Below are 144,179 nucleotides of genomic sequence, written 5' to 3'. Positions count from 1 at the left end.
TCAGTAAAAAATATATGGTGTAAAAATTCTGGAATTTTCTAAAAAAAGTAGCATTAGACTTTGGCAGTAGTCTGTGTATGAGTAGTTGTAAGTCACTTCCATGCTGTGAAATAGAAGCAGCTTTAAAGAACTAGAGAAATACAAGTCATTGACCAAGCCTGGTCTAGGTAAGACTTGGTCACTTCCAAATGATCATGACCAGAAACATGCTAAAAAACAAGACGTTTTTGGCAAAATGTTAGGACTGACTGTATCCAGGAAAATGTGACCCTAATTCATCTGGACACACACAGTCACTTAGAAGCAAACTCTGAGTTAGAGATATTCTTAGAAAAAATACATAGAGAAATATTTTGTCTGAACAAACACTGGCTTAAGGAAGAGGAATGTAACTTTTACATTCCCCACTCCAGCTAGCTGTACAAGCCCAACTGGTTACTATAGACCACAGAAGATGAAGGGTGGTGGTGTAGCAGTATTAGTTAAAGAACAGTCATCACTGAAAGCCAGAGTAATAAATTACAAACATTTTAATGCAGAAAGAAAATTTGAAGCTGCTGCTTCTCAAGTATTTTCCATCATTGGTCACTACTTTCTCCCATCTTTTGGACAGTGTACGAATCCTGCATCGAAAAATTGTTCATCTTTTGAAGCGATCGATGGATCGATCCCATCTGTGACTTCTTCACGAGATTGGAAGTGTTGGTCAGCCAGACCATGTGCAGTTGATCTGAACAGATGATAGTCAGAGGGAGCGATGTCTCAAGAATACGGCAGGTGGCGTAGGACTTCCCATTTTAATGTTTCCAAGTACGTCTTGACCTCTATTGCAACGTGGGGTCGAGCATTGTCATGCTGTAAAATCACTTTATTGTGCTGCTTCTCGCTGTATTGCGGCCGCTTGTCTTTTAATGCTCTGCTCGAATGCATTAATTGCATTTGACAATGAGCACCTGTGACTGTTTCACTTGATTTCAACACCTCATAGTACATGACGCCGAGCTGGTCCCACCAAATGCAGAGCATGATCTTGGAGCCATGAATATTTGGTTTGCCTGTCGATGTGGAAACATGATCAGGATATCCCCATGATTTTTTGCATTTAAGGTTATCATAACGAACCCATTTTTTGTCCCCGGTTACAATGCGATGCAGGAATCCCTTCCGTTTTTTGCCTCTGAAGCAACTGTTCACAAACACACAAATGCCGTTCAACATCTCTTGGATTCAGCTCACACAGGACCCAAGTTTCTGATTGCAAAATGATTATAATGTCTGTATGCTGCCCACCCACATCAGACTTTAAAAACTTTATGGAGTGCAGAGAAAATTTATTAGTATCATTGTTTAAAGACATGTAAGACATATAGAATATCAATCATTGATAATATTAATATAGATGTAAACTCTTTCTAGATACTCTAAGGTCACACAACTTTAACTACCTCAATGGTAAACTTACCAGACAAAATACTTGCCTAGATAATGTCACTTCAAAGGTAAACATGAGACTCACCTGCACGTCATTAAGCCCTTGCTCACCATTATGGCCTACTGCTAAAACCATCTAGAATTGGAAATATTCACAAACATGAGGCTGAATCCAGGACAGAGAGACTACTGCATGATATGCGCATAACAAATCTCAGATATGATACGCAGGGTACTGACTGGCTCTCCATTGTCATGTGTATCAGTCCTCTTGTGAAGCATATGAAAATTTCTTACACATTACAGTAGATTTCTTTATGCATGCTGTCCTACTTCAAATACCTGAGGAATTGTTGAAATAAAAATAGAAGGAACACATAACTTACTGATACACTTCTTATCTACATAAACTAAAAATACTGCTAAAGTCATACTATGAAATGTTACGAGGCAATAGTTGACAATGGAAAATCCAGGATGGAATATAACAATATTATGAAAAGGATAGTAGCTACTCACCATATAGCGGAGATGCTGAGTCGCAATGTGGCCTCACCAGCAACTGCAGTTGTGTGTGTGTTCTATCTCCAACAAAGGCCTTATTGGCTGAAAGCTCATTTTCTGACAGTCTTTCTGTTGTGCGTATCTGCGACTCAGCATCTCCGCCATGTGGCAATAGTATATACAAGACTACAAGATATTATATGTAAACCTGAAGCAATATTACAGAAAGGAAATAAATAAAAGTAAAAATGTATACAGTTCAGTCAACTAACAAATGTAAGGCGCATGGAAGATAATAAAAAAAAAAACCTACCTACCTATTCCTATTAGCCCAGATCAGCTTAAGCTCAGCTTTGTCAGTTCATGGAAATACACTGATAATGGTGAGACAGTAACCAATAATGACACTAAGCCAGCATTATTTGCCTTACTGCATGCATACCTTGAAACCAACCACCACAGTAATGTTGAGTTTGAATGGAACTTTGTGTTCCTAAGGATACAGTTGATTTAGAAGCAATACTCAATGATTCAAAATCTGAAGACTATTATGGCCTCTACAACTTTAATGTACAAGGTATATAACTTTGCTTCCGCCATTTTTTCCCCAACATTTGAGGCTTTACTGAAACAAATTGGTTACACATGTATCATTTTCAAAGTATTTTCCATCACTGGCCACTACTTTCTCAGTGTACGAATCCCGCGTCGAAAAAATTGTTCATCTTTTGAAGTGATCCACGAATCGATCCAATATGTGACTTTTTCATGATATCGGAAGTGTTGGTCAGCCAGACCATGTGCCATTGATCTAAAAATGTGATAGTCAGAGGGACCAATGTCTCAAGATATGGCGGGTGGGGTAGGACTTCCTATTTTAACATTTCCAAGTATGTTTTGAGCTCTTTTGCAACATGGGGTCGAGTGTTGTCATGCTGCAAAATCACTTTATCGTGCCTCTCACTGTATTATGGCCATTTGTCTTTTAATGTTCTGCTCAGATGCATTAATTGCGTTCGATAACGAGCACCTGTGATTGTTTGAGCTGTTCCCACCATATGTAGAGCATGATCTTGGAGCCGTGAATATTCAGTTTGCCTGTCAACGTGGAAGCAAGGCCAGGGTTATCTCCATGATTTTTTGCATTTAGGGTTATCATGATGAACCCATTTTTCATCTCCGATCACAATGCAATGCAGAAATCCCTTCCGTTTTTGCCTCTGAAGCAACTGTTCACAAACAGACAAACGCTGTTCAACATTCTTGGTTTCAGCTCACATGGGACCCAAGTTCTTTCTTTCTGAATCATGCCCATAGCCTTGAGACATTTTGAAATGGCTTGCTGTGTCACTCCCACTAATCATGCCAATTATTCTTGAGTCTGATGTGAGTCTTCACTCAGCAATGTCTCCAATTCTGCATCTTCAAAGACAGTCTCTCTTCCACCACTATGCCAGTCTATGATGTTAAAATCACCGTTCTTGAAGCGTTGAAACCACTCACCACACATTCTTTCACTAATAGCGTCCTTACCATATGTACTTCAGAGCATTTAATGAGACACAGCAGCTGTTTTCTTCATATTGAAACAAAACAGTAACACCTCCAACAAATGATGAGAATTAGGCTCGTAAACTGACATTTTCAATTGAGAACAACTTTATGATGCAGACAAAAATCGACTAATGTTTGAATGAGGTTATGTTGACCGAACTCCCAGCTAACTATCTGACATCTGAAATCTGTTTCTTTCAACCGGTACTTACCGTTGTCGCCGCCTATCGGCAAACGGTAGAAGCAAAGTTGCACAATTTGTAAAACAAATAATAAGCCATCCTCTGTGCTACCTTAAAAACTGGATGTTTGAAGAAACTGCATTTCCTCACTGTTTTAAGTTAATTATAATTTTACTTATGCATAAAAAGTGAGACAGGGAGTCACCAGACAATTATAGACCCATTGCCATTGTTCCAATATTATTTAAAATCATTGAGATAATAGTAAAAAAAAAAAGTAAATGAATATTTTGAGAACAATCATCTCTTAAATCAGGTCCAATATGGACTTTGTGAAGGTCTGTCCATGGTTAAAGCACTGCAGCATATTGTTCTACCTGTCTTAAAGCAATTTTAACAGGAGCAAAATATATGTGCCACATTGGTTGATCTAACAAACGTCTCTGACACAATATCATATAATATTCTTGCAAATAAACTTAAAAAGCATGGGACAAGTGAATAGAGGTTGGCATTACTACAACTACACTTGTCCATTAGGAAGCAAATGGTCCTAACCGATTTAAATAAAGAGTCAGACTTTCTGAACTTCATAAGAGAAGTGCCTCAGAGACTGGTGCTCAGACCACTTTTGTTCATTGTTTATGCTGATGATCTGCCTAGCTTGCTACCTTTCAAAGCAGTAATGTATGCAGATGATATCACATTCATTACTTCTGATAGACAAGGCATCACGCTGGTTTAAAGCAAATGAATTAAAATTAAACACATACACACACACACACACACACACTCACAGAGAGAGAGAGAGAGAGAGAATTTATGCAGCAAATTTTCTTGTTTGATGTCCTAATCAGGAAATTGAAAACCTGTGTTAGTGCAAAACCGCTACTCCTTGCCTACTATGCCTTTTACCACACACACATAAACTATGAAATAATGATGCAGGGTAACTCTGCCGGAGCCAGAAGAGTCTATATTTCACAAAAAAAGCTATTAGATGCATGTATGGTGTAGGAACCAACATTCCATACAAAATGTATTTCATTGACAACAAAATAATCAGTGTCCCAAGTTTATACATATTTCACACCTTTATGCACACCAAAACCAACTGGGATAAATATGCCATATGGTCATTCACTCTTACAGAACTAGGAACAGAAATTCTCTGAATATTCCCTGGACTCAACTTACAAAAATTTAAAAAAGTTCTCTCAGCATACGGAGGTCTCTTTTTAACAAATTACCAGGTGGGATGAGGAAGTTAAATACTAATAAGTTCAGAAAGAGTACAGAATCTTGGCTGAAAGAAAAAGCTTTCCATTCTGTTGATGACTTTGTAAATAACAATGTAAGTGATTTAGCAATTTAATTACAAACAAATTTCTGCTATCTTTATTACCCATTAATTTAATTATAAGCAACCAGCTTCCATCCTTATTATTCTTAATAGTGTAAACAGAACAACTTTGTATAAATAGTGTAATTACAACATTGTCCAATTGCATACTGTGCAATACAACCTGTGTTTCAAAAACACATAATATATATGTATGTAATTATATGGTGCCTTATGCAGCTTTGAGGCTGTCTTATGGACTAATGAATAAATGACTAAATAAATGAACCAAAAGGTGATATTGGAACTGGTCTCCTTGTCTGACCTCTATAACTGTTTCACATGGTTTGTTGAAGCCCAGTATTTTACCATTCTTGAACTTAATCTAGACTGTCATTTGCTATTGCAGACAGAAAAGTCTAAACTTCTGACTGCATTTTGTGCTGACTGGAATTTGTTTGAATATAACTGCATCCCCTCAGTTTGTCCATTGGGACAACTTTGTTGTCACATTTACTGGATTCTATTTTAGGCAAATTTAAGTTTAGATGTGTTTAAAATTATTTAGACAACATTATGGTATACAGTGAAGCCTTTGTTAAGCACCTTGTACAGATTTTACACCATTTACAGGTAAATGAATCAAATTTTAATCTGCTAAGGTTAATTTAGCCCAGTGGGAAATCTCCTTTCTGGGACATATTGTCTCAGCTGACGGCATCAGGACTGATGAGGATCACACTAAGGTTATTTATCAATTTCCTCCACCTAAGGATAAGAGTGGTGTGGCTAGATAGCAAATTTTTTTTAGAAAATTTATTTCTAATTTTGCTCAGTTGGCTGTGTATTAAAGTCAATTACATCAGAAGGGAAAAGAATTACAGTGAACAGACACCAAGCATTCTGGGTTTGATACCTTGAAAATGTCTTTAAGTAAAGCTATGGTTTTGGCTGTTCTGATTATGAGCATAAGTTTGTCCTTCTGACTTATATATCAAATTCCAGTATAGCCACAGTGTTACGTTGCTTCAGGAGTATAATGGTGAGTGGAAGTCAGAAGCCTATGCTTCAAGGGCCTTATCATTTGCTGAAATTAAATATACAGTGTATGAGTTAGAAGCCTTTGCTGACCAGCTCACTCTTGGGAAATTTAAATTCTATCTCAATCATAAGTAAGTCCAGCTAGAAGCAGATAATGAGGCTTTGAAATGGGTGTTAGTCCTGCCCCATAAAATGGGTAGGATTGTTTGCTGGGCTGTAAGGATTTCTGTTTTCCATTTCCATGCTCACATATCAGAAGCATTGAAAACCAAATCACTGTTGCCCTTAGTCATATGTTTCAGTGTGAGCTGGAAATAACTGAAAAACCCCAAGTCAACCAGGAACCCATGTGTGTTTCTACAGTCCTGAGTGAAATAATGTCATTGTTTGGTAACCCAAGGTAATAACAGAATCAAAATGCTTGGTTATGTAACATCAAGCAGCAACTTAAACTGTCTAAGAATTTTCAACCATCCTTACGTACAAAACTACCATGGAATTTAATGAGCATTTAACTTAGGAGAATTTGAACTCCTACATAAGGAAATTGGTCAGTCAACATCAGGACTGCAAGATTGCTAAGGCTAATTCAAACACCCATTCAGATTTTTTACATTCCAGACAGGGGCAGAGGTGCATCGCTAAACATTTCATTAATATCTGGAGTCTCTTCCCCACACAAAAAACAGTTGTAGGTATATGTTTGCTGTGGGTGACTCATTTAATCATTTTGTTTGGCTAATTCTGAGTAGAACAAAGACAACCAGAGTTACTGTCCAGTATCTGACAAAAATATTTTCTGATTTTGGGGTGTCAAAGTTTCTGGTAAGTGTCAATGCACACACCTTTTTCTTATGAGAGTTTAAGAAATTTTGCTTTACTAATACAGTTCCTCGTATTATGACTACACCTTATTATACACAGCCATCTTCTACAGAATGAGTCAACCATAATTTGAAATTGTCCCTTGTGATATTTAATGCTCAATCTCAGGTAAAATGAGACCATTCTATGAACTGGCTTAATTTTGCTCTTAATGTTACAGTTCATGAAAGCCATAGAACAACGTCCTCTAAGTTGATGTTTGCATATTCTATTAAGTTGCCTATATGTAATCTAGTATCAGTAAATTACCTTCTTCATGAAGATATTCATCCTAACCTCATTTAAGAAAACTGGCAAGCTGCAAAGCACCATATTCACCTCATGGACCAGAGGAAATCTGCAAGGTATCACAGGTGTTGGGCCTTCCTATCTCTCTAACAGTCAGTGATGTAATCTTTTTAAAAAGCTTTTGGGCACATAGTCAGAGGAATATTTCACACAAGATGCTCCCATACTTTGTTGATACATATAATGTCACCGAGGTTATACCCCAGTTAACTTTCTTGACTAGAATAGAGAAGAGAGCCACCAAGCAAAAGTTTTGGACACATATAAGACAGCTTAAGATTGGGCCTGAAAACCAGGATGCTAAACTAACCTTAAGAAAATCTCCCTCACCCCCAACTCCCTTTCCAAAGGAGAATTGAGCTGTGCATACATTAGTATGGGTATCTGTTGCTTATTAAACCTCTTTGTATTTTGAATCATAGCAACAGGTTTACTGACATCCCACTAGAGGCACTGAAGTCACTTTCTGAGCAGATTTGACCCTTGAGCATTTTCATAACATGAGCAGGCATGCAGTGTACTTTGTACACACATAAAGAATAGCTGTCTCTATGTTACTAAGGTAAATGTGTATGAGAAAATAACAGTTTAATCTTAATTGAATTAAACAACAATAAAATAAACCTATATTATATGAGCTAAATCACTTTTAACTAAACAATAACAAAATAAACTTTCATTGTATCATACTGTTGCCGCATACAAGTGTTACACCACAGTAATAACCCATGCAGAGCATTAAACAACACAGTTGCATCATATCCCATCCAAATGCTTAATCAATTACTAATTATCTGATAGACAACTGCCTCACTGCAGGATTATGCTGCTAGCTCAGAACCTGTGTCATTTTCTTTTTGAATCATAAATTTTGTCTCACATAGCTCATTGTTTATTTCATATTACTTCTGTTCATTTGGACATAAGGCAACACAACTTATCACTGTGTTAGTTGGATCAAAAATGAAGGTATAGTTTTGGGATCACAATTTTAAATCAAACAATGGAATGGTGCAAGACAATGTTATTTGTGGTTGGCTCACTTTGTACACAAGTGTGCCCACTCGAGATTAATTGCACAGTCACACTCTACTGGTAGAGTTTTGCTTGTTGTTCCCCATGATAACTAGGGTTGTAGGACAGAGATTTGATTTGTCCCGCTATGGATGGTGATCCATAACTGAACAGTGCGCTTACAACTTTCAAACAATTACTGCTTCCCACTGCCTTCATAGTCATGAGTTCATGTCTTCAGAGTGGGCACATTTCCCATTTTCTAATGCTTCAGTTTGTGGATGCCTAGCTGCTGGTATCTGCTATATAGTCAAGAACTGGTGTAGAAATACTGGTGGGCACCGTATATGTGACTAAAGGACTGGCTGTGATTCACAGAAACCATTGTTCTTTGTGCAAGGCCTTGTTATAGAAATTTAATTTGGGTTCTAAGTATAATGCTGTTTAGCTTTGATTAGTGGCTATACTTTTTTCTTTGTCCTCAATGTGGATCAGCATTCTGAGCTATCAGGACATGCCAAAATTCTTCCTAAGCCCACCTGTAAAAAGCAATACCTTGCCAAACTGAAAGTATTGTACTATTTGGACCAGTAATGGCTAGGTATAAAAAGAATTAATCATTATAATTTGTTTGTTTCCTTTTTAAAGGCCCCAGCATTAAAACTTTTAAGGATCATTATTCTTTGAATTGTTTGTTCCTTTTCAGTCATCTAACCATTAAATTGCCACAGTTTTTTGCTTAAAGATAATTCCTTAATACCTCAGGACGTGTAGTTGTGCCAAATTTCTTTTTTCTCCATTTTGAGTTAATTGTTATGCCATGTACCCATCTAATGTTTAGCATTATTCTACAGCACAACATTTCAGAAGCTTCTATCTTCTTCTTGTCTAAATTGCCTTTGTCCTTGTTTCACTTCTATACAAGGCTACACTCCAGACAGATACCTTCAGAAAAGTCTTTGTAACACTTAAATTTATATCAGATGTTCACAAATTTCACTCAGCATCACCTGACCTACTTTGACTACATCCCATTAGCCTTGTTTCACTTTTATTGATGTTCATTTCCTAATCTGTTTTCAAGACATTATCCAATCCATTCAACTGCTCTTGCAAGTCCTTAGCTCATCAGCAAACTGCAAAGTTCTTACATCTTCTTTCAAAATTGTCTTTTGTTTCCTTAACAGCTTCCTCACTGTGCAGATTGAATAACATTGAGGCCAGGCTGCACTCCTGTCTCAGACCCTTCTTAACTACCGCTTCATTTCCACTCCCTTCAAGACTTATAATTGCAGTCTGGTTCCTGTATAAGTTTTAAACAACCTTTCAGGCCCTCTGTTTTATTCCTGCTACCTTTAAAATTTCAAAGAGTGTAGTCCAGATCATATTGTCCAAAACTTTCTCTAAATCTACTAATGCTATAAACATAGTTTGCCTTTCTTCGACCTATCTTCTAGAAAATGTTGTAGGGTCAGTATTGTCTTGTGCATTTCTACATTTCTCTGGAACTCAGACTGTTCCTTCCCAAGGTGAGCCTGTACCAGTTTCTCCACTCTTCTGTAAATAATTCATGTCAATAATTTGCAATCATAATTTATGGTTTGGCAGCATTAACACCTGGTCAACATGTACATTCTTTGGACCTGGAATTATTATAGTTTTCCCAAAGTCTGAGTGTATTTTGCCTGTCTCACATATCATGCACTCCAGGTAGAACAATTTAGTCATGGCTTTCTCTCCTAGGAATCTCAATAATTCTGACGGAATTTTGTCTACTACAAGGCCCTTGTTTCCATTTTGCTCTGTCAGTGCTCTGTTAAATTTTTCTCACATTTTCATACCTCCCATCTGCTTCCTTTTTGCTTTCTACAATATTGTCTTCAAGTTCATTTCCCTTGTACAGGCACTATATATATTCCTTCCACCTTTCAGCTTTCCCTTCTTTGCCTAGTACTAGCTTCATATCTGAGCTTAGGATGATTCATATTGTTGCTTCTCTTCTCTCCAAAGGTGTCTTTAATTTTCTTATAGGCAGCATCTATATTTTCTCTAGTTCATAGGCATCTATAGCCTTATATGTGTCCTCTATCCCTTCCTGCTTAATATTTTTGCACTTTCCATCCATCTCATTTTCTAGACATATGTGTTCCCTTTCGCCTGATCCATTTTTATTTTTTCTCCTTTCCCAAATAAATTTAGTATGTCCTTAGCTATCCAAGGATATCTACCAGGTCTTGTCATTTTACTTGTGTGATCCTTTGTTGCCTTCACTATTTCAGCTCTCAAAGATACCCATCCATTTTCTGTTGTATTTCTTTCCCTTGTTTCAGTTGAATGTTGCCTACTGCTTCCACGGAAATTCTCAACAATCTCTGGTTCTACAATTATTCAGATCCCATCTCCTTAATTTCCTACCTTTTTGCAGTATCATCATTTTTGGTCCATAGTTCAAAATTATGGTCACAGTCCAAATCTTCCCATGAACATAACTTACAGTTTAAAATCTGGTTTCAAAATCTCTGTCTTAGCATGACATAATCAATTTGAAACCTTCCAGAGTCGCTAGTTCTCTTTCAGTATACATCTGAGGAGGAAGTTCGGGTTGGTTACACCAAACAACACTCCCATTTTGCAGTAGTTCATTTATTCACCTGAACACATCAAAGGCTTACAAAGAACTGACATGGTGGAACTGCACAAAGATAATGTTTAGCTTAGTTCAAAGACGATACTCAGATTGATGCTGGTGTCGACCTCATCAGCGCCACATAGCCCCCGCCCCCTCCCCCCACAGTACGAAGTACTCTTGAGAGGCCGGGGGTGGGGGGGGCGGGTGACTACGGCGTTGGCAGGGGTGGTTTGCGGGAGCCGGACCACGGTCAGCTCGACAGCGTCGTCGGGGAGCTGTATGGGAAGATGTCGTGAAGGAAAGTTCGGGTTGATTACACCAAACAACACTCTCTTTTTGCAGTAGTTCGTTTATTCACCTGAACACATCAAAGGCTTACAAAGAACTGACATGGCGGAACTGCACAAAGATAATGTTTAGCTTAGTTCAAAGACGATACTCAGATTGATGCTGGTGTCGACCTCATCAGCGCCACATATCTTTCTTAAATTATTCTTAAACCAAGTATTGTCTATGATTCAGTTATACTCGGCACAAAATTCTACCGAGCAGCTCCCTCTCCATTTCCTTCCCCTGGATCATGTTCACTTACTATTTTCCTTCTCATCCTTTTCCTACAACCAAATTCCTGTCACCCATCACAGTTAAATTTCCATCTCTAACTACCTGAATAATTTCATCTCATACATACTGTTACACCTCCTCATCATCTGTGAAAGTAGTAGGCATATGAGCTTGTATTTCAGTGGTGGATGTTGGCTTTGAATCTGTCTTGACTGTAGTAATGCATTCATTACGCTGTTCACAGTAGCTTACTTGCATTTCTAATTTGTTATTCATTGCCTCCTGAATACCCCTCTCTGATTTCGTGTTGATAGCCTTTTAGTGACATGACCAAATTCATGCTCTTCCTGCTGCTGCACTTCACTAATTCCCACTTCAATCTATCCATCTCCCTTTTTAAATTTTCTAACATACCTAATCGATTCAGAGATCTAACATTCCACTATCTGACCAGTAGAATGCCAGTCTTTTTTTTTCCCCCTGATGATGACATGCTCTTGAGTAGTCCAGCCAAGAGGATGCCATCATAATTTAATTGTACAGTGCAGCAGCATGCCCTTGGGAGGAGGAGGTCACAGCTGTAGTGTCCCCTTGCTTTCAACCTTTCACAGTAGCAGCACTGGCTAATGCACAAGGCCAGATTACTCAACCATGCATATCATTATCCCTGCAGCTACTGCAAAGGCTGCTGCTCTTCTTCAGGAGCCATGTGTTGGTATGGCCTCTTTACAGATATTCCTTTGTTATGGTTGCACATTAGGTATATCTACCTGTATAGTTCCATCTATATAGCTCATTTAAGTAATAGTTTTCCACAATGCTTCATTTTTATTAAGCCAACCTTGCAAATAACATAATTTCCTAAATCTATCTAGAAAAAATTGCAGAAAGATAGTTTTTCTGGAAAAGGGGGGAGGGGGGGACAGCCATGGCTGTTAGCCATGATAATGCCTGTATCACTAGCAATGGTAGTCTATCTCACATTTCTCTGTGTGTTGCTATACTCACATGTTTGGTTTTGTTATTAATGAAAATAATCATTTTATAGAAATATAATGCAAGTGGATAGGCAAAAAAATCTCCTCCCAAAGTGGCAACAGCAGAGCACACATGAAAAAGTTATTAAAGTTTGCGAGCTTTCAGAGCCAGTGGCTCCTTCTTCTGGCAGAAGCATTGAAGAGGAAGGAAGAGGAGTGAAGCGAAAGGATTGGTGAGATTTAGGAAAAGGGGTAGAGTTTGGAAAAGTTGCCCAGAAAACTTACCAACAGTCAGTCTTTCCTTCTCATCACATCCAGAACCCCAAGATGGGAGGCTTACCAACAATCAGTCTTTTCTTCTCATCCTGTACAGTAAGTCTCCCTAACCTGGGCTTCTGGAAGACTTTTCCGAACTGTATCCCTTTTCCTAAACCTCACCAGTCCTTTTCCTTCACCCTCTTCCTTCCTTTTGCCAGAAGAAGTAGCCGCTGGCTCCAAAAGCTTGCAAACTTTAATACCTTTTGTATGTGTGTTCTCTTGCCACCATTGGTGAGCACGGTTCTTATCTAAACTTGTACATTATGGTTTAGTTGTCAGGTATTTAGAGACGACAATTAGATGTGAAATCTTTTTGACTGCACTGAGAGGTGATGGTAACTACCCTTCGTTCTCTGTGATACAGAGAAAGAGTAATTGTGCTCTTATTATGCCTGTAGATGATGTTAATGTTTGTATATTTGCACAGCACCTGTTTCGTTCTTGCAATAAGGGTGGTGAATATGTGTGTTCGCAGAACACTGATGATTCCGTGGTAAATGACGTTTTGTGTATGTGCATGAACAAGCCATAAACAAGCCTTTATTTCTTAACATGAGTGCCCACATGGAAGACTAATTGCCACTGGACAATCATTTGGTGTTACTTTTAAAAGCCAATGCCCAACCTAGAATCTGTGATAGCCCATGCAGTAAGAATGACTTTGCCCACAGAAACAATGTTAGATATAAATACCTATAATTAGATATAAATCTGTGTCTGTAACACAGATTTGTGATAACCTACATTATTTAATAAATTTGTGAAGTGAAATAAAAAAAAAATATGTACTGGAGTATTACGTTATAAATAAAATGATTTTACTTATTTGATACATTTGTGAAGTGAAATAAAAAATTTGTGTACTGGAGTATTAAGTTATTAGTAAAATGATCATTTAAGTATGCTTCCCATTGTTGAAATTACTTTTACAGACATCATAATTGAATGCATGTGCACTAGTGAGTGGAATGGTTACTTAAAATCAGGAGAGAGGTATGTCAATGGAATATGCAAAATTGAAAACCAAATAGTTAAGCAGTATTTACAATTATGTAAACTTTCCTGAAAGAGAAAAACAATTTTGTGGGAGAGAAAGAAAGGGTTTACCTAAAATGAAGTGTATTATTTTAGTGGGAACGGTTAAATGCACCAAGCTCAAACAAAAATATTCATACGAGGTTGTTGTGCTTCTGACTAAAAAGTCCGGTTTCTGTCCTTAAATTCTGAAAACCATTCGTTTCAGTAAGGAAATGATGGGAAGAATCTTTCACTGTGGATGACTATGAGTATTTCTCTGCGAACGTTTGTCCTGTCGACAACGTACGGTACTCAGATGTGACTGTCAATTCATTGGCTATTCAGTTGAGATGCAAGTTTCCGAGAACAATGAGGAGCCGCCGACAATTGACTGTAACATGTACCGAGCAGTAGTGCTCAGGCAAGCCAGATCTGCAGCATGTTTCACTGCACACGGCTGTGTCGCAAACATATGTCGATATAATAGTTCACCGACTTACGTAAGTTTGTATCATTTATATTCGTTAAGCATTTTTGGCTCATCGTGGTTTTATTTGTATCGGGTTCCGTAACTTATTGTCTACTGGCTGTATGTGTCGGAAAATAATCCGACTCAACACAAATGTCCTGTGTTTTCGAAGTTCTGTGCGGAGTTGGCAATTTACAGTAAGTGATGGTAGGCCTACTGTACATGTCATGCTCGTGACTCGGCACCAACAGACGTGGGAATAGGTCGTAACGTGGCACCACGTCCTCTTCGGACGATGTAGTTGTTCTGGCGTTAGTCAATTTATTCAACATTAATCAACAAATGTCTAAAATACGGAGTTGAGTACATCTTTACTAATGTGAACGAACGTGGTACTTTGACGATGCTTAAAAAGTTGAATACCGTATGTGCCTCGCTTTACTGTTAGTTTTTTCCAAGGGCACACTACAATCCTAAGAATTCTTGCCGAAAAATCAAAGACAACATGGAACATCTGCAGCCTGAATATTTACCAACATCAACTGCAGTAATCTGGGAAAAAGATTGCTGATCGCTACCGAGAACCATGGAATCTATTAAACTGTGTAGATTAACCAGAAAACATACCAGACTTACAGACCCTGCTAAATCTGGATTATCATTTTATAATTACAAAGGTTTTTCTTTGATGGTTTTTTTGCATATTTTTATCAACAGACGGGCAGTATGGCTGAAACAGTATTCGGACGGTATTAAAAGAAATCTGTTGTGAAACCTTGGTACAACTGCACCACAGCATCAGTACCGACAATATAAAGCTCCAGTTGTCGGAATGTGTCCTTTACTTAATTTAAAAACCCAGTATGTTTCGAGAAGAAATTATCCCTTTATCCAAGTACCAGTACTTAAAAGTATTACGCCGTGCTATAACGGTTCATGTCTTTCCGAAACATGTTCTGTTTCTAAATTAAAGAAAACACACTTATAGAGAACTGCTTCACATTCTCCGCATTAAAATTAAAAGAAAGTTCTTTCGGTAAGGCAGTTTGGAAGTGAGCTCCCGCTTCCGCATCCTCCGTCTTTGCCGCAAGCGGACTACAAATTTCTTATTATTTTGATGCGGTTGAAGCTTTTCCTCTCACAATATACATTATATCACATCCTCGTAGACAATTAACTGGTAAAAGGTGCATATTTAATCAAAGCTTATCTAGGGTAAAGAGGTCTTTACAGTGTCCATTTAGTAACGCATGTTGCTGTCGAAGTTCCAGGTGTTGGTTCATAGGAAGCCACTTGAAAACATTTATACTTAGTTCTATATCTTCTTTCTTTCCCACGAGTTCATTAAATTAACTTCAATTACTACCCCATTCTCTGATATTTCACTGGCAATCGTTTCTCGCCCTGTGTTGGGCTTCCCGTTGCTCTGTTCAACACTGCTGTGATCGTAAATACAAGGATATTCCTCCCTCCACAGGACCAATGCAATGAATATTCTTATTTCTTATTCTCCTGGGTAAAGAGACGATCGCACGCATAATGGGAAAGAATCGTAAACTATCACTAGATAGCACAGGCGTGACACGTGGCAGAAGTAAAGCACGCCATAGCGATGTGACTTGCAATAAGAATAGGTTAACGTGGCATCATTACTTTAGACGCTGTCCCATTAGACTGTTTGTTCCAAGTTGGATGCAACCCTTGTGTCACGCCACAAGTCACGACACGGCATGCCGCCGCGGTGGCTTCACATTAATTATCCGGCTGCTGTTGTGTACAGCACGATAATTCCCGTCATTTCATGTCTTCCCAGTCTCTCAATACAATGAGACGTGAACAAATGCATCCATGTGTTTTAGTTTACCCCCTAACTGATAGACACGAAAATTGTAGCGCATAAGGCCCACTTGGGTCCTCTGGACCAACGTAACTTTTGAGTATATTTTGTTAAAAAAAGAAAACAGTTGGGTAGAATTTAAATATTTAACATTTAATAAGAATTAATTAGTACCATTTTAAAATAACATTCATCATTTTTGGTCATGTCTTATAGACGCTATAAAAAAAGAGAGTGAAAATGTATGAACTGTTGTATGTGAAAAATATACTCTTCCAAAGTCCTGTATCAGTTGCAGATACTGAACTACACAATTGAAACTTCACATTTAAACACATAGTAGACTATGCTTGAAAGCTGTAGGCCAAAAGAAAAGGTCAAATTCAGTATCAAAATTTCTGCCAACATAACTTATGGGGGAGGATTTTAATGTAACATTTTGAACTGAACGACTGCCTCATTTATGAAAATAGTAGACAATAGCAGAAATTGCTATAAAATCTTATTTTTTGATCATTCAGTGTCGTTACCAGACAATTTCAGTATTTTTGTTCATCAAAACTACCGAAATAGTTTGGACAGAATCGCTGTCACTCCCGCTTATGTCATCGATATCACTGGGACGCGTGCAAAGATGTTGTGGGTGGTACCCAACTGTGTTTGGGAAGTACAGGTCTGTGCTACCACATATATTGCGGCGTTCGAAATTTCCGTCGGCTCCCTAGGACCCAGGTGTACCAGTTGCAAGTTAACGTCGCTGAAAGGAAGGAATAACAGAATACAGTGGATTCCGCCATTTCTGCAGATCGATAACTGGACTTGAACAAGTGCAGGCAGCTAGATAAGTATGTGGAGGAATTTCAATAAATTATGCGAGTGACACAATGACGGTTTACCTTTTGATTTTATCTGGGTCTGTAACCTGGAAGTTTTTCTAAAATGTAGTTTTTCAAAAGACTGTTATTACTCTATTCAATGCAAACACATTTTTCAATGTGGATGGGCCTTAAGCTTTGTCACAAGGCAGCACTATTATAGGAGGCCCGGAGCGCGCTGTGACGCATTGCAATTAGAATAACGTTTTAGCAGTGGAGAAAGCCGGTTTTACGGCCCAAGCGATCGCTTGAAGCGCCGAAACGCAAGATTTGTCTACAATACGCATCTCAGTAAGATGCGAAAATTGTCACGGGTGAAAGGATGTTAGATTCCAGAATGAGATTTTCACTCTGTAGCGGAGTGTGCGCTGATATGAAACTTCCTGGCAGATTAAAACTGTGTGCCCGACCGAGACTCGAACTCGGGACCTTTGCCTTTCGCGGGCAAGTGCTCTACCATCGGAGCTACCGAAGCACGACTCACGCCCGGTACTCACAGCTTTTACTTCTGCCAGTACCTCGTCTCCTACCTCCCAAACTTTACAGAAGCTCTCCTGCGAACCTGGAGAGCTTCTGTAAAGTTTGGAAGGTAGGAGACGAGGTACTGGCAGAAGTAAAGCTGTGAGTACCGGGCGTGAATCGTGCTTCGGTAGCTCAGATGGTAGAGCACTTGCCCGCGAAAGGCAAAGGTCCCGAGTTCGAGTCTCGGTCGGGCACACAGTTTTAATCTGCCAGGAAGTTTCAGGATGTTAGATTGGTTGGTTGTTTTGGGGAAGGAGGCCAGACAGAGAGGTCATCGGTCTCATCGGATTAGGGAAGGACGGGGAAGGAAGTCGGGCGTGCCCTTTGAAAGGAACCATCCCGGCATTTGCCTGGAGCGATTTAGGGAAATCACGGAAAACCTAAATCAGGATGGTCGGACGCGGGATTGAACCGTCGTCCTCCCGAATGAAGGGTGTTAGAGAAAAGGGGACAGGAGGGGAGCTAAATGGTAACTCGTTTATGAGGAAAAATGTTCTCGAGATTTCCATATTTTATAGTCAGACAGTGTATGCTTTATCCCCGAGCACTCACTCCGACTTCAGGCCACAAGTGGCCCATCGGGACCATCCGACCGCCGTGTCATCCTCAGATAAGGATGCGTATAGTAGGGGCATGTGGTCAGCACACCGCTCTCCCAGTCGTTATGATGGTTGTCTGTGACCGGAGCCGCTACTATTCGGTCGAGTAGCTCCTCAGTTGGCATCACGAGGCTGAGTACACCCCGAAAAATGGCAATATCAAAGTGCTGGTCACGCCCGACAGCGCTTAACTTCGGTGATCTGACGGGAACCGGTGTATCCACTGTGGCAAGGCCGTTGCCTTATCCCCGAGATTCGCCAAGTATTATTACAACGACTGAGTATGATTACGTATATATATGTAAAAGGAAAATTAAAGTGATATTCAAATACTGAAGGTCATCAATTTAGCTGTGGAACTGTAACATTGCATGAATGCCTAGGTGCTGAAACAATGCTTACGTTCAGTCTGGAGCTAAAATCGCACTAACAATAAGACACATTTTGGACAGAACAAATGAAACAGATTGACGCTGGGGAAAGTGACAGCTGATTATAATCATCAAATTCGTTTATAACGAACAAAAAAGTCTTATCTCCAGCTATGTGGAAGCCTCCAGCTGTTAGGACCTAGATAGTTTCATGTCTGGTTTCTCCTCTGTTGGAGATTTTGCAGGTAACTGTTCAGAAACAGGATGTTGTCGACATTTGTAGGGGAAATACTTGACCTCCCTGTCAGAAGTGACTGTCCACTTGCGCTGAACACACTTTCAGATGAAGCAACGGTAGTTGGTATTCCCAAGATTCTTCTGGCCACGTTCGCCAGTTTAGGGTAGCGATGTTCCTATAAAAACAAACCATTGCCGAAAGAAGATCATACTTCTAAAAATAAAATTTTTAGGTCCTATCAGAAGGAGAACAATTTACCTTAGACTGCCACCATTTAAGCAAATCTTGGTCGTCTCCTGGACTGTCCCTGAGGTAGGCTTCAATTTCATCCTCCTCTTCGTCGTCACTGTCACGCCATTCGTCGTACTTGTCATCGCGTGACCGCTTCGGGGATGAGCGGACAGCGGGCTCGGCTTCTTTATCCTCGGACGGAATCGTGGCCCAAAGTTTTCTAATCTCAGCGTGGACCTGAGGCAGAATTAAATCACCGTTTACTTTGTTGTTGTTTGGTTCATACAAAACGTGAGCTAAAAAATCTTGTGAACGGTACCTCGCTCCTTTCCTCTTGTGTCAGCATTTTCAGACGTCGGAATTGAGGCCATAAAAACACCGCTACCTTTTGCAAGATATGTGGCACAAACTTTTCACGCAACAGAGAGCGGGATTTACATTTCAGATTGCTCATTGCCGCACTTTCGCTACCCGTGGGCGTGCAATGTTTCATAAGCCTAGCAAACGACAACAAAACGTACTGAGCTGTCGGTTTTCTTTCAGCTTCCATTTTGTCTGTTTCTTCCTTGAAAACTGTCAAAAAACTGACTAACTCAAGAACAGTTTGTTGTTCCGACGACAAAAGTATTAATTGATGTTCACCGTGAGCTTCCAAAAGACGATTTATCTGAGAAAAAAGAAAAAAATATACAAGTTAAAAATATTAATTAATAGTTCTGAGTCTATTGTGTGAGATAATAAATATACCTGTACGAAGTTGCGCGGAAACTGAAGCAACATAAGCAACTTTGAATTCCATCGTGTTTCCATGTATTTTATCATCGTAATGCCAAGATCGTCCTCCACTCCAAGGCGTTTGAACAGAGTAACGATCCGTTCACACTTATTCATAAGTTGTAAACAATCTAAAACCGCCAGTTCATTCCTGACGTGCGCCTTTACTATTTTCAAAAATGACGATTCTTGAATTTTTTCTTCAATGTGCCCAGACAGCCAGTTCAAATCAATGCACTCCAGAGCGTTTCCATATGCTCTAGCTGCACTCTCAATTGGTTCCATGAAATTTACTAATTCCTTTACGTCATTCATGTGATCCTGCAGATCGTTCGCAAGCTTCATTTGATCAGCCTGCCTTAATACTTGACATACCTGCAAAATATACCTTACACTTATCATAAATCCATCAGAAAAAAACAGATGGAGAATGAATGCTTTTTCCAAATCATTTCATCCACAAGGAAGCTGACTCGATTGTGCATATTACAGAAGAATTAGTGTTATTTGCATAACAGCCAGATTCTAAGATAAGATATTAAAACTTAAAATAGAAATATATGGAGGAGCAAAATGAGTTTCGAGCAGTACGCACGAGTACAGATGGCATATTCAGTCTTAAACAACTCATTGAAAAGAGGCTAAAACGGAAGTGACAGGTTACTTAATGTTTTTTTGATCTACAGAAGGTATATGATACAGTTGCACTACGTAAGTTATGGGTAGCAATGCAAAATTTTGTACCGCTAATAAGTATATAGAAGCAATAAGACTCTCATGTGTGGGTTGCAACAGTATGGTTGAAGCAGGTAACAAAATTTTCCAAGAATTCTCCATAAATAAGGGTCTAAGGCAGGGGTGTTCATTATCACTGACTTTATATAAAATATACTTAGTAGAAATTCTGCAAAACTGGAAGAGCATTGTGGAATAAAAATCCCTCTTCCCCGATGACCAGGTCCTGATAGTGGAAGACAAAGATGACTCCTGTTAGTACTCGTTCAGGAAACTGCACGAACAATATTCAAAATGGGGCCTGACAATAAACACAGAATACAAAAGCAGTGGGTGAATATCACAGGGGTTTTATTGCAGGATTCTGCAAAATTAAAAATATCTGTACATTTAAATATTTGGGCATCACTTATACAACAAATGAAAAAAGTGCACAAGACATCACAAACAAAATTGGACAGGGAAAAAGAGGAATTAACCAACTTAACTCCTTGCTATTGCGTGACAAAATTACAAGGAGGACAAACGTTGTACAAGTCAATCGTTAGAGTATTACCACACATGGCGCGGAAATATGGGAGCTAATCAAAACGGAGAAAATTGAGTTGATGCCGTTGAAATGGATTTTTGAAGAAGTTGTCGCATCTCCAGACTAAAACATCTCAGAAACGACAGAAACGGGAAACTATAGGAGAAAAAGACGCTACTTTCGATGTCATAGACAGAAAAATACTAACTTGGTTTGGCCACATCCAAAGAACTAATGAATGAAAAGCGACGACCAGAAAGAATCTATGAATGAAGACAAACTGAGCGAAGAAAATGCAGAAGACCACCTAGAAGAGGGATGCATGATGTTAAATATGCGATGAATTCAAGAGGCCTTCTGGAAGAAGTTTGGACAAGAGAAAACTACGGAAGCTCATTGGCCGCATTATAAAACATGGAGATAGTTTACTACCTAACTGTGACTTACTTGTTCAAAGTTATGATTCAGGCTCTCCAGTGCAGGCAGTAAAGACGTGAATACTCTTGACATTTGCGGTGGAGCAATTGGGACTTCTGTTAGTGAGTCTTTCAAGCACTTGTCGGAATATCTAGCAAAAGCGACTACAAGGCGAGCTAATTCTAGAATCTTCTGCCCCGTATCGCCATAAAGATTTAGATCTGTCAGTCTCAGAGTAAACGTGGTCTTCAGAACATCCTTAAGGCAATGAGCAGTGCAATATAGTCGTACTTTCGCGAAGGACAATGCTTTTACGACGTTGGCACCACCACCTGTCACAAATGTTACATTTCTCAACATTTCAGGTGTTACTCCTATTTTTTCACTTCCATGCAGCATTTCCTTATTAATGTTTTCTGCCGTCTCATATCCATCGGAGAATTTTCCAGTAAATAGAACCCTATTGACAAGATTCCAATCCTGATCTATATAATGGGCAGTTAGAGTCAAATAATGATTTATGGTGAAATTATCAGTCCAAAAATCGGTTGTAGCTGCAAGTCGTTCATTCTGCGCAGCGTTCATAACCTCCGGCAGTACCTCGTCTTTAGCAGCATTTACACGTGATGCAACTGCGCGCGAAATTGTTGTCGGATCGCTCAGCAGCTCGCATGCATTAATACAGCCGTACGTTGCTCCCAACTCAATGCATACTTGCACCAGATCCGTAAAATAGGAACCTGAGAATGTAGTGAACGGCCGAATGTCTCCCGCACTCATATTCACACAAGCATCCCTAAATCTGATTTTCATTTCGGAAGTAATTTTCGTTGCACGTGTGTCCACATGCGTGTTTGAACTGATACACTGGTGTTTTGACAGCCAGGAGGGGCTCATGCCTTTTTTGAAAATTTTTATGTTGGAACATGAAAAACATTGTACAAAACCAGTGTACCTGTTAGTGTTCCTTTCGAGTATCTCTCCAAACTTTTCCCAGCCTGGACTCGTTACGCGCCTACCTGTTTTGGTCCGCACCACCCAGTCACCCGTTAAAATTTTTTCCCGGGCATATTGTTTCTCTAATTCTTCGATCGCCCTCTTTTCAGAGCCTACCCCAGAGAACGATGGTCCTGCTACAATGTTCTGCTGTTCTTCGCTCATCTCGTAACAACATTGAGCAACTATATAGTAGGATTCGTATAACAGTTGACGATAATCACTACACTTACTAGAAAGATGATGGAACCACAAGGTGTACTGGAAAGGGTATCGCATCGCGCATGCGCACGCTACAAATGCGCAGCCAGTGTGCAAGCGAGTGGCATCCGCGTGCACATGGTCGAACACGTGACATCCGCGTGGCCATGAATAGGCGCTCACTCAATAGTGTTACACAGTTACGCACGCCGAACGGCTTACGCCATATTGATTTTGAGGTCTTTGAGTTTTGTTTTTTTTTTTAACTTGCTCTATGCCATCTCAAGGGACCGGCGCATTTTAGATACGTCACCCTTCGTACTGTTTCATATAATTAAATGTCAATTGATAGCGCATCGATTATCAAAGCCTTCTAAATATGCAACACACAAAGCCCATGTTGCTGCAATAACGTTGTGGAGCAGATGATGGTATGCTGCGATGAAGGCCGCAGGTTCTAGTTTTGATGCGGGAGTTATATTTTTTCTTTCCATCTAAGCATTTTTGACGCATTCTGCGACATTGTTATGAATGTAAAACAAGTATGTTCCGCAATATTTGACCTTTACAAATAAGTGCATCCTCTCTCGAGAATGAGTTTCTGTCTGCCTGATTAGAAAACGAAGCATTAAACTGCTGCGAAGGAAACGACCAGCAACAACATATTTTGTATTGTCACAGATATTTGATCGTTTTTCGAGATATATCGCATTTTCCGGCGGTGAGTTTCAACAGGAATTGAAGACAGCTTAAATAACAAAATTCATATTCTTCTTGTCACAAATATTTGGCTCTTTATTTCCTAATATCCTGCGATTTCCGAGTGCATGGTTAGATTGGAACCTAAGAGGACAGCTTGAATTGTGAAATACTTGGCTTTTGTTTCTACATCAACAAAACAAATGTGCCCTCCGTAATCATTTAAAGTTGGATGGTGAAGGTCCAAAACAAAATTTATCACAGTACTGACAATTTTTTAAACATCTGCACCCATTAATTTTCTGTGCGTCAACACCTGTTTTAAAGACATAGTCTTACTACCAAGTTTCCTGAGGTATAAAAACCCAAATTTGCCTTTTTAAATCTATGAACGATTTTCTCTTAGTGTGGTGCAAAATGTCACACTGCAATCTCTCTTATATTGCTCACATCCTTTTTTGTTCAAATTTTAACGGAATAAGTTACTGCACTTGACTGCCACAATAAGTTTTATTTAAGGCAAGCTGCTTAGATAAACTGTGGCTCTGGTCTGTGACGGCACTAGGCCATGGTGTGGGTGTACATTGGATTTCTAATGAGATAATTTGCATCTAAGTCATTTTAACGCTGGACATTTCATTTTATTTCATATTTACTTACTTATCTATTTAACATGATCTGGTTAGTGCTATCAGGCGTTCTCTTACGTTGGACCCGGGTGTCACACACACTAAAACTTTTTAACACCATAGTTTCCTAAGAAATAACAATTTTAATACGACAAGTAGTGTTAAAATGATATGATTGCCTGAAGTGGCAATGTGAGTAAATAATACTGACTTTGAACTACTAACGTTAATACTGGCAGTTATTGTGCTAATGCAGTTGCTGATAATTATGATAATGACAGTGGCAGATATAAAAAGAATTTTTAGGTGTACAGAATAGTCGTTTTCTGATAAGGAAACTGCATCAGCTAAGCATACTGGAAAATGAAGAAGACGTGGCTAGAAAGAAGTGTGTACAAGGGTAACAAGTGCTTACAGGAAAAATGGTAATCTGTATTGTTGCTTTACTAAATGTGTCATTAACTGTCTTCTGAAGCTGATGTTATTTAGTTCTCTAATAGAATATGGGGGTTATTCTAGAGTCGAGCTCCTGCAACTGAGGACGACTCCGAGAAATGTGGCTAGACAACATTATGGGACAAAAAGGATTTTGCTCTGATGGGAATGGGTGTTTATTTTGCGTTCGATATGCCAGATGCCTTACAGCACTATACACATTCTGCATGGGAAACTTAACTAACATGCAAATGTAACAAAACATTATTAATTAAAAATTTATTTATACATGTTACAGTACTTATAAACCTATAGTGCATACAAGTTGTAATCTGTCAAAAAATTAGCAATCAAACAGAAACAAATTACAAAGCCAAGAAATGGCACAGTCTATGTAGATCCTCTAGTGAACCGTCCTGAAAACTATGAATTTCACACTTGATTATGTGCTGCATCATCTGTATTTCGCCGCCGTCACACTGAGGATCTTCCATGTAGCCACACTTGGCCATCAGCTCATTGCACAGTCCAACACCAGTTCTGAATCTGTTTATTGCCACCCAGGTTCTTCAAGGGATGTTGAGGCCAGGAACACAATCAGCTGGGTTCCTAATAAGGTGTCCCTTATTACTTCCTCAGGTAGAGCCCTCAAGTTTCTGGATGATATTGACTCCGTCTCTGAGTTTTTGGCTGACATCCTGCAGGTGTTCTTTGAATGTTAGGCTGCAGTCCAGTTTAACACCCAGGTATTTTGGTGCTCTTTCGTGTGTCATTTTCTGGCCTGCTATATTCAAGCGCAGCTTCCTGTCTGCTTGTTTGTTACTCAGTTGCATCACTGTACTTACTGTTTTTGATGCATTAAGGTTCAGATGCCAGGTCCTGTAGTAGACAATGTTAATTGAAAAGACATTAGAGAAGACAGAGGGTATGGAAATCTCTATGCTTATCTACACATAGCCAGGGTAGCTAGTTGTGCATATGATGATGAAATATGATCAAAGAGTCGAACATCGCAGATGTAATGAACGCAAGCATTCGTTATCAGTTCCAGGCACTGTGAACTTTCCTGAGAAAGGGCTTGCAGGATAACATCACTGTAATCAATAATTGGAAGTATAAGGGTTTGTACAAGCTCCTTTTTCTGGTCGAAAGGGAAAAGCTTTTCATACTTTTGTAAGGCAGGGAGATAAGCTGATTCCTTCTTGCACATTGAAGTTATGTGTTCAGTACAATTTAAATTTTTGTCTATTATTACTCCTAGACTTGTCTCTGAAGGAGAAAAGTTGACATTTGTCCCGTTGAGTGTTAAAGATGGTAGGTATTCACCACTTGGGTTTTGGATGGGTTGAGCTCTTTAACCGTACATCCTGCATCCATTTTGATAGTGCAGGTGAAGATTCTCGATAGCTGTCTTCAGGGTTATTGGTTTTTCACATAGACACAAGTGGAGGCAATCAATATACATGTGGTATTTGCAGTAGGACAGAACTGATGACACATCATTGATAGGCAATGAAATGAGTATAGGACCTAATTCCAAACCCTGGGGGATGCCTGATACTACTTATCTTTATTAAAGCAGATGATGTGTCATGATGTTTAAGTATCTAAAATTGTATGCTCTTCATAAAACTAATACTCATTTATGGGCAAGAACACAGCTGGAGCCTTGCCGACTATGCTGCTAACATGTAAGAAACTGCTTTTCCACTCACATCCCATACAAATCATGCTTTTCGTAACTGATAGCCTAATGGCCTTTAATTGTGTGTGAGTGCATTCTGATCGAATCTAATTAATAATTTCCCCTATTTACCATTTTCAAGAGTCTGGCTACCAAACTGATAAGCTCATCTTGAAGCAATGTTCTCAATGTTGTGTGTTTACCATTCATTTTGCTGGAATCTCATTTTGTCCATCAAATTACAAGTTTTTTGAAACATGTCTATTTCAGTTTACAGTTTCATGAAATGTTTACAGTTTAACATGGTGAATGATCCAACTATACTGAAACTGACATTATCGATCTTTACCATGATGTAGGTCATACTCAACCTTAATGAACTTGTAAACAATGTGCACAGTGATACAACTCTGTACAATCTACACTACAAATAAAAAAATGACTGATACTACTACATTCATTTTTATGTGAAATGGTTCTTGCACAAACGCTCTAGATTTAAACTTTCAAAAACACAGGTCATCCAGCTTTTTACAGTCAAAAGTAATGACCTCATTAAGATAGTGCACCAACAAAGAATAATAACAGAGAGAGGAAAATTCTAAATTACAGGATGAGCATATTAATGAAAATTAGGAACACCACTTAGTAGTCTGGTGGATGAAAGTCACTGAGCACACTAAGAATAAGGTTGGAAACTCTAATAAGCACTTGCTGCTTGCTAGAACACATGTTAATGGCCAGTTGTATATTCTCCAGTTAGCAGTTGGTTAAGCTCTATTCTCGGAATAGCACGAGAAATGCATTGTATGAACCCAGAATAATGCCTAACCTGAGAATAAACTCGAGATAACTTAACCAGCTATTTCTGGCTGGTTAGCAAGCTTAACCAGGGAACAAATTTTCAAGGTGGGAGAAATAGTGATAAGAGTAAGACAGTGATGATGAGATTTTGGCTCAGCTGTTCTTGAGAATGATGAAGTGAGTGTCACCCAATTATTTCAAAGAATTCGTAGATTCCAAATTGATAGCCTTATTTTGCTTATCAAAGGAAGCCGTACTTCGTCTTTTCAGTCTTCTATGTGAGAAACTGGAGCACATGACAGACAGGTGAGACTTTTTCTGTTTTCTAAACTAATACTGTTAGTTTATATTAATATGCATTTGATTTCAGTACTTCGTGAATTCTGTCATGTTATTTATGTAGATTAGGCACATGAAAATGATGATTCAAGTCAAAATAATTTTGTTTATCTGGCGTCTGTTACAGCTGCTGACATAAATAGCAGAGAATATTGTTCCAATCTGATTTCAATTGGGAACGACCCTTTATGGAAACACTACAGCAGTGTCAGAAAAACTTTCCATCTGTTCATAAAAATATTAATACCACAGCCCCATTAATGCTTCAGAGAACAACATTGTCTCCCATCTACCATTATTCACTCATGCCTGTGAACTATTTGTGCTTTCTCAAGCTAAGTTTAACACACTAAGATTAACAGGAAAGTTAGTATTTTTTAACGCCCTTCTAGCAATTGTTTCAATATACACATCTTCAAAGTGCTCAGCACTGTTTTTTGCCATTACAGTATTTCTTCATACTAGGTTCGTCAACTTTAGTAGGCCGAGTACGATCACATCATTGTTTTGAACAGATTTTTTTCTGGCTGTGCAAGAATTATTATTATTTTAAATGGTGATGCTTCCTCAGCTATATAACTTAATTGTCGTGTTTCTCAGTTAACCACATAAGCCGTTCCATATTAATCATAAAATAATATGTGAATGCACACGGAATCTGCAGCAGTGATACATTTTATGTAATTGAATTAAGACACAAAGGTATTACAGATATTGGCTGCAAGTGGACATTCATTGGAATCAGTGGAGAAAATAAAAAAATTTACCGGGATGGGATTCAAACCCAGGGATCCTGTTTAATAGGCAGATGCTCTGACCACTAAGCCTCCAGACACATTGGCCATTGCAATTGCACGGACTACTTGAGCACACTTCCCACCATAGCCAAATTCCGAACTTACCCATACACTACTAACATTTGTGCCCCTTGCTCATTATCCTCATTACTTGCGGCATTTTGTCGATTCCCACAAGAGTTTGAGCCTGTTGTACAACTGCACTGAAGAGATCAATGGCTGTTGGATCAAAATGGCGCGCGCGCACACACACACACACACACACACACACACACACACACACACACTGCGAGAGGAGGGAGGGAGACACACACAGCGATGAAGGTGGAGGGGGCGGGAAGGGAAGGAACTGATGAAGTCTGCTGCATCGAGACTTCGAAATCAGCAGCGAAGGGAACTCTTGCTTACTACGCACTTGCTTTAACTACTGCGCCATCCAGATACCGTGTTTATTGCAAACACATGGGCTATACATACTATTCTGTGTGATGTCTGTTCTTTGAGACATGTCTGAAAGAACAGATACCTCACATTCATATAACTGATTCATCTCAATGGGCAACGAATCCAGTGGGAATCTAAAATTAGCAAGCAGGGAGGAAATGTACGGGGACAGCAGACAGGTGGAGCTAGGTGGGAATGTGAGTCGGCCGGGGACCATGCCAAGATAATCTGCACATTTGCTGTAAACTCTGTGACCAGATGGCACAGTGGTTAAAGTAAATGCGTAGTAAGGAGACCCCAGGTTCAAATCCTGGTCCAGCTCACGTTTTCATTCACTGCACACAAAGTCCCAATGCTGCTGATATTGTCAGTTCCTTCCCTTTTCCCTTCTCCCTCCTCCACCTTCAATTACATAATATAAAATAATAGAATACATGCACATTAGGAAGATAGGCATTGAATCTACATAGTTGTATGTGGAAGCAGTGCCTAGAATGCTATATTTTTTACCTTTCCTTGAATATAGAGTTATTTTCAGCATCCTCCTTTATGTCAATTTGTGGCTAGTCAAAGGTAACTTAAACTGAAATATATTATATTTTACTCGACTGAAGCATCATTTTTCTGTAACTGGTGGATTATCATGATGTTTAATTTAACAAAAAGTTTGATAATACACTAATGTCCTGAGTAAGTAACACAGTAAAATTAATGGGAAAGTCAGTTATATCCCGTAGCTGTTGGGTTTCTGAGTTGTTAGTATTATCCACACAACTACACCTATATTTATTGTAAAGTAATAGTCATCTGTGTGTTGTAAGAACACAGGTACTTGTAATTCTGCTAACAGGAGTATTTAGTTATTGAATCAGAACAGTGGACAGTGTGGCTGGCAAGTTATGTTTCTAATTTCACTTGATTTGCCACACAAATTCTCTCATGCCATTCTTTTATTCCTTTCAGAAATGAGTCTGTTCCACCAATGAAGCAGACAGTCTAATATTTTGCCTCTGGTGATTTCCTTCCATCCACTGGAGACTTCTTTGGTATTGCCGAAGTGTCAGCTAGCAGGATTGCTAAAAGGATGTGTATGGCACTTGACAACAAGCACAAAAGACAGTTTTGTCAGTTATTTCACTTCTCAGGTGTAGTTAAATGAAAATACAACAAACCATGTGTATGTATTACTATATTTCTATTCTGACATCATTTGTATTAATTTTTATATCCTGGTCTTAATTTTGAACTGTGTGCTCTTTTTCTAACCAATACAGTTCTTCCCCCCTTCTCTGGTTCTTGTCACGCTACTTTTGAAGCAGTACCATCTGCTATCCTGCTAATTCTTTCACATTAGAGAACAGGTATTTCTGTTTTGAAAACAAAACAGACAGTTTTACCCTGAGATGACTGCAGAAAAGAAGGAAGAACAGATTGAAGGTGTCATGCCTCCAGTTACTTCCTCTTCCCTCCCAGATTGCATATAGATCCTAGAGACAATTGCACAAGCCAAAACTATATGCAAAATAGTTACTGATCCTCAAAAGTTTATGGTGAGATACAATAACAGCCTCCAGTTTTGATGTGTGCCGTAGGTAAATTTCTACCCGAAGAATATAAAAAAAGATTATGGTCATTTATTGTAAATGTTGGCATCTCATTCTTCATATATATATATATATATATATATATATATATATATATATATATAAAAAGAAAGATGATGAGACTTACCAAACAAAAGCGCTGGCAGGTCGATAGACACACAAACAAACACAAATATACACACAAAATTCAAGCTTTCGCAACAAACTGTTGCCTCATCGGGAAAGAGGGAAGGAGAGGGAAAGACGAAAGGATGTGGGTTTTAAGGGAGAGGGTAAGGAGTCATTCCAATCCCGGGAGCGGAAAGACTTACCTTAGGGGGAAAAAAGGACAGGTATACACTCGCACACACACACACATATCCATCCACACATACAGACACAAGCAGATATGTGTGTGTGTGTGTGTGTGTGTGTGTGTGTGTGTGTGTGTGTGTGTGTGTGTGTGTGTGTGTGTGTGTGTGTGTGCGCGCGCGCGCGAGTGTATACCCGTCCTTTTTTCCCCCTAAGGTAAGTCTTTCCGCTCCCGGGATTGGAATGACTCCTTACCTTCTCCCTTAAAACCCATATCCTTTCGTCTTTCCCTCTCCTTCCCTCTTTCCTGATGAGCCAACAGTTTGTTGCGAAAGCTTGAATTTTGTGTGTATGTTTGTGTGTCTGTCGACCTGCCAGCACTTTCATTTGGTAAGTCACATCATCTTTGTTTTTAGATATTTTTTCCCCATGTGGAATGTTTAATATAATGATGAATAATTGCCACATCATAGAAACAGGAATTATATATGCTCCAGCATAGAAAACGTGGATGTACAAATAGTGTTCAGTAATACAGCGAAGGTACTTTCTGCAGAACACCCATTGCTGCTGTAATGTATTAATCATTCTAAGATGTAAAAACAACAGCTGTCACAGGTTGTTGGATATTCTGGGGGGAGAGGGGGGGGGACTACTATTTCATACAGCAGAACGCATTTCACAATTGCTTCTATGTTATGTGCTACTTATAATTCACCACATGCCATGAAACTGTTGCATCTGAATCGAACTGCATATAGCGTCCTTCTGTTGACAACTTTATCAAATCATGTATTTTCTTGTGCCTTGTACATAACTTTGAACTCACATTCGATGTATGGGGTGCCACCAATCTGTAGCCTCTGCTACCTTTTCTGGGTGTAATAAAATTTTTCTTTCTCGTGAGGAGGAGGAGGAGGAGGAGGGGGGGTGGGGGGGGGGGAGGTCATATGTCTGTTGTTGCTCTGTTCGTCTATGTGAATGGAAACTTTTGCATATGCTTTCCCTTAATTTATTGGAAAACTAGAAATACCTCTTACTGGTCGAACAACAAATACCCTGTCGTTTAACTACTTTCAAAATAGATTGTTATACACGCAAGTACACTACAAACTTAGTTAAATTTTCACTGAATGATACTGCAACAGTTTGTGCTTTCTACTACACTCTTGAACTCATTTTCTGTATCTACCAGCCTCAAAGTATCCTCAAGCGAATAATTTTGCGATCAGGAATGCTAATCACTGATGTTGGACATGCTAATTCTGCAGACGATAATTAAGTAAATACTAAATGAGGTATGCAAAAATACCCAGTGTGCTATTCAGTTGTTGCTAACTTAACTGGACAGAAACGCTGTTCTGAGAATAGCTATCCAGGGAGTAAAATGCCATTGTACAAGCCACAGTCCAAGCTACCCCTCAATTAGCTACCCCTGGATTTATGCCAAGTTTCTACAACTGGCCCTAAGTGACAATATGGCAAGACATATGAAAGGGTCACACGTACGTGACCACAATACTATGTGAATGATGGAAAGGAACGCCATAATTTTTACAATTTATTTTACACACACATCCTGATCTTTGATAAACTTAAGAATTTGCCAGGCCTACATTTTTCCGAACTCCATTTCAACATCTTTGTTTCAGGAAACTGCATGCTGCAACCAAAGACCAATTTTTTTAATACTCGTCTTTACCAAGTAATCAAGATTTAAACACCCAACATTCATTATTCCAGTACGTGACTCAGCTTCGTAGTGGCTCATTTTAACGTAACTAAATTACTTACACATCAGATATTCAGTATGATTACAAAAGCTTTAATGACAAGACAACGCCTCTGTGCGCACACAAACAAATTTTAGAAAAATTAAATCTGTTGTAAACAAGATGCTTTATTTAAGCACAGAATAAGTGCAACTAAGTTTTGAGTACACAAATTTGAAAGGAAAAAAAAAAAAAAAAAGCGAAATGCATGTTAACCTTTAGTTGCACAATTTAGCACAAAAATAATTAAATAAAACATATTAGGCAACATTAAAAATTCTCTTCTTCACACTTTTCCTCCTGGGAAGGGACAAGTCAGATGTTATGCACTGGCCCATCAATGAATTGTATTTATCTGCAAAAGATAAAGTGTGTTGTTAATTATACAAGCAAGTCAATGACACAAGCATTATAATAAATATATTACATCAAAGGTTTTCCATTGATATGGTAAATATGACTAACATTTAGATCTATTACAACATTTCAAATCCTCACCCCTAGCTCCTTTTTCCAATATTTTACATGTATGTCAATTAACTTAAAAATGTGGTCTTTCAAATACAATTATTAATTTTATGAATGTTAAAATGTTCCTTCTGGGTATGAGTAATTTATGCTGAATTAATAGAACTAAAAATGTTCAAGATTGTGAGGAAGAAATATAGACCGGCTGCTCGCCTCCGTGCACGGCAGCAAGCACAATGAATAAATTGCCAACAATCCTCTAGACTCTGATAGTCAACCTTTATTACCCACCACCCACTTATATCTCTGTAACAAGTAAAATTTTCTAACTGCCCACCAGTTCCTCAGTAATTGTGATTTATAAAGCAGGGAAGTATCTTTACTTTAGAAAATTTATAAAGCAGAGTTAGTTCAAGTTAAAGCATATGGTAATGACCACTCACTAAACACTTCATATCAAAATTTTATGAAAACCTAATGAAAATGTTTTTACAGCCCTCACCACCTACCATGAAGGCCGGAATGTCCACAAGGTCCAGAAGAGGGCAGTAAGGACCAGATTGACTACCACTGCTCTAGAGTATCGTTAAATGCAAACAGGTCATACAAATTTACATTAGGTGACAAAACTAACTTCAGGATTCTGCTCATATGTGATCACTCATTTTTTATTAATATGGGGAACAGTGCTAATTTTAGCCATGTAACAGAAAATATAGCGCAAATATGTAAGTATTTTACTGAAGAAGAACAGGTGCTGATGGTTAGGAGTTCTGGAAACAACTCACTCACTCCACATCATTTCAATAAAAGACTCATTCAAACAATCTAGGGAACTTGTAACTAACTTGGCTAAAAATAATAGGTGTGACCTAAACAAAGTATGAGCAGCTAGTGAACACACACTTGAGTTTTATAGAGTTCAGGGTGTATACGCAGACAAGGGAAAAAAAAATTCTCAGGTTTCCTGATTAAAAAAATACTTACTCCCAAGTGAAAATACACTTTTTCCATGTTAAGTGACAGTACTGTAAAACTTATCAATCATTTGAATGGTTGTGGTTTTATATACCAGTGTAGAATTTCCTGGCACTTTAGAAAACGAAACTGGGGGGTGGGGTGGGGTGGAAGATATGTGATGTGCAGCAACATGTACACTGCATATTTTCATTTTTCAAAAGTATGAATTCGAATTCCAGCAAACACCTCTCTGAAGCATTGAAATCGAGATTGCGATGCGCTTTTGTAAGCCAGTCATAGCTCATGTCACGCGATCTCACCAGCTGATGACAGCGGATATTCAGAGCATAGGACACTTGATGTAGTCAGCCAATAGCAACATCATTGTTAAGTAGCACAAACAGACAACTAGGAAAAGTTAATGGTTTAAATTAGTATACACAGCACTGCTACAAGGAAAGCAAAGCTTTCACTTATAATATTGGTCTCAAAGATTAATAAGCTGCAAGGGAAGCTAAGCTTTCAGATATAATGTTGATTCTTTTTGCACGTGTTATAGCTTAAGATAAATTGCACAAATTTGCCAGTAAAATTTTTAACAACAACATAAATGTCTCATCATCTGGGCTTGGATGTCTTGTAAATGGGCATCCTCAAAGAGCTGATTTTTAAATGAGAGTCAAATGCTCAGTGATTTAAGAATTCATCGTACATTTGCACATAGTTCATCTTGCGTAAAAGGAAATTTACTTTGAAAGTACGCTTTTCAAACAACCATTCACAATATTTTCCCGCGACCTGTTGGAAATAGGTTCATTTCAGCAGTTGCCAGAGAGCGCCAGAAAACAAGCATCACCATGCTTGCACAGCTATGATGATGCAGGAAGTCCGTATGTTCCTACATGTAAAACATTAAAAGATCTTACATTATGCCATAGAAGAAACAAGACATCAGAGGATACTCCAAGAGCATCGCAATTTTGTGAACCATACTAAAATGCATAATTTGGCTTAAAGTGCACATTTGTATGTCCAGATTCGGATGTAAATTTTCTTGGAGTACCAATACTGGTTCTGTGTTATCCCATGTTTGGTTCTTTATTATGGCATAATGACATACGTGCTAGAAGATGAAATGCCATATGTGCTAGAAGATGAAAACATGCACTTGAAAAGCAGCGAACAGTTGAAACTAGCCAATAATGTGGAATTAAACACTTCTTTCCAATAAACTGATTGCCTCAGCAGAAAAGATTAATGAAAGCCAAATTTCTTTAGCAAACCGACAAAAATAACTTCATTGTTCTGAAAGGTGATTAATGCTTGACCATCATAAAGGTAGAAATAAAATAAAATCTGAAATCAATAACACATTTTAGCCTTCTGTAATTATGTAATATATTTTAATTCACTTGATAGTGCCCAGACACAGAAATCTGTTTTGTTTTCATTTTACATGAGAACAATAAACGAAGAGGAAACAGCAAAATTACTAACCGTAAACCAGTGTCATGTGGATACTACCCACGAACCACTACAACTCATATCTCATACATTTGTCCACTTCCCACTCTGTTTGGCTATGAAATTTTTAACAAAATGGTTGATGATGCAAATGTCAACAATCCGGACATAACATCAGGTAATTTACTATAATATCATTCACCTTTCCCACTTTATTGAAGATATGTGGATTTTGAGGTACTTTTGACTCAATTATAACAAAATCTGTACTAACAGCTCTTGAGAAATAAGATTGATCCAAGCTATTGCAGTATACAAAGGAATAGTACTAAAGGAAGTTTCAGAACTCTAAGCCGGAAAAGAATAAGGACTGCATGAAAGATACCTGTACCACCTTTGTTGGGCTGATGATATACAGTCTGCACCGATATAGATATAATACAGTAATTAATGGAAGAACATGATAGGATGTAACCCTGAAAATAACTTATGATGAAACTGAAGTAGTGTATAAACTATATATGGCAGAAAAATAATTGTACAAATTTAGAACGAAGTCAAAAAACCAGTTGATGAGTTAAAGGAGATCTTGTGAGCTGCATTTAAAATGTTTAATAGCTAAACCGGTATTCGGGTGCAGAACCCATCATCAGTGGCACCTGTAGAGGACAACAAACAATCAATGTGTATCAATATCTACAGCACAAGAATTTTATACATAACAGTAGGAATTTAAGTTTACTTACATATTATGTTTTTCCATATCAATGACGTGCTTGTTAATTATACATTTTTTGTGATTTTCAAATCAATTTCCATTATAAAGCATACAACAATTTTGATATTTAGAATCTGTATAATAACTATGTCAGTTGATATTATAGAATATTAAATCCATCACACCTCACAGTACAGTTTGTCGTGTATGTTACTGCTGTTAAATCTTAAACAGTGACACTTCTTGGTCACACTGGACACAACTGTCATATAATGTAAACCAAGGGGGTGAAACATTTATAGGGACTTCCAGTAACATGACCTTGGTTCACTGGCATGCTGTACAGTGTTACAAGTTTTGTCAAATTATTTTACTGTTGGTTGATGTAAATTCTTCCGTTGTGGTTTTTGTCTTCGAAACAGCAGCTGTTATTCTACAGACTTTCACAAATTTATTCATGGTTATTGCTTCTTGTTTGTATGGCACTAGTTAAATTGCATTATAAGCACATTGCTGAGGAGAATTTAACTGAATACGGTTGCTCACAGAAATGTCAAGCACTCATAAAATTGGGGACTACATTTTTTAATCTTCTAACTAGGTTGCTATGGAAAAGAATGTCTCTGCTGTTCCTTTACCCCTTCCATATGCAGCTATAAATACAGTAACTCGATAATGGGACTCTCATAAAAGAAGATTGTGAATTGTATGTACTGTTGGCAGAAATTTTTTGTTCATTTACAAAGAGTACAGAACAAAGCTTTCAAAATAAACCACTGTCAAAATACATGTTAAACTTACATCTCATTATTCAAAAGGTATGGATGTAGCCAAAAAAACTTATCGGAATACATATTTCCTCCGCTCCCAATTCTCTTTTCAGTTGATGTAAAGAAATAGTTTATGAGTTTTGCAAAGTTAATTTGTTTGAAAATGACTGTACAGGATAATTTTAGATGACCAAACTTGCATAAACATTAATCAACAGAAATTAAAATAAATTGACTTTATACATATTAGAGTATGTCCTTGTTTTGCAGTATAGAATGTTACCCTTAGTTTTTGTAAATGACTTGGCACTTTTTTAACTGCAAGATTATTTATTTTAATGACACACTATTGCTATTTCAGCCATGTGGCCACTGTCAAGTGGAAGTAATTGTGCTTTAGCACGAGTCGAAACATAACACTCATCCAACATACAAGCCCATCTGTCAGATGGCATTTAGGTTTTGAGATCTGCTAAAGCACAATTATTTCTTATTGATAATGGTCACATGGCTAAAATTGATAGTGGGTTGTACAAACAAACAAACAAACAAACAATATGATGTTCACTGCCAAGATGCAAGGAACGCTACTGTCACTTACTGCTTCCATATAATAACCTGGGCAGGGCACTGCTTTTATTTCGGTGTTCTGTGCTTTAGACAACATACTGATTAAGACGGCCATAACGCAAATTCTGAGAGTACAATCCAAGGAGGTTGTCAATTCTGATTTGGATCTAATGGCAATCTAACATATCATGTCAAATTAGTCCTGGCTTTTAAAACAGATAAAGGGAACACTGCTAGTCTCATGAGAAAAAACAAATAAAACTATATTTTTTATATTTTTTGACACAAATTACAATATCTGCATTGTTAGGGATCTGATAAATATCAAGCTCAGATAAAGAAAGCTCTAACAACATCGCAATTTCTGCTGACTAATAAGGAAAAGGACGAGTGTTCACTGATGAACTGAAACATTATGACCACCTGCTCAATGGTTTATCTATCTTCCTTTGGAACAAAATAGATCATTGAATCTGCATATCAAGGATCTGACAGTTTGTTGGTAGGCTTATGGAGGTATGTGGCATTAGATATCAACATGCAGGTCACATAATTCATGTAAATAACAGGCTGCTGGTTTGCATACGCAGTGATGGGGCTCAACAGTGTCCCAGATGGGTTCCATAGGATTTACATCAGGTGAATTTGGTAGCCGAGACATCAACATAAGTTCACTATGATGCTCCTCAAACCACTGTAGCATGGTTTGTCTCTGAGACATGGACAATTATACTGCTGAAAGATGACATCGTTGTTGGGGAAGACATCAAACATGAAGCGATGCAAGTGGCTCGCAGCTGTCAGCGTGTCTTCTATTACTACCACAGGACCCAAGCAAACACAGGAGACTGGCTCCCATAGCATAATATTGCTCTCACCAGCCTGCGTCCACAGTATGCTGCAAGTTGAGCCGCTGTTCGCCTCTATGATGGCATTTGTGGAGATGACCATTGATCTAGTGTAGCAAAAACATGATTCACCTAAAGAGCACACACGTTTACACTGATCAATGGTCGAATCCCGATGTTCCCAAGCCCACTGCAATCATAATTGACAATTTCGTTCGGTCAACATGTGAACAAGATGGAATGGTCTGCTGCAGAGCCTCCAAGTTTAAAAATGTACAATGATCGGTGTGCTCTGAAAAACTTATCCATACACCAGCATCACGCTCTTTTGACAGAGGTGCCACAGATCACCATCTATCCTACTTAACAGAACATACAAGCCTCTGAACCCCATGTTCTGTGAAGGGTTGTGGACGTCCAACCATTTAGTGCCCAGTGGTGGTTTCACTGTTCTCCTACCTCTTTCCGTAGATGCTCACGACAGTAGCAAGTGAACATTCAACCAGCTTCGCCATTTTCTAGATACTTGTTCACAGGCTCTGTGTAATAATAATCTGCTCTTTGTCAAAGTCGCTTACCTCAATGTATTTCCCGCATTTGCAGCCCATATATTCGCTAGGGTGACCCCTTGTTCATGTCTGCTCTGCTTACATACTTTTGTCACTGTGTCAGGTGTCCACAACACCATCAGGCGGCATTCAAGGTCGCAACAGGCAATGGTGGTAATGTTTTGGCTTATCAATGTATAGTGATGAACCCCCATTCCCAAACTGCAATTCCAACACAAGATTCATAAAGAAAGTGTTCCAACCAGGCTCACTTCTAATTGCATTAACAGCCCAACATATTTATTAAGCATAAAACTTAGTTTCATTATCAACCAAATTATACGAGGGCTATCCACAAAGTACATTACGTTTTGGAATTAAAAATAAAGTATTGGAAAATTTTTTTATTATATACAGATGAAAGCCACATTTAAATACTACTTTTCTACATAGTTGCCATTTATAAGGCACTTATCGTAGCGATGGACGAGGTCGGAAATTCCTTCGTCGTAAAATTCGGCCGCCTGCGCCTTCAACCACGTGGTTACCTCTTCTGGGACAGAAAAGGTGTGATTTTTGTGGAATTCCTGGAAAGAGGCACTACAATAAACTCTCAAAGGTATTGCCAAACTCTGTACAACCTCAGAAGAGCAATACAAAACAATCGCAGGGGAAAGTTGGGCTCAAAGATCTTGCTGATTCACGACAACGCCCGGGCCCACACGGCAAAGTTCTCGAATCTTTTAAGTGGGGGTTGTTTCCTCATCCGCCGTACAGTCCCGACCTGGCACCGAGCGACTTCCACTTATTCCGAGCAATGAAGAAGTGGTTGGCTATGCAGCGTTTTGATGACGAAGCACAGCTTCAAGAAGAGGTAACCACGTGGTTGAAGGCACAGGCGGCCGAATTTTACGACGAAGGAATTTCCAAGCTCATCCATCGCTATGATAAGTGCCTTAATTTAAATGGCAACTACGTAGAAAAGTAGTATTTAACTGTGGCTTTCATCTGTATATAATAAAAAAAATTTCCAATACTTTATTTACTTTTAATTGCAAAACGTAATGTACTTTGTGGATAGCCCTCGTAAAACTGAGAAAAAGATTACGGTTTAAAGCTCAGGAGGCCTGATAAACCAGATTAAAGACCTTTGCAACACAACTAATGGTATTTTTTTGTCCTTAGATTACACTGATATGTAAAAACATCCCAATAGTAGAAACTGTATCCATTATCAAAATGATCTTGTAAAAAAAAAAAAAAAAAAAAAAACCTTGATGAAATGGGTGACCTTGTTGAGTTAGTTATATCACCTTCACCACTGAACATGACGGCAATGTAATTATTAATTTGGAGGTCAAAAGAAAGAGGAGGAGATACCCAGTACACCTGACTGCATAATTCACAATTCCTGCTATCTGTCCTATAAAGCGGCATATTTGCACACTGTGATTAACAGAACAATCAAATAATCGTTAAGTAAGGCGAGTACTAATGGTGGCTTGTATGCACTGAAAAAGATAGGTAGCATCTAACAGTAGCTCTGGTTCAAAACTAATTGTGAAGTTATACATAAGACAATAGGAAGAACGAAATTAAAAACAGATCAGATCACACTAGAATAGATCACATTAGAACAGAGTGAACAAAAAGAAAGAGAGAAAGAAGTCTATAACTTGACCGTACTGAGGTCATTTTTCCAATAAAATAAGTTGCTTGTTTCAAAAAATGGCTTCAGATCATGCATTACACACGCACAACATAGACAAGAGCCAGACATGTAAAATTTGAGGTGTATGTAAAACAATGTGTAGTGCTTGTGATCAATTTTATTTTGGGCAAAGAGGAAAATTTTCCAAATGCGATTTAGACCAAATATTACTATTAGTGAAACCAATCCCTCAGCATTCAGTGCTCATTTAAGAGAATACAAGCATTCTGCTAGTGATATCACTAGAAACATCCCGTTCTTCACAAGCCAGAAACAGGGAGACCATTAAACATCCTAGAAGAAATTGAACACACACTCATATGATGTAACATCTCGATAACACCCTTAATAAACAGACGGAATTACAGAATTAGATTTATATACTGACTTTTAACAGTGTTTTCACTGAATAAGTTCAATTCAGAGTTGCCTCCATCACCTGCATGTAAAATTAACTAATCCATCATGATATGTTAGATAACTGTTACATCCAAGTCATATTTGACAATGGTACACACAGATTTTGCATTATGTCTATCTTAACATGTTATTTGAATAGGGAAACATTCCACGTGGGAAAAATACATCTAAAAACAAAGATGATGTGACTTACCAAACGAAAGCGCTGGCAGGTCGATAGACACACAAACAAACACACACATACACACAAAATTCTAGCTTTCACAACCAACGGTTGCTTCGTCAGGAAAGAGGGAAGGAGAGGGAAAGACGAAAGGATGTGGGTTTTAAGGGAGAGGGTAAGGAGTCATCCCAATTCCGGGAGCGGAAAGACGTACCTTAGGGGAAAAAAAGGACGGGTATACACTTGCACACACACACATATCCATCCACACATATACAGACACAAGCAGACATCACTGCTTTTAGCTAGAATTTTGTGTGTATGTTTGTGTTTGTTTGTGTGTCTATCAACCTGCCAGCGCTTTCGTTTGGTAAGTCACATCATCTTTGTTTTTAGATGTATTAACATGTTATTTATGACTTAACATCACTTTCTATCTATTTATATTTTACACTTTGATTTGTATACATTTTACCATTACATATCAATTGTCCAAGCATAGTATTTTTAAGTGCATTTAAGTTGTAACACCTCTGATTTTCTTCTCACATAGCGACCACACAAAAACTGTGAAACTTTTGCCACTTCTTGGCATAATTTCCCTGTGCCTATTTTTCACTTTTAATGCCATGATTCCATAGAAGCTGAGGACACTTCTTTAAGAGTCTGGTTTGATAACTGGAAACTGATGCAACATCGGCACAACTAGTGAATGTGCGACCAAGGAGTGTGTCTTATCATTAGAAACAGTCATAAGTCGCTTGGAGCAGTCCGTATAAGTAGCGAGCATGAGAAATCACTTCAAAGTTGTTGTCACAAAGAAATTGCAACACTGCATTTGCTTGATTTGCATTTTTCCATATGTGGCAACCACTTGGAGGACACATTCTGCACTTTCAGGTCTTCATCCAGTTTCGTGTGCACAGGTTCCACGAAAATGCCAGCTCTGGATGCAATGTGTTCCACACTCATTTGGCAATCCTCCAAAACAATTTTCTCCACTAGTTCAATAATGTCGTCGTCAGACTGGCTGGTGTGAGGTTGAGATTGTCTCGTTTGTTCTGCCTTCTTTGATCTGCTGCAGTCATGAATGCACATTAGATACACCCATGACACCATCCCCATATCTCACTAAACTAGCGAAGAATTTGTATCAGCATCATACCACACAAATGGAGAAAATTAATGATTACACACTGTTCTTGCAGTGAAAACGTCACCATTTTGAGTATCAAGAACAATCCTTCCTCTTGGTGCTGCCAATACACATCTGTATGCCACACACTGCTACCACCTCTGTAACGTACTCACACCAAATGTACACATACTGCCAGTTCCATATTAACATTATATGACTGTGTGCAATGTGATCAAGAAGTGTCACTATTTAAGATCTGACAGCAGTAAAATCCATGACAAACTGTGTACCATGAGGTAGGATAAATTTTGTACCTTAGCATATGAACACTGACAAAGTTAGAATTAGATTTTAAGTAACCACATGGTTGTATGCTTTCTAAATGGACATTGATCTGAACATCACAAAGAATTTATAATTAACATGCACCTCATTGATGCAGAGATACATAATATGTAAGCAAGCTTACATTTCTACTGTTATACATGCAACAGTTACGTTGCAAATATCGATACGTATGCAATTGTTTGATATCGTCTGTATCAGATGCCGCTGATGATTAATTCCATACTCAAATACTGGTTGGACTATTAAACATTTTAAATGCAGGTCCTGGTACTTACAAGGTTTCCTGTAACAAATATTTACGAGCTACAGAGCACCAAACATTCAGGAGTTTTAAGTCTGAGTTTTGAGGGTAACACTGAGTCAGCAGTGAACGGAATAAGGAATACCATAAAAATGACAAGTGATTTTGATAAACTAAACACTACTTCTAAAACTATGTGTTTGATGTACCTGAAAAGTATGTTCACAACTGTTGTTTATTGGTGGTTGTGAACCGTAGCACTGAGACAATAGCTTTAATATGAAAACCATACAAAAGTTTAAAAGCAGTCTAAAGCAAGAGAGAGCTGCAGTGGAAATCACTAGCAGAAAAAGGGAAACAAATGGAACAGTGAATAAGTTATGTAATTATGATTGCAAAGAACATTACACATAGGTAGACAGCACGAGGAATCTAGCAAAGTGGCATACAGAAAAGTGAAATCCAGTACAGAATTTCTCTGGTCCATCTGCCATCCATTCACATGTGTCTAAGAGTTATAAACAACTGCTTCCATGACTTAAGTTGGATGGAAAAATATAAACAATGACTGCTTATAGTTAACAAATTAAGTTAAAGCACTTTCCTTGTCGGTCTGATTTTATAGTTAAGAGTCATGAACGGTAGCAGTCGAGTTTAGGCTTGTTCTGCACATCAATGTCGCGCTTTCTCAGACAGCCAATGAATGTTCAGAAGTGTTCTGAGCACTCTGCTGTGAATGCATAGCTAATGTGAGCATTAAACATGATTGTAGAGAGTTGTTTTGTTAATTTCTATTCCATCTGTTGTGAGTTGTAATGGCTGCTGGTGGTGCTACATGATAAATTCTATGTAAGTGAGTTTGCAGGATAAACACTTTCTTAACACGGAAAGCACAGGTGTGGGCGTACTGCAACTGTCGCTTGTAATTGCCAACATTGCAATCCCCTTCTGTGTCTCGACATGCGTGAACTGCCATCATCCGGGAGGGATAAAAGCTAAGAAAGGAAAAGGAAACAGCTGCTCAACTTTAAGTAATTGGTTACCCCATAGCTCGTAAATATTTGAAGAATGTCATGATTTATCACCAGCCAAAAACTGCTGATAAATGTCCGCCGGCCGAAGTGGCCGTGCGGTTGTAGGCGCTACGGTCTGGAACCGCGAGACCGCTATGGTCGCAGGTTCGAATCCTGCCTCGGGCATGGATGTGTGTGTTGTCTTTAGGTTAGTTAGGTTTACCTAGTTCTCTAAGTTCTAGGGGGCTAATGACCTCAGAAGTTGAGTCCCATAGTGCTCAGAGCCATTTGAACCATTTGATAAATGTCCTTAGACCATCATTAGGTACATAAAAAAACATTTATCGTCCAGTATGATGATGTAAATGTTTCATGAACCTGATGATAATGTGTAAGCCAAAAGTTCAATAAATAGTATTAATCAGCTGCTTTTTGCAGTAAATCATGATATCCTTAAACAGCACATGCTTGGGCCTCTCATCGTGACACCGTTGGAATATTACTGAAAAAGAGGAAGTTTGTAACTTACTGTTTTAACAACACCATAGTCATCAGATACTGAGCGATAATTCAACAGAAAAGAGGTAAGGCAAGAAATCTTCCATGGCCTTGTCTGTGGAATATCAATAGGATCCAATCAGGGAGTTTTAAGGAAACAATGGAGAACTTAAATCAGAAATATTGTGTGAGAATTTGAATCCTTCCTCGTCAAAATAAAACAGTCCAATGTCCTAAAAGTGCACTAACTACCGCTGTAAAACTTCAAGACAACAGCAGTGTCGCAATGAAATTCCTTATTACTAAATAAAGAACAGAACACATTTAAGCAAAAGGACACAACAATCAAAGCCTTATAGGCTGATACAAGAGCTATTAATCTTTAAATTTTTTCACAACTATCCTACCAACAGTGAAGTAAATGGAGATGAAGTACCAAGTCAGGAAGGAAACCAAAATTTACCCACCACCACCAATTATCAAATGCCTAAAAACATACCTAAAACAGACAGTAGTAGCGACTGTATGCACTACATTAATTAACTTTTGTATTGAAAGAAATGTAAATTATATATACTAATAAAGTATAATGAACATATAATACTAACTATGTCATCTATTTTGAGAATGCTGCGGACAGTTTCAGATGCTAGTGTAATGGCGCTTATTGATACCAGCAAAGGTTGAACAACATTTTCCTCCAGGATGTTTGTTATCGCTCCCTGGAAAAAGAAAATCATAAAAATGTTATTTAAGTCAATGGACAACACCAATTTCAGCATTCCTACAAGCTAGAAATTCTTTGTAACAGATTATAATCTAAGGTCTATTTGCTTTATTTTAAATGTAGAAAAATGTTGTACGAACAGTAAAATATGTTAAAAGAAAATACAAGGATAAAATATGTAAAATAAAGGAGAGACATCCACTTACCTGTACCAGATTGCTGTGTGGCGCACAGAAACATGTAACAATAATTACACTAGCTTATGGGCTCTTGCTCTTTCTCTATCAGAAGTACACACATTCACGTAATCAACCACACAAGACCCCCAAATGCTCATATCTACAACCACGACGAGACTTGTCGCAGCCACAGATGTGAGTGCTGGGTGTCAAGTTCATTATCCTGGACAGGTCTTCTTACACGCCTAAGTTCAGTTCCTACATGCTGTGTCATTGTGTCACAATGCATTCACGAATGCCATACCTTGCCCTGGCCTCCAATACGATCAAGTTCCCTTCCTCCATAACAGCAATTACGGAGTCACTACACGCCTGTTGATGATGATGCATGGTGTATAAATGTGAATCTACTGTAAGCGATGTGATGTAGTTATATGACCTAGCTCATGTACTGTCATTGGTTATTATAGAATTAATGGTGTGTTTATGTATCTAAACCCTCCATGACAGTCAGTCTATTTGTACCATCACTGCATAATTTTCGTGTATTACATCAAACAAAGGTAGTAAATTAAAGTTTTAAACTTCAGGAAGGTCATTCTCCACCAGAAGTGACTCTCATTGATTTACAGCCATAATTCTGCCACATCTTCTGTGGGAAATTAGCTGCACATCATTGAAATGTGTTGTTTAATACAGTGGAGGGATTTGTAGGCAGCACATTGTTGTATCAGAGGAATGCATCTCTTATGGCGGAAAATAATTTGCTTGTATTCAGTCATTAAGCACTTTGTTTATTCAGCTACTACGACCATTTACAAACTTTTCACTGTTCAGTTAACATGCACAGTATCTACCCAAGGCTGGTTTACAGGCCAAGTGACACAAGCTGCTGCTTGGGCCACCAAGCTGGAAGGGGTGTCAGAGGCCCCACCACTGTTAGACTTTTATATAGGACATATCACAATTAGTAGCAGTGACTTGCTGTGCCAAACTGAAATAGGTGCCAGTTGTGCCCAAGTACAAGATCTGTTTCTAGTGCCTAACACAATAGGTGAAAACTTGCACAGGTTAAAATGTACGAGGGAAAGGTGGGAAGAGAGGGCATGTCAAATGATAAACCAATTGTGTGGAAAAACGTTGTTAAACTCGTCCTGTATCAATAATACTAGTACATTCTACTTGCAGAAAATATTTTGTGCCTTCATGGGACAGATCTGGAATACTGACAAGATCAGTCTCTTGTCATTTTTGAAGTAATATTTCCTTTTCTACATGTTCTCAATGTAAATAGAAAAATATGGCATTTTGCTACCACCATGGCTGTATCGAACTTCAACTCTGGCTGTGATTTCCACAGGCAAATTTTTGTGGTGTCTTGGAGAAAAGGGCAGATACAACAGTTGTTGAAACTGAAAAATTGTTTTGTAATGAAAGAGATTTTGTGGAACAGTAAACATCTCACCTGAAGTCAGTTTCATCTTAGATATAACAACTAAGCTAGTCATCACATTTATGGCTCCATCATAGATATTTCAATTCTCTGAGATTAGCAGGTAAAACAGAAAATACATGTGCACTAACCTTAATGGAACTACAAAAGAAAGGGTAGGAGCAAACTTGCAAAAGGCCCCTATGACCACTGCAATGATTTTGGTATCAAAACAGCCTGAGCACATGTGCTAAAGTGAAGTGGTGTACCATCTTGGAGGTAACAAATCTGCTGACCATCGTAATCTTTGTTACAGAGTTGTGCTTTTCTGCAAACAAAAATGGAAAACCCGCCATGGATGCCAAAATGCATTAACTTGTTTGACCAATCCAGATCCTCCAGCTGTTTCCACTGCCAATGATTTAGAAAAAAATGTCTTGCTGATGTCAAAGTCATTAAATCAAATTCACTAAAATTTGATTTCAATGTTAGTTTAAAAATACAGAATTCCCCGAGATTTTATGAAATTCCTTGAGATTTCCCTAACTGTTCCAGGTAAAATGTTGGTTCATTGGTTAATTTATTTGGGGGAGGGAACCAAACAGCAAGGTCGTCGGTCCCATCGAATTACGGAAGGATGGGGAAGGAAATCGGCCGTACCCTTTGAAAGGAACGATCCCGGCATTTGCCTGAAGCAATTCAGGGAAATCACGGAAAACCTACATCAGGATGGCTGGACATGGATTTGAACCATTGACCTCTTGAATGTGAGTCCCGTGTGCTAACCACTGCACCATCTCACTCGGTCAGGTAAAATGTAATTCCTTGAGAAGTCCGGAGTTCCAAAAGAATCAAAATGTAATTCCTTGAGAAGTCCGGAGTTCCAAAAGAATCACCACCCTGGAATCTTACTGTTCCAGGCCTCTATGCTACACAATACTGTCATCAAGGAATGTGTATGTTAACTATGTGCTGAACTGTAGCAGTTCTGTTGAGAGAAAGGTTGTAACTATTGCCTTCAAAAGCTGCTAGGCGCAATGGCTAGTTCTTCATTCACAGTCCTTCCTGAGGAAGAAGTTGCAGAGCTTTTAGAGAAAAGTCTATGTGAAAATGAGAGTGACAATGATTTTGATGATGACTGATTCATTTGTAAACAATTAGAGTGAAATAACGATGAAAGCAGTCCACCCTGGATAGTTTCAAAAAGTATCACACAAAGGAAAGTTTTATGTTGTAATGCTTTAGGTAAAGATATTTGAATGAAAGCATACGTTTTGTTTTAATGTATATCCTAACTGTCCATCAGTGACCTCACTGTTTCCACAAAAAGACTCGTGCAATTCTCTATAGCGCACTCGGGTGGTGATTTAAATAAGAGTGCAGATGACCTGTGTCTGCATTATACAGTGCAAAGGGTTAATGAAGGCAGAGGAGAGAAATGGGGTTGACCAGATAACAAACTTAAGTATGAAAATTATAAAATTTGCTGTGTTAAATAAAATGCATTTCATAAAACACTTAAACTATAAGGACAATCCCCAGTCTCACAGTAGTTACAGTAAGTTTTTTTTATTAAAACAAGAAAATTTCAATTTCACCTTTCGAACATTGATGCCTGCGTACATCTCCCCCTGAGCATGTCGATTCCGTAATTCAGTGACTGTTGCAATTGGATTCAGTCCAGCATTTTCTGCTAAAGTAGAAGGTATCACTTCCAATGCATCAGCAAAGGCCCTGTAATTGAAATTTCAAAATTAAAATAATTTACAATATGAGAGAAAAAAGAAAGCTGGACAAGTGCCATGTTAAACAATTTTACATTCAAATTTTTACAGATCTCATAAAAACGAATAATGGATGGACACACAGACACACACACACACACACACACACACACACACACACACACACACACACAGAGAGAGAGAGAGAGAGAGAGAGAGAGAGAGAGAGAGAGAGTGCGGGGTGGGTAGGTTCATACACACGTGTGGCTATCTGAGTGTCCTCCTATCTTTCACAAATTCAAACTGATCTTTAATTAAAGAACTGTTCCTTTTGCCTAGTATTAGAACTCACATTGAAAACAAGTCTACAGACATGATCTTTTCTGTACTTACCGTTGTTGATCTAACAGTTGTTGTTCTGGTTTCTTTGCATCACTCTAGACTGCACAGAATTTTATGTTATTATCCAGAGGATAGCCTTTAAATTAAAGCACTGTATCTTCCTCTGGAATTATTTTAACTTCAGCCTGGCTTTTATGAAGACAAGATTATTGTCTACAATATTAGGAAAAGGATAGTTGCTACTCACCATAAAGGTGACCCACTGAGTTGCAGGCAGGCACAAGGAAATGACTGTTGTGCCTGTCTGCAACTTAATGGGTCACCTTTGTGGTGAGGAGCGACAATTTATCCTTTCCCTAATACAGTTGATATTACAACCTGGAGTTTCCGCAGCAATATTATTGTCAGTGATTTTAGAGTTTCCCAGTGTAGGAACATTTTGAATATTTCTTGGGCAGTCAACCAGATGGTGCCATACAGAAGGAATGATGTTAAGGCAAAGCATTTTCTGGCCACTTTCAGGCATTCCCAATGACTGCCTGCCTGTGCCGTTAAATCCTCCCCCTTCCCAACCCCCACAGACATCCTACAGCTGACAGACTCCAGGCTCAGATGAAAGTGCATCGCTGGGGCACGATCTCGTGTCCTCTCAGTCATGCTGGCACCAGCAAAGGACGTAAATTCCTGCTCAGACTGCCACTGTGATTTGACTGTGCTTATCGTGTAGCTGTATGAGCTCTGTAGGCTCTTTTAGAATAAAGTCCCAGAAGGTACTGGACTGTTGCAACAACTCTGTGGGAACGTAATTCATGACATGTCCATGAGAGATGAAGCGCTCTGCCACAGTGGACTTTGTTCATTTTTCGTGGGGCGTTTATGCTCCATTCATCTCTCCTGTAGCACACAGATAGTCTGACCTGCATAAATTTTCCCGCAATGGCAGAAGATGCAGTAGACCTCCAGTTTCCAGAGTTTTGTCATCCTCTATTGATGCCAACAAAGCTTTCATATTGGCTGATGTGAGGAACAAACACCTGACGTTATGTTTCCATAGTATTCTTCCAATTTTCACTGCCTTCTTCATGATGTATGGTATGGTTGCCACTGAAACAAGTTTTCCTTCATACTCAGCAGACTGTGTCCTCGACTTCTTTGGTCTTACAGTGTATTTTATCTGACAGTTGTTGCAACCATCCGTATGGAACACACCCTGTAGGTGCTTCAATTTGGCTGCTAGACTGTCTTGATCTGAATTTTCATGTGCTCTGTGCCTTAGCGAGCTTTTGGCTGCTAGACTGCCTTGATCTGAATTTTCACGTGCTCTGCGCCTTAGCGAGCTTACATCATCAGCTTGTTGCAAAGTAGGAAGACAGTTGGAGTCATGCAAGTACAAATCTGTACTTGTCAGTTTATATTAAATGCTGTGTCCTAGTGTGCCATATAATCTTTGCTTGATGAGCACATCTGGAAATGAAAGCTGAATATTTTCTTATGTTTCCATTGTGAATTTGATATTTTCGTGCAGCAAACTCAGGTGCTGCAAGAAGTCTTATAGACGAGATGATGTCCGTGCGGCCAGATTATGGAAGTATCATCCACATACCAAGAAAAGCATAAGAGCTTGTAGACTGTTGACTCCAGAGCTTGTTCAAATGCCTCCATAAAAATACTGGCCACCACTGGCGGTAGCGGGCTGCCCATCGCACTCCATCTGTTTGTTCATGGTAATTTCCATTTAATAGAAAGAAGGTTGACGTAATCACAAATTCAAGAACTTTCGTTAGCTAGTCAAAGACGGAAGTGGTGTTGCAAACTGAGAGCTGGCCTATTTCTCTGTGGTTGCTGTATGCACAGCAGTGATTGTATGCTGGCTCACCTAAGCAGACTTGAGCCGTTGGAACTAACTAACTAACTAACTAACTAACACACACACACACACACACACACACACACACACACACACACACACACACGACAGAATGTTGGGTATATGTTGTGTATGTAAATATTATCTTCAGAGCATGTACTGTAATCTGCTTCTCACTAAATCAACGTTTTCTGACAGCTACCTGTGAACAGAGCATTGCTAGAGTGTGTTTGAACTAGGCACATTAAGTTAGCTGCCTACAATGTATTATGTTGCTGTTTACTGTACAGATTTCTTCCTTTTAGTGTATGATTAAGCCGACAGTTGGTTGCCTACAAGTTTTCACGTTTTTGTACAATGTAATTAACTAAGCCGTATGACTGGACACAGACAGTAGAGGTAGCACAAGTTTGTTCAGAGAATACAAAAAGGTTGGTACCTTTTTTTTTAGCACTGTACCGTTTCAGGTTAGTTTAGGGTATTTGCTGGCATCTTCATATGCCAAGGTGGACTGATATTAAAACATGGGAGGGAGGGAACGGATTTCTCAGCTAAAAAATATACCTTTTCTCAAGTGAAAATATACTTTTTCCTGCGTGACAATACACTAAAACACCATGTGAAAGTATATTATACATAGACAAAGAACTTCCCACAATTTTAGGAAACAAAACACAGCAAAAAAATGCTTCTTGGAAAGACCTGATATGCAGCAACACATACACTGCATATTTTTGTATTATGAAAGTATAAATATGAATTCCACCGAAGACAGCATGGTAGCTTTCAAAGCAGTGAAATTGAGATTGTGCTGCATGATGCACTTTTGTCAGCCAATTATACTCATGCCACGTGATCTCATAAGACAATGATAGCAGATACTCAAAGTGTATGACACATGGTGCAGTCAGCCAATAGCAGCATCAGTGTTAAGTAGCGCGTAGATGCAAGTAGGAAAAGTTCATGGTTTAAATTAATATACATACAGTACAGCTACAAGAAAAGTTAAGCGTTCACTTAGTATACAGCTCGACAAAAGTTCTTTGCTGTTCCGCCTCTCCTCCCCCTCCCCTCGAGGGTGTGGTTAAGGGAGGCTCCTAAGGGCCCAGCTTAAATTGCAGCTCCTGAATATTTCTGACAAGCACCATTATAAATATCAATTCTGTGCACCAAACATTTGTGGATAGAACAGACAGTTACATGTGAAATTACTCAAGAACTCACCCCCCCCCCCCATTTTTTTAAGGGATTATTATACTTGTTGCCATCATTATTGCATAATTTGTAATCTCCGAAAATAACTAAAACAAATATGAAAAACTAACCTTGAAGCTTGGTCCTTTTTAATGTTTGTTCCCCTTTAAGATATATCAGGCACAAATGTGCCAGTAAAATTCTAAATACTGGCATAAATGGCTAGTCTTTTGGGCCAACAATTTTTCTAAGTGTTAAATGAACAAGAGTCTAATGCTCTGTGATTTAAGACATTTGTCACACGTTTTCAAATTTAACACAGTTATTCTTATGTAAACAGAAATTGACTGCAAAAGTAACAATTCTCAAAGCATCATTCACAATATTTTCCTGTGACCTATTAAAAATCTGAACAGTTGTGACATCATGTTCATCAAAAGCAGTTTGTTGTTACAAAGTATTACATAGTCTTCGTTCTAAAGCCTTTGACACACTTTGCTGTTGGCAGACGCTTGGGTGTGCACTATGTTTTGTTGTTGTAAATTACATATTTTCTTAAGTTTTATTTTGGTGTTATTCTCTTATTTATGTTTCACTGCTGCAGTATTATTCTGCATTAATGGGCTAAAGTAAAATTCCTTGTTAGAGTATCAGTGCTTACCAATCAAAAGTACAAAACTTTAGCTGAAAAATCAAACAATGAAAAATTCCCAGAAATCTAAAATATTCCTGTGTTTTCCTGGATGAAAACTCCTAAGTTCTTCCCAGATTTCATAGTTATCCCAGGTTGTATACACCCTGAAGGAAGGACTACCTGTTTTTAAAAATTAATGTCTCAAAAACTAAAATTAAGATGGCTAGATGAATGCAACAAACAATATGTTTATTGCAAAAGTTGAAGGAATTTTTTACAGAATTATACAGAAATAGTTAGAGGTGCTAAAAGAAGGCACTGTAATCACAGAATCAGTGCCTATAAATAGTGTGCTGCAGCTCCTAGTGATCAGTTCCACCACTGAAATGGTAAAGGAGGTTAGCATACAGAAAGAAGAGGTAGAAATCATGTGTACCAGTTAACAACCTGTTTTTCGGTGTTAGAATATCAAGTTGGTACACAGTCCTATAGCAACAAGGAACAGTTTTCAAACAAGATTTAATATTACAAAAGGTTCCAATGGAAAAAAACATTCACAAGCTATTCACCAAATTCCTACAGACAGGCATCGTTGCTTGTGATCTAGCAGGGAATGTTGGCCCCAGGCAAACTGTAGCTTCTCAATTCACAGAACTCAATTCACAGAAGGACTCAAATGACGACAATCAGCAGATAAAACGTCTACCACAGCTTGGACGCCACTCAGAATTTAATTCAGCTATACTGACAATGAATAATACCCACATAGTACGCACACAGCGTTTGGAACAGCCGCGGCTAGAGGAAAATGCTACAGCTATTGATATTGGTCAGTGCACATCAAGGACAGAATGCCAGATGTGGCATGGACCGCAGAGGGAACGCCTAGCACAACGTAGGCATAAATACCGGACTTCTTCCACACTGGAATCAGTATCGGACAGCACCTGAAGAAGACTGCGAGTCACGCAGTTGAAATATCGTGCAGGAAAGATGCGAATAACCGGCAGAAACCCGATTAATCAACATTACATGCTCAAAATGCTTTGCAATGTGTTAAATTAAATATAAAAACCAATAAAAGTGACTAGTAGCATAAGATACACATAAGCAATTGCTTTTGATTGTTTTATTATGCTATTAAACTCATTTAAATTTTATTAAGATTTAAGTTTTATTAACAATTCATTGCTGTACTGAATTATGAATTTAGTTATTTGGGCAGGTTGTCTGTATTTTCTGTCGAAGTGGTCAATAAATGTATTAGCGTTTTACTTTCAATCCAAACTCAATCGATTCCACCCTTTAATCCTGATGGTTCTACTGCACATAACAGCAGCAGCTTAAGAGTATGACGAAGCTGCGATGGAAGATATCCACAAGCTGTGAAAGTGGCAGTGGGACTGAGGACACTGGATCATAGCCTAGTGACACCCTTCCCCCAACACTGCACCAGCTCCATGCCCAAAAATGGTCATGGGATATAAAGGCGGCACCCCAATGAAGACTATCTGTCGTCAGCAATGTCTGAAGATGGCACTAATAATAAAATAATAATATTCTCATGCTGAGAAATTTACTTGATAGTCTGAACTCCAGCATTTTTTTCCTATGTCATTTAATTTCACTGGCCCCATAACATCAACACATTCACAATTATGTAACACCCTCTTCCTTCAATTATTTCTAACCAATAACATACTCTGAGAATAATGTGGGTTTGACTAACAATTTTACAAAAATTTTGAAACCATTGGTGAGCTATATCCAAACAAGTTACTGGAGGGGGGGGGGGGGGGGGGAGGGGAACAGTTCTTTTTTATAAATACAAAAAGACTGTAGCCTACGCAACAGCTACACCTAACGTATCTCAAAGAATTTTAGTGAAACATGGTGGTACAGAATAACTGTTTAATGGATCAGTGGGTTCAGATTACTAGAAGGAGTAACAAGGATCCAAACAAGATCTGAATGTATTCTGTTAGAAACTACGATCTTACGTAACTTCAGATATCACGGAGTCACAACTTACCATCACTTGTCTCAAACATTCTAAAATGACAATAACACTAAATACGACGATAGATTGCTACCCACCACACAGAGTAGGCACTGAGTGGCATACAGGCGCATCAAAAGAAGACTGTTAGTTATTAACAATAAACCCAATTCTTTAAAGAATTTTCGATGTATGAAACAGCTTAAAACATTTGATTACTTCACAAATGAGTTAATGTGTTAAATACTTGACATTAAGCATGCAAATGAGAAAAAATTTAAAAAGATTTGAAATGTTTAGAGTTTACTGGAAGGCACTAAGTGCTCTTGCTATGAAACACAATCTGGGTGACACACACTCCACTTTAAGTGAAAGGAATCAAACAATGGAAAATCCAGGATGGAATGTAACAATACCAGAGAAAGAAAGGTGCTACTCACCATATAGCAGAGATGCTGAGTCACAATAGGTACAACAAAAAGATTCACACAATTATAGCTTTCGGCCATTAACGCCTTTGTCAGCAGTAGACACAAACGCGCGCGCGCTCGCCCACACACACACACACACACACACACACACACACACACACACACGCGGCTGCAGTCTCAGAGAACAGAAACCACACTGTGAGCAGCAGCACCAGTGCATGATGGGAGTGGCGACTGGGTGGGTGTAAGGAGGAGGCTGGGGCGGGAAGGGGGAGGGATAGTATGGTGGGAGTGGCGGACAGTGAAGTGTTGCAGTTTAGACAGAGAGCAGGAGAGAAGGTGCGGAGGGGGGTAAATAGTGGAAAGGAGAGAAATAAAAAGAAATTAAAAGACTGGGTGTGGCAGTGAAATGATGGCTGTGTAGTGCTGGAATGGGAACAGGAAGGGGGCTGGATGGGTGAGGACAGTGACTAACCTCTTGATGAGTAGATTGTGACAACATTTTACATTCAGTTGATAATTATGTAAAATAATGAAAATCAAATTTTTATTCCTCCTGGAAGCCATCAGATACTCTTTGAGGGTAACAATCCATCCTATTTCATACTGTTGTTATTCCATGTCAGATGTTCCATGTTTGACATTCTAAATTAAAAAATTGGCTGGAGAAATTACTATCTCCTATTGTCAATCATGCAAATTAAATTACTTGAATTGTAACCACCCATATTTCTTGTCAAATCTCCATGTGGGTTTGATAAGTAAGATGTTGCTGAAAAAGTCATCTAGAACATTAATACATCTCTATGAGTATAGATAAAAGGAAATGTCCTGACTCATTAGCACACAGCCCAAACCATTAAGGATAGAAATTTGAAATTTGGAGAGGGTGTTGATCTTATACTGTAGGTCTTGTTTAGTATGGGATTATTCAAAATCCCACCCTAGATGTGGTGAAGTAGGGGATGGAAGGTTTTCTGAAAATATGTCACTACTAAAGCAATTTTTGAACTGTAACTATGAAAAGTGGTAATTGTTATCTCAAAAAAGTGCTTCGGCATTTTTTGAAACGCAAACACTAAGGAGGTTAAATAGTAGGTGGAAGTTTAACAACTCATCATTAAAGTACTTATATAGCACTTTTGAAGCTACATTTATGGAAATGGGCATTTGACTTCTCAGTTAAAAATTAAAAAAATTACACATTTCAGTGCTTTTGGAAATTTAACCCCAATGGGGGTGAAATAGGATATGGAAGTTTCTATGGAAACATCACTGTAAGAACTCTAAAGGAAGGATTAACAAAAATCTCCGACTTCGGCTACCAGAATCATTTTTTGTCAGAAACTCAGAAGCACACCCTATAGTCAGAATGAAAAGTTTATAAGATGCTGCAATTTTTGAACAACATAAAAATTTGATAAAAAAATCTGTGGAGACCACACAGTCTACATAAGCGAAGCAGTGAGCACTAAGCTAGTCACACAATAAAACTTCATGGAAACCAACTGTTGTCAAATTTACAGCATCAGACAGGAGCTAACAGCAAAAAAAACTTACATAAGCATGCTGAAATATCTCAATGACTATCATCAGTGGCTGGCTAGCAAATTAAAAAATCACTTAGTAGAATTTCAACAGTATTAGATCTACCTGAAACAGTATGCATCTACACCAGTAATAGTTTGTGAGTACTGCGCAAGACGGAGAGCAAGTTCTATTTCCGGTGCACCACCTCCAGCAATAAGAGCCCTGAAAACAAGTCTAAATTAGTAACAGCACATCATATGGACAGCATAAGAAGACAAAAGCAAGCTTTCAAACTCAGATTAAGCAAACTACCACTGACCTTTTTTTCACTAGGCAGCGAACAACACACAATGCATCATGTAGTGACCTGTCTGCTTCATCAAGCACTAATTTATTGGATCCTCGCACTAACACTGTCACTGTACGACCCGCATTATGAATGCCTGAAACTTTCACAAATTTCCCTGTTGCTCCAGCTGCAACCTCCTCTACCAACTCTGCTGATCCCAAGTGCTCTGGTACAAAGTGATCCAAGCTAGCAATCGGCCTCAGGCCAAGTGTCTGTAAACAGCAATAATGTTATCACTAGTTTGAGCAAGTATACCACGTGCTAAAGCAAAAAGGATCAAATGTGGAGGGAGAATATACGATAGATGAGGCTCAGAAGGAACAAACATCAACATCACATCTGCTTTCAGATGTGTTGTATGATTCAGGAGAAGATCACAGCCAAGGCATATGAATTTTTATGTAACTTTCAGTTCACAACTCTGCTTAATACATAAGTGGAAAATAATCACAATTTTCCTGTAGTTACCTTTGACACAAACTCAATATCTTCACGTTCTATATCTTTTATTACCATTACTTTAATTTTGTCCAAGAAATGTACTGCCAGATCACTTATAGCATCCCTGCAAAATACATAAAGTTATTTTCAGAGAGAAATTGCAATACATAAAACTGGATCACAAGATCATATATAAACATTCAGCTCTTAAAACTAAAACATTAAATTATAAATGCTGCAGAAATAAATCTAGTGACATACCGAAGTATAGATTTCTGAACAAGCAACACATTGCAGCCTGCTTTCTTGATCTGTTTTACTATATTAAGTATGTAGGCACGTTCTTCCTTCAGAACACGGTCCATTGCTGCGTAATCTGATACTATGACATTGTGGTCCATCTGCAATTAGAAATGATTTTTGCCTTTACAAATGTCTGCTTGTGTGTGTGTGTGTGTGTGTGTGTGTGTGTGTGTGTGTCTATACCTGTCCTTTTTTCCCCTAAGGTAAGTCTTTCCGCTCCCGGGATTGGAATGACTCCTTACCCTCTCCCTTAAAACCCACATCCTTTCATCTTTCCCTCTTTCCTGATGAAGCAACCATTGGTTGCGAAAGCTTGAATTTTGTGTGTATGTTTGTGTTTATTTGTGAGTCTATCGACCTGACAGCGCTTTTGTTTGGTAAGTCACATCATCTTTGTTTTTAGATATATTTTTCCCATGTGGAATGTTTCCCTAAATATATATGTATATCAGGAAAGAGGGAAGGAGAGGGAAAGACGAAAGGATGTGGGTTTTCCTTCCTTCTTTCCTGATGAAGCAACAGTTGGTTGCGAAAGCTTGAATTTTGTGTGTATATGTAAGTTACCAGAAATTAATGCCTACTGTCCATACAAAAATTCATGATTAATGAAAGATTTAAATGAAAATGGTGGTATTAAACAAGAAACACTTCATAATGTTCTGAAAAATTATAGTTATTCTATCATGGACTGGTTTTTGCTTCCTTAGGCATCTTCGTTTGTCACCTGAAGATGCCGTAAGAAGCCAAAAGCTGGTCCATAACAAAATAAATGTAATTTTGCAGAATCTTAGGAAATGCTTCCTGTATCACCTGCGAAGCACTAATTGAAATTCAGTTAATTTTAAAAGTGGTTGTTCCTGCAATGAAAAAAAAAAAATTAAGATTCACACTGCCATACTGCCACATCTACAACAAACTTTTTCCTTTTTCTTTTTGGAAGTATAGCCTTAATACTCCATCACAAATAGCATAAGCGAGCAGTGATGCTGCAAACAAGAATTCTTAAGTGGTTGTTTCACTAATAGATTGATTGATTGATGGATGGATGGGTTTTATGGGACTAAATGGTAATGTCCTCAGTCCTGTGATTCAAAAGTTAACTTGCGTAAGATAGATGTGTCTGCTAAAAGTGGGCAGATCTAGTCAGAGGGGTCAAACTATAAAGTGAGAAAGTTAAAAACCCATACAGTAGAAGGCAAAAAAGGGTAAGCCAAACCTAAAAACTAGATAAACAGATGGATAGAATGAGGCCCTTGCAAGGAGAGTGGTCGTGGGTTCCAGACCCAGAAAACTTTAAGAGAGGTTCCAACCACAACCACCCTGTCTCTGCTTCAAGAGTAAAGCAAAAGCTATGAAACCAGAGCACGTAAATATGGAGACGAGTAGCACGGTCTGCATCCCAAAATTTATGGGCCAGGAGGCAGAGAGCATTAAGGTCCTGCATGCAGGTAGTCTTCAGGAGGCGAACATGGGGCAGCCACATCAGCTTTTTATCACAAAGAAGGACAAAGAAACGGGACTTCTAAGTGCTGGTTTCCTAAATAACATTCTGCATTGGGTATACTGTGCATCAACGGCAAAAATGCTTAACCCATGTTTTGGAGGGAGAAATATGGGAGCCATGGGAAAGTGCCTATGCACAGGTCCATTGGATGGTGCCTTGGAGCCGGCATTCAGCAGATACTAACAAGTGGGAGCTGCACCAGATGCAAAAATCGTTGGCATACAATGCTGGGGTAACCAAAGGCCCATTGATGGTGAGGAGAAAGACTGAACTTAAAACAGAACCCTGTGGGATACCATTCTCCTGGAGCCGAGGGGTGCCAACTCTAATCCAGGAGAGGCGGTGGAATAAAAATTCGTGGATAAAAATTAGAAGGCAGCCATGAAAGCCCCAGTCACGGAGGGTAATTAAAATGTGATGGTGCAAAGTCATGTCGTATGCCTTATGTGAACAAAGAAGACCACGAAAAAGGACTGCAGTTTTCAATCTCAGTAAATGGTCAGCTGTAGATCATCCTTCCTGGAAGCTACACTGATACGTGGACGAAAGGTTGGTTGGTTTAAAAAAGGGTGGGGGGAGGGGGGTGGGGGGAGCGGGGTGGGGGGAGGGGGGTGGGGGGGAAGGGACCAAACTGCGAGGTCATCGGCCTCTTGTTCCCACTAAAACTATTACACAAGGGAAAGAAAGGAGACATACAACACAATAACAGGAGAAAGGAAGAACCAGAAGAAGGACAACCAACACTAACATGGACAAAAAAGGAAAAGAATACACAGAGAGAAGCAAGAAACCAGTAGAAGGGGTAAAAACAAGAGGGCAGATGAGCATGGCTGGCCTACCATGAGAATAAAAAGGAAAAGCCAGCCATTCTGCGACACATTAAAACATCCACCCTAAAAGCATTAGAGTGGAGAACACAAACAGACAAAGGACATGCGCTAAAACATATATAGAACGATAAAACCCGCAGTCACATATAATACGTAAAACTAAATCAGCCGTTGAGGCATTGTCAGCTAAAATTAATGGCAATGAGTCTGGTAACTGAAGAGTCCGTCGCAGGGCAGCCAAAGGAAGACAGCTCACCAAGATATGGGCCATTGTGAGCCAGGTGCCGCACCGACACTGAGGTGGGTCATCACTGCGCAGGAGGTAGCTGTGTGTCAACCAAACATGGCCAATGCGGAGCTGGTAGAGAACCACTGAGTCCCTGCGAGAGGCCCGCATGGAGGACTGCCACACACTCTTAGCTTCCTTCATGGCACGTAGTTTGTTGTGTGTGCTGAGGTTATGTCATTTCGTCTCCCAAAGCCGCAAAACTTTGTGGCTTTGTACTGAATGCAGGTCAGTTGCAGAGAAGCCGATCTCCATAAGTCGTTTCCGCATAACCCGTTTGGCCAGCCTGTTGGCAAGTTCGTTGCCTGGGATTCCAACATGACCTGGAGCCCAGACAAACATCACTGAACGACTGGACCATTTCAGGGCATAGATTGGCTCCTAGATGGTCGCTACCAAAGGGTGACGAGGGTAGCACTCGTCGATAGCTTGTAGGCTGCTCAAGGAGTCAGAAACGGCTCCCCAGGGCATGAACGGATTTGCTCAGGAGCACAAGATATAGCCAGCAGCTCGGCAGTAAAAACACTGCAGCCATTGGGCAAGGAATGCTGTTCAATATGTCCTTCATGGACACATGCAAAGCCGACCTGATCATCAGCCATCGAGCCATCGATGTGAACCACTTCATGGCCTCAGTACATGTCAAGAATCGAGAGGAAGTGGCAGTGGAGAGCTGTGGGGTTAACTTAGTCCTTAGGGCCATGTGAAAGGTCCAGGCAAAGCCGCAGCCTAGGTGAACACCATGGAGGGTTAGGTTCACTCACTTGGTTATCGTCTTTATTGTTTACAGTAATAACACCTACCTTTGGCTTTCCAACATTTCTCCTTTTCTTAAAAGCCTTCAGAGGATTTCTAATAACTTTACTTTTACTCATTATTATACTTCAACAAAACAGAGACTCAAGAAACAGAATTAATTACGGATATTTTCGAGATGACAGAGTAAATAAACATGAAACAATCGACAATCACACCAGCGATATATATTGAACCATCACAGGTTAGCCACAACACATACTTTATTTCACATCACTAAAATGTACCTGATGAACACGGACGTTAATAATAACGCCATTTGACAGCAGTTTAAAAGCGCCACAGTGGGTCACGCCCATGTAGAACACATTTCAAAAAAAATTTAAAAATAGTTGTAGTCTTCGGAACTGAATAAATTATATATCTATTAAAAGGTAATAGTCTGCAGATTCAGAAAACGCAAAAAAGTAAAAATTGAACTTTTCATGATTTTGAGCCTTTCCGGAGCCCCTTAAGGTAAAGTTCTGGTTCTGGGTGAATGGTGCAATACCAACAGAAGTGCATAACAGATGACTTTGCGGATGGCTCCCTGTGGGCGCCACTCAGCAATACCAGTACTTGTGGAACAGTACGAAATGCAGAAGTTGTCTGCATACAGAGAAGGTAAGACGGGTGGTCCTACAGCTGCTGCTTGACCATTAAATGGACCCTAAAATAGGGGGGGGGGGGGGGGGGGACGACTATGGGAGCTCCAACTTGGACATGGAAAGTATGAAGCGAGAGAAAATTTTGGATAAAAATTGGGAGTGGGCCTCTGAGACCCCACTTGTATAATGTGGCAAGCATATGATGTCGACAGGTTGTGTCATAATCTTTTCGTAAATAAAAAAAAGGCGGCAACCAGGTGTTGGCGCCTGGAAAAGGCTGTTCAGATGGCGGACTCGAGGGACAAGATTATCAGTGATAGAGCAAAACCTGGTGGAAGCCGTCCTGACATGGAGCCAGTAGGCCATGTGACTCCAGGACCCAACCCAACCGCCAACACACCATACATTCCAGCAGCTTACAAAGAAAGTTGGTGAGGCTGATGGGCTGGTAGCTATCCACATCAAGTGGGTTTTGACTGGGTTTGAGCACCAGTATGATGGTGCTCTTCTGCCACTGCGATGGAAAGATGTCATTGCACAAGATCCGGTTTAAGGTGACAAGGAGATGTCACTTGTAGTCAGATGAGAGATGTTTAATCATCTGACTGTGGATCCAATCTGCCCAGGAGCTGTGTCGGGGCAATGTGCAAGGGCACTAAAGAGCTCTCACTCTGTAAATGGGGCGCCATAGGATAGGATTCACTGTGGCATGTAGCGAATGAGGGGACTTTCCCTTCCAGCAACCATTTGAGAGTGTGAAAGGCTGGGGGGAGGGGGGGGGGGGTAATTCTCGAACGCAGGGGCTTGAGCATAGTGCTCAGCAATCGCGTTTGCGTCAGCAGATAAGATGCCATTGATGTTAACACTGGGAACACCTGTTGGTGTCTGGTACCTGAAAACATGTTTGATCTTTGCCCAGACTTGGGAATGTGACATATGGCACCCAATGGTCAAGACATATCTCTCCCAACACTCCTACTCCCTCGTTCGGTAAGTTGACGAACGCGGGCACGGAGACGTTTAACACTTTGGGTCCTGAGCCATTGCGCGTGGGTGTCTACCATAAAGACTGGCTGATTTTAATGTATTTTAAACTACTACAACTCATGAAAGGTTTCAGTTATAGCAATAAAATTACTCTTATTGAAAAACCTAGACTTTCTTGTTTAAAATCTTATATAATACCTTTCTCTTGAATTAATACATACTTTTGACAAGCGTTATTATTATAACATTGTTTTTGAAAAAAGGAAAAATTGGTCAAAGGTATATTCCCTGTATTTTCTAGAAGGAAAATTTTTTTTTTGTTTTACACAAAAATTGTAATTATGATGGATAAAGTATGTCTTATCTACAGTAACCTCCTGTAATTATTTTAGGATGCAATTTTGCTCTTTGTGTGGTAAATTTTGAAGCACGGCATTTTGCACAACCCGCGCGGGAAAAAAATCGCCGTTCACAAAACCTGACACATAAAAAGGGAAGCACACACTTCCACAGCATGCCCACACCATCAAGTGACCAGACCAGACAAGCGGGAGCCATAAGAACATACATAGGAAGGAAGGGGAAGAATGAGAACACGCGCCCGTAAAATTACGGGTGCCAGACTTTCAGGCAGGCCGCGCACGCCCGTATTTTTATGGGCGTCGGCGCCTAAGTGTTAAAAGCTATGAGGTGCTCCAGGGAAGGGAGCCACTTATGCCGCTGTAGAGCTCACCGATGCTCCTTAATTGCTTCAGCGACTTCCGGCAACCAGCAAGGGACTGCCTTTCGCCAGGGGAACCCTAAAGAGCGAGGGATCGTGTTTTCTGCCACAGAAATGATTGTTGTAGTCACCTGCTCAGCCATCACATCGATGTTCCCGCATGGGGTAGATTAAATGGTGACATCAGAGGCGAAAGTTTCCCAGTCCGCACTGTTTAAAGCCCATCTGGGCAGGTGTCTGTGGGCCTGATGCTAGGGCAGTGACAGGAAGATTGGAAAGTGGTCACTACCACACAAGTCGTCACGTGCTCTCCAGTGGATAGATGGGAGAAGTCCTGGGCTGCAAATTGATAAATCAATGGCCGAGTAACCGTCAAGAGCAACACTGAAATGTGTGGCAGCCCTAGTTTTTAAGAGGCAGAGGTCGAACTGAGACAGTAAAGTTTCGACATCTCTCCTTGGCTAGTAAGCACGGTGCCACCCCACAAGGGGTTATGGGAGTTAAAATCTCCCAAAAGTCGGAAAGGTTTAAGGAGTTGATCAATCAGTGCAGCTAATACATTCAGTGGTACTGCACCATCCGGAGGAAGATATACGCTGCAGACAGTTATTTCCTGCGTTGTCCTTATTCTGACAGCCACAGCTTCAAGAGGGGGTTTGAAGGGGCATAGTTTCACTACAGACTGAGTTTAGGACATAAACGCAAACTTCACCTGACACTTGATTATACTCGCTACGGTTCCTGTATTATCCCCTATAGCCACGGAGGGCAGGGGTCCGCATTGCCAGGAACCAGGTTTCCTGGAGGGCAAGGCAGAAAGCAGGTGTAAAGCTTAACAGTTGCCGTAGCTCAGCCAGGCGGTGGAAAAAACTGCCACAATTCCACAGGAGGATGACATCAACGTGAGACTGGGAAGACATGGAACATTCAATGAGGCAGTTTACACCTCAGGGTCACCTGCTGGCACCGACTTTTTGCCTAAGCAGTCTATATCCACTGTGTCTGAGCTTGTAGGTAGCGGTGGTGTGGGTGCCACTGCAATTCCCTTGGTCTTGGGGACCTTCGTTTTGGATTTCTCTCGCAGCTCTTTGGGTTTCCCTGGCTGAGAGGACTTTACTGATTCAGCCTCCAGGACTGAGGATGAGCGTGAAGCCCTATGACCAGCTGCTTTTGGGCTCTTCAGCCACTGATGGGTGTCATCTTTCCCACTAGCAGAAATCTGGGCAGGGAGTGACCCAAGAGACCCCTTCCTAGCCAGAGGAGCCAAAGAAGACTTACGCTTCTCTGGCTTAGAAGTGGGGAGTGATGTCCCCGATGGTTGGGGGGGGGGGGGGGGGGTTGCTCCCAAAATAGGTAGTGTGGGAGCAACAGGGAGGGAAATGCCCACCACAGTAAAGGGGGGCAGGTGTCTTTTGGTTCCGAGAGGTGACAAGAATGCGAGGAACTGATGAGGTGACAACTGTTCTCGTAGCAGCGGCGTAAGAGGCGGTCATAGTCACAGGATGAAGGCACTCAAATTTCCTCTTTGCCTCAGTGTAGGTCAGTCGGTCCAGGGTGTTATATTCCAGGATTTTCCTCGCTTTCTGTAATATCCTGCAGTTTGCAAGGTGAATGATGCTCTCTGCAGTTGACACAGATGGGAGGCGCGGCACATGGAGTATTGGGATGTGATGGACGTCTACAACCTCAACATGTGGCGCTGGAAGTGCGGCGGGGGAGGGATATATGGCTCAACGTCACAGTGGTAGACCATCACCTTGAACTTCTCGGGCAATGTGTCACCCTCGAAGGCCAAGATGAAGGCACCAGTGGCAACCTGATTATCCCTAGAAACCCGATGGACGCGCCAGACAAAATGAACACCTCACCACCCTAAATTGGCGTGCAGCTCGTCATCAGACTGCAAAAGAAGGTCCCAGTGGAATATAATACCCTGGACCATATTTAAGCTCTTATGGAGCTGTGATGGTAACAGAAACAACCCCCAACTTGTCACAAGCGAGTAATGCCCGTAACTGGGCAGAAGATGCTGTTTTTATCAAGACTGATCCCGAGCACATTTTGGACAAGTCCTCCATCTCCACAAACTTGTCCTCCAAATGCTCCACAAAAACCTGAGGCTTCAAGGACATGACATATTCCCTATCAACTCTTGTATATGTGAGGTACCAAGGCAAATAAGCTTCACTGCCATCATTAGCATGGCATTCCTCCGATGGTGTGGCCAGGGAGGGGTACAATTTGAGGTCATATTTCTTAACACTGATGTTAGACTTTGCCTGCTTAGAGACTGCTGGCGGCGGACCACCAGCAAGAGATGACGTACTACGCTTCATGGCGTGTCATACGCCCTGATGCCACCTACTCCAACCAGGGGCCCTCCCCACAGGTGCCACCCAGCTTCAGCAAGGGCCACCTGGCAGGATGGCCTTTGCTGGGAGTCCCGATGACCCAGGGTGACCGGCATCTACTCCTTGGCATACGTGGAGAGTTAATGGCAAAGGCATCAGCAGAGCAATCCCTGTGTAGTCAGGGGGCTACAACTAACAGGGTACATGGCGGCTCCAACACAACTGACTGGCTACCACGCTGGATATGAGGTGCAAATAATTCCATGATCATTGTCGGCGCAGAATACAACACAGCACAGTGGGTGGAGGAAATCGCACCCAGGAAGGTGTCCGCGTTCAAGAGATGGAGGATGAGCAGGACTGCAATGCCCCGAAGAGAAAGTGGGCTAAAAATCTCAACGAATGATGGACACGATGCACAATGTAAGGTGCCCTTCCCCAATTGGCTCGCTCTTCGGGAAAATTTTAAAAAATGGAGGTCAAACCCTAGAGGGGATCATCATGAAGGCAGAAAGGTGAGAGACTCCTTTTAGTCGCCTCTTACGGCAGGCAGGAATACCTCGGGCCTATTCTATCCCCCAGACCCACATGGGGGTGGACAAAAAGCCTCAAGATTTGAGTACCCAACATAATCTTACGATAACTATCCTCTTGAGCAGTTTACGAAGTACACTGGTCAAGCTAATCGGTCGGTAGCGGTCTAGAGACGTTGGATCCTTCCTGGCCTTAAGTACAGGGATAACTATTTTGTCTCGCCATTGTGAGGGGAAGACACCTGTGAACCAAATGCGGTTGAAGACCCTAAGTAGATGTTGCTTCTGTGTAACATCCAAGTGTTGGATCATCTGGCTGTGGATGGAATATGGGCCTGGGGCCGTGTCATGTGAAGATGTAAGAGACTGCAAGAATTCCTATTCAGTGAAGCATTCATTATAGGCATCAGCTTGGCAGCGGGGGCAGAAAGGGGGTTTCTTCAACAGGTCGTTTCTGCCGCACAAAAGTAGCAAGGATAGGAAGAGGACACCAATGCTGTTGCAAAGTGTGTCGTGGAGTGTTCTGCAAGAACCAATGGATCAGTGCACAGAGCACCCTAGACAGCTGATTGTCACTGGTGTCCAGAAGGCTACAGAGCTTATACCATAACCTTAGAGGAAGAGGCATATGTCCCCAGGGATGAAGCATAGCACGCCCAGCAGTCTTTTTTAATCCGCTTAATAAGGCAGCAAGCCTTACTACAGACACACTTAAAAGCGATTAAGTTGGTCTGCGAAGAGTGTCGTTTAATTCACTGTAGCACCTGTTGGCAGTCCTGGATAATGACTGCTACGTCCTTGGTGCACCACAGTAATGGCTGACAATGAGGGGGACTTGTGGATAGGGGGATCGCAGGGCCAGCGGCACGAAGAATAGCGTCGGTGACATCTTACACAAGCACATCAATGCAATCTGAGAGAGAAGTGATTAAGTGCACAGCAGACATGTATGAAGGACAACTGCCCCTGTGGAATGCCCAGTGTGAGAGCCTGTCTGCCTGGCGGCGGCAGGGGAGTAGTAGAACCACTGGACAATGGTCACCGTCATGAAGATCAAACTGGGGTGACCATTATAGTGAAGCCACAAGAGCAGGGGAGGAGACCATGAGGTCGATAGCAGAAAAGGTGTCATGAGTGGCACTGAAGTAGGTAGGGCAACCATCATTGAGGAGAGACAAAACAAAGTCTGTATGAGAGGAATGGACGTGATTCGACAGGGGGGAGGAAAGGGAAGGGGGGACAACATGGGCGTAAGGAGGAAGGAAGATGAATGGAATACATAACTGAGATAAAGATAGATGAAAGATTCACAGGGTGAAGTCTGTCAAACTTTTCCTGGCCTCAAAGTAGCTGAGACAGTTAAGGAGCTTTATTTCCTGGATTTTTTTTTTATTACACCTTTGTATTCACTGGGCACTCCGGTGAGTGGGGAGAATGTAGATTAGAGCAGTTTACACAGTTAGGCAGTGGGGTGCAAGGGTTCTCCACATGATGAGGGTGGCCACAGTCACCACAAATGGGAGTGGCATCACCTTGCAAGAACACATGGCCAAACTTGCAACAGAAGCAATGCATGGGAGGTGGAACGTATCATTTGGTGTCACATCTGTATACCATTACGTTGATCACCTTGGGCAGAGTATGCCCCTCAAAGGCCAGGATGAAATTGCCAGTGTCTACAAGATTGTCCTTAGAGCCCCTCTGGAAACACCGGATGAAATAACACTACATCGTTCCTGAATAACCTTAAGTTCCTCAACGGACTCCAGGAGAAGGCCCCTATGGAAAGTTACAACCTGTGTCATATTGAGACACCTGAGGAGTGATATTCACTGGGATGTCTCCTAAGCAGTCGAAGGCATGGACGGAGGCCGGCTGATTGGCAGAAGCTGTCTTTTATAAGGTGGTGGCCAGATTCATCTTGCTTGAGGACTGAACTTCATGAAACTTGTCCTCAATGTATTCCACAAAAAAAAAAGGGGGGGGGTGGGGGTGGGGAGTGGAGATGGCAAAAGTCTCTGTCAGTCCTGGTACAGACCAGGAACTGTGGAAAGGGTTCCACCACAAGCTGGCGGGCCTGGCCCCCCTCTCAGAGGGTAGCCAAAGGGGGTGGGGAGGCAGAAACAGGAACTGAGAATGAAGTATTCACAGACCAGAGAGTTTAACATGTTTCATGTGCCAAAAGTCCACCCTGATACCATCCACTCTGATCAGGGGCTCCGCTCATGGGCACCACCCACCCACAGGCAATGGCTGCCTAGCATGACGGTTGTTGCCAGTTCTGATGTCCTGAAAAAATACACTCCTAGGCTTTCACGAGGTGCTCACAGTGCAGGTACCAGCAGTGTGATCCCTGTGGTGTCAGGAGGCTCAGCCAGAGATAGGTGCACAACAGCTCCACCACACAAACTGGCTACCGAGCTGGAGACCTAGCAAGAAGGCAAAAGGGCTATGGCGGAGAGGAATGAGAATGGGGGAAAAAAGAAAGGGAGGAGGAGGAGGAGGAGGAGGAGAGGAACCTATGCCAAAGACACTAGGGAGGGAGTTTTTCTTCATCTGGCTCACACTATAGATTTCAAATTTAGAGATGGAGGAGGAAAAACAGACAAACCAGAATTGCAAGAAGAAACTAAGTCACGAGAACAGTCGGGCCGGCATAAATAAGAACACCAAGAGATGGCCAAGGGAGTGGAATAAGGGCAGGGACAAAAAAGGAAGGGGAAGGTACAGCAGAACGGAAAAGAACGAAGGCTGCTACAGCTCGGGGACTCTGCACACCACACACACATCCAGAAAAGATCTGTTGATCCCTTGCAGTGGTTTTAGTAACAGAGGCTGTCATGTTTCTTAACTCAATACGGGAAAGTTCTGGACTATAATGTCCATCTCATGTTTATAAGAACAGTGTGTGAACCATAACAGAAATTTATAGCACCTGAGTATCACAATATGGAAACAGTGATTCATATCCTATGGATTTTGATTGATGGTAATGGCAGCAAGAACTTGATTACATGACTTACAAATTACGTACATAAAAGTAGTTTCTTTGCAAGGTATGGACATGAAAAAAGGAATTTGGAAATTGATAAATTTTTCCCATTGACAATTCAATAGCTGATCAGCTACAAATTGGATCTAGTAACATTTAAATTTTATTTAGCTAACAGAAGACGGTGAAAACACACGGGGAAGGTTTTGCAATTATGCTACGTATCAGTCAAAAGATAATGTATCGTACCATTTTTTTCAAAATTAAGATTTACACCACAGCAAGTGTCAATTAAAATAATAATATAAGTTGTGCGTGCCAACCACAGATCCAAAATAAAGTAGATTGCAAAGATGTTGTACATATTGTCTCATGGCATTTTTCTTTTTTTAATTTTAATTTTTTTATGACCACAGTTGAAATTAGGACTGATTTTCAGAATAAATTGAATATGTACCAAACAGATCAAATTTTTCTGCAACAAAAATGGCATATGATTGTTTTTAATCAGGCCATCTTTCCTTTTAAGTAATAACAGTTTCATAACTGCACTGTTACCTTCACTGTATGTGTTGCAAAGTTTCTTAGGCATTGTCTTTGCTTTGGGTATTCCATCATGGACAACATAAATGCCTACCTCTATCAAAATATTGTGAGGCTTCAGTAATACCATCCGACAGTATCTGAGAGCCTCGGCACTGTTACACAGTTCAAAAAAAGAAACCTCTTCAATATGTCACAGTGAAATTAACTCGAGAATGATTTCTATCCTTCAGAAGTAAAAAACCACTCTCTGCATGATAATATGATAAAACTACACATCACTCTTGACAACATAGTAAATCATAGTGGCTGCCTATTAATTTAACTCAAACTGGAAGCAATATGTCATCAATAATTTGAAAATTCCACAACCGCAATACCAGATCGGATACATCTAGCATCTTGGCTGTACCTTTACATAACACAAAATCTTTCTCCATGTCATTCTCCATCTCAGCCATACGACTATGGAACGCGCTCCCCTGTGATCTGCGTCTTATCCGGAACCACTCAACATTCAAGAGTGAACTCAAGACTTACATATTAGGGATGGTATAGCCACCATTGTTGTGCCCCTCTCATCTCTTTCTTTCTCCTCTCCATCATAGCTTCGAATTTTACCATTATATTTCTCTTCCTCTAACCTATCTACCTCTTCGATATCTCTTTCACCCCATTCTATCGTCTTATGTCTCTGCTTGATGAGAATAACTCACAAGCTGCAAGAATATAACGAGAAAATTCCCAACTAGCAATAGGACTGACATTCATAAAAGAAAAATATGTTAACTTTCATATACATAGTCATTATTATTATTATTATTATTATTATTGATTGTTATAATTAATTTTTGATTGTTATAATCATCATTGTACTGCGTTTATAATCACTATTTTTTTTCTTAACATTAATACTGTATAACATGTTATATGTCCTTAATGTTCTGTAGAAACTGAAATTTGTTGAATCTGAGCATGCCTGGTTAGGTGTAAGAGGGGGCCTGAAGGCCCTAATCTTGCCAGGTAAAATAAATGCATAAATAAATAAATAAATAAATAAAAATGACCTTGTCTGGAAGCTGTAAAAAAATGCATTCCCTTGTTTTCTGTCCAAGAAAAATGTTTCACTAAGGGGTGATCAAAACATCATTCAGGGCAAAAACATAGAAAAAAATTTCTATGCCATTTCATTATTTTGTGTAAAGCAGTTTTTGTAACTACTTACATCTGTCTTAGGGGGAGATATGCAGAACTGAATGAGTCCAATACGGGCTTTCTCCACACGCTTTGGGCAATTTACATTCACTGTCTTCTGTGTAAAAACCATACCATCCACCAGTTCAGAATCTTCAACTGTTCCACCAAGTTTCTTGATTATGCGGATGTCCTGCAATAATAATAAATTCAAAAAATAATGTCTACACTCTTGACAGTTGACTCAAATTACAATTTTTTTGGAAGGCAAGTGCAATATTTAATGTAGAAAAACTTCAAATTTTCACTGTTGTAAGTTTTAGCATACACTACCATCCATAAGTTTGGAAACACCATGTTGTGTACTACAATGGATCTATGTGAGTTACTGGTTAGAATACAGAATAGTATGCTCAAATAACAATTATTAATGACACTTACAGTATTGTACAGATAACACAGCATGACAATGAAATTTGTCACAGAACACAAATATGTGGTTGCCCTGATGACAATGGTGAAACTGTCATTCATAATCATCTAAACTTTCTTCTGGAAACACAATATTACCTGCACTTGGCTGCGTAATGTTGTCACGGTGCTTATAACATTCCGTTATTTTAGGAATATTATTGCCTATTGGTGGGAGTAGAGGGGGGCAGAGGAGATAGCCACTTGGGGTAGGTAAAGAGAAGTTGCAGTTGCGTCGGTCAGTTGAATATTGACCAATGATTATCTCAGTATGTGACCACACATTATTGATTCTTGACATGTGTACATCACTAACGTAAAGAGTGTTGTCTGTGGGTGTTCCCGCATTTCTTATACTCAGCAACATCTACGATTTGTGTTAAATCACCAAACCTTTTCTACTATGTGCATAGCAAGTTTATAACCAAGTCTCAGAAATCCCATTTCACCAATTGTCAAAAAGGCAAAGGAGTTGTATTTTGAATTAAAGATAGTTGAGGGTAAATGTTGGGATCCACAGGACTGTTGCCCACATTGCTCCCACTATTTAAGAGGCTGGTTGCGTGGAACCCAACCAGCTATGCCATATCACAACTGTGTGTGTGTGTGTGTGTGTGTGTGTGTGTGTGTGTGTGAGGGGGGGGGGGGGGGGACCTAGAGCCCGCATTACAGATTGCTAATTTTGTTTAACGAAAGCAAAAGGAACCTCAAGTAAATTAAAACATACCGTTTTTTGTCCAAATCTGGAATCTGCAATTCGCCCAGTTCCACATTCTGACACACTTCCATTCTAAAACAACCAACATAATGGACACGAAGATGAAACAGACAATGATGACGAGAAATCAAAAGATCATGTAGGTAATGAAGATCTTGAGGAGTACACACCATCTGCAGCACGTCTAGAACCACAGCCGCAGAACTCAATGGTCTTTTAAGATATCTAAACTTTCAAAGAGGCAAGCAGAATTACTTGGGTATTGTCTTCAAGAAAATACCATGTTACAACCAACCGTTAGTATTACAGTCTGTAAATGACATCATGGCCTTTCTACTTTTCTCAATGACAGAATTTGGTATACTGTAATGGCATAAATGGGCTGCTTACAAAATTTAAAACCATTTACAACCCACAAGAATGGCATCTATTTGTACCTTCCTTACAAAATCGTGTTCAAGCTGTTCTGTTAAGTAACAGAAACAAGAAACCTTTGATACCAGTGACCTATTTTTTCCCTTCAGTTAAAGGAAAACTAAGAACACTGCACTACTCCTGAAGTACATTGCTATTCAAATCACAAATGGAAAATTTGTTGTGGTCCCAAAGTTATGGGACTACTACTGGGAATGCATATAATTGCTGTTTCTTGTCACTGGGATAGTAAGTAGGGCAATGAAAGACCATTATGTAGTCAAAGAATGGCCTGAGAGAAATTTTCAATCAAGGTGAAAAGAAAGTGTCACATAAACCCCTAGTTGACAAACACAGTTTGCTGTTGCCACTACTCCATCTGAAACTGGACTTTATGGAGAATTTTGTGAAAGCAATGGACAAAGATGGCCAGGGTTTTTGATTTTTACTCTCTAAATTTCCTGCAATTAGTACTACAAAAATTAAAGAAGGAATTTTCATTGGACCTCAGACCTGTGACTTGATGAAAGATATTACCTCTGAACAGTAGCTGACAGATACTGAGAAGTCAGCCTGCCTCACTTAAGGATATATGCTACAATTTCTTGGGAAGTGTAATGTCTGAGTATTACAGGGAACTGGCAGAACACATACTGATCTGTTGCAAGGCTATGGGGTGCAACATGTCTCTGAAATTACATTTCCTTCATTGTCATTTGGATTTCTTCCACCTAATCTTGGAGATGTGAGTGACAAACATGTTGAGTGATTTCAACAAGATTTCACAATCATGGAAAGATGATATAAGGGAAGATAGTTGCCAAATTTTTTGGCAAATTACTGCTGGACACTCCTAAAAGAAGTTTCACCGCCTACCCGCAAACAGGAAGTTTTCAGGAAAAGATTCTAACCTGTTAAGTACATTTCCAGCTTTACTCAGCTTTTTCATACTATCATCATTTTATATTATGTTTTATAATACAATTACTTTTGACTTAAATAATGTAATTGGATAGATAAAAGATGTACTCACCAAGTGGCGGCAGAACACACACATAAAAGATTATAATTAAGCAAGCTTTCGGAGCCAGTGGCTCCTCCTTCACGTAGAAGGGTTGAAGGGGAAGGAAGAGGGTTGAAGGAAAAGGAATGGAGAAGTCTATGAAACGGGACAGAGTCAGCCAGTACCGTGGGTCAGGGAAGACTTACGGGATGGGATAAGAAGGAAATACTTATTGCATGATCTGTATATTAAGTTACTGCAGATTCCTCCTGTACTGCTACTGAGTCGTTTCCAAGATTGTAGAAAGTAGTATATGTGGCATAGAAAGTTGTAAATGTGGCATATCTTTTTCAGAAAAAATGGTATGTGATAGAACATTTCTGATTTCATTTTCGCACTCAGCATATGTGATCTAGTAATGAACATCTACTTTCATCTCACGGCAAGACAAGAAGTTCAAATTTGTTACACTTTGTGATTATTGTACATATACATACATATTGGTATTGCTCAGTTCTATACAAACTGACTGACTGTGCAAGCAACAAAGAAGAAAAGAAGCAGTTGAGGGACTATTCTGATGTCAGGCTACGGAAAATTCAGAACATTCAGAACACATGCCCAAAAATAATATCCCAGACATGTTCCTCAAGAAAGGGGAAAAAGAACAGCAGGAGGATACACATGCAGCACAGAAGATGCTGTAAAGGCTTGGGTCCCATGGTAGCCAAGCACGAACTCAGCAAAGAGTGGTGAGCCCCCTGAGGGGATTACAGGGACAAACAAGTAAAATTTGATCCAGAAAATTAGTGTGTGAAGGAGTGAGTACTCACCCTCAGGAAGATAAAAATCATCACATACATTCTTTATTGTGGAGGCGAGGTTTAAGAAGAACTAATGAATTGGCAGAAGTTGCCATAAAAAATCTGGGCACACCAGTTACATCTGCTGCTGCTGCTGCTGCTGCTGCTGAGTGTTCTTTCAGCAGGATCCACAGTAAAAAAGCAACAGACTCATATCACAGATAGCTGCAAAACTAACCTATCTCTCCTACAACTGGAAGTAGTTGAATGGAGCGGGAACATGACATAAGCATGTTGACGCCACGAAAAATGATTCCAAGGAAAAGTCCATACTGACAAGTCCAAGCAAAGACAAAACTGAAAGGAACCCAGTGATGAGCAAGAAGTCAGATTAAGGAGAATCTGAAGCACTGTTGAACTTCATGTTTCTTTGCCTTCAGATCAAGAAACTGACTGGCAATATTTAATTTTTTTTTTTTTTTTTGCAGTAGTATAGTATAAGTGAAGGTACTACCTACAGGCTAGCTGCTTAATATAAACTACACTTTATTTCAAAAATTACTTTTAGACTTGAGTGTTGTATTCTTTTCTTACTATGCACCACTCCAAGAACTGACCTCACTGAAGATGTAAAAAGTTATGTTTACAATCCCAATTTATTTCCCCAATAACTCTCCCCTAACTATGAGGCAGCTTTTTCAACTTGTTTACCCAAACATTAAAGAAGCAGTGTTCCAAAAACACATTCTCCAATACAATATATTTGCCCCCCCCCCCTTTTTTTATTAAAAAAAAAAAAAAAAGCACTGCTTATCAATATTTAAAATGCCTAAATGTCTAGGCATTTATGAATTTTGATCATTTACCCAGGCATTTCTCCTGGGTATTTACCCCAACTTATACAGGGTGAGTCACCTAACGTTACCGCTGGATATATTTCGTAAACCACATCAAATACTGACGAACCAATTCCACAGACCGAACGTGAGGAGAGGGGCTAGTGTAATTATTTAATACAAACCATACAAAAATGCACGGAAGTATGTTTTTTAACACAAACCTACTTTTTTTAAATGGAACCACGTTAGTTTTGTTAGCACATCTGAACATATAAACAAATATGTAATCAGTGCCGTTTGTTGCATTGTAAAATGTTAATTACATCCGGAGATATTGTAACCTAAAGTTGACGCTTGAAACCTCCGACGTTCAGTTGCATGTTGTAACAAACACGGGACACGGTCAGCAAGCAGCATCTGCAGGGACATGTTTACGATGACGACCGTGTTTACGAGTGTGGCTGTAGTGCACTGTTGTGGTTTGGTCTAGCTGTCGCAGTGTCCGCATGTAGCACTTGCTGCTATTGTTATTCTGCATTCGTCTCCGCACGCAGACCAACTGTAGTACACCGTATTACCAGACGTCTGTGATAGTGTAGTGTTGTAGGAACTGTGCCCATGGTGTATTCGAACTCTGAAAAGGCGGAGATGATACTCATCTATGGCGAGTGTCGACGAAATGCAGCTGAAGCCTGCAGGGTGTATGCCGAACGGTACCCGGACAGAGAGCATCCAACGTGCCGCACATTGCAAAACATCTACCGCCAACTGTATGCAACAGGTATGGTCGTAGCATGCAAACGGGCCCATAACAGGCCCATCACAGGACAAGCGGGTGCAATTGGTGTGTTAGCTGCTGTTGCCATGAACCCACACATGAGTACACGGGACATTGCGAGAGCCGGTGGACTGAGTCATAGTAGTGTCATGCGCATACTGCATCGTCACCGCTTTCACCCGTTTCATGTGTCGCTACATCAGCAATTACATGGTGATGACTTTAATCATCGAGTGCAATTCTGTCAATGGGCATTAACAGAGAATGCGTTGCAGTTCTACCTGTTTACCGATGAAGCAGGTTTCACAAACCACGGGGCAGTGAATCTACGGAACATGTATTACTGGTCCGTGGAAAATCCTCGCTGGCTCAGACAGGTAGAGCGACAGCAACCGTGGACTGTAAATGTATGGTGCGGAATCATTGGCGACCACCTCATTGGTCCTCACTTCATTGCAGGGGCTCAAGCAGCTGCAACATACATCGCGTTTCTACAGAATGATTTGCCAACGTTGCCCGAAAATGTCCCACTGGAATCGCATCGACGTATGTGGTATCAGCTTGATGGTGCACCTGCACATTCCGCAATTAACACCAGGCTGACCCTTGACAGAATGTTCGACGGGCGTTTCATAGGACGTGGAGGACGCATAAATTGGCCAGCCTGTTCTCCTGATCTTACACCTCTGGACTTCTTTCTGTGGGGTACGTTAAAGGAGAATGTGTACCGTGATGTGCCTACAACCCCAGAGGATATGAAACAACGTACTGTGGCAGCCTGCGGCGACATTACACCGCATGTACTGCGGCGTGTACGACATTCATTACGCCAGAGATTGCAACTGTGTGCAGCAAATGATGGCCACCACATTGAACATCTATTGGCCTGACATGTCGATACACACTCAATTCTACTCCGTAATTGAAAACGGAAACCACGTGTGCACGTGTACCTCACCCCTCATGGTAATGTACATGTGTGTCAGTGAAAAAGACCAATAAAAAGGTGTTAGCATGTGGACGTTATGTGCTGTTCCAGTCTGTTCTGTACCTAAGGTCCATCACCATTCCCTTTGGATCCCTACGTAATTCGGTGCTCTCCGATACACACGATCGAACAGCGGAGGAGTGGTACTCAAGCATCAACTTTAGGTTACAATATCTCCGGATGTAATTAACATTTTACAATGAAACAAACGGCACTGATTACATATTTGTTTATATGTTCAGATGTGCTAACAAAACTAACAGGGTTCCATTTAAAAAAACCTAGGTTTGTGTTAAAAAATATACTTCCGTGCATTTTTTTATGGTTTGTATTAACCAATTACACTAGCCCCTCTCCTCACATTCGGTCTGTGGAATCGATTCGTCAGTATTTGATGTGGTTTACGAAATATATCCAGCGGTAATGTTAGGTGACTCACCCCGTATATCCCCAGGCATTTTACACCACTAATCAAGACAATACAATGACATTGAAATACTGGCCCCTATGATGATTGTCCTCTCTCAGGAGCACCCAGGAAAATATCAGAACGCCAGAAAAGGTATTTGGTAGTGACTGGTAAAGGTAATAGATTCAAAACTGTCTGTGAATTGACTGACAAAACTAGGGATACACGCGAGTCAACAGTGAGAAGGAGCCCGGCAGAAAACAACCTCCAGGATTATGTAGCTGCAAGGAAACCATTGCTGTGCTCTGTCAAGAAGAAAAGACTTCAATGAACTACAACATACCAACACTGGACAGCAGGGGATTGGGAAAGAGTCTTATTCACTGATGGACCCAAGTTTGAAATATTTGGAAGTAAATACCAACAATTTAAAAGCTGTTCACCCCATGAGTGTGTGAATCACCTATGCCTAATTCCAACTGTGAAGCTTGGAGGGGTTCTGTGATGGTATGAGGATCTTTTAGTGGGAATAAGTAAGAGATTTGATGAAAGTAGATGGAAAATGAACAAAAGGACTATCATGCCATTCTACAGCAACATGTCAATACATCTGCTTTGCTTCTGATTGAGAAGGGGTTTGTCTTGCAGCAAAACAACCACCCAAAACATACACCTCCGCCAGTCTCTAGTCTCTGGAGGTTCAGAAATTGCTACTATGGCATGAGTTGGACATGAATATCTGGAAACGAGGAATCATAAGCAGGACACACTTGTGGAAGGTCCTGCAGCAAGAATGGAGACTAAACCCAACTGACGCACTGGCAAAATTGACCAACTGCTTGCCGAGAGTATGCAAGGCAGCGATTAAAGCAAAGGGTGGCTATTTTGAGAAATCTAAAATTTAATATTTGCATTTACCAATGTACTGTTTGAGCATAATAGACATTTAAAAAAAACAGTAAAATGCAATTTTATAATGTATTTCCTTTCGATTGCCCACAATCACTGGGTGTTTCCAAACTTGTAAGAGGGCAGCGTATGTAGGTGAAGAAAATCTGACACAATATAGTTTATTGAAGCATGTCATATTATGCATGAAGATAAAGTCAATATTAGATTGGCAGAACCTCACTTTAACCATGATCTCACTGATAATTAGATAACCATTTTACTGCTGAATTATCTCACTCAATTTCACTGTTCCTGGAGTTGCCAATAGCACACTAACACCTAAGCTAACAGCACCACATACCTCATTAGAAAATACACCGAAGAGCCAAGGAAACTGGTACACTTGCCTAATATCATGTAGGGCCCCTGCAAGTACACAGAAATGCCACAACACAATGTGCCATGGACTCTAATAATGTCTGGAGTAGTGCTCGAGGGAATTGACACCATGAATCATGCAATACTCAATAATGTTCATGACTGGGGAGTTATTTTTCGTGTGATAAAGGTTATTTCTTATTTGGGTTTAAAGTCTAATGATTTTTTTTTCTTTAGGTTTGTCTCATGATGTTATTGCTAGATTTAGTGGCCAGCAGGAGTGTTCAAACTCAGAAGAATGTTCCTGGAGCCATTCTGTAGCAATTCTGGACATGTGGAGTATCATACTGTCCTGCTGGAATTGCCCAAGTCCATCGGAATGCACAATGGACATGAATGGATGCAGGTGATCAGACAGAATGCTTACATAAGTGTCACCTGTTACAATCGTATCAGGGGTTCCACATCACTACAACTGCACATGCCCCAAGCCATTACAGAGCCTCCACTAGCTTGAACAGTCCCCTGCTGACAAGCAGGGTCCATGCATTCATGAGGTTGTCTCCATACCCGTACACATCCATCCGCTCGATACAATTTGAAACGAGACCCATCTGACTAGGCAACATGTTTCCTGTCATCAACAGTCTAATGTCAGTGTCGACAGACCCAAGCAAGTCGTAAAGCTTTGTGTCATGCAGTCATCGGGGGTTCATGAGAGGACCTTCGGCTCCAAGACCCCATATCAATGATGACACTTGTTGGTGGCCCCATCATTGAAATCTGTAGCAATATGCAGATGGGTTGCATTTCTGTCATGTTGAACAATTCTCTTCAGTCATTGTTGGTCCCATTCATGCAGGATCTTTTTCTGGCTGCAGCAGTGACGGGGATTTGATGTTTTACCACATACTTGATATTCCCAGTACACCTCTAAAATGGTCATACAGGAAAATCCCCACTTCATCACTACCCCGGAGATGCTGTGTCCCATCGCTTGTGCGCTGACTGTAACAACATTCAAACTCACTTAAATCTTGATAACCTGCCACTATAGCAGCAGTAACTGATCTAACAACTGCACCAGATACTTGTTTTATATAGGTGTTGCCAACTGCAGCGCCATATTCTGCCAGTTTACATATCTGTATTTGAATATGTATGCATCTACCAGTTTCTTTGGTGCTCCAGTGTAATTAGGTAGGGAGATATTGAGTCAACTGGCATTTCAAGTAGTATAACTAATGCAAATTGGAAAAAATGTTGTAATATTTATCAAACAATTGCAACTATACAGTATAAAAATTATTAAAAAACATGAAATTTATCATTTTACACACTCCAAACATCGTGAATATGTAGATCTCCATACATTCTCACAATAGTAAACAGCTCTGAACAGCTCCAGTGGTATGGAACCAATTATTCTTGGCCAGTTTCAAGCAATGACGATTATCATCAAATGATAAAGGATTACAATGCCTACAAAGTAAACCACTTTTGATGTCACAGCATCAGAGGTTTTTGACCTGATAACAGCCTTCTGTCAATCATGACAAGCTGCTATGCTGATGTTATTCAAATGTGAAACATTGCAGTCAGCTCAATTGTCTTGTAATAACTGGTAATATGAAATAAAACTGAAGATATTACACCGAGTCTAATTGAATAGAGACATTTCAATAGATTTTAGAAGTGTTTGCACTGTGTAATGTCAATTTCTAAAATTTGTTTTATTTGCAGTTCTTCAGTTTTAGCATGAATACAGAGCTATATTGCTAAAACTGAATATGTTACATTGCCAATACGAACTTTGTTTGATGTCACACACTGCTACAAAGCATACTGCCTCATCAGGCAAATGCTGACAAAGTTATTACTGCCATCTGTTACTTTGAAATGAGAAGTAAATACCCACAGATACATTACGGACACTTAATGCTGTCCGTATGGCCATGTGTTAAATGGAAATGTGAGAAGAGCAGCAGAATGACTTAGTCCCATGAGACAATGGTGTATTACCCATCTACACCTACAGCTGCATCTAAGCTCTGTAAACCACTGTGAGGTGCATGGCAGAGGGTACGTCTCATTGTACCAGTTATTTGAGTCTCTTCCTGTTCCATTCATTTATGGAACACAGGAAGAATGATTGAATGTCTCAGCACATACAGTAATTATTCTAATCCTATCCTCACGATCCTTGTGTGAGCAATACCTAGGGGGTTGTAGTAGATCCCCAGAGTAATCAAATAAAGCTGGTTCTTGAAACTTTGTTAATAGACTTTCTCAGAATAGTTTATGTCTATCTTCGAGAATCTTCCTGTTCAGTTCCTTCAGCATCTCTGTGACTCTCTCCCATGGATTAAAACACCTGCGACCATTCCTGCTGCTCTTCTCTGTGTATGTTCACGATCCCTGTTAGTCCTGCCTGGTACAGGTACCACACACTTGAACAATATTCTACAGCTGGTCGCGCAAGTGATTTGTAAGCAACCTCCTTTGTATACTGATTGCACTTCCCCAGTATTCTGCCAATGAACCAAAGTCTACCTCCTGCTTTACCCACAACTGAAGCTATGTCATCATTCCACTTCATATCCCTACAATGTGTTACACCCACGTATTCATTTGAGTTCGCCAATTCCAACAGTGACTCGCTGATAGTATGGTTAGGATACTAGGTTTTTTCATTTTGGGAAGCGCAAAATTTTAAATTTCTGAACATTTAAAGCAAATTGTCAATCTCTGCACCACTTTGAACTCTTATCAAGATATGACTGAATATTTATGCAGCTTCTTTCAGGTAGTACTTTATTGTAGATAACTGCATCATCTGCAAAAAGCCTGATTTTGCTAGTCTGCAAGGTCATTAACATACAACATAAACAGCAAGGGTTCTCACACTTTCCTGGGGCACACCCGAAGTTACTTCATCTGTTGATGACTCTCCATCCAAGATAACAAGCTGCGTCCTCCCTAACAAGGCGTCCTCAATCCAGTCATAAATTTCACTTGATACTCCATATGACTGTACATTTGACAATTAGGGTAGGTGCAGTACTGGGTCAAAAGACTTTTGGAAATAAAGAAACACTGCATCTATACAGTTGCCTTGATCCACAGCTTTCGCTATGTCATGTGAGAAATATTCTAACATTCTACAACAAATCAATGACAAGGATGATGGATGGTAGTTTTGTGGATCACTTCTACCACTCTTCTTGTAGACAGGTGTGAGCTGTGCCTTTTTCCAAGAACTGGGCATGGTTTTTTGTTTGAGGTACTTACAATAGATTATAATTAGAAGAGAGGCTAAATCAACTGCAAATTCAGTGTAGAATCTGACAGGGATTCCACTAGCCCTGGAGCTTTGCTCAATTTTAATGATTTCCGTTGTTTCTCAACACCACTGACACTAACACTTATTTCCTTCATCTTTGCAGGTTGCTGTGGTACAAGGATTAAATTGGGGCAAATCTCCTGGGTTTTCCTTTGTAAAGCAACAGTCGAAAATGGAGTAAAGCATTTCAGCTTTTGCTCTCTACCCTCAATTTCAATTCGTATCTTATTCATTGGTAACTGGGCACAAACTGTAGTGCCACTACCAGCCTTTACGTATGGCTATAATTTCTTTGAGTTCTGTGAAAGATCACTTGACAATATTCTGCAATTGAAGGCATCACGCATTGCTCTCTTGAGAGCCAAACATGTTTCATTCTATCTATGGCTCTACACTTTGTTTCACACCTGTTATGCAGTAATCTCTGTTTCTTTGGAAGTTTGTTTACAGTGACTGTGTACCATGGAGGTTCTCTCCCATTATGAACTGTTCTACTGGGTACATATTTATTCAGTGCATGGTCAACTATTCTTTTAAACATGAGCCAGAGTTCCTCTACATATTCCTTCCCTGTGCTGAAAGTTTCAAGTTCTCAGTGATATATGATACTACTGACTTTTTATTTAGTTTACTGAACATGTGTGTCTTTTTACTTGTCCTTTGTACCTTGGTATCACTGCTGCCACAAATGGGTCATGATCAGTGACACCCCAGTTTCAATGTGGACATCTTCAAAGAAGTCAAGTCTACTTGTTGCCATTAGATTTAATATATTTCCATCAAGAGCCGTGTTCCTAACTATCTGTTCTATGTAGTTTTCAGAGAAGACATTCAGTAAAGTTGCATAGGATATCTTATAATAACACCAACCACTAACAAAACCATAATTTTCCCAATTAATTGTTGAATGATTAAAGTCTCCACCGATTATTGCAGTACGATTGGGGAACTTACAAGTGAACTGTGGTTTTCTCTGAAGTTTTCGGTTATGTCAGAAGACGAGTCTTGTGAGTGATAGAACGATCCAATTATTGTTTCATGCCCACCCTTGATACTGAGTCTTGCCCAACAATCTCACATGCAGCTTCAGTTTCTACCTTGGTGTATACAAGTTTCTCAACTACTGTGACATACACCACTATGATTTCCTTTTGCCTATCCTTTCAATATAGATTTAATTTTCCCTAAAAATCTCACTGCTATCAGCTTCACATTTCAACCAGCTTTCTGTACCTAGTATGAAGTGAGCTACACTGCTTTCCATGAGCACTTCAATCTCTCACTTCATTGTGAACGCTTCAGCAGTTTACCACTAGGACTTTAATACTCTCACCTGTGGGAAACATTTCTTTTGATCTTACATTGGACTGATGACCTCAGATGTTAAGTTCCATAGTGCTCAGAGCCATTTGATCTTACATTGATACTTCTGGGTTTCCTACAACTATCATAATCTGGATTGCAGGGAGAGTCGCCAAATCTTTTTTACCTTGTATGCATCCCACACACAGCCAGCCACCTGGGTAGCAGCCTCTGATGTGTAGTGCACACTTGACCCTTTTAGGGGGGACCAGTACAGTTCTCAACCCAATAGCCAGGCCTAGGAAGTCGCAGCTTAGCTTGTCACAGAACCTTCAAATTATCTGGTTCCATCCTTCCACTGAACTCAGCACTAAATGGATACGATCAGTTCTGGGGACAATACCGCAAAACGTTAGCTTTGTTGAAACTCCGTGTGCAAGGCTGATATTCTCAACTTTCTCTGCCAGTCACTGGAATAAACTGAGAATAACCTCGGAGCCCAGACAACAGGCATCACTTGTTCCAATGTGCACCACAATCTGGCAGTTGGTTGCATCCTGTTCCCTCAATGGCTACTAGAATACTGTCTTCAACATGCTGAATGAGGCTCCTGAGTGCACCTGGTGCCATTTCCCTAAGGGGTGCCATCATTCGCTGTACATTTGAACTGCCAACGGTTAATAGATCCCTATCCTTTTGCATTTGCCACCTTCTGCCAAAGACAAAACAGATTTCCCCAAAACACGTTGACTCAGTCTTACTGGCTCAGTTTCAGTTTAGTGAAAGACAGCACCTCAAACTTGTCGATAAAGGGGATCAGTACAACACCCTGAGTCCTCCCTGGTCCCTGTCCACCTTGTACATAATTGTGAACTGTGGTTCACCACTGACACGCCACTCACAGTGAAGTGGATGAGTGATGACAGATCCTGTACTGTCTACACAGGAGACATGATCCACAGAACAAGACAATACTTGAGGTACCTCTAGTAAAGGTATCACAGGTACACGATTCTTGGGAGCTCTTCCAATATGCCGATTTGCAGCAGCTGACAGTAATCAGGCCAATTTCCAGCTCCTTAGGAATGTCAATCAGCTCATGCCTTGTTCGAGAACAGCATTCACAGTGGGGCTACGTTTTGGATGGTGCAGTGTACTACAAGGCAGTGAACAAACAACTTTTAAATTAAGCTTGCCGATTATCTTTTCATCTGCTGAACTACAAAGTTGCTAATTCCCTGTAACAACTGAAGCGAATTCATAAAATGAGATTTCTATTAATCTTGTGGTAAAAATTACTACTGTATTTACTCGAATCTAAGCCGTGCTTTTTTCCGGTCTTTGTACTCCAAAAAACCACCTGTGACTTAGAATCAAGTGCAAAGTAAGTGGAAGTTCTGAAAAATGTGGGTACGTGCCGCCACAACCAACTTCTGCCGTCGAATATATGTAGCGCTACACAGGCATGCGTTACAGGTACTAAGAAATATTGGTGCCAAAACCTCTGCGTCAGCAAATAAATTAAAAAAGCTAGAAGACGAGCTTTCTTTCTCTGCCCCGAGTTTCGACCACTACGTTTTCATACATTATCCAACGAAGTAACTAGAAATTCCGTATTATTCATCTTCGAATGTAGCAGCCTTTCAAATATTCATAGCAACAAAAATAAATTTCTTTACACAAAAATATCAACAACGCACAAGGCTTTAGGATTCTTGCACAAGTTGATACGCTGGGGATTGTTAAGATTTCACGTAGCGGCACCTATTGCTTCGAGGAATTTTGTGAAATGCTTGTTGGTGTTAGTGAACCATAATGAAGCGCTTTCATTATAGTGCCAAATTCAAGAGGGGAGTTATTTCTTTTGTGGAACAAAGTTCTAATCGTGCTGCAGGTCTGAAATACAGGATTGATGAGAGCAACGTCAGGCAATGGCGACTGCACAGAGACAAATTATTTGAATGTTCAAGTAGCAGGAAAGCATTTAGTGGGCCAAAGTGTGGCCGATATCATGCGCTAGAAGTGATTTTAAATGAATCTGTTAAGGAACAGTGTCAGAAATTCCTACCTGTGAACGGCGAAATTTTAAAAATTAAGGCACATGAAATTGCCAGAGAGCAAAAAATAGAAAATTTGACTAATATATGCCATGCCGCAGCTACAAGGAATACGATATACACCCGCATTACGCAGTCCAAGATCATCCTTAACGAACTCAAAAGCGCTCTAATTTTAGATGGAGGTGTCTTGATGAAAATCATGAGCAAACATTTGCCAAGGTTGTGCACCATATTAATTCTCCTGCCACCAATTGTATCAAGCAACGTGCTAGCTTGGTTCTAGTTCGCAGAAGGATTTGTTTTACTCGTCGACGTTTGGATTCTGTTTCCAAAGAATTGTACCGTTTTCATTTAATGGTTGCATCAGAAGTGTCCGATTTCACTTGGGATTGGTTGGACGGTGTCTCATGGGCTCAAACGTTTTCATCGCGCGGAGTCTGATGTTATATCTCGACGTTCTGTGATAAATCCCTCAGATAAATTTTTTGACGACGCAACTTTATCCATGCTAGGGAAGGGTTTAAATTTTGCACCCACTCCGAAGAGTTTGCCGGTAGTTGACTTTATTAGTTCAATTAACAGGCAGTTTGCAAACTACCTCCTGTCACTGCAGAGGAGGTTAGGAGGGAGGCATGCCGTGTTTTGACTAGGGCTCGTCCACCCAAGAGTAATGTAACAGCAGCAGAGAGGGCTGCTTTACGCTCTCTCATAGTTGATCCTGATATTGTTATTTTACCTACGGACAAGGGCAATGCCACCATTGTTTTAAATAAACATGATTATGTACAAAAGATGCAAGGTTTACTATCTGATTCAGTGTATCGCAGAATCGATGTTGACCCCACAAAATGTGTTGAGAGAAAAACCAACAGCCTCCTGAAGAAAAGTGGTTTGTCGCAGGACACTATCAAGAGTCTTAACACCTACAGTGCTGTTTCCCCTAGGTTATATGGCCTTCTAGTCAGTTACCGTGCTTCATTTCTGACTGTATCACTATTCAGCATAAGAATAATACGAATATAAACATGACATGAATATTCTTCCGCATTTGCTGTTGTCTCACTCAAGTTTCATAGATTATTAGGCAGACAGGATTTAAATGAGATAGCAGCAAACACAAAAGAATACATGGCATAATGTTTACATTCGTATTATTCTTGTGGTGAAGAGAATACTGCATGTGATTCACGATTCATAAAAGTTCCTATTAGCAACCATCTCCTGTCACAGGTAGGAAAAAATTCAGAATGTGGAGTTGGCCATATTGACATACATCCCAAACAGTCTTGCCAGTCTGATTTTCATAGTAGATTTTTAGTGATGACTTCAAATACAAAGTGTGTTGTTGTTGTTGTTGTTGTTGTTGTTGTCTTCAGTTCGTACACTGGTTTGGTGCAACTCTCCACACTTTTCTATCCTGTGCAACACTTATAAAATAAGAATGAAAATAACTTAGAAATCAAACGCTGAAATTTAAAGCAAAATGTTATTAAATTTGTAATACATCTTCTACGAAATGTTTAAAACATCAGTCATGATTCTGAATCACTATCATTCGATTCTTTGTTACTCATTTCTTCATACAGCGCATCGTCCTTCGTACCATCTAGTGCATTGGATATCGAACGTTTTTTAAATACTTGTTGCACAGTCTGACTGGGAACACACTTCCATGCATTATAAATCCATTGGCACACATGCGACAAACTTGTGCGTTTTACCCGTTCTGTTGGTGTCAGTTGTCTGTTGCTTTTCGAAAGCCAGTCTGTGTACATGCGTTTACGCTTGTCCTTAAATGTTTTCAAATAACTTCCGGGAATTCAGCCAGGTAACACTTTCAGCGACCGCCGATATTTCGACGGGAGAACACCCCGCCATTTTCAAGGCAAACTGCAACAGACAGGCGGCGTACATGCAAATTTACAACCTCAGTTCTCGGACTGAATCAGGAAAGATAACACACGCACACACTGAACACTAGTGCCACCAAAGATGACCGAAGTCAGAGCTATCGATAGTGAGACTATGAATTCGCAGGTGAGGTAGCACTGACTCTGTCCCTCTGTTTTTTGACAAGGGAGAGAGCCGGATTCCAAACAGAGTTTAACATCCCTGTTAACGAGGTTGCTCGCTGATTTAATCTCAACTGCGTCCCTAATAACACTGTCCCAATAGCTGGATGTGCATGCCAATATCTCGGTGTTATTACATAACATGGGGTGACCAGTATCCAAGCAATGTTCGGCAATAGCAGATCTATTTGGCTGCTGTAATCGTGTGTGCCGTTCATGCTCAGCACATCGGTCCTCCACGATCCTGATAGTTTGACCAATATATGCCATGCCGCGGCTACAAGGAATACGATATACACCCGCCTTACGCAGTCCAACATCATCATTAACGGAACTCAAAAGTGCTCTACTTTTAGATGGAGGTCAGAAAAACATTTCACATCGTACTTCCGTAAAATACGACCAATCTTGTTGGACGTGTTTCCTACGTAAGGCAAAAAGGCACTAGACTTAGGTGTTGACTCAGAATTATCATCAATCACCCGATGTACAGTTGGTCGATAGCGCAACGCACGTTCAATCTGTCTATCACTATAACCTTTTTGACGAAATGTAACTTTAAGATGGGACAGCTCAGCTGGCAAAGTCTCAGCGTCAGAAACGACATGTGCCCTGTGTACCAAGGTACGAAGTACCCCTTCACGCTGAACCGGATGGTGACAACTATTAGCCTGTAAGTACAAGTCGGCTTGAGTACATTTCCTGTAGACTGCATGTCCCAATGATCCATCATTCTTCCTCCTAACCAACACGTCAAGAAAGGGAAGGCAACCATCCTCTTCCACCTCCATTGTAAAACAAATGTTCAGGTGGATCGAGTTCAGATGTTCTAGAAAGAGATTCAAATTCTCCCTACCATGAGGCCAAACAACAAAGGTATCATCAACGTATCTAAAGAAACAGGCGGGTTTCAAAGGTGCCGACTCCAATGCACGTTCCTCGAAGTCTTCCATAAACAAATTTGCGATCACAGGAGACAACGGACTACCCATCGCAACACCATCTGTCTACTCGTAATACTGGTCATTAAATAAAAAGTAAGTGGATGTCAACACATGCCGAAAGAGATTAGTTAATTCAGCACCAAACCTGGCCTCAATTAACCGCAACGAATCAGACAGAGGTACACAAGTGAAGAGAGAGACCACATCAAAACTCACTTAAATATCAGTGATTCAATTGCAGTCCCTCCAAACGACGAAAAAAAATCAGCTGAGTTCCTGGTATGATGTTCACACCGACCTACTTGTGGACTCAACAGAGAAGCAAGATGCTTGGCTACACGATATGTCGGAGTGCCGATGTTACTCACTATAGGATGGAAAGGAACCCTTTCCTTGTGAACCTAGTCAGAAATGAAGCACAGCAACTGACTAGATTTTTAAATCCAAGATGACTAATTTCTGTGCAGAATGTAATGTACTAAAGAGGCGCCTGCAAAGATTTTCAAATGGAAAAAATTTTCACTAAACTCTCATTGCGAACATCTTCTGTCATACGCAGTCTATTATTTGGTTCTTGTTTATCTTTATCAAAGAAAGCAGTAGTGTAAGTAACAACAAACAGCAGTCTCTTGCCATTGTTTCACTAGTGAGACAATTTCTCTCTCTCTTTTTCTTATTGTAAGCGGCGATAGAGCGCACAAAAGCAAGCCATGCCACGGGCGGCAACAGGTCGTAAACAGTCATTATCAGAATGTGACAAACAATGCATGACATAGTGCAATAATGCATTTTCAGCTTAGAGTGACGCAAACATCTATAACAAAGAGAACGGCACTCATCAGATCAAAGCAAAATAAGCAATCGATTCAAACCTGACGAAGCACATGAAAAAGGAAGGGTCCCCATATAAATATGGGCACAGCGCTTGATGCATAGCAATGGCAACCTGGTAAAGCTTAACTGCTAAGCTTATGACTCGAACCAAACTACTGTAGCTGTATCTTCATCTATTCGACCTAAATTGTGTCTCATGTTACAATGACCAATTTTGTTTCGATTTGGAAGTGCAGTCTAAAACTTTTCTCTTCCCTTGAATCTCGAGTCTCAAATTTCAGGTGTGGCTTAGATTCGGGAAAATTTTTTTCCCTTGATTTTGAGTCTCATTTTTCAGATGCGGCTTAGATTTAAGTAAATAAGGTAGTTTCCTAAAATGTTTTGCAGCTGATTATAGTTGTTAGCGAACTCAAAAATTTTTTTAATTTATGGTAAATACAGATATTATATACGACTACTACTCTTTAAGTGAAAACTAGATGTAATACAATAAGTTAGTTAGAAAACCTGCTGTAGTAATTAAACCACAAACACCCGTTTGCTACAAACTGCTCATGGAATATGCAAAGGGCAATGAAAGCTTCCAAAAATTCTCAAAAATGCACATTTATTTGCAATGATATACAATGAAGTTCAGGGGTGATGTATTCTTTGGAAGAACTATGAACCACAAACGCCGATTTGCTACGAAATACATTACATATCTAAAACACTAGTACCAGTTTCTTATGAAAATATAGTTTTCTAAGTGTCTGAAAATTCTCAAGATAACCTATTTCTCACTTCATTGTACCCTGTTTTGAATCAGGATAGGCCCACTGTTCTCAAAAGTTTTAAAATTAAGTTGAAACCTATAACTGAAGATAAGAGTAAGAGTTTATTGCGGCACTTGTGAATGTTCAAAATTTCGCATTATGTTGCAATACAAACGAATATTGATGCAATCAATGAAAGATTACGCAGAAATGACGCAAACAGTAAAATAGGCAAATCTAGAACTTTAATTTGGCACACGATAGTGTACAAGTGGTTTCACACAAAGGAAATAAATGGGCATGTTGCATGGATTTTTCTCTTAACTGCTTCTGTGCACACTTTTACACTGACATGCTGAAGAAGTACACTGCAGCATTAGTTTATCTTGATCAAAATCACTAACATGTGCAGCACCAACAAAGCATGTCTTCTGCATGTTGCTTCGGCTAACATATTCGACGTTTGGAGCAAATAACGAAACAAAGCAAAAAGATTATCACATCTGGTCAGTATGGCAATGCCTCAAGTTTGTGTAACAGAAGTTTCCCACTATGTAAGAAAATAACTGTTAATAACCGTATAACTTTTCTGAAACAATGAAAGAAGATTATGATAGAAACACATTATCTACGACTTTACGGCATTTAATGGATGTCAGCGAGGTCTAATCTTAATAACAGATGATTTATAAACCATCACATTCCAAGCTAACTTCTGACATGATATGACTGCATTGTTACACATTTTATACCAATAACTTTTGGAAAAAAAAAGATTTTTCTAGTCACATCCTTTCCTCGCCTGAGTTCACTTATGGCTTTATACTGAATTAAATGCCCCACCAACAAATGTTGCTCTACTTCTATTGTCACTTTCTGCCCACTCAGTTTCCGTTCTTACGCATTAACCTGCTCAAGTATTTGATTTTAACTAGTTCATTGCTTGTCTGCATTTTCATTTTGACCCACTTCTCTCTCACATTTTTCTGGACAGACTTCCATACTATTAAAAATAAGCATTACTTCATAATTCAACTCAGTAACTTCCACTGTGTTTATAGCTTTTCAAAACACTGCTAGACCTATTTTACAACATTCTGCAGATTACAATTATTTTGACAAATTAAATTTCAGTCTGATAACGGATTTTTTTTTTTTTTTTAAATCATAATACCATCACACTTAAACACATTGAAATTTATCCATCATACTTTACAAGGGGAATATGAAAGATAAATCATCAATGTAAATAAACTACCTAAAAAAAAGAAAAGAAAAGAAGAGAGAGAGAGAGAGAGAGAGAGAGAGAGAGAGAGAGAGAGAGAGATTCAAACAATGTTTTTACATCATCTAGTAGGAAATTTTAGTGCATTTTATTTTACTAGCAGGTATTACATATCTTTTGAAGCTGCATTAAATTACATGAATTTGCAATATGCTCTTCTATTAAAAGATTTCACTAAGTACACTATAACTGCACTAGTGTGTAACTGATAAAAGCCACAAAAAGAAAGTGCACTTTAAACTTGGCGTAGGGAACAGGAAGCATTGCCTAACTTTCAATAACCGTGGAAATACAATTATTATACAGAATGAACAACATCAATAATTTCACATACTTGTGGTAAGTATGGGGCCAAAAGTCTTGCTGTAATGGTAACACAAGTTTCCATAAAATTACCAAAGTTAAGCGCTATCGGGCTTGGCTAGCACTTGAATGAGTGACCATTGGGGTCTACCAAGTGTTGCTGGCAAGAAAGGCCCATGTGAGGCTACCAAAGGAGCTACTTGATTGAGAAGTAGTAGCTCTTGTCATGAAAACTGACAACAGCTGAGTGAGCAGTTTGCTGACCACAAGCCCATCTGCATCCAGTGATGCCTAAGGGCTGAGGATGACACAGCAGCCAATCGATACTGTTGGGCCTTCTGAGGCCTGTTCGGAAGTAGTTTAGTATTAGTGATACATATGGAATATTTGTATAATGTGTGATGCAGAAAAAAAGAGGAAATTTGGCAGAACATGCACAGTGAAAGGTCCAGTTCCACCAGTTATGGTGTTAGAACACGATACATTAACCACTAAGTATTAAATTGTCACATTCCATCCTGGATTTCCCACTGATTTAACCACAAAGTGTATTACCACAATGTGCCCAAGATTGCATTTGCAGAGTAAGTACATCACTTTCTGAAAAATGTTGATTTATAGCTGATATCCCACAATATTTACCCTCACTGGTAAGTTACCTTCCACAAAACACTAACCTTGAATGTGTGTTCATTTTACTGGCACCCACAGTACTTTCATTTCTAGCTCTTAGACTAAGCAGCATTTCCTCACCACTGCAACATATGCAGATTCCAGTAACTCATCAGAATTATTTTACACCTCCATAATTAAAAAAGACTACATAACTAAAGGAGTAAAACTATAAGGAAAAAGGACACATATTTAAGTATATTATCACTGTCTCACCTTCAGGTCAACATTGGTGTCTTGCGCAGGGTCAATCACTTTGAGGACTGCATCTACAGCTATTGGTGCCAGTAAGCTGGACTGTTGTGATACAACCTGTAAATATACAAAAATTAGAATTAAATATTCTAACTATGGGCACATTAGTCTACTGCCACAGCCCTCAATATTAAAACATACTATAACTGAAAACAACACAATAATGGTGACTCTAAGGTAGCAGATTGCTATAAACATGCCTCACTTTTAGTAAGAGTGTGTTTACTACATTCTCCTAAAGTTTTATTATTTCCCAAATATCAGATACCCTTCCAGGGTAGCCTACAAACAATTATCCACAAACCTCAATAAACAACCATAATACTTACAATGAGCAGTCAAATTAGAATGAGACAGATGGAAAAAAGTAAGTAAATTGTTTATTATCTCAAAAGTAATTGCCAGAGTTGCTTACACATTTATCCCACTGACAGGCAAGATGGTCAACATCTGTGGTTGCCCATGGAACCATGATTGTACACAGATGTTTATCTCTTCCTCCATGCATTCCCGATCCCTCCCTATGAGATTTCCGTATTTTTGAAGCTCTGAGAAAATACACTCGTGGCTGTCAATTTGCTTTGGTAAATGAGGTGCGTACCTAGAGACAATCATGGTTCTATAGGCAACACAAACCTTTTTCAATGAAGGCTTTCACAATCTTGTCTCACAGTGGAATAAATGTATTAACAGTTTGGAACTACTTTTGATATGATTGTTTCCCATTTGTCTCATTTTCATTTGACTGTCCCCTTACAATTTTTCAATCGGAACAGAAGTTTTACTGAAATACGAACATGAACACATCTCTCTCTATTACAAAGTAATTGTGTATCCCTTGGCTTTTATTTCTTCCCTCCCTCCCCTCCTCTCCCCCTCAAAGCATCTTAGGAGCTTTGTCCTCCAATGAATTGCTTATCACATAGTGAAGTGACCAACAGTAGGCAGCCATCACATTGTATTCCAATGGCCTTTATACCACATTTTCATCACTTTGGTGAAAGCACACCTTGTCCCCAACTGCTATCACCAAAACTTTCTGGTGTATTCGCGTGTTGGTGGGGGTGGGTGGGGGTAAGGTTGAAATTTCAAAAAGTGAATCTTTAGGCTCATGAAGTGGCATAACTATCTGAAATTTTCCAATATGTTGCCTACAACAGAAAGAAACATCCTCCATCTTTGGGTAAGACTTTCACTAGCAGTATCACTAAACCAAACTTAATGTGTGAAGGTTGTCATAGAACTGCTTTTCAAATCACACGGTTCTTGTACAAGAAGTTGTTCTTTCCACACTCCAAAAATTTTTCTGCCAGGCCAGCTTATTTTGGACCAATGTTGCCCCCCTCCCCTTGACCTACTATTCAATATATTAATTATACTGTTAATTGTATGAAATTTATACACTGTAGGCAAATAAAATTTTAACACCCCGAAAGATACCAAATAACGGAATTTTATTTATTGGGCATACACAGTACAGTAGAAAGTAGTACACTGAGCTGCTACCTCTTAAGTCAACAATAATCTCTAATCCAATTGGGAATTGAGGAACTGAGCTCAGATAACATACGATTATGTCATTCCATGCTGCTTCGGTTTTATCCTCTGTTTCTCAATCGTACTTGCTGATGAGAGTTGATGTGTCAGTCTCTCAGGGGCAGAGGGGGGGGGGGGCATATCAACTGGACAGTATATCTGTACTCTTGGGCACTAGTCACACTGGGCATCTCAGATGCCACACAGCCTCGAGAATGGCTCTGCTGAATCCATCAATTCCATATTTGCATGACAGCTGGGATTATGGCTACTGTGAGCATTAATATTGCTGACATAAACTGCAGTCTCAACTGGCCACTGTCCTGAGTATGTAATTCCAGCGCACACTAGTACTGCTCCCCCTTACACAAATAACATCCTGTCACAAACAAGAGAGGCTCGTTATGTAATCTCTCCTTACATACAGAATGTAGATAGCATTACTCCTGCCTACCTCATGCAGTTGCACTGAAATGTTATTTAGCTGCACATTCCTGCATGTACCTGCACTTCATGCCAATTTGATTTGTTTCATGTCGTGTCAAGGTGTTGCATTTTTTGCCCAAAACACTGTTAGCCATTAAAACCATATTTTGTTTAAAAAAACTGAGTTAAATGAAAAAATGTGGGTGTTATGGCTTTATTACTATCATATTAGTTTTCTGCACAAGTTGCCATCACTGGACTGTGTATGTACTTTTCATCACAAAATTAATTTACTCGGAACAAATAGTTCACAGGACTAAGAATCAGTAAACAAACCTTAGAATTAAGTGCAGTTGCTGCTGAACGTATGAGACTGTCCCTGTCTGCCAGAGATACTGGCTGTGACATGCCAGAAAGGATCTCCACAGACTTGGCAGCAGCACGCTGGAATGCATCTGAAACTACTGTCGGGTGAATGCCACGTGCCAGTAACTTCTGTGCTGCTTCCAAGAGGCTGCCAGCGACGACGACGACACTTGTTGTTCCATCTCCAGCCTCAATGTCTTGTGCCTTTGAGAGTTCGACAAGCTGTAAGCAAATGTAAAATGTATATGACGACAAGCAAGCAAACATGAAATAAAAGAAAAATGTTCAATGCTTTCCTAAATTCTACAAAAATATATATCGGTAAAACACTCAGCATAATCATAGGTACTTTGTTTTAGCCACTTTACTGATTAGTGAGAAACCTGATGACATCAAAGTCCAAATTTAGTTAAATGGAAATACTGTCTTGAAAAAGTTAGAAGACAAACATCTACAAAGGTAAAACACAGTCAATGGAATGTAGTGGGTTTAATCAGATGATAGTGGGAGAATTACATTAGGAAACAAGACACTAAAAGTGGTGGACTAGTTTTGCTATCTGGGCAGTAAAATACCAGATGTTTGAAGTAATAAAGAGGATATAAAATGTAGACACCTACAGCAAAGAAAGCAATTCTGAAGGTATCTGTCTTCAGTGTAACCTTGTTATGGAAGTAATAAAAAATAAATGTCGTGTGACTAAGCTTCCCGTAGGGTAGACCATTCGCCAGGTGCAAGTCTTTCGATCTGACACCACTTTGGCAACTTGCGCGTCGATATATGGAAGTGAAACATGGGCAATAAGCACTTCAGACAAGGAGGAAAAACTTGCTTTTGAAATGTGGTGCTATAGAAGACTGCTGAAGATTATACGGATACATCGGGTAACTAAGAATATAACTGGGGAGAAAAATTTATGGCTCAACTTGACTAATGGAAGGAACTGACTGACTGGACACTTTCTGAGGCATCAACAAACTGTCAATTTGGTACTGGAGTGAAGTGTAGTGGGTAAAAATTCTAAAGGGAGATTAAGGGTTGAATACAATAAGCAGGTTCAGGTTGGTATTGGCTGCAACAGCCATGTAGATTACAAAAGACTTTCGCAAGATAGATGTGTGAAGTATGAAACCAGTCTTTGGATATCATCATGACTGGAAGAACAGTCACTGAATACCAGTCTGTTGCTACTTAAATGCCAAAATTTTGTACAAAAGCCTTTATAATAAAGAAGTTGTCCTATTTAATTGAAACCACTATCTTAAAAGATAGCCCCATGAGCCACAGACATCGTTGACGTAGGGCGGCTTATGTGTCTCAACAATACCACAATGGAGGTGTCTGTGGAGAGGCCAGACAAACATTCCTGAAGAGGCACAAGTAGCTTGTCAGTAATTGCAAGGGCAACAGTGGATGATGGATTGATTTGGCCTTGTAACATCAGCCAATATGGCCTTGGTGTGTTGGTACTGCGAATAGCTGAAAGCAAGCCAATTAACAGCCATTACTTTTCCCACGGACATCTCAACTGTATGGTTAGATGATGATGGCATCTTCTTGGGTAATATATTCCAGAGGTAAAACAGATCTTCGGACAGGGTCTACTCAGGAGAAATGAAACTATCAATCTTCGGGTCTGAGTCTGGTGCGTTAGATCCTCAATCAGCTAGCTAGGTTAGTAAATTTGAAAATGAAAAAAAAAAGATAGATTAAAGTTAGATACACTAAGGTGATAGAAGTCATGGGATGTCTCCTAATATCATTTTAACCTCCTTTTGTCTGGTTTAGTGCAGCAACTCGACAAGGCATGGATTCAACAAGTAATTGGAAGTCCCCTGTATAAATACTGAGCCATGCTGCCTCCACAACCATCCATAATTGTGAATGTGTTGCCCGTGTAGCATCTTGTGCACGAATTGACCTCTCAATTATGTCCCATAAATGTTCAGTGGGGTTCATGTTGGGTGATCTGGGTGTTCACTCAAATTTTCCAGAATGTTCTTCAAACCAAATGCAAACACCTGTGGCCCTGTGACAACGTGCATTGTCATCCACAAAAATTTCGTTGTTTGGGAACAAGAAGTCAACAAATGGCTGCCAATTGTCTTGAAGTACCAAACAAAACCATTTCCAGTCAATGATCAGTTCAAATGGACCAGAGGGCCCAGTCCACTCCATTTTGGAGTCACCACCAGTTTACATACTGCCTTGAGTTGAGTCCATGGCTTCATGAGGTCTGCACTACACACTAACCCTACAATGAGCTCTTACCACCTTGGAATCAGGACTCATCCAACCAGGCCACAATTTTTCAGTCATCTAGGTCCAACCAATATGGTGATGAGAGCAGAAGAGGCGCTGCAGGCGACATCGTGCTGTTAGCAAAGGCACTCTTGTCAGTTGTCTGCTCCCATAGCCCATTAATGCCAAATATCGCCACAATGTCCTGCCTGATGCATTCGTCATACTTGTCACATTGATTCTGCGATTATTTCACGCAGCGTTGCTTGTGTGTTAGCAATGACACCTCTATGAAAACGCCACTGCTCTCTGTCAGTAAGAGAAGGCCATCAGTGTTGATAGGTAATGCCCGAAATTTGGTGTCTTTGGCACACTCTTGACACTGTGGATCTTGGAATATTGAAGACTCTAACGATTTCTGAAATGTAATGTCCAATGCATCTAGTTACAACTAGTATTCCATGTACAAAGCCTTTTAATTCTCTTCATGCAGCTATAATAATGTCAAACCTTTACACATGAATCACCTCAGTACTAATGACAGCTCTGCCAATGCACTGCCCTTTTATATCTTACATAAGCGATACTACCACCACCTGTATACATGTATTATCACTGTCCCATCACTTTTGTCACCTCAATGTATAGTGGGGATTAGTGAACTTCAGTAGCAGGATTAACAGGGCTTTCTGGTCAGGTGAGTGAGATAGAAGTAATACAGGAGTAAATCAAATAGAGGTAATGCAGGAGTAAGTCTAATTATGAATCAGAAAATAAGAATGCAGGTAAGCTACTAATAGCAGTATAGCAAATGTATTATCACAGACAAGAGACACAAAGGCAACACCCGCCACAGCAGTACAAGTTCATTTGCCACCTACCTCCACAGTAGAAGAAGACAGATGAGATAAAAGAAATGAAAACTTAATTGTGACACAGGACTTAGAATTCAGCAGTAGGAAATGGAAGACAAGGATAATAGTAGAATATGGATGGAGGAAAAGAAATGAAAGAGGAGGCCACTTGGTACAATTTTGCACAGAGCACAATTTAGTCATCACTAAAACTTGGTTTAAGTATCGTTTAAGGTTGGGAGATTACAAACTGATTATATAATGGTAACACAGAGATTTCAGAATCAGATTTTAAACTGAAAGACTTTCCGGGTCAGTAGTGGAATGTCCATAATTTATTGGTCATGAACTTTAGATTAAAACTGAAGAATTTGCAAAAAGACATGAAGTTAATGAGATGGGACCTGGATAAGTTGAAGAACCAGAGGTTGTTCAGAGTTTCAATGGGAGCATTAGGAAATGACTGAGTGAAATGGGAGAAAGGAATACAGTAGAAGACACGTGAGTAGTAACTTCGAGAGATGAAATAGTGAAGGCAGCAGAGGATGAAATAAGTAGAAAGACAAGGCCTTGCAAAAATCCTTGGATATCACAGGAGACATTGAATTTAATTGATGAAAGGAGAAAATACAAAAAAGCTGAAAATGAAGCAGGCGAAGGGGAATACGGATGTCTAACATTGAGGGTGACCAGAAGTGCAAAATGGCTAAGCAGGAGTGGCCAAAGGAGAAATGTAAGTCTCTATACTTCCTTCATTGTAAGAAGGAATCTGATGTAAACAAACACAAATGCGATGACTGGTCAAGAGCCATAGTACAAGCACGCTGATGCTGTTACATTCTTTGAAGTACTATATTTAACGGATTACAATAAATACGAGGGTTTTTCCCAAATTCGTCATTCAAAACATATAGGGTTGTCTTACATTCACAGATTAAACTACTGCTGCTGAGGCTAACATTTTTACAATGTTTAATAGAGTATACTGGGGTTGTCTTTCGTTTACAGATGAAGCTTTGGATATTGAGGCTACACGCAGATTTATTTTGAAGAATTCAGAAGGGCAGATCTAGGCAAATGATACTTGTGTTCGAATAAGTTCAAGATTTCCCGATACACCAAAGTGCTAGATACAGTATCAACGTTGCCCACAAAACACATGACAGTTGACGCATACCGCACTAGTGCAAAGGACATACGAGAAACTATGAACTAGTCATTACAACAATCATTTGCTCTGCTTAAAATGTGACAAGTTTGGTGAAACACTAGAGGAAATAGCGCTAAATTTTATCACTTTGGAAACTCTTGATATATTTGAACAGATTTGCAATAAAAGTTCTATTATAAGTATGGGTACCATGTACAAACAATTAAGTAGCTTTTCAAGTAAAGGCTACATTCAGAAGGGCGAATGTATTCCTTCAAAAAACATTACTCGATTCTGAACCGAGATCAATATTTCATTTGATTAGAGAGGCTAATGATTTACTAAGTGGGTTGTAATGAGAAATTAAGACATTGCTCACATATTAGAATAGCAAGTAAATACATTACCATCTTTCAATCATATTTAGAACACAATGGTGTTATTCAGGTGAAACAAGAAGGAAAACTAATCCAAAATGAAATGCCTAATAAACGAAATCATTCTTATGAAACTGATTATAACTGTTGTGAGAACAAATTATGGCAGTTCCAACACAAGTCAGTAGATCACAGGATGATCGCAAGCTGAAGAATCGGACAATCATGTTGGTGCTCTTTTATTCATGTATTAGTTGCTGTTGTTACTTATGACTTGCACCCTTGAAGATACTTCAGTCCATTTTTCACGGCTGCTGAAGCACAGCACTACAGAAGGGTTGGAGGGAGAACATTGATATCAGCTTGCTGCAGTGAGTTGGTAGAAAATTATGTGACATTACCAAACATGAGAATCTATACCGCATACTTTGGCTTTTTAGGAACATCTACCATGTTTAGACAGCAGTTTGCCTGAAAACATTTGTAGTCGGAATTGAACTTAAAATTGTACAAATACTCAAGAACAGTATTCATTTCTGCATGAGGTGGTGAAAGTCTAGGTATGGGGCAGTGATGTACATGCTTCATGCTATAATGTTATTGACGCTCACCATGAAGTAAGATGGGAATAAACGAGGGTGTGTCAGGTTGGTTGGTTGGCTGTTTCGGGGAAGGAGACCAGACAGCGAAGTCATCGGCCTCATCGGATTAGGGAAGGACGGGGAAGGAAGTCGGCCGTGCCCTTTGAAAGGAACCATCCCGGCATTTGCATGGAGCGACTTAGGGAAATCACAGAAAACCTAAATCAGGATGGCCGGACGCGGGATTGAACCGTCGTCCTCCCGAAGGCGAGTCCAGTGTCTAACGAGGGTGTGTCAGCCCCTTAGTTCTAACAGCCAATGAGAGCGCAGTGGGCAGACAGTATGTTTGGAAGAAAGTGACGCTGTAACATTCCCATGTCAGTAGAGAAAGCGAGAGCTGTTATGTATAAAGATAAAAAACAGCTGTGTTCTCAGGTCGTATGGTAACCACAACCTCAGAAATCACAACATATTCAGAAGAAACAGCCAAATATTTGTGACAATGAAGATATAAATTTTACAGCTGTGATGTTAGGATGATGATAAAATAGTGACAGGGTTACTAAGCAAAAAATATTGCTAAAAAGGGTCCACAAATTAATGTAAACCATTTCTTTTTATTACTTTATTTCTCCCTGTTTTATCAAAATTTAGACAAACAACAAAATGCATAAATTTATAATATGTTGAATGTCAAATAAGTAACAATAAAGTTAGGCTTTTTTGTAGACAAGCTATGTGGCTTAATCAGCAGCATGGGAGAACAATTGATCGATAACTGGTTTGAATATCACTTTGGTCTTTTTATTTATTTATTTGTTCAATCCAAATACATAAATCATTTAAATATACGATTCATCAAATATATGATGATTAACGCATACCTAATCATAATTTATGAAAAATGCATGTCATCTTGTTACTAATTACATATCACGCCCAAAGCTCCCATTTCCATTGCAAATATAAATTTGCAATTATTTATATTTCATAAAATATTGTTCGTAGTAAGAAAATGATAGAACTTAATTTCTTGGGGCAACAGTGAAAAACCAAATACTCTTTATTTGCACTATAACCATTATTGTATGGTACAGATGAGGTCTCACATGAGCCAGACCATTAAGCATCACAGAAGCACAGAAAAAGTAACTTTCGTGGCATCGAGCACACCATACAAATACTTTGATAACCTTTAAGCATCCGCATAGTGCAACAAATTCATTTTATTGGTCACAAGGTGTGACAAGTACTGTGTTCTGGAACAGCACATTATTGCTGTTATTCCACCACCATCATTGACATCATCTGGCTGCCAAGATTTTAGTTTTCCAAGTGACTTTCTACATAAATTAAAGAAACCTGCCAAAAATTCAAATAGCCTGAAGTAAACATTAGCTTAGGATCCCAAAAGAGATCTCTTCTAGCTTTGGCCTTTGAAACTTGAAGAAAATTATCATCAGGCTTGGGAACCAGTGTGAAAGAAATCCACCCGTGGCTGCTATTGCATAGCTAATGGGTGTTGCCCCTTTGACAATGGGGATGCAGCAGTGGTTAAGCCAACATGGACCACAGCCACACATTACACAATTTTTCATCTGTATAATAATGTTCCAATAAACCGCAAACTATGCAAACACAAAATATGCTGTAATTTAAACTGAAGTTAAACTAGCCTGTCAATAGCATTGCACAATAAAAAGACATACTTGCACAAGAAATAAAATGAATCCTTTCCAAAAAATGTCAGGCAGACTTCTATGAACTTCACCAAAATTCACACATTGTGACAATGGTGTAAAACTTGGAGACTGTTTATAAAATGTTTGTTGTACTTGTTATGAAACAACTTTACTATCATGATCCCAGTGCCTTGGTAAAGCACAATTAAATTTTGAAGTTTCTAAACAGTTTGATTCTGAAATTATTACAGCACAAAAACAGGCTGAAATATGTCATGACGAGCCATGACAAAACACACATCTTTTTTGAGGTTTTTCATGTTCTTCTGACTATCTCACTTCCTATAATCAGGACTTTCAATATTACCTTTCCCAAAGAGTACTAAGCAAGTGTAGAATAGAATAAAAGATGCCAGATTTAGTTTAAGCAGCAGTGGAATGGGGGTATATTTTCGATTCGCCTCCACCTTGTCATTGTCTTTTAGGGTCTTACATGCTTGCACTGCAAAACCAAATTTGTATTTTAGAAGTTTAAAACACTGTCTTTCTAATTCAAAACGTTTTAAAGAGTTTGCGAAAGATTCTTGATCATAAAAGTTACCTAAAGAACCACCTTTCGGTGTCTTTACAAAAATCGTTAACTTTGTCCTCAATTTGTAAACTATTGGAAAATAGTAAGAAAATGAAAATTTATGTTTTAAAGCCAAGTACAGGCAAGTTATTACACATAGTTTTAAATATATCACGCAATTACTTCTGGAGATATGAAAAGCTTAACTTCACATTTTTTAAGCATCTATTTTTTTTTACCAACTTCGCCTAAGAGAACGCAAAAAGTTGTAAAGGATGATCTAGTTTCGTTCCTTTCAAGAAAGTACTGCTGGAGATATATTTAAAAGTTGCTGAAAACTCACTAACTGCCCACTGTTGATAGCTGCAATAGGGGGTCAAACAAATAAAGATATCTCCAAAAGTATTTAATTGGTCATCATGCGGCTTCACCAATGTTTACAGGGAACAAGTGCGAATGCTCACACAATATTTTAGCAAAATCCATGACAGTCATGTGGAAATCTCTAGACCACTTGGTATGGAATGACTCTGTAGTTATTTGGAGATGAAGAGGCTTGCATAGGATATGGTAGTGTAGAAATCTGTACCAACCTAACCTATGGACCAAAGACCACAAGCAAAAGTAAAGGGTGAAATAGTTTTTGTTCAACATACCATTCATTCCGATATGTGAATCGCTACACCATAAGCTAATTAAAGGTCTGACAGAGGACAATTTCCAAGGGTGCTTAGTATACACCATTTATCATTGCCTTACCTACATATTAAGTGATTACCTGTATTCCTTCGGTTACCTGTTACATGAAATTTAATTTGTGCATGGCAGTGTCCTTTATTATTTTACACCATCAGTTTTCATGTATGAGTCAAAACTACTATCAGAGTAGCCCTTGAACTGTCATTTTTGGGTTGCCAATTTCCTTAAATTATACATTATTCAGCACACAATGATCTTCTTGAATCCTCTCTACCAATTGCTTGTTTTCAGAACTACCTAAAATTTCATCATTTCTGTCACAACTATTCTGTTATGTCTGTCAGACTGTCCTGTGCAACATCCTGTTTTCTCTGCAATTCACTATATTAAGTACACAATATTAATACAATTGTCTACTCAAAGAACCCACTTTTCATCACCTAAATAATGCATTAAAATAAAAATGTTGGAGTAACTTTTGAAGTGTGAATGACAAATTTTGTTTTAAAAAGTTATGCTTTGATGTGGTATACTTCAGGATGATAGCATGAAGATAACCTATTGCCATTTCTACTTTACACTATGCAGATTCTGACTATGAACTTATATAGTACACAAGGTACTGCTTCATAATATTTTTAAAAATAAGACTTAAGCTGTATGTCTCAACTGTAGTGGTGAAAAATGGAATTCTCACCAGGCAGCACAAAAAATACCCCCCCACCCACACACACAAATTGACAACAACTACATTCTAGTTAAACAGTTGCAGCAATGGGTGGATGAATTTACTTACCAACTTTGCTGCTGGATGTGTGACGTTCATCTGCTTCAGAATTGTTGCCCCATCATTTGTAATAGTAACTTCACCATTGCTGGCTTGTATCTGTGGAAAGGAAAAGTTACATGTATGTGAATACATTTAATTCTGTGAAGATTATTTACCACATTTGACAAATGTACATATTAAAGCTTATGATGCTCATTTTATCAGTAGGTTAACTACCTACTGCATATAAAATAATGAAAGGACATCCAATAATATGGGCTTCATAACGGAAAGTAGGTGATAGTATGAGAACATGTCTATGACAATGACGGTTGCTGGATGGGACCAAACTGCATGGTCACTGGTACCTACAGACAGAATGTTTAAAAGTAGTTGATGATGCACACCAAAATGGATGGCTGCTTTCCGGGAGACCAGTAGCAACGGTGAAGAGGTGTAATCCCCAGGGAAATAAGTAAGATTTCAGATTTTTTGTCGTAGTAGTAGCACAGCACAGTAGTGGAGTAAAGGGAGAAGGTTCACCTTCCATGCTCATCCCCTATTTCAACCACAACAAGGGGACTTGTAGCTTTTTATAATAACTGCATAATCTTATAAAATGCAGCGTTCACTTGGCAGCTACTTCACGTCAAAAAGTAGGAGGCGTTATGAATCATCCAACTTCAGTCCTCTCTGCATGTTGGTCAGAATAATGTATTCCACAAATAAATGGGCGACTGTCAGGGCAGCACCATATTCACATCACAGTGGGCCCATCACTTTGGGAATAAAACCTTAGGTACAACTGCTGTGGCCCATGTGCAGTCTGCACAGCACGACATTCTTTCCGAGAAGCTCTTTGAGACATCTTCCTTGCAGCTGTGGTTCCCTTAACCAGTCTTAATTTGTTGTATGTTGTTCTAGCTGGCCATTCTTCTTCCCATCCTTTTAGAATAAGGTGCCATAGTTGGGACTGTACGGCAGTAGTGGAGGTTCTGATGCTGAGAAGTTCTTTAGACATTGTCTTCTGATCAGCCAGTTCATTTCCTGTAATCACCAAGTGGCATGGCATCCAAATTAATGTAACATGGGTGCCGGCAACATACTGTTCTGCTAGCTGGTCCTGAATGTTACATTCACATACACTGTGGGTGTAACACAGATAATAGTTTGTAAACAGCTTCGCTCATTGAGCTACTCTTCTGAGATTTTATGTGGCACAGGGCCTTGGTGACTGCTGTAAGTTTAGCAGTAAACACTCTACAAGCATTCAGTAAAGATTTCTGTTCAGAACAATCACTGGAAGAAAAGGCAAAATTCACTCAGTTGTTAAGACCAATCATCAGAAGATTATTGGATTCGTGTTCTCCTTTGAATTGTGGCACAGGCCGAGTTACTTGCCACAGAGATGCAGCAGGACAAGATAATCTTGCACATTCCAATGGAGGAAGTTTGAGGTCATTTCTCAGAGCTTCCAGATGCGTCCTTGTTGGTTTGTCTGCTCTGGGTCAGCTCATAAAGAGCCTGTATTGATAGTGGCAGAAAAGAACTGAGCGACTGGGTGATTTAGCATCTGGAGAACTGTCACTGCAAAATTGGGGCACATGAAAGGAACCTCCACGAAGATTGCAATAAGAGAAGACCAAGAAATTAGTAGCAATGGGGTGTACCCTGGGCAATGTCAGAAGATGCTACAAAGTGCGCTGATGGCATATCCTTTCACAACAGGTCTCCATTCAAATGGACTGCATCCCGTCCTGTCTCTCTAAAGACCATCCCCCCCCCCCCCCCCACATAAACACCGATGGATTTTCCCGATAGAAAGAAGTTTTAGTAGCAAAAATATAAATGTGACATTCTGTTAGTCCAGGAAACACACAGGGGAAGTACCAAACATGGTCCAGAAATTGCTGGTAAGGAATTAAGACTGGAAAGGCCTCACGACAAATACGGCAGTGCCATCTTTGCCAGATCACATCAGCCTCACTGACTGAAAACAATAACATCGAGCTCCTCACAGAGCTAACTCCATTCTTCTGTGTAATATCAGCCTACAAAACAACCGATGCCAATTTCAGCATTAAAACACCAGCCAACATCAATGATCAGGACATGAACTTTATCATATGCAATTTCAATTGCAGAAGCACATCACGGGGATACCCAGACACTGACACAAATGGAATGAGCGTAGAAAACATGGGGTGAGGCTCATGACCTACATCTGATCTACGATCCGAAGATCCCACCTTCCTTTAACAGTGGCAGGTGGAAAAGAGGGTACAACCCAGACGACATCTTTGTTTGTCGGAGGGCCCATCCCCTGTACCTAACACAGACCTGTCATATGCACTGTGAATCCTGTAGTAGTGCCTGAAGAGGTACCATTCAAGAGGACGTTTAACTTCAAGAAGACAGACTGGCAGAAGTTCAGTGAAGAGCTTGACTCAAAAGTGATAAACATTCCACCACAACCTGAAATGTACGAAACCTTTATCAAATTCGTCCAATAAGTTTCAAGGAAAACTATTCCAACAGGATGTAGAACTCAGTATGTTCCAGGCATGTCCAGTGATGACAAACTGTTGTTAGAACGATAAACTCTCTATGAAGAGGATCCACTTGCAGAAGAAACGATTCAAGCTGGTGAAATATTACAGCAAGCCATTTCAGCAACTCACAAGACCAATTGGAGTAACCTGGTAGAGAATACAGACATGAAGCTTAACAGTAGACAAATCTGGAAACTGCTTAAAAACCTGACTGGCGATCCTGTAAAATCACAAGGCAATTTTACGAGTAAACTCCTAATAAAGCAGCAACCCGGCTCCTGCAGAACGGCAAAATTTAAGGAAGGATGCCCAAAGAAGCTCTTCAGCGTGACCCAAACAGATCATTATTTTCTTAGGGATCCTTTCTCCATGGCTGAACTCGAAGCTGCCATTTCCAGTTTGAAGATGCATAAGGCTGCAGGTGTCGATGACCTTAGAGTTAAATAGATAAAGAACTTCGGCTGTGAAATGATGGAGTGGCTACTAAGCCTAATGAACACCTGTGTCGCAAAGCTACACATCCCCAAAATGTGGCGGAAGTATCGAGTCATTGCAGTATTTAAACCTGGGAAGGAACCAAATGATAACAAAAAATGCCAAACCATCAAGATATTAGAACAGCTGGTACTTAACCGAATCAGTGCCACCCTTAAAGTGAAGTTTATCCCACAACAAGCACGCTTTCATGCTGGCAAATCATGCTGTAGTCAGATCTTTAATATAACCCAGCACATCGAGGACGGTTTTGAGTGTGGTGAGATTACTGGAGTCACTTTTGTTGATCTAACAGCTGCATAGGAAAGTGTTAAATAAAGTGTATGACCTTACTAAGGATTACCAACTAACATCCCTTATTAGCACCTTCCTGCAGAACAGAAGATTCGTAGTTTCATTACAGGTTAAGAGGAATAGATGGCGAACGCAGAAGAACAGCCTCCCCCAAGGCAGTGTGCTTACTCCAGGGCTGTACAATATCTACAAAAATGATCAACCAACACCAACAAGTACTAGGCACTTCATCTAAGCCGATGATACAGCAGTAGCTGTTCAGGGACCAACCTTTAAAGAAGTAGAGGGGAAAACTGTCTCTAGCAATGGATGAACTCTCCAAATTCTATGATGCCAACCACCTGAAGCCCAATCCCAATAAAACTCAACTGAGTGCCTTCCACTTACAAAACAGTGAATCACAGCAAAAGCTGGATTTCACATGGCAGGGATAGCAACTGAGAAATTGCCCAACACCAGTCTATCTAGGTGTCAGACTGGACAGGGCTCTAACGTACAGGCAGCAATTTCTAAATGTGAAACAGAAAGTCATTGCTAGCAATGAGATACTTAAGAAGCTGATTGGCAGCAGCTGGGGAGCCAACCTGCACCTTCTAAGGACTTCAGCATTTACTCTTTGTGCATGATCCACTGAGTATGCTGCTCTTGTGTGGAACACTTCAGCTCATGCTAAGTAAGTTGATATTCCGGTCAACAATACTACAAGAATCATCTCAGGATGCTTTAAGCCAACACCAGTGCAGAAATTGTATCTGATTGCTGAAATAGCCCCACCCAATATCTGGAGGGCCACTGCCGGAGACAATGAGAGAACAAAGCAGGAGAATGGCCGCCGACATCCCCTGTATGGTCATCAGGCAGCAACATCCTGCCTTAAATCCTGCACGAGTTTCCTTTGTAGGACTGCGCCACTCGAGGGAACACCAGAAGCAATTTGTCTTGCAATATGGAAGAGCTCACTGCCCGTAGACGTATCACCAAAAGAAGAAGTAGCTCCTGGCACAAACCTACAATACCCTGTATGAAGGTCCCTCAACCACCAAAGAGTGGGCATCCCTCGATGCAAGACCAACCTGAAGAAATGGGGAATCCTTCCCATGAGCACAGACACCTCTTGCAACTGCGGGGCTGACGAAGATCCAAGCCACCTATTTGTATGCCCCTTCATGGACAACCGGTGCACAACACAAGATGTTTATGAAGGAAATGACAAAGCTATCACAGCTGCTATTTTTTGGAAATGCTGACCGGGCATAGAAATGAATGAATGAATGAATGACTGCAGCCCCTGCTAGAAGACTGTTGGTGAGATGTGTGCAAAAGATGCCACTCATCAGTTTCATAGTTTTGTGATGGACGGCACGTACGTTGTAGGATGTTACGGAGGTAACATCCTTGTCAAACCCTACAATATTCCCAGACCACCTTCTCTACCCAGCGATTCCTACCCCTGTAATCAACCCCCTGCAAAACCTACCCCATGCATCCACCCCAAAACCACCTACTCCAGACCCACTACTGGTAAAACATACATAATTCAAGGCAAGGCAAGGCCACATGTGAAACAACACATGTCATTAATCAGCTGACATGCCTGCACTGCACAGCCTTTTACATCGATATGACTACAACTAAACTGGCTGAGCGCATGAAAGGGCACAGACGAACTGTCCGCCTAGGAGATGTTCAATTCCCAGTAGCAGAGCATGCCGTCCAGCATAATTCTATGGATCTAGGAACCTGCTGAAACGTATGTGCCATTTGGCTTCTCCCCCCCAACACCAGTCCCTCGGAACTGCGGAGATGGGAACTTTCACTCCAACACATCCTTTCATCCCGCCATCCTCCTGGACTGAACCTACGTTAACCAAACTCACTCCCATTTACTCTACAGTCTTCTCCTTTTTCCCTCTCCTCTTTAGCCATTCACGCATCTTTCCATCCTACATAGTTGTGTTTATCTTCATACTCTATACCTCTTTACTTCTGTATGCATCCTCTTTTGTTTGTAGCTGGCACAGTACTTAACAGTAGACTATCTTTGGCTTCCCACTGACAACCATGCCTCCATTCTTGCTACCCTCCCTGTTTACCTTTCCCTGTTGCTTCATAACCTGGGCTGTGAGTAACTGAATCCACTTTCCCTTCTTCCCTTTTTTCCCCTCTCCTCCCTGATGAAGGAACAAAGTTCAGAGAGCTAGGAATGTAAATTTTCTGTTCTGTTTTGTGTATCTATCGGCTGTACTGAGCTAAGTACTGGCCAGCACCTCTATCTCTTAGTTAGTATTTGTTCACCATTTACAGTGTAAGTATTTGTATTACAGAAGTATAAGCACAAACTCCACTAAATACCATACAATAGCTTCCAAAACACTGAAATCTAGACTGCAACGCACTTTTGCCAATCAATTGTAGCTCATGTCACGTGATATCGTCAGCCAATCACAGCAGATATTCAGAGTGATAGGACATGTGACCCAGTCAGCCAACAACATCTGTGGCAAATAGTGCGAACACACAAATTAGAAAATTAATGGTTTAAATTAATATGCATACATGCAGCTACCACAGAAAAACTAAGCTTTCACATGTAATATTTATCAACAAGGATGAAGTGAAAGATATATGAAAACTCACCTTCAAACTTGGACTTTTTAGTGCGTGTTGCCCTTTAAGAGATGAAACACAGATGTGGCAGTAAAATTTTAAGTAATGGGCTGAAATTTTTCTAGGTACTTGGCCCTCAGTGTTAAATTTTGAATGAATCTAACACCATGATTTAAGAAATTCTTTGCACATTCTAGCATGTAACATAATTCATGTTGCTTAAAATGAAATTTATTTTGAAAGTAATGCCTCTCAAACCACCAATCGCAACATTTTCCCACCACCTGTTTGAAATATAAACAACTGTGAAGTCACACTCATTGAAATGCGGCCCACGAGAAAGACGCAGTGAAAGCAGTTTGCTGTTATGAAGTATTGCTTACACTGTGAAACATTATCCTGCTTTTACGTACATTGTGTTTTGCTGTTGTAAATAGTGCATTTTCTTTGCAATTGAAGTTTTATTTTGGTTCTATTCTCTCATTTACGTTTTATTGCTGCAGTATTATTCTGCAGTAGCGGGCTAAAGTAAAATCCTTTGTTAGAGTATCAGTTCTTACCCATCAAAATGACAAAAATTTAACTGAAAACTAAAACAATGAAAAATTCCAAGGTTTTCCCCAGATTTCCCAGTTGTCCCCGAGGGTATGAGGTGCTGTCCAAAATTTTCGGGACCTGATGAAAACCTTACCTTCAGACTAATGTCACCATCACAAAGTAGTTCCCATCCGCACTTACACACCAGTCCCAGCGCTTCTGGCACTGGTCAAACATTTTTCTGGGAGTCCTGTTCTTTGAGGGTGTTTATCACCGCCAGCAATGCTTTTTGAATCCTCTCTAGAGTGTTGAACCGACGGCCTTTCAACTTGAGTTTCACTTCTGGGAATAGCGTGAAGTCACAAAGTGCCAAATCTGGCGAGTATGATGGGTGGGGTGCAACCACCATGTTGTTTTATCCAAAAATGTCCTGCCGAGAAAGTATGTATGACAGGGCACGTTGTCATTATGCAGCAGCCAGTTCCCTTGATGCCCAAGTTCGAGCCGTCATCACTGCACGTTTTCGTCACAAAACGTTACAGTAGTACGCAGAATTCACGGTTTGGTTGGGTGAGACAAATTCTTTGTACACAATTCCCTTGGTACCAAAGAAAACGATGATCATGCTCCTAACTTTGCTCTTCACCTGTCTCGCTTTTTTTGGGTCTTGGCCGGGCTCTTCCACTAGGATAATTGTTGCTTTGTCTCTGGGTCATAACTGTAAATTCAGCTATCGTCGCTGGTGATAACCCGTGACAAGAAGGTTGGACCATCAGATGCAGTCCAACAAAGGTCCGTGCACACTTCAACACGCTGTGCCTTACAATCAGCAGTCAAGATCCTTGGCACAAATTTTGCTGCGACACAATGCATGCCTAATTCATCAGTCAACATTCATCGACATGTCCCATAACCAATACCCACTTCATCCGCAAGGTCTTGAATGGTTCGACGCCAATCCACACAAACCAACTGTTGAAGTTTGGCAACAATGTCTGGCATTGTGAGAGTAACCGGCCTTCCAGTGTGAGCATCATCTTTGACACCTGTACGGCCAGCCCTGAACTGAGCATGCCACTTAAACACACACGTACGGCTCATTCTCTGTCCCCCCAAACACTTGATGAATCATTGCAAGATTCTAGGTAGCACTTTCCCGGAGCTTCGCACAGAATTTGATACACATGCTCTGTTCTGTTCACGGATCCATCATAAAATTGCCACACACCAAACACAGAGATGGAAATCACTGTGGACATGCAACATGTCCTCCCAGCTGAATGCCACTTCACACACTGACTCATCAGATGTGCAGCTCTTACCACCTAGTGATGGAAATTTTACTACTACTACTACTACTACTACTACTACTACTACTTTCCAGATGGCAGCACCAGTCCTGAAAATTTTGGATTCCACCTTGTATACAACCTGCACGTAAATGATGCGGGACTTAAGTACTAGCCTGGTACTCACTTAGTGGGATACAGGAAATTGCCTAAAGGCCACATCCAAGTTGGCTGGTACACCAACTCTGTCATCAATCTGCTGGATAGATTCGATTCAGGGCACTCTTTCCCATCCTGGAAGTGGTGCTTTAACATGCACAGCTATCCAGGCAGGTTTGGACTGACTTCTCCTTGTTTGCTTTTGGATTCAAATATCACCAACAGTTTCTCCTTATGCTTATGTTCATTTCGTCCAAGATTCTCTCCCCTTAAACATTTTTGCTCTGTCACAAAAGTCCTTGTTCCTGCTTGCACAACGAATTGTCATATGCACAGATGGAGGTGATCATCTCTTTGGCACAACATTTCAGAGTGCAAGTGCATTCAAAAAGATAATGAAACACCTTACCAAAATAGTGAAGAAGTACCATTAGGTTTGTATATCCTGTTGATAATGATGTCATTAGCATCAGAAACACATTCCAACTGAACATGCAGTGTTTTTGAAGTAACCATTCTGAATCAGGATGACCTTAACAAGTTTGATTTTGTAGCCACTTCGTGATCTCAGTCATTCGAAGAAGTGAGAGGAACAATTTACAGTACTGACCATTTGCATGCCTCACAAACCACCAAGGACCAGTTATACTGTGAAGTTACTGGCAATAGGCAAGCCAAACCCAAATAGATTGTACCGACTGTGGGCATGTGGACCTACATATTAACACAAGTTTTTTTTAACAATGACAGAGCACTTTTTATGCAGCACAAAGTACAGCATGCCATTATGCCCACTGTGCACATTGCTGATTGGCAAACTTCTGAAAATATTGCCAAATGTGTTGAAACATTTGTTTCTGAATGGCAATTAGTGACAAAATGCTTTGCCACTGTTGACACACGTTATGTGTATCGTTGTTCCTCTGGGTTGTGCTGCTCACTCACTCAAGTTAGCAGTGTCAGATGCATTCAGCCGCTCTGAATCACCAGTACTAAGACCCACAAGACAGAAATGTCATAAGATCCTCAAGTTTTTCAAAAGTGGCTCAGTCACATGAAACACAAATATTTATAATGAAAGAAAGAAATATCTAGACTATATAGAAACTCTAATATGCAGATACTTCAAGATACATAAGATCGACCTGGAAAATTACTTTCAGGTACATCATCTAGCTTTTTACATTTCAGTTACTGTAAAAGACCTGCAAAGTTTGGGATTTATAAAAGTATTTTGTTCATGTGTACCCCTTAAATTTGAACAAATAATACTGAAAGTGATTCTGATAATTAGTCTGATGAAAACATGAAGCCTTAATATAGATATATAAAAAAATGAATGGGAAAATTCATATAACTGGACAAAAAGAGAAGCTAAAGATAAATTCAATGCGATAAACAGTATCTTCAAGGCTGATTCCTAATCAGAAACTAAATAAATTTTAAAAATTCAAAGAAAATTAATAAATGAAATTTTTTGCAAAAAAATACATCTGAAGTGGCAATATATGCATTAAAAAAACAAGAGATGTATCCTACGTGCTTTTCTTTCTGTTCACAGCATTTCAGTATGTACTGAAAGAATTATTGGTGAAAGGTGCAAACCAGCGGGAAGAGATGGACAGAAGCAGCTATCATATTTGTAAAACAACCGAAATTGATACTTCGAACAATGGGAAATCCTGGGTGGAATCACAACAATATGCAAACGATAGAGTACTACTCACCACATAGAGGCGGTGTTGTGAGCTCAATATTTTCTCAGTCTTTTTCATTGTGCCTGTCTGTGATTCAATGCCTCCAATAACTGATATTTCATGCACAAGATATGAAAGATGGTATCTAAGTAACATTTTGTTCATTTTTGAAATACATCTCTTACTTGTCTTTTCTTGAAAGATGATATTTCAATTGTATTTAGTCACGCCCCTAGTAGTATCTCACATCTCATTTAAAGGTTGGACACGCGTACGTGAAAACACTATTTGCTGGACACTGAGTGATAATTTTAATATTAAGCTTAAAAAACACACTATCGCACTATTTAATGAATGATTTGTACACCACTAGCAGTAATTACCATCGAAATAATTTATCTTTACAAGACTGCAAAAGCTCAACATGTATCACCAGGCACATGGCTGATCCAAATGGGTTTTGCTTCAGAGTGTTATTCTGTGAGCACTGTGTATGACTTTTGCTTTCTTGAAGACCGACTGAAGAATTTTACAATACTGGTGCTAACAGAATCTCAAATCTTGACTAGTGATTGTTCTCAATCATGTAGGGTTCTTTCTTCCTAGCATAAGGTATTATAATCCCCCGGTTGCCCATATTTCTTTTAAGGAAAAACATGATTTAAAGCTTTCTGTCTCTCATATAAAATAATAATTACCTATGAGTAAGAAACACATGCAATTTAATAACAAGAAAAGACATCAACAATTAATGTGCAAGAAATTAATTTGAAGCTGTTTGAATGTGTGGTCTCACAGTGATGTGAATAAAATCTGCTCAGGCTTCTAGCCCCATCAGGTGGTTAAAATTCCCAAAGCTCGTGGGATTTTAACCACCTGACATGGCTGTAAGCCAAGAAGATCTTAAGCTGTTAATTTTTCCAATGTTCTGAATGACGAAATCCATACAATGTAAACTGTTTTGTGGGTTAATAAAGAAATCAATCAAGCAATGTGCTGTAGGAATATGTTGAAGAAAGAGTTAAATTTCCATCACTGCCTGCTTTATAAATTTCTGCTCAGCATTCTTTCAACAATTTCTCTCTGAACACTGTGATGAAGTCATTGTTTATGATTCTGCGACAATATCTTTCTTCTATGATCTGTTCCTAAACTGTCAGTAAGTTTTATTAACATCTGACTATCACATTATTATAAACCACTGACCAAGATATTACATCCCAGTCTCTGCAAGTTACTGGATCTAACAAGAAACTTCCATAGCTACTGCACTATGTCCTTACATCAAAGCAGAGAATTTTGTTATGGAAAACACCTGAAAGTTGGTTGTCAAGAACACTAGCTAACATCAGTCAGTACTCTCTGACAGAAAATCAACATTAAAATCTCCACACACAATAACTGTTGTTCAGTTAAATCTGCACAACTTTGCTAAAACTGCTTCTAACTGCTTTAAGAAGATACTTCCTGCAGGTGGTCTGTAAACTATCAGTAGTATGAACTTGTGTGTTTCTGGTCCACTATTGTTGCACAGTATTGGGGAAAAAAAAAAATATTCATTAGTTTGAAGAGCCTGAAACTTCATTTTTTTGCATATACAGTTACTCCTCTTTATTTTTGTATTTCCTACAGCAGTATGATATTAGCCTGTATCCGTCAAGATAAATTTGTTCAATTTCAGTGATTCCCATATGATGTTCTGATATGCATATCAGTCTACTGACGTTCCCTTTACATTTTCATTTTCCTGACTGGATTTGAGAAATTCATCGTTTCTTTACTAGGTCTTCAGATGTTTTTGATAGAAGGCTCTGAAAGGTCATTCCATGTACACTCAGATATTCTGGTGGATCCTAAGGTGACCATCACATGCTTTTAAAGACTGAGATTAACTGCATGTCTCCTGATGATGTCTGGGTTCCCTTCAGCAATGTTATGTGTCAGTTGGATGTCCTGTTATAACAAAGTCACAATGCACGGTTCAATAAACTTGACAATATGTGTTACGAAAAAATCTTATATCTCATCTTTAAGAGAATGCATTTTGTTTCTGGATGATGGCAAGGAAAGCAATGTTATATGCAAGGCAAAAGAAAAAATATATATCTTCTTTTGTTTCACTGAATTTGTCTGTTAATTCATATTAACAGAATAAGAATACATCAGTACATCTGTGCATCCAAGCTGTGTCTTTTAATTCTTTACATTGAAAAGACACTAAACAGTGAAATACAACATAGGCATTAATAAAAATGATAAGTGTTTTCCGCTCTCGCCTTTTTACAGTTCTGAACTATAGGTCAACCACAAATATTTTTATGAACAGTTTTTCCAAGAAGTGCACATGGTTTTTATTTACCAATTCCCTGTGGTGGTGAATTTAGATGGTAATAGTAAGTGGCACTTTTATTTAATCTTTGCTAGTGAATAAAGTGAGTTAGGATATTATTCTTTGCAGCCAAGATTGCTACCAGATTTGTAAACATTTCAGCAAGTAAAAAAAAATCAAGTTAAGATTAAACTGCTCCAGAGAGTCACCTTTAAGCGAAGGTAAAAAACACTAACGACAACGGAAACAGAAAACCGGTTGAAGCCAGACGTCAATGACAACGAAATCCTAAGTTCAGACTGGAATGTTCATTGTAAGGGTAGGATAGTCGCCAATGGTGGTGGCATGTTTATTGCAGTAAAAAATTCGATAAAATCTAGCAAGCTTTCATGGATTCCGAATGTGAATTAATCTGGGTGAAATTGAATATCAAAGAATGGTCAAAAAAGGTGATCAGATGCTTTTATAGACCACCTGTGTAAGGATCTGTAGTTGTAGAGCACTTCAGACAGAGCTTGCTGAATACCACTAGTAATTTTCCTGATCGTGCTGTTGTAATAGGGAGTGACTTCAACTTGACAGGTACAGATTGGGAGTGTTATGCCATCAAAACTGGTGCCAGAGACAAGGAATCGTGTGGCATTGTTCTGGATGTCTTGTCCAAAAATTACCTTGAGCAGATAGAGAACCAACTCTTGAGGGTAATGTCTTAGACTTCCTGGCAACAAACATAGCTGAACTTATCAAATCAGTTAACGTAGAGGAAGGTATCAGTGCTCATAAGTCTGTGACAGCATCTATGACGACAGGTCCTACATGGATTGTTAAGAAATGTTGGAAGATATATTTGCTCAGCAAGGATGACAGGATACAAATTTCAGAATATCCCAGCTGTCAGGATCAAACATTCAGTGATGAGGACAATGATGTGGAGAACAAATGGAAAAAAATCAAATGCATCATTCAATATGCCCTAGACAAGTACGTTCCGAGTAAGGTTTTAAGGGATGGGAAAGATCCACCATGGTTTAATAGCCATGTTAGAAAAGCGCTACATAAACAAAGAGCACTTCATCTCAAATTCATGACAAGTAAAAACACAGCTGACAGACAAAGCTGAACGAAGCAAAAATGAGTGTGAGGAGAGAAATGGGATAAGAGTTCAATGATTTCGAAAGTAAGACATTGTCAACTGACCTGAGTAAAAAACCTAAGAGATTTTGATCATATGTAAAACCAGTAAGTGGGTCAAAATCATCTATTCATTCTCTCAGCAACCACAACGGCACCAAAAAGGAAGATAACAGAGAGAAGGCCAAACTACTGAATTTGCTCTTTCAAAATTGTTTCACCGCAGAAGATCTTAACACTGTCCCTCTTTTCAATCATCGTGCGAACATCAAAATGGCAGATATCAAGATGACGGATCACGGAATTGAAAAAGCAGCTACAATTGCTTAGTAGCAGAAAGGCTCCAGGACCAGATGAGATACCTATAAGATTCTATAAAGATTATGTGAAAGAACTTTCTCCCCTTCTAGCAGTAATTTATCGTAGATCGCTTGAGCAACGAAAGGTACCTAATGACTGGAAAAAAGCACAGGTAAATCCCGTTTTTAAGAAAGGCCTTAAGACAGATCCACACAATTATAGACCTATATCATTCACGTCAATCTGTTGTGGAATTATGGAACATGTTTTAGGCCTAATGACATTCTTGGAAAATGAACAGCTCCTCTATAAAAATCACCGTGGATCCCGCAAACAAAGATCCTGCGAAGCTCTCGCTCTGCTCCTCCATGAGATCCACAGCGCAGTGGACAACGGCACTCAGGTTGATGCTGTGTTCCTTCATTTCAGTAAGGCATTTGATACCGTCCTGCATTGCCGTTTTAATGAAAAACATATGAGCTTATGGAGTATTGGAGCAGACCTGTGACTGGGTTCAAGACTTTCTTGGAAATAGAAGTCAACAAGTCACTCTTAACAGAACTAAATCGACAGATGCAAAGGTAATATCCGGTATACCACAGGGAAGTGTGATAGAACCATTGCTGTTCACAATATATATAAATGATTTAGTAGAAAGCGTTGGATGCTCTTTAAGGCTATTCGCAGATGATGCAATTGATTATATCAAAGTAGCAACACCAGAAGATAAGAATTTTCAGAATGACCTGCAGAGAATTGATGAATGGTGCAGACTCTGGCAGCTGACCCTGAACTTAAATAAATGTAACATATGCGCATACATAGGAAAAGAAATCCACTAGTGTGCAGTTACTCTATTGATGACAAACAGCTGGAGACAGCATCTGCCATAAAATATCTAGGCGTAACTATCCAGAGCAACCCTAAGTGGAGTGATCATACTGGGTGTTACAAAAAGGTATGCCCAAACTTTCAGGAAAAATTCCTCACACACAAATAAAGAAAAGACGTTATGTGGACATGTGTCCGGAAACGCTTAATTTCCATGTTAGAGCTCATTTTAGTTTCGTCAGTATGTACTGTACTAACTCGATTCACCGCCAGTTGGCCCAATTGAAGGAAGGTGATGTTGGCTTCGGTGCTAGTGTTGACATGCGACTCATTGCTCTACAGTTCTAGCATCAAGCACATCAGTACGTAGCATCAACAGGTTAGTGTTCATCACGAACGTGGTTTTGCAGTCAGTGCAATGTTTACAAATGCGGAGTTGGCAGATGCCCATTTGATGTATGGATTAGCACGGGGCAATAGCCGTGTCGCGGTATGTTTGTATCGAGACAGATTTCTAGAACGAAGATGTCCCGACAGGAAGACGTTCGAAGCAATTGATCGGCGTCTTATGGAGCACGGAACATTCCAGCCTATGACTCGCGACTGGGGAAGACCTAGAATGACGAGGACACCTGCAATGGACGAGGCAATTCTTCGTGCAGTTAACGATAACCCTAATGTCAGCGTCAGAGAAGTTGCTGCCGTACAAGGTAACGTTGACCACGTCACTGTATGGAGAGTGCTACGGGAGAACCAGTTGTTTCAGTACCATGTACAGCGTGTGCAGACACTATCAGCAGCTGATTGGCCTCCACGGGTACACTTCTGCGAATGGTTCATCCAACAATGTGTCAATCCTCATTTCAGTGCAAATGTTCTCTTTACGGATGAGGCTTCATTCAAACATGATCAAATTGTAAATTTTCACAATCAACATGTGTGGGCTGACTAGAATCCGCACGCAATTGTGCAACCACGTCATCAACACAGATTTTCTGTGAACGTTTGGGCAGGCATTGTTGGTGATGTTCTTCCACCTACGCTCAATGGAGCACGTTATCATGATTTCATACGGGATACCCTACCTGTGCTGCTAGAACATGTGCCTTTACAAGTACGACACAACATGTGGTTCATGCACGATGGAGCTCCTGCACATTTCAGTCGAAGTGTTCGTATGCTTCTCAACAACAGATTCGGTGACCGACGGATTGGTAGAGGCGGACCAATTCCATGGCCTCCACGCTCTCCTGACCTCAACCCTCTTGACTTTCATTTATGAGGGCATTTGAAAGTTCTTGTTTACGCAACCCCGGTACCAAATGTAGAGACTCTTCGTGCTCGTATTGTGGACGGCTGTGATACAATACGCCATTCTCCAGGGCTGCGTCAGCGCATCAGGGATTCCATGCGACGGAGGGTGGATGCATGTATCCTTGCTAACGGTGGACATTTTGACCTTTTCCTGTAACAAAGTGTTTGAAGTCACGCTGGTATGTTTTGTTGCTGTGTGTTTCCATTCCATGATTAATGTGATCTGAAGAGAAGTAATAAAATGAGATCCAACATGGGAAGTAAGTGTTGTCGGACACATGTCCACATAATGTTTCCTGAAAGTTTGGCCGTACCTTTTTGTAACACCCTATATAAAACAGATAGTGGGAAAAGCAGACACAAGACTCAGAGTCATCAGAGGAATTTTAAGGAAATGTAACTCATCCACGAAAGAAGTGGCTTATAAGGCGCTTGTTCGCCCAATTCTTGAGTACTGTTTATCTATCTGGGATCCTATCAGGTAGGACTGACAGAGGAGAGAGAGAAGATCCAACGAAGAGCGGTGCATCTCGTCATGGGATCGTTTAGCTGGTGAGAGAGCATTATGGAGATACTAAACAAACTCCACTGGCAGACATTACGAGAGACATTGTGCATCATGTGGAGATTTACTATTGAAATTTCGGGACAGCGCTTTTCAGGAGGAGTCAGGCAACATATTACTTCCTTGTGGTATTGACCACAAGGAGAAAATTCGAGAAATTAGAGCCAATGCAGAGGCTTACCGAGAATCATTCTTCTCGTGAACCACCTTCGCGAGTGGAACAGGGTTGGGGGATCAGATAGTGGTACCGAAAGTACCCTCTGCCACACACCATTAGGTGGCCAGAGTATGATGCAGATGTTGATGAACGCCAAATGTTTTTCACTGTTAGTTATTCTTAATATCAGGACTAAAGAGTTACAGTGCACGAGCTGAGGTCTGTACTGTTTCCCAGTGCAAAGTTGTAACTTCTTAAAAAACCATAAATTTAAAGCACAGAACTGAAAAAGTGTTTTTCAACATTTTTCATAAAAAATCTGTATGATGTGTTTTACTTTTTATACGCTACATCAACTTATTTCCCTACAAACTAAATGCATAAAAACTAGGTCTGTAAGTCAACACATTACTGAAAATAGGGAATTTGGTGCCTGACTAATGACTGGATACACACCCCTAAGCCTTCGAACCTGAAATTATCAAAAACAGAGTTAGGACAGTGCTATTTGGCAATTTTACTATTACAACATGTAGGTAGCCATGTACCAAATATTATGACAAGTTTGGTTTGTGGGGTGCTCAACTTCGCGGTCGTCAGTGCCCATACGAAGTCCCAATTTTTACACAGTCCCATTTTTACACAATGCAATCTAGCCACTCTCACAAATGATGATGATGATGATGATGATGATATGATGAGAACAACACAAACAACACGCAGTCCCCGAGCAGAGAAAATCCCCAACCCAGCCGGAAATTGAACCTGGGACCCCATGATCCAGAAGCAGCAATTCTAGTCACTAGACCACGAGCTGTGCACAGGTACCAAATATTACTAAATTGTGGGATGATCACCATACCATTCCCCATGAGATTGCATGGGATAGCCCTAAATGCATTTTCTTTACAATCCTTCACTTTTTCCAAGCTGCAGCGTGGTCTTTTGGATGAATTTACACTAAAAATGGCCTAGTGAACACACTGTAAATCACTGGGATGGTCAGACTACATACTTCTGGCAATTAGCCCTTTAGTTATTCCCTTACAAGAAGCAGTCAGATAGTAACTACACCACGTATGATACAACTGAGTGACAGGCAATACTTTAATCACACAGATGTGGAAATGCCACTCTCCCTTGAGTGATTTTCCACATAATGCTTCATTTGGGGCTTATCACAGAATTCAAACAGTGGGATGATCTTCACACTAGTGTGATAAGCAGCCTCAGCAATGTGCCTGTATAATTGAGGTTATGACCCAAGTAGTTTACATGCACTCTCCATTATTAAAACAATCTTTTCCAAGATCCTTCTCCAAAGAGTCTGACTCACACAATTCTGAGCAGTGCACTTGGCTTAAAAATACTAGTTACACTGTTATCACTTCATAAATAGCAAATAGCACTGATCCAGTTCTGGCACCCCCCTTACAGCAATGAGACATTTTTCAAATTTATCTTCCTTCACTTAGCTTGTACCTTATGTCTTACACTGTCAGACTGCTTTGGAACTTCTCGGGATGTCTGAATGCTTTATCCTCACTCTCCAATGCCCAAAAGGTACGAAGACAAGCTAGATGATGTACTAACATGTGCAACATCTGTTGGACCTTTTCAATGATTAGGAAGGCTTTGACTGTAATCCAGAAAAGACCTGACATTACTACTGGTAACAGTGGCACGCAAAACTGTAAACTCTCCTTACATCACTTCCAAATCATCTCAAAGTTCCACACTAAACTGCTCTTTTCCAATTTTTATGCTAAGACACTGGGAACAAAAGTAAATCAGAAGAATGAAACTGCTCACCATTTTGTCCATGCCTCGTGGCCCCAAGCTTGTGCGTATAGCATCAGCAACAGCTGGAAAAAAAAAAAGAATCAGTAAACTTTTGAGAAATCTAGCTGAAACACACCATTTTTTTTTAAAGAGACCTTCCACATTCCCTTTTAGGCAATAAAGAAAATAAAAAATAATTATGAGTGTTCTGAATTTAGCATCTACGTTAAAGTGAATACTGACATTGCATAATTGCATAGCAGTGTTGAATTACATGTACTGCTAAAACAGGTTCACAATACACACTGACAAAAAGACACTAAAAGAAGAATAACTGCATAATTTCTAGGTCCCATAATGTTTTGACACTTGCTTCTGTAAGAAAATGGAAATGGACAGAAAACAGCAAAGCGGGGGAGGGGAGATGGATGCGAAATATTATAACACAGACAGATTGAAAACAGAAGCAAGGAAGTCAACTGAGACATAAAAGTAGAAAAAACCGAATGAGATCGGGGGGATTTTGAACATAGAATGAAGAGCAGGTATGTGAAGACTGCCCAGAACATATAGAGTGACAAGTTTCATGCTCTTTAACCTTTAAACGAATGTATGAATGTACGTATAAAGTGTACCATTTACAAATTACATTGTCTTGTCCTGTTCTACTGTCATTTCAAAATTGTGAGCCCATACCCATTCCTTCATCACTGCTTCAGCTAACACAGTGCTGTTAATCTACAAGATTAGAAACTTTAGCGTAACCCTCTCTACATAAGGAGATGGGTATATCACCTGTCCCTCCTTTCCAAACTTCCCCAACTTCCCCTCTGAAGAAAATACAATACATTCCAAAAATGAAGATTACTATTTTCTACTTAATGTGCTTCTACCAGCAGCACTAAGACTTTCAGCTTCCAAGGTTAAGAAGTGGTTAGCCTTTCTGCCTCATTGTAATTTAAAATGAAGACAAAAACAAAATCAAAGTAGCCTGACATGTCACCAAACTGGAAACAAATACAAAAAAGTGAAACAAGTGAACATGCAATTTTACCTGACTAGTGCCACAAAACATGATCCAAAAAAAACTTTGTGAATCCGAACTTCACCAATATAGGCTACAAGTTACAGTAGAAATTTGACAAGAGAGAACGTGTACAAACACTGAACTATGTTGCAAACATACTAATGCTGTGACCCACCATTGAGACATTATGCAATGTCGAGTACAGCCTAAAAAATATAACCTCAGCAGGTACAGATGAAGTATCCATATAATTGCTGATTGGGTGTATAGACAATATCAAAGACCCTTCAGCTAACATCATAAATAAATCCTTCACCAAAGGTTGCTGTCCAGAAACACTAAAGGATGCACAAACCCTGCCCCTACAGAAGAAAGGCAACCCAGAAAATTATAGGCCATTCTGTTTTCGGTCATTATTTCCAAAAATAATAAAACCATAATGAAAAACAGACTCACAGCCTACTTAACAACATGCATTCTAATGTGTGAAGAAGAGTTTGGTTTCAGGTCCAGTAAAAGTACTGCATAAAGATCGTATTACAGAGATCTTCCTTTACTTTACGAATGATTTTAATACAGTATACACATAATACTGCTACATAAATGGCACACACGAAATAAGAAGTAAATAATGTTTTCATTCGTAACTGAAAAACAGAGTTCAGTACGTGGAGATCTCTGGAATAAACTCAAATCTACTATAAAACACATTGCTAACATAGAATTGGCCTTCATTAATATTGGAGTCTCTGTGGAAGTGTGCAGGGCCCAATACTCTTCTTGATACAGGCTATATCAATGATTTTCTCCAAAATGTAAAACACAGCAAAACAGTACTGTTTGCTGATGAAGCTAGTATTATAATCAGTGATGAGATACCAAGTGGAGTAAACAAAAAACTAAACAATCGCGTATGTATGCAGGTCAATAGAAAGCAACAAATTAACCTTACACATAAAAAATTTGACCATATTAGTTCCTAAATAAGCTGAAAAATCCAACAGTAACACTCTCTGAAGTGAAAGAGGAGCTAACTGAATGACTACTGAACCAATGCTGACTACGCCTGTTACTGTTTACCTCGTGAACTAGAACACCATATTTTGCATGCATTCATTCTATAACTGGTTATGGCATAAACTTCTGGGAAACAAATCAGCAGAATATACAAACTGAAAGATATCAACCTGTACCCAATGAACAGGCCTCTACAGAAATGTGGAACCTCACATCTCAGTATGAAAAAACCAATAGTGTGCTGTATAATGTAATTAAATTAGACAAAAAACTTCTGCAAGTAATCAAAGGCAAAAGTGAAATGCATGCCTTCAAGGACAGGCTAAAGATGATCTGTAAGAAAAGTAATTTTATACCACAGTGTCAAGGATTACCTAAATGACATGTAAATTTTGTTGACAATTATACTGCCAAAGGATGCATAAACAAACAAATAAATGGAAAATAAAAAGTGCAATATTTAAATGTCAATATTACTGGAATCAAATATTTATCATTACAGATCAGACAAAGATTCAAAAGCCACTGAAGGTGCTCAGTTCTATTTAACAACAGTACTGCCTCAATGCCTTCAACATCAAGTGTTTTCATTTCATGACAATATTTGAAAAACCAAATTTATTTATTTTATTTTCTCGAGTTCTAAGCGCACACATAGGAGTCTATAAATTTACAATTTCAGGTAAGGAAAGAGAACAAATTTACACATACACACACGTCAAAACTGAAATAAAACAGTTTCTGCCCAGAAATCAGCAGCTGCCACAGGGCTTTCTTGTGACTTTAACAACTTCTCATTCACTTATGACAGTAGCTGATGATGCTGATGCCTATATGCTATTTCTAAAGTACATAACAAATTGGTGTAAAGTTACAAGACTACCAGCCAAATGAAAACCTTGAGCTGCATCTTAGACAATGAATAACTTTCAGCAAAATCAATTAATCTGATCAGTTCAGTTAGCTTGAGGCATTCCTTTATGGAATTTAGAAGCTTACTTTGGTGCTTTGCAATATAATGAGCAGAAAGCTTGAAAATCTTTGAAATCAAGATTTTCCATAAAATCTTCAGTGGTCATCTGCTTAGTTTCCAACGCATCAATGTGAACCCATTGTTTGCACTCAATGGTATCATCTGGATCACTGTCCTCAAAACTGATTTCTAAAAACTTTTTTAAAGTTGTTTTTCTGGACAATGTCTCACCAAGGAAGCATGCAGTCTTTGGATTCCAAATAACACACTATTTTAGCAATCAAACTCTTTGTAAACTGCTGTTACAGGACTGCTTGCAAGTATCAATTCTAGGTTTTTATGCATAGTGCAAATACGGACTCAGTAAGTTCCTGCAGCATCTGCAGCAATGCACAATTTTGGCCTCAACTCACAGAATTTAGAAAATCCAATTTCGGGCCTGTGCCGAAGTCAATGTGTGGCAAACATTTCTCTCAAATTATTCATGTTTTTATTTATTCTAATTGAAATGCAGTCCTTTTTTCCTGGGAAAATTTGCTTAAATTCTTTATTTTGGAGAAAATGTTACCACTCTTTCTTTTACAACATTTGGAATCTTCTGGCCAGTTGCTCTTCGGCAGTGTCAACAATACACCATCTTTTGCCTTCAACTTTCTAGCTGCTTTCACCATCCTCTCTGAAACACTAAATTGAGAGGGGCAGCCCCAAAAGCAGTTCGACTTGTACTGAGTGTTTGATTCTGCAGGTTATGCTAATTCAGGTTCGTCTTCTGACTGGGATTAAGTTGACACAGACTTTTCTGCTTTCTTTGCTGAAAATTGTTTTTTACAGTTGAGCAAAGCTTCTGACCAAGTTTCACACTACTTTGTCACAGCCTACAACTGACTTGCTGTTTCCACATTAATAATCCATAAATCCATTTTTACAGAAAGGTTCTTTGCACTGAAATGGTTACAGCAGGATTTCTGTAGAAATTCATACTTGTCTGAAAGTATCGCTTTGTTATGAAAGCATATTTGTGTATCTTCAATAAAACATGTTTCACTTCTTTGGTTTACTAATCCTTGCTGTTCTCCCGGAAATTCTTTGAGATAATTTGAAATAACAGAAAAAACACATTTAACTAGTAATAACAACAGACTTTACATCATTCAAAAATGCACACACTAAATCTGGACAGTCTTCACCACACAAAAGTGCCCTTTGCCCTCACAGTCAAAGAATGCTTTTATCATCATTGTTGTCTCTAAACTTGTCACAAAAATGAAACACACTTTCCCTGGTAAGACAAAATGAGCTCTTTTCATGGTTCCAAGAGAAATGAGATTTGAGTGATCCCACTTGAAAGTGAGCCAAAATTAACTCAAATTTTTGAGTACATGTTGAAAAGTAATTATTTGGACAGTCAAGCTGATACACACACAAATTTTTGACAGATCACAGATGACTAAAGACTCAGCTTCAGCAATTTCTTTCAATAGACACATGCTGATAAAACACAGTCCAAATTTGTTATGACAACATTTATGATCCACTTTGATAGCACATTACGATAAATTTACCATAACTTGAGCTTTGTTCTACAACTAAGCCATTGCAACAAAAAGATGAACTGGATCGCTAAGTTTCATCATGATAGGTCCCTTGGATCCTGAGCAAAACTTTACAATTTACTCATTCAACTCACAATGTCAAAAAAGTAGGCTCCACAAAAAGGTGGTTAATGGCCTCAACAAGTTACTCATGGAGCAGTAATCTAATATATATATTGAAAAATTTTCATCAAAATTGGAGGTGGTCAAGTGGGGACCTTGAGGTCACAAGACATGATTACCCTTTCAAATCTACCCTCTATGAGCTGCATAAGATATTTGTGCTGCACATTTTGTTTGTAGTCCGAAACTGGCCTTTTCTTGTTAAGTACCCTATCAGTCTTCAGTATCAGACAGTTCAAAAGCATTCTTTCAAACATCTTATATAGACAGTCCCCCCCCCCCCTCCATGAACAATGGACCTTGCCGTTGGTGGGGAGGCTCGCATGCCTCAGCGATACAGATAGCCGTACCGTAGGTGCAACCACAATGGAGTGGTATCTGTTGAGAGGCCAGACAAACGTGTGGTTCCTGAAGAGGGGCAACATTCTGGATGATTGACTGATATGGCCTTGTAACACTAACCAAAACAGCCTTGCTGTGCTGGTACTGCGAACGGCTGAAAGCAAGGGGACACTACGGCCGTAATTTTTCCCGGGGGCATGAGGCTTTACTGTATGGTTAAATGATGATGGCGTCCTCTTGGGTAAAATATTCCGGAGGTAAAATAGCCCCCATTCGGATCTACGGGCGGGGACTACTCAAGACGATGTCATTATCAGGAGAAAGAAAACTGGCGTTCTATGGATCGGAGCGTGGAATGTCAGATCCCTTAATCGTGCAGGTAGGTTCGAAAATTTAAAAAGGGAAATGGATAGGTTAAAGTTGGATATAGTGGGAATTAGTGAAGTTCGGTGGCAGGTGGAACAAGACTTCTGGCCAGGTGACTACAGGGTTATAAACACAAAATCAAATAGGGGTAATGCAGGAGTAGGTTTAATAATGAATAGGAAAATAGGAATGCGGGTAAGCTACTACGAACAGCATAGTGAACGCACTATTGTGGCCAAGATAGATACGAAGCCCACGCCTACCACAGTAGTACAAGTTTATATGCCAACTAGGTCTGCAGATGATGAAGAAATTGAAGAAATGTATGATGAAATAAAAGAAATTATTCAGATAGTGAAGGGAGATGAAAATTTAATAGTCATGGGTGACTGGAATTCGTCAGTAGGAAAAGGGAGAGAAGGAAACATAGTAGGTGAATATGGATTGGGGGTAAGAAACGAAAGGGGAAGCCGCCTGGTGGAATTATGCACAACCTAATCACAGCTACCACTTGGTTCAAGAATCATAAAAGAAGGTTGTATACATGGAAGAAGCCTGGAGATACTGATAGGTTTCAGATAGATTATATAATGGTAAGACAGAGATTTAGGAACCAGGTTTTAAATTGTAAGACATTTCCAGGGGCAGATGTGGACTCTGAACACAATCTATTGGTTATGAACTGTAGATTAAAACTGAAGAAACTGCAAAAAGGTGGGAACTTAAGGAGATGGGAGCTGGATAAACTGACTAAACTAGAGGTTGTACAGAGTTTCAGGGAGAGCATAAGGGAACAACTGGCAAGAATGGGGGAAAGAAATACAGTAGACGAAGAATGGGTAGCTTTGAGGGATGAAGTGGTGAAGGCAGCAGTGGATCAAGTAGGTAAGACAACGAGGGCTAGTAGAAATCATTGGGTAACATAAGAAATATTGAATTTAATTGATGAAAGGAGAAAATATAAAAATGCAGTAAATGAAGCATGCAAAAAAGAATACAAACGTCTCAAAAACGAGATCGACAGGAAGTGCAAAATGGCTAAGCAGGGATGGCTAGAGGACAAATGTGAGGATGTAGAGGCTTATCTCACTAGGGGTAATATAGATACTGCCTACAATACAAGGGCAATGTACTTGACGACAATATTATGGAAAAGGAAGAGAATGTAGATGAAGATGAAATGGGTGATATGATACTGCGTGAAGAGTTTCACAGAACACTGAAAGACCTGAGTCACAACAAAGCTCCGGGAGTAGACAACATTCCATTAGAACTACTGACAGCCTTGGGAGAGCCAGTCCTGACAAAACTCTACCATGTGGTGAGCAAGATGTACGAGACAGGCGAAATACCCTCAGACTTCAAGAAGAATATAATAATTTCAATCCCAAAGAAAGCAGGTGTTGACAAATGTGCAAATTACCGAACTATCAGTTTAATAAGTCACGGCTGCAAAATACTAACACGAATTCTATACAGACGAATGGTAAAACTGGTAGAAGCCGACCTCGGGGAAGATCAGTTTGGATTCCGTAGAAATATTGGAACATGTGAGGCAATACTGGCCCTATGACTTACCTTAGAAGCTAGATTAAGGAAAAGCAAACCTACATTCCTAGCATTTGTAGACTTAGAGAAAGCTTTTGACAATGTTGACTGGATTACTCTCTTTCGAATTATGAAGGTGGCAGGGGTAAAATACAGGGAGCAAAATGCTATTTACAATTTGTACAGAAACCAGATGGCAGTTATAAGAGTCGAGGGACATGAAAGGGAAGCAGTGGTTGGGAAGGGAGTGAGACAGGGTTGTAGCCTCTCCCCGATGTTATTCAATCTCTATATTGAGAAAGCAGTGATGGAAACAAAAGAAAAATTCGGAGTAGGTATTAAAATCCATGGAGAAGAAATAAAAACTTTGATGTTCGTCGATGACATTGTAATTCTGTCAGAGACAGCAAAGGACTTTGAAGAGCAGTTGAACGGAATGGATAGTGTCTTGAAAGGAGGATATAAGATGAACATCAACAAAAGCAAAACGAGGATAATGGAATGTAGTCGAATTAAGTCGGGTGATGCTGAGGGAATTAGATTAGGAAATGAGACACTTAAGGTAGTAAAGGAGTTTTGCTATTTAGGGAGTAAAATAACTGATGATGGTCGAAGTAGAGAGGATATAAAATGTAGACTGGCAATGGCAAGGAAATTGTTTCTGAAGAAGAGAAATTTGTTAACATCGAGTATATATTTAAGTGTCAGGAAGTCGTTTCTGAAAGTATTTGTATGGAGTGTAGCCATGTATGGAAGTGAAACATGGACGATAAATAGGTTGGAAAAGAAGAGAATAGAAGCTTTTGAAATGTGGTGCTACAGAAGAATGCTGAAGATTAGATGGGTAGATCACATAACTAATGAGGAGGTATTGAATAGAATTGGGGAGGAGTTTGGGGCACAACTTGACTAGAAGAAGGGATCGGTTGGTAGGACATGTTCTGGGGCATCAAGGGATAACCAATTTAGTACTGGAGGGCAGTGTGGAGGGTAAAAATCGTAGAGGGAGACCAAGAGATGAATACACTAAGCAGATTCAGAATGATTTAGGTTGCAGTAGGTACTAGGAGAGGAAGAAGCTTGCACAAGATAGAGTAGCATGGAGAGTTGCATCAAACCAGTCTCAGGACTGAAGACCACAACAACAACATATAGACAGTATAATAATGAGCTAGTCCAATAGCTTGGAGGGTTTGAAAGCTCTTTCTCTAATTTTACAACAGCAATTATATAGGTTCCCCTCCACACTTTTGGTTTATTATTCTGTTTTAAGCAGTTATCGTAGAGTTCCACAAGCCTTTTCAGTGTTCTTAGTCTGAGTTCATTTGTCTGTTTTATCTGTCATCCATTTGTCCTTATCATTCTTACTTTTCTCCTATGGCTTTTTCAGCTCTCCTTCACTTAAGGAGCTGAGAACTGATTCATTTCCAGGTGCCCTTGCCCCTGAATCTTAGGTCATTTGCCTCATTTGTCTGGTTTACATTTATAAGAAGCTGTTGAGTTATTTGATTTGGGGAAATGTTTCCATTAGTTGTCTTCATGTTGAATGATGGTGTCAATTACTCAGCACCACAATTGAGTCTGACAGACAGAAACAGAGCAACTTTAAGAATATTTTCTTCATCAGGAGAAGGAAAGGGAATTTAATACATTTTTAGCCATCAAGTGCTTTACAGTCATCTCAAATACAATGTTTGCAAGAGAGTCTGTTGATCAACAGACGAATATAAGTTTATAACATGATGATAACCCACTGTTCAAACATACTTTTTAAAAACTTAAGTATTCTTACAGTGATTATGCTGTTTTGAAATGCAACTAATTAACATCTATTTAGCATTTCCACAATTTATTGTATTAGTTCTTGTACCTTTTGTCACATTGAGCCATTGTGTCAGTCATAAAAAATTCACCAATGAGTGACTAAACATGGAAGTAAATAACTAATGAATATAATTTTTCTAACTTTTTATTCCCTGCAAAACTCAAATTTCTCTACCCATGTCTATTTCCACATCCCCCCCCCCCCCTCTCTACCTTTCTTTGTGGATTAACAACATCGTTCCTGTTTACTTCTTAATTAATTTAATTTCCTGTACGGTGTTCAGTCGTGTAGTAGTTGATACTGGATAAATTTTTGACATGGCTTTCTATCAGAGCAGCATATAAGCTGAAACTATTCTCACCATAATACATTTTTCTACCTAAAGTGTGCAACTCTGATTTTGACTGAGGTAGTGTTAAGTAACATGGATCAACTACTTGTTTCATACATAATTTGTGTCCTGGAGATCTAATTATAGAGAACCTTTAAGGATATGAAATGAGTCCGGGTACACAACATCAATGTGTAGTATCTGTTACAAACAGCACTAATAATTTACTACTGTTACAGCAGTTTAACATATTTGGACTTACTGTAGCTAAAAATTAATTGGAATGCTGCTACTAAGAAAAAAAAAAGCTGGAGCTTCCTCTGTTGCATGTGGCTGCTGGTTACCTCTTAATGTCCATCAACTATTAATAGTCTACAGTGACTTATTTACCGTAAGAACAACGTCCTGTATAAATTAAAACTGTTACTTCTTGTTTGTGCCACTAACATGAATATAATTTTCACGTACAGATGTACTAAGGCTTTCTTTGGGACTTCATTTTGAATTTGAGTATTCTCATACTTTACGTTAGGTGGGAGCTTGCTGAGGATATTCACATCACAATAGAGTTCCACTCTGAACTCTAGGCACGGATGTCAAGGCTGCATGGAAATTGTGTGTGTCATAAGGTAGTTTTGTGAACAGCAAATCAACAGAAACCAATTTTTTTTATTTCAGCTGCATATACTGTTACAGAGAAAATACTGTTCAGTGAACAAGTCTTATGAGTCTCTATAACGTGTTTGGTTATCTACTTCAAACAGAATTATAACTAGATCTACTTTGTTAAGCTAGAGGAATCTTCCATTCACTGCAGCTACAGCAACACGACAGTTAAGTCCACAAGACAATGAAGTGAAAGCATATAAAATAAAAAGAGTACCACAGTCTTCAAGCCCAACACAATGAGGGCTGCCAAACATGCCAAATAGTGTTTCCTGACAATGAATGAATCTGAAGAGTTTTTACTACTCATCTGTGTTGCTTGATGGGCCCAATCAATCACTGATTTAGCCACTTTGATTCATAACATCAAGCTCACAGTACTGATGCAGCTTCTTGTCTACAAATCTGCTTACTTGATCTTGTGAAAAGATCTCATGTCGACACATCGAATAACGTAACTTGTAGACAAGAAAAAAAACCCTCTTGTAAGTTTCACAATCTGGATCTTCCGCGATATCTACTACGTGTGCGACTGTCTTCAATACTACTATACTTCCCACTGTCACTGAGGCGTTATTATGCATCAAAATGTCGTTTAGTGGCCTGTCCGTTATCTAATGTTTGTCTTCTGAATTTACCATTAGTTTTTATATCGACCACCCTGCTTCATGCTAACTTCAACCATGGCTAGCTACAGAGACGTCTGTCGCCTCAACCCAGATTTCATGTTGAAATGGGTATCCAGCATCACACTAGCCAAATTTTTATTTCAATAAAGACTGTAACGGGCATTGGGAACCCGAGCGATAAAATTAAGATTTTTCAGAATCAGATATATGCCTCACTTGTAAGAAGTTGCGAAAAATAACATCGGTAGAGTAACTTCGGGCATACCTTTGGCAGCATTTATATTGCTCTCGCGAACGTCTGCTGGTTTTCTCTTATCTTTATAAGCACCCGCTTGGGTCTTTCTGGAATCGCCAGCGCCAGTTTGTGCAGTCATCATGGAAAAATAAATGCGCTCCGCTTAAATTAACCACACTTTACACAAGCACGTGTAAAACCGTTCCTCCCAAATTTCTGAACTGTCCACCCACGCTCGAAAACCACTCTCGTCCTTATACGGCAACAATCCCAAAGACAACTACCAACAATTCTTTAGATCTTTGAACTAAGTGCCTTTTCTAGAGAAAGTTGGGGAATCAAAGAAATTCCTATAGTTATTTATAAAGAAAGTAAACATCACTGATTTTTTTTTTGGGGGGGGGGGCCATATATTGCCGCAAACAAGAGAGACAAACACTATTAATTACTTTACGTCACTACGTATTAGAGAGGGTGAAGCGATAAAGTTTGTTTTCTAACAAGTATTTTAAAAAAATGACCCGGAGAAAATATTTTTAAAAATTGCATATTGAACTGCAGAGATTATCCCTATTTATCGCTGCTTTTGAAATATGATACAATCTGCAATTTTCTGAAGAGCTATGAAGCATGTTCAGGCCAGTTCTTACTATAATCTGTTCATCATAAGAATAAACCAGATGTAAACATTGCACTATATATTCTTCCGCGTTTTGGGTATACGATAAATCGCACAAATCTAAGGGTTGTCAATTCGCCTAAATACCTAGGAATTACAATTTGGAGCAACTTAAATTGGAAAAACCACACAGATAATATTGTGGAGAAGGAGAAACAAAGATTGCACTTTGTTGGCAGAACACAGAAGATGCGACAAACCCACTAAAGAAACAGCCTTCATTACACTTGTCCGCTCTCTGCTGGAATATTGCTGCGCGGTGTGGGACCCTTACCAGATAGGATTGACGGAGGACATTGAAAAAGTGCGAAGAAGGGCAGCTGGTTTCGTGTTATCGCGCAGTAGGGGTGAGAGTGTCACTGATACGATACGCGAGCTGGAGTGGCAGTTACTGAAACAAAGGCGGTTCTCTTTGCGGCGAGATCTATTTACGAAATGTCAATCACCAACTTTCTCTTCCGAATGCGAAAATATTTTATTGACACCCACCTACGTAGGGAGAAATGATCATCATAATAAAATAAGAGAAATCAGAGCTCGAACAGAAAGATTCAGGTGTTCCTTTTTCCCACGCTTCATTCGAGAGTGGAATGGTAAAGAAGTAGTATGAAAATAATTCCATGAACCCTCTGTCAGGCACTTAAGTGTGAATTGCAGAGTAACCACGTACATGTAGATGCTGGAACCTCATTGGATTTCAGTTTCACATGGGACTGCACCCAAGCTGTCGCGAGTACTGTCAAGTACGATAATAGGATACGTTTTGTGCTGTCGTTACGCGCACGTCGACTTAGCGATGATACGGGACAACAGCTTTACTGGCGCATTTCATTTAGCACTGGCAGGTCAGTTGATTACAGCTAGCCTGCAGTGACATGGCCAGATGCAGTTCACACGTAAAATGAGACGAGCACAGCAACAATACAGCTTCGAATGTCATTTAATTTTTAAGCAGCATGAAACAATACACTGCAAATCTCCCACAATACGCTCCTTAGACGCCTAGACAAAAAACGCAACACGTTATCGTTTTTAGATAATGTACTATTGTAACTAAAACAAGAATGATGAAAATTCCTGACTTAACCACAGGGTAATTTTTCTGCGTAATCTATGTGTAACATAAGAGAATACTCAAGGATTTCGCCGTATAGTTAAACATTGAAGTCACTGAAGGTATTACTTACAGTCAGTCGTCTGGTAATCTCTTAGTTCCTTCCTTATCCGAATTCAAGAAATACATTTCAATTCTGGGAGTGTCACCTGCTACGTGGATAACGAACCTATCAACAACAGAATCCACGAAGTCAGCCAGGCGCAGAATTTTCTCCTTTTATGACGAGCCGGTCTACAGGGTGAAAAGTATTTAAACCTACAAACTCCGTGAGGTTGTAGGGGACACCAAAACAAATATTTTCCCCTAATGTCATGTTTTCCTATGAGGAATATTTAAACCGTTAGAGGAAGATTTCTCTGGTGGAAAAGTAACTAAACCAACAAACACTTTTCCATTTTTTTATGACCAAGAGGCAACATATTAACACAACCCAATTTCAATTAAAGTAAATTGTCAAAAATGCCTCCATTGACACGTAAACAAAGGTTAAACTGTCGGATCATATTCTGTTTGACACGGGCAAAAACCCCAAGAGTATCCTGAATTGTTCCTGCTGCTGCTACTATCCAGGCAACCAGAACCTCTTCTGATGCAACAGGAGTTGCATAAACAAGGTTGTGCATCTCGCCCCACACAAAAAAGTATAGAGGGGAAATATTTGGGTACTGAGCAGGCCATGCTACAGGACCACCTCTGCCAATCCACCTTGCTGGGAACCGTCGGTCCAGGAATCGATGCATACGACGACTAAAATGTGCCAGCGCCCCGTCATGTTGGAACCACATGCGTTGTATTGTAGGGAGCGGGACGTCTTCCAGCAATTCTGGCAATGCTCTGGCGAGAAAATTGTAATATTTCCTGTCATTTAATGGCCTAGGTAGCAGATACGCCCCCATTAAACAGTCCTCAACAACACCGACCTGCACATTAACAAAGAACCGCACTTGATGAGCGCTAGTAACCGTGGCATGTTGGTTATCCTCATTCCAAAAATGCGAATTGTGCATATTGAAGACTCCATCACAACCCAACGTTGCTTCATCGGTAAATAACACAGAGGATGGAAATGTAGGATAAATTTCACACTGTTCCAGGTACCACCGTGAAAACTATGCTCTGGGCGGATAATCAATTGGTTCCAGGTTGTGGACACGCTGCAAGTGATATGGACGTAAAAATTGCACTCGAAGGACTGTTCTTACATTCGTCTGATTCGTCCCCATGTTACGTGCAATTGCACGAGTGTTGATTGAAGGATCCTGCTCCACATGCTGCAAGACAGCTTCCTCAAATTGCAGCGTTCTTACCGTGCGACGAAGTCCCTGTCCAGGTAATCTGCTAAATGACCCGGTCTCACGCAGATGTTGGTATAGAGCAGCAAAGGTCATATGATGCGGGATACGGCGATTAGGATATTGGTGCTGATAAACCAGCTGTGCAGCTTGTCCGTTGCAGTGCGTTACGCAGTATGCACCAACCACATCAGTGTACTCACTCCAGGTGTATCACTCCATTAGTAAACACAGACAGTGCACTACTACACTGGTGGACAGCAGTTGCCTACAACTGAAGAGCGTAATACGTCCTCTAACAACTGAAGATCGTAATACGGCCTCTAACAATTGAAGAGCGTAATATGGCCTCCACCGGTTTAAAAAATCCTCATAGGAAAAAAATGATATTAGGGAAAAATATTTGTTTTGATGTCACCTACAACCTCCCAGAGTTTGTCGGTTTAAATACTTTTCATCCTGTATATCCCGCCAGCGTTCGTCAGTGACGAGTGAAAAAGCTGCGTGCGTTAGTTCCAGTACGTCTGACAGCTTGTTTTGTCACTTCTCGGGCCAAATCCCACACCTTGGCTCCAGATCAGTTCTGTTGGGTTCGTATTCTTATGGTACAGTAGCAAATGTAAAAATGAAGCATTTGTATGATGTGCTCGATGCTGTGAAAATGATTGTTTTCCATGTGTGTTATAAAACGATGGACATTGTCCAAATAAAGGGGATTAGGTTTTACATTTTTGCCTTGAAAATTAAATTGTTATGTTTTCTTAATTTAAACAAATTTTATGAACAGTCTTTCATATAACATCGATAATTAAGAATTTGCATTTGAAATGGAAAAAGGAATTTCACGTCCAATATGTAATTAGAAACAAGAGGCCGTGCATTATTCATAAAAAATGATGATGAGTTTCATAATTACGAGATGTAGGTATTTCAAATTGAGCGAGAAGAAAAAAATTATACTGGAGAAATTTACACAAACGCATGAATAGCCGCCTTTGCTTTACATTCCATTACGCTACCGACTGCGCTACACGATCAATGTGAGTTGGTTTATCAACTGAATTATATACAACGCTGGGAAAATTTCAAAGCCGATTATCTCGGTAAATTTATGGAAAACATTAAGAACAACCTATTTCTCAGTACTTTTTAACCGTGTTCGACACGCGTGTTTCACTACGGAACAGAAAGCAGCCTCAGCCATTTTCATACTACGCATTAACAGCGTGGCAATTAGAGTACAACGCTGCAGAGGCTGTGACCGTACACGATTTTTGAAATAAAAACTACGTGGCTAAAGCGTGATTAAGAAAATCGTCGATGGCTGTTAATGCATTTGAATATCTTGAAGTTTTACTTAACGTAACTTAGTAATAGGATATCTAATACACAAGCAGGACCTAATTCTGGGAGTATAACAACACAAGTGTACGTATTCTACGACTTCTGACCAATCATCGCGTTTGTGTTTGTTTACATCAGGTTTATTCTCATGATGAACGAAATATAGTTGTCACGCTGCGTGACGTGACAACATTCCACAATGCATTGCAAAGATGATATTCATACAGAAAATCACGTGAAGCCTTGGTTTTCCGGGAACAAAGTTTGACGATGTTGTCGTATGCTAACACCGCTAGGCAACTATTTACGCTGCGCAAGCTCAAGTTACAGTAGTAGATATTGTGCTTCTGTGCCTTAATCTTTATTGTTACTGTATTTAATTTTTTTTAACATTCTTATTGACCAATTAGGATCACCTAACAATTTCGGTTCTTCTTCTTTCCTTGTTATTTTCTATTTGTCCATTACTCCTTCGTCTTCTTCCCATATTATCTTGTGGGAACGTGGGAGTAGCCAGTGATGGATGCTTCGTTTACTCCATGCAAGTGCAGTGAACATTAGACATAAGTGTTTACTCTTTGATTGTTAGTTGAGTATACTTTTATTTTCCGAGTCGGAAAAATAAAGTATTTTGTGCAAAGCTGTATGTGGGTTTAATTTGTTGTCTACACAATTGGTGACCCTGGGAAAAATACACTCCTGGAAATTGAAATAAGAACACCGTGAATTCATTGTCCCAGGAAGGGGAAACTTTATTGAGACATTCCTGGGGTCAGATACATCACATGATCACACTGACAGAACCACAGGCACATAGACACAGGCAACAGAGCATGCACAGTGTCGGCACTAGTACAGTGTATATCCACCTTTCGCAGCAATGCAGGCTGCTATTCTCCCATGGAGACGATCGTAGAGATGCTGGATGTAGTCCTGTGGAACGGCTTGCCATGCCATTTCCACCTGGCGCCTCAGTTGGACCAGCGTTCGTGCTGGACGTGCAGACCGCGTGAGACGACGCTTCATCCAGTCCCAAACATGCTCAATGGGGGACAGATCCGGAGATCTTGCTGGCCAGGGTAGTTGACGTACACCTTCTAGAGCACGTTGGGTGGCACGGGATACATGCGGACGTGCATTGTCCTGTTCGAACAGCAAGTTCCCTTGCCGGTCTAGGAATGGTAGAACGATGGGTTCGATGACGGTTTGGATGTACCGTGCACTATTCAGTGTCCCCTCGACGATCACCAGTGGTGTACGGCCAGTGTAGGAGATCGCTCCCCACACCATGATGCCGGGTGTTGGCCCTGTGTGCCTCGGTCGTATGCAGTCCTGATTGTGGCGCTCACCTGCACGGCGCCAAACACGCATACGACCATCATTGGCACCAAGGCAGAAGCGACTCTCATCGCTGAAGATGACACGTCTCCATTCGTCCCTCCATTCACGCCTGTCACGACACCACTGGAGGCGGGCTGCACGATGTTGGGGCGTGAGCGGAAGACGGCCTAACGGTGTGCGGGACCGTAGCCCAGCTTCATGGAGACGGTTGCGAATGGTCCTCGCCGATACCCCAGGAGCAACAGTGTCCCTAATTTGCTGGGAAGTGGCGGTGCGGTCCCCTATGGCACTGCGTAGGATCCTACGGTCTTGGCGTGCATCCGTGCGTCGCTGCGGTCCGGTCCCAGGTCGACGGGCACGTGCACCTTCCGCCGACCACTGGCGACAACATCGATGTACTGTGGAGACCTCACGCCCCACGTGTTGAGCAATTCGGCGGTACGTCCACCCGGCCTCCCGCATGCCCACTATACGCCCTCGCTCAAAGTCCGTCAACTGCACATACGGTTCACGTCCACGCTGTCGCGGCATGCTACCAGTGTTAAAGACTGCGATGGAGCTCCGTATGCCACGGCAAACTGGCTGACACTGACGGCGGCGGTGCACAAATGCTGCGCAGCTAGCGCCATTCGACGGCCAACACCGCGGTTCCTGGTGTGTCCGCTGTGCCGTGCGTGTGATCATTGCTTGTACAGCCCTCTCGCAGTGTCCGGAGCAAGTATGGTGGGTCTGACACACCGGTGTCAATGTGTTCTTTTTTCCATTTCCAGGAGTGTAGAAAAAGCTCTCGCAAGTTAATATTGTGTGGTAGTTTCGTCAAAGGTGGAAGAAGCTAACAAAATTCTCCAAGCAACAAGGGACGAGATACGACGGCTAAAGCAAGAGACTGGGCTTTCGGAGCTTGAAATGCCGAAGAATGATGGCGAAACGGAATCCATAAATTTGCAAACTCTGGTAGTATACCCACATTCTGAAGATTTTTCGCGCACGAACACGCCATTATCAACAACGCCATAGTTGCAGTTAATAGCGCCTCCATTCATGTATAGGCAACCAGACGTAAGGTTTGCGATAATAGAGAATATCTTCGAGCAACAACACATAACCGAAGAGTACGAACAATTCACTCTCACAATTAGCAACTTGGATCAGAGGGCAACAGCAGTAATCTCTGATATGATCATACATCCGCCGCTCCAACAATCATACACCGCAATAAAAAACGACCTTGACCGCTCGCTGCATGAAATTAGCTGAACAGCGTCTTTCCCAGGTGATGTATCAGGAGAAACGCGGTGACAGAAGTCCATCTGAATTTTGGAGACATTTACATATTGTAGTCAACGCAAGCATGATACCTAATGGATTGTTACTGCACATCCGGCGACAGTAGCTTCCTCATCAAATTCAACTGACATTGATTGCGGACAAATGACAGTCTCTTGAAAAGCAACTGCAAACAGCTGACAGAGCTTTCGCTACTCTATAGTCGACGCTCATAGCGTCTGTAGCAACATCATCTGCCACCTCTGCAATGGTAGCCAATGATGACTCATAGGAATGATTAGAAGAATCGAAGCTAAGCTTTGCAGCCACAGGTTACTGACAAAAACTAGGCATCGCTGAGGGGACAGGAAATTGCAAGATGCGATGGAAAATATGCCTACTCGGCAACAAAACTTGGAGCTGCAGGCGTCCACCAGGTTAACCAGTAACAAGAAGACGTCAGATGCCAAACAGGATCAAGCTCACACCGACAATTTTTCACTAGTATCACAGACGATTCGGGTCACAAGCTATGAGATGCACAAAACCTTGCGGATACCCAAATGGTGAGGGAAGCCCGCTCTAAGCGCTACGGGCTGCGGCACTCACGGACCACGCTGTATACGAATGGGGAATCAGGTGACAGTTGCAGGCAGCAACACGCGCAGTCAAGGTAAGGCACTGGAAGGCTTCCCATATGCTGTACCTTTATGCCACTCTGCATCACCCTGGGAGTTTAAGATAATATCACACAGATTACAAGTGGTTGATAGACTCTCAGGCCTCAACTTCCTGATAGACACCGGCTCGGAAGTGAGCACCTCGCTGGCCCCGAGCTTTCTTAAAAAGGGCACATGGGAGCCTTTGAAATTGATAGCAGTTAACAATTCAAATATAAACACATAAAGTTATAAAGAACTCACGATAGATATTGCTTTTGCTACCTGTTATAAGTGGAATTTTGTAGTGGCAGATATTTTACAGCCAATCTTAGGGGCAGATTTCTTGTCTCATTTTGCACTCACCATGGACTTGTCAAATCACTCTCTTACTACCGGATCAAAAAGGGGCATGTTAAAAGGTTTTCGGTGCAGTGTGGCAGAGGCTGTTTTAGGAGGAGTCAGTAGCTCAGCTATACAGTCTTCCCAACAAGAATCCATAAAGACTCCAGTAGTTAAACATAATACAGTGCATTACATACGCACCACCCCAGGTCCGTCAGTATCAAGACACGTCCGCAGGTTAGCCCCAGAGCGATTAGCGGAGACAAAAGCTATATTTGAGGAGATGCTCCAGGTTGGAGTAATTAGAAGATCTGACAGTTCTTGGGTGTCCCCTCTCCACCTGGTACGCAAGAAAGACGGCACATGACGTCGCTGTGGCGACTACCGCCGATTGAACACGAGAACAATCCCGGAAAAGTTCCCCATGCCAAACATTCAAGAGTTTACCTATGCTCTAGCGTGTGCGATAGTATTCTCAGTACTGGATTGTCGTGAAGCATACAGTCAGATTCCTGTGGCTGCAGCTGACGTGGCAAAGACGGCGGTGATCACACCCTTTGGGCTACTCGAATTATTGTTTATGCCATACGGACTCAAAAATGCAGCTCAATCCTAGCAAAGATTCGTTGATGAAGTGCTCCAGGGGATTACCTTCCTTCTATGCATATCTGGAAGATATTTTGGTATTCTCAGAGGATATGCAATCACATGATAGACATATTCAGGAGGTACGAAAGAGGCCCGATAAATATGGAGTAGTGTTAAATGAGCACAAATGCGTCATGGGCAAGATTCAAGTAACTTTTCTCGGCTATGTAGTCTCAGCCGATAGTATACAGCCATTACCAGAGAAGATCGACATTTAGGCAACTTACCAAAACCTACAGACTACAAACAACTTCGATGTTATCTCGGTAAGGTAATTTTTATCGGCGTCATTTGCCAATTACCGCCGAAACAGAAGCCCCGCTTACGAATGCATTGGCTGGCAAGAATACCACAGGAAAGCGAAAGCTTCAATGGACACCAGAAATGACAAAAGCTTTTGGAGACTTACAAAAAAGCTTAGAGGAGACTGTGTTACTCGCGCACCCCATTCCTGCAGCACCGGTAAGTATTGTTGTAGACGCCAGCCAGGTCGCAATTGGTGCAGCCTTGCAACAATAGGTCGATGGACATTGGCAACCTCTTAGTTTCTTCTCAAATAAGATGCAACTCCGAAAGACAAAATGGAGTGCATATGACAGAGAGTTGTTGAAAATATATGAAAGCGTCAAACAATTCCACCCGTATATTGAAGCCAGGCCAGTAATAATTTTCACTGATCATAAACCTATAGTGTCAGCTTTCAGCAACATCAGCGATAAGTGCTCACCAAGGCAGTTCCGGCACATAGAGTTTGTCAGTCAAGTCTCCATGGATATAAGACACATCAGATGTGCAGAGAATCTGGTTGCAGATTACTTTTCTTGTGTTTGCGGTGTGACCAGCACAATAAACTACGAAGAAGTCGCGACATCGCACGAAGCGGATCTGGATCTACAGAAGCTATTGACAGACCACACAACAGGGTTACACTTACGACCGATACTCATACCAGGAAGAAGGCTTAAGTTATAGTGCAATATATCACGGCAGAAGCCGGGCCCATACATTCCACAACAATTTCGTAAGGCGGCATGTGACTGTGTTCATGGCCTGGCACACCCAGGGGCAAATGCCACGATCAAGCTACTTACAGCACGTTTCGTCTGGCCATCAATTAAAAAGGACGCCAGGGAATGGGCTCGCGCATGCCTACAGTGTCATTGCCGCAAAGTTGGACGACACGTTCATGCAGAAATTGGGAATTTCACAGGATCACCAGCAATATTTGCTCCTGTCCTTCTGGACTTAGTGGGTCCAGTCCCAGTTTCAGATGGATATAAATACTTGTTAACAGTGGCATACAGATGCACGAAATGGGCGGATGCCACTCCGATCAGTGACATAGCGGCAGAAACGCATGCAAAAGCGTTTGTCTCTCAATGGCTAGCTCGCTTTGGTTGTTCCCTTCATATCACAACAGATCAAGGCCGCCAGTTCGAGTCTATTCTGTTCAACGAGCTAACTTATTTATGTGGGTTCCAGCACCACCATACAACAAGCTACCATCCAGTGGGCAATGTTATGGTGGAGAGGTGGCACAGGATGTTGAAGGCAGCTCTTATGTGTCGTCAGAGAAGCTGGACAGAAGCATTACCATCGGTTCTCCTTTGATTATGGACCACATACAAGACGAATATCAGTAGCGAAATTGGTGTATGGGGAACCAATGAGAATCCCAGCAGATTACCTAACCGCCACTGTATCACTGATGCCAACAAACCTCTCATCACTGATACGTTAAATCCGTCAGCATGTGGAAACAATGTATCTAGACATGGTGAGCGACCAGTTTTCGTACATAATACGTTGGCAGACTGTACACATGTCATGTTCCGCACAGATTCAGTCAGAACGCCACTACAACCTTCATATATTGGACCTTATAGGATAGTACAATGCAACACCCATGCTATGGACATCTCACAGAACGACGGAACTATTAGAGTGTCCATAGAGAAGGTAAAACTAGCATGTGTCTTACCATAACTGGAGTATGATGACACTCAACAGGATGAGAAGGACCAAAGTTTGGAACTCACAACACATGATATGGCAGAAGAACCCATGGCAAGAGGGCATGGAACCACAACGCAACAACCCACACCGGCTCCCTCATCCTCGCAGAAACTAGTCAACCATACGAGATTGGGGAGACAAGTCAAGTTTAAATACCCGTTTATCCCGGGTGCTCCGCACTTTAAGGGGGGCTGTGTGGGAACTTGGGAGTAGCCAGTGATGTGGGCTTCGTTTACTCCGTGCAAGTACAGTGAACATTATATATAAGTTTTTACTCTTTGACTGTTAGTTGAGTATACTTTCCTTTCCCAAGTCGGAAAAATAAAGTATTTTGTGCGAAGCTGTATGTGGGTTTAATTTGTTGCCTGTAATCTTTTCGTTTCTTCTGTCCATGTTGTTTCAGAATTCTCATTTCCCCTGTATTGAAAGCCTCCTAAATACAATATTTTATTCTTGAAAAGATTTCTGTCTGTTATTTTCGATTCTTTGATGTTGTTCCTTTCTAGATTTTTTCCTTATTTCTGTAATCCATGATATCATGGATTTCTTCTTTCAGATATACAGTCATATTTGTTTATGACCCTATTTTCATTCATTCGGTACACATGTCCAAATAAGAGTAATCTTCTCTTAGCCATCACTTCTGATATTTTCTCTATATTTAGATAGATCTCCTCATTACTTCTCATTTTCCATCCATCTGTAGTTTGTATTGCACCTGTTATTTTTCTAACCATCTGTCTTTCAGGTACCTCTGTTCTCTCCAGCATATAGTCCCTTGTTAGGCCTTCATATCCATATAAAAATTCTGGTCATACCACTGTGACATAGTGTTGTATTTCTAGATATGAATTCCTTTTTGTAAATATTCTTTGTCAAACAGTATGCACTCTCCAATTTGTTTACTCTTGCATCTACTGCAAATCGTTCTAGTCCATTCTGTTGTATAGTTTCTCCAAGATATTTGAATTTTTTACTCACTCTATTTTACCTATTTGTGTTCCTATGAATTTTGGTGCATTTTGTGTGTTTGGCGTGGATTTTGCTTCTTCAACATAAATTCTTAGACCAATTCTATTTGCTATTTCTTCCAGAAGATTTATGTGAATAACTGTGGTTCTCAGATTTTCTGAAAGTACTGCAAAATTGTCTGCAAAAGCCAGGCGGTTTACCTTAATTCAACTTCTTTTCCTTCCTAGAACAATGGTTCAGTTTTGTGATTCCTCAGCTATAGATTCCAGATCCTTACAATTTTTTCTAGAACACCATTAAATAGTAAAGGCGATGAACCATCCCCTTGTCTAACACCAATTTTTATTTCAAATGGCAGAGACAGTTCTTCCATAAATTTAACTTTAGATATCTTCTTTCTTAGAGTTTCATATATTATGTATGCTAATTTCGCTTGAACACCAAATTATGTAATGATTTTATCTATTGTCTCTCTGTCTACTGAATCAAATGCTTTTTGAAATCAATAAATAATACTATTACAGGTTTGCTGGTTAAAATTCTGTAGTGAATTATTGGTTTTAAGTTAAAAATCTGTTCTGTACAGATCTTCCCTTTTGAAAACCT

General features: G+C 40.0%; 1 protein-coding gene across 1 annotated transcript; it reads right to left on the bottom strand.

Moving 5' to 3' along the window:
- Window positions 1–32,146: 32,146 nt before the first annotated feature.
- On the bottom strand, window positions 32,147–132,193 carry LOC126195821 (T-complex protein 1 subunit delta). Its single transcript, XM_049934463.1, has 13 exons — window positions 131,925–132,193; window positions 121,251–121,303; window positions 103,209–103,298; window positions 94,228–94,479; window positions 91,891–91,986; window positions 70,444–70,605; window positions 57,027–57,166; window positions 56,793–56,889; window positions 56,295–56,536; window positions 56,099–56,197; window positions 47,853–47,988; window positions 44,525–44,638; window positions 32,147–32,393 (listed from the first exon to the last, which is right to left on the bottom strand). Exons 1-13 carry the CDS (start codon window positions 132,034–132,036, stop codon window positions 32,376–32,378), a joined length of 1,611 nt encoding a protein of 536 aa, XP_049790420.1. The 5' UTR covers window positions 132,037–132,193; the 3' UTR covers window positions 32,147–32,375.
- Window positions 132,194–144,179: the final 11,986 nt, after the last annotated feature.

The sequence above is a fragment of the Schistocerca nitens genome, chromosome 7 (genome assembly GCF_023898315.1).
Source record: "Schistocerca nitens isolate TAMUIC-IGC-003100 chromosome 7, iqSchNite1.1, whole genome shotgun sequence".
Classification (NCBI taxonomy): Eukaryota; Metazoa; Arthropoda; class Insecta; order Orthoptera; family Acrididae; genus Schistocerca; species Schistocerca nitens.
The sequence above is the reverse complement of the archived record's forward strand: the minus strand, read 5'-3'. Positions and strand labels throughout refer to the sequence as shown.

Coding starts and splice junctions, on each gene's coding strand:
- LOC126195821 (XM_049934463.1), bottom strand. CDS start 132,036: ATGATGACTGCACAAACTGGCGCTGGCGATTCCAGAAAGACCCAAGCG. Junction 121,304..131,924: donor CAATATAAATGCTGCCAAAG/GTATGCCCGAAG, acceptor TTTTTTTTCCAG/CTGTTGCTGATGCTATACGC. Junction 94,480..103,208: donor CACATCCAGCAGCAAAGTTG/GTAAGTAAATTC, acceptor ATTTGCTTACAG/CTTGTCGAACTCTCAAAGGC.